Source organism: Dipodomys spectabilis, unplaced genomic scaffold (genome assembly GCF_019054845.1).
Source record: "Dipodomys spectabilis isolate Male_0828 unplaced genomic scaffold, ASM1905484v1 ptg000207l, whole genome shotgun sequence".
Taxonomy (NCBI): domain Eukaryota; kingdom Metazoa; phylum Chordata; class Mammalia; order Rodentia; family Heteromyidae; genus Dipodomys; species Dipodomys spectabilis.
Genome location: NW_024870884.1, coordinates 3,986,283 through 4,130,461, shown reverse-complemented (window position 1 = coordinate 4,130,461; position 144,179 = coordinate 3,986,283). Strand labels below are relative to the sequence as shown.

At 40.0% G+C, this 144,179-nt stretch overlaps 1 protein-coding gene across 1 annotated transcript; it reads left to right on the top strand.

The window, feature by feature from the left end:
• Positions 1–34,302: 34,302 nt before the first annotated feature.
• Ccdc6 (coiled-coil domain containing 6) lies at positions 34,303–138,706 on the top strand. Its single transcript, XM_042696324.1, has 9 exons — positions 34,303–35,082; positions 85,906–86,055; positions 107,614–107,742; positions 119,219–119,322; positions 121,538–121,698; positions 124,955–125,111; positions 128,417–128,517; positions 132,631–132,755; positions 134,507–138,706. The coding sequence occupies exons 1-9, from the start codon at positions 34,762–34,764 to the stop codon at positions 134,699–134,701; spliced, it is 1,443 nt and encodes a 480-aa protein (XP_042552258.1). The 5' UTR covers positions 34,303–34,761; the 3' UTR covers positions 134,702–138,706.
• The last annotated feature ends 5,473 nt before the right edge of the window (positions 138,707–144,179 follow it).

The following is a 144,179-nucleotide window of genomic DNA, read 5'->3' as shown; positions in this document are numbered from 1 at the left end:
TAGTGGAAAGCAACCAAAACAACACTTAAAGGAAAAGACATGGATAAACGGAGAAAGAGAAAAAATCCTGATGAAATAATTTGACTTCTTAGAAATCATGTATTTACTAGATACCACAGGCAATACCATCCCTTTATGCTTAATATAATCTACTTTGTGTTGTGTATGTTGGAGGGGTCAGGGGTCGACTCTTAGAAACGTAGGTCACAACTAATACAGCTCAGTCTCAGGTCTACTGGTTTACTTCTTAGCTTGCCTCTTTCCAAACCACTCAGCATTCCTTCCTCTGACTTCTCAGTTTAAACCTTTTTGTCTCAGGGTCTCTCATGTTCAGCCCCATTGGTAATACTGGCCAATGATGCTCATAGATATACTTCTCTCCCTAGAGGTAGTCAATGAGGGGCAAATATAATTACTGATGCCTTAGTACCAATAAGGACTCTGGTTTCATAAGACTACAACAAGAATGCAAATTTGTCATTTTTTATTCTTTAAAATGAGCATTTGCTTTATTTTTTTTAAAAAAGGGGGTGGTAAAGGAGGAGGAAAACCCTAGAGATTTCCATTGGATTTACAGAGTAGAGGATTATCGTTTATGAGCCAGTATCATCCAAAAATATCCCATCCATTTCCCTGACCCTTGATGCACCTACCTAACCTGTTCAAAGATTTTCTTGCTTAAGCCATCTATCCAAGCTCTAAAGTTCCATGGTGCTATATTTGGGAAGTAGTCACAGGCTGAGGTGGGTTATGTGACTCTGGTATGGACTCTAAAGCAATCTTTAACTTTGGGGGTCTGCCAAGAGTGAAGAGCCACTCTGGGCTAGACTTAGGACAATGATGACTGCAGTGACAGACCCATTTAAACAGTTGGAGTTAGGCTGTGAAAACCAATATTCTTGAAATAAATGATGCAGATTTCATAACTCCTTGTTTATCAAAGAAACATATGGAATCTTCATAAAAGTGATGGAATTGTGGCACATACTTAGTGATGCAGTGATTGTATTACAAATGCCATACTCTAAACTCTTATATTGAAATGAACCATACCTAAGTTTGTTGGTTTTTTTATTTTTATTTTTGCCAGTCCTAGGGCTTGAACTCAGAGCCTGGGTGCTGTCCCTTAGCTCTTTTTGCTCAAGGCTAACTCTCTACCACTTCAGTCACAGCACCACTTCTGGCTTTTTTTGAGTACTTTATTGGAGATGATAATCTCAGAGAGCAGGGTGCTGGTGGCTCACACCTGTAATCCTAGCTACTCAGGAGTCTGAGATGTGAGGATGTGGTTCAAAGCTGGGAAGGAAGGTCCTTGAGACACTTCTCTCCAAATTAACCTCCAGAAAACCAGAAGTAGAGCTGTGGCTCAAAATGGTAGAGCGCTAGCCTTGAGCAAAAAGAGCTCAGGGACAGCACCTAGGCCCCAAGTTCAAGCCCCTAGACTGGCAAAAGAAACCACGGATTTTCCTGCCTAAACTGGCTTCAAACCACAATCCTCAGATCTCAGCCTGCTAAGTAGCTAGGATTACAAGCATGAACCACTAGTGCCCAGCTCTTATACATGGTTTTAATCTCTAATTATATATAACAAGAAAACTCAGAACAACATACAAACCTGTTTCTAACCAAAATCATTATGAAAATAAATGTAGGTGAAATGCCTGGTATACTCAATCTTCATTCCACGAATCAAGCGCTTATCAATCAGGAGCTCAAAACTCAGTAGAGAACAAACACAAGTAAGGTGCTTGTCTTCTGGGAATATACTATTTTAAAGTGAAATGAAAGAATGACTAATAGGGTCAGTATAATAAATACAGTATTGAGTTAGGATCATTAATGATAATAGAGTCAGTATAATTAACTGAGGGTGGCAAGGCTCTGAAACACACAAAGATATGAGATGGGGAGTGACAAAATAGAAGAGCTTTGGAGATTCTAAACAAGACATGGCTCTGGCGCCTTTAACAGTGTTTGCTCGTTTTCTCTCCATCCTCTTCCCTTCTCCCTCTGACCTCTGTAACTCTGCACTGTCTTTACCTTGTGTGTGCCATACAAGGCATATATTCATATATTCCTTTCTTCCAATGACTCGAAGACTTAGGGTTAATTGGTTAGAAACCCCTCCTTTAAGGAAACAATTTGTCTTAGGCATTCCTAGCAGCCAACAATGGACCATGGCTGATAGACTGCGGCTTGATGTGTTCCTCCATTACATTTTTGATAGTAACATACACACACACACACACACACACACACACACATACATATATACATACACACAATCTCTGTAGTTGAAAGGACAGTAGACTTAAAACACAATAGAAAACATTTAGAATAAGAGCCTTAGTTGCCATGTATTTTTAAATAGAAACACCTTTCTACATCATTACCATTTACTTGGATTTTCCTCCCATAAAAATCACTGTCACACTAGCCAGGCTCTGGAGGCTCATGCCTCAGGAGGATGAGACCTAAGGAACATGGTTGAAAGCCAGCCTGGTCAGGGAAGTCTGTGAGACTCTTTATCTCCAATAAACTACCAGAAAACCAGAAGTGGCGCTGTAGCTCTAGTGGTAGAGCTCTAGCCTTGAGCTGAAGAGCTGAGGGACAGCGCCCAGGCCCAGAGTTCAAGCCCCACGACAGACAAAAAAATAAAAAATCACTGTCACAACAACATAAAAATCACTGTCATTAGTGGAAAGTAATGGTGCCTGCCTGAAATCTCAGCTGGAGAGACTGAGGCAGAAGAATAGCTAACTTAAAACACACAATAGAGAGAAAAACTTTGGAGCCAGGCACTCGTGGCTCACACACTGGTGGCGACTCAGGAGGCAGTTGGAAGCCAGCCCGGCAGGAAAGTCCATGAGATTCTTATCTCCAATTAGTCATCAGAAAACCAGAAGTAGAGCAGTGGCTCAAAGTGATAAGAGTGCTAGACTTGGGGCTGGGAAGGTGGCTCAGTGGTAGAGTGCTTTCCTTGCATGCAAAAGGCCCTGGGTTCGATTCCTCAGCACCACATAAGCAGAAAAGAAAAAGCCGGAAGTGGCGCTGTGGCTCAAGTGGTAGAGTGCTAGCCTTGAGCTGAAGAGCTGAGGGACAGTGCCCAGGCCCAGAGTTCAGGCCCCACAACCGGACCCAAAAAAAAAAACAATAAAGAGTACTAGACTTGAGCAACAGGGGCTCAGGGACAGTGCTCAGGACCTGAGTTCAAGCCCTACAACTGACAAAAAATAAAACAACAACACCCAAAAAAAAAAAAAAAAAAAACCTTTTGGAAAAAGAAAAGACTCTCAGTTACCATATGCGTTTAAACAGACACACTTATCTATATCACTACCATTTACATTTGTCTTCCTCCCTTAAACAAAAAAATCACTGTCACTAGTGAGAAGTAATGGTGCATACCTGAAATCCCAACACTGGAGAGGCTGAAGCAGAAGGATTCTGAGTTGTTGACCAGCCTGTGCTACATATTGAGCTCAAGGCTAGTCTGGCCTACAAAGTCAAACCCTGTCTCTAAATAATAAATAAATAATCACCATCACTGTTTGCTATCCATGGAAGCAGAATGGAATTACCCCTCCTGAGGGTAGAAATATCTAACTCTAGACCCCAACCCAGGTCTCACCAATTCAAAAGAAATTAGAGAAATACTACTTAGAATACACATGCAAAGGCTGCTTTCACAAATCCTTTGGGGATAGGTTTCAGAATCCCACTGGTGGGATAACATCATCAATAAAAATACAGGTCAGCTGCAATGGAAATGTGAGGAGAGAATCGAAGTGGGGGATGGGGGGAAGCAAGTTCAGACTTTAACCCCCCTCCAATCCCACCTATATGCTTAATGAATGAATAGGAGCAGATATACTTTGATTTCCAGAATGGTCTCCTTGTCTTAAATATAAAACCAAAAGTCATGCTGTCATTCTCCTTCTCTGCTCTAAGGGACATCTTAAGTTTTATTTTTGTCTTGGCAAGAGCTCAAATACAATCAAGTCAGGGGAAAGTGCCCAGAATTTTGTTGAATCTTTCCAGTCAGAGCTTAGAGAGATGTACATGAGGTTTACTTAATTGAGCTCACTTGGAACTATTTTAACCTGAAAGGATAAACAAATGAGTAACAGGTTTTGCCTGTTTTAAAATAAAGAATCAGTTGCAGTTGCAGTTGACCATAGTCATTACCTAGAGGTCTTGTGAAAAATAAGTCATCCAGACCTTAGATTCCTATTTACTCATAGGGCTTAATCATATAATCCCTGCCCATTGACTTGAAGCTTTCCTTTTTCTGTTTGTCTGTTTGGACTGACTTTGGAAAAAGTCAGTGCACATTAGATTCCTAGGTGTTAATGTGCAAAATTAAGAACCATAGACAATAGTAGAGTTCATCTTTATACCTTTTTATGTACAGCTGGATTTGTAAACAGATGTAAACAAAAAGGTCTAGGTCTACCCAAATCTTCTTCATTTCTGCAATATATTTCTATGTTCTGATGAGAACACAACATTTTCCTTTCATTATATGTTAGATTTGAAGCAAGTTAATATTATAGTAGCTAGCTTGAGTACTGATCTCTCCATTTCCTAGAGGGACTGACAACAGTGCACAAAATCCACTCTACTCCAATTTTCCTGGCTGCACAGATCCATGAACATAGAGAGTGGCTCTGCAAGCTAATGTTGTGGAAATCACACGTGCATTTTTCATGGCTCTGTCTTCCCATCGCTAAGCACTCAGAACTTGGAGACTGTTTTTCAACAAAGACATAGTGAAGCTGCAGATAGATATGTGAGAACTGCTGGCGTGTTACATACTAGCTCCATGAACACTGGCAAACAGTCCTGGCAAGTGGCTATTTCTATGCAGTGGGATCACAAATGTTTTTTACATATTTCTTTCTGGTTTTCTCTGCTCCTAAATGTGTAAGGATCATACAGCCCTTTTATTTTAAATATACATATTATATATATAGCACTTCAACCATTAAAAGACATTATCTGTCAATCTTCTGAAGAGGATACAAATAAAAACACATTTTTGCAAATCAAATACAGTTCAGCTTAAGTTATAAGAAGTTATTCCCCTCATCCCACCCCACCAACAGCTCAAAAGCTGCTGTTTACAAAGTTCTCCTAGTAGGAAATGAGTGAAAAACTTATATCTACACCACTCTGCAACTTGTCTTCTCTCTGGGAGCACATTTGTAGAGCCAACTGCTTACTCAACATCTCCACTTGGATGTGTCAAAAATATCTCCAACTGAACACATCCCAAACTGAAATCTTTGCCTCATCCATGCCAGCTCCTCTCCCACAACTTCCTTTCCACTTTCTAAACAGGGTTCTACCATTACCCATTTGCTCACCAGTGATTTGAAAAACACCCTTGACTATTCCACAAATTGCCAGAAAGTCTTCAGCCAGACCTTGAACGCAACTTCACTCAGTACATCGGTTGTAGCCTGTTTTGCACAACTACAACAAAATCCTAGAGACAAGAACTTATTAAAAACAAACTTACGTTCTTGCTGTTCTGGAAGTCTGAGATTGAGGCCCCAAGTATCTAGTGAGGCGTGTCTTACTGCATTCCAACACAATGGCTCAAGAGAGCAAGGGAGCACACACTTTCTCCTTCGAGTCCTTTTATAAAAGCACCTGCTCCCAGTCATATTGCCTAGGAGCCTCACCCCAAAAGGTCCCGCCCCTTCTACTATAGTATTAGCAAGACCTGATGTTGGAGGAGGTATATTCAAACCCTAGGAATGGCCTTTTAAAGAACAGCATAAGATCTATAAGGAGCACAAATAAAATCTATGTGACTCACATTTTCAAGTATAACTACTGTGAATTGCTTGTATGTGCAGATATAAATCCAAAACTGTAACAGAGCTGCCATTACCATTACAAAACCTGTGAGCTTAGCGCCATCTTATATGGTCATATGTACATAGCTATGGCGCTATTCTGCTCATCTGATACAAGAGGTTTTTCTTTGTTGTTTTTGTTGTTTTGAATGTACTATGTGATTTTTTTGTTTCTTATATATGTTCTTCCCCTTGTGGTATATTCCCTGTTGTTGCTACATTTGATTTTGGTATCCTGGTATTGTATATATGTGTATTTGAATTATTGAATGGTGAGACTAAGGACAATGGAGGATCCAATGCAACAGCGATATACACAAGACAATATGTTGGAAATGATCTGTACAACTTGGAGGGGAAGCGGGGAGGGAACGTAGGAGAAAATTGAGGGAAGGGGTAACAAGTTTGACAAGAAATGTACTCATTACCTTACATTTGTATAACTAACCCCTCTGTATACCACCTTGACAATTTAAAAAAATAAAAAAGCCTGTGAGCACAGAAAGTTAGAACAGGGAAATGTTTAGAGACTTTGTGGAAAAGAGAATGAGCGATGACTTAGAGCACAAACTAAGTCACCTGCCAAGAAAGACGCTGACAAAGAATTCTAAAATACTAAAAACAAGTCTGGGATCTGGTATTAGTCTGTATTGGCTACAAGCTTGGAAGTAGAAATCCAGAGATATTATCCTTGGGGTTACTGCTTCTGGAGGGGAAACGAGATAAATATGGGAATAGTGGTAACCCACAGATATATGCCATGGAAGGAAAGAAAAAGGTCAGGAGAGCAACATGGGGCTGATGGTTCACACCTATAATCCTAGCAACTCAGGAAACTGAGATCCGAGAATTGTAGGTCAAAGGCAGCCTGAGCAGGATAGTCCATGAGACTCTCATCTTCAATTAACCACCAGAAAGCTTGAAAGCCGAGCTTGTGACTCAAATGGTAGAGCACCAGCCTTGAGAGAAAAAACTAAGGGATAGGGGCTGGGAAGGTGGCTCAGTGGTAGAGCGCTTGCCTTGCATGCCTGAGGCCCTGGGTTCGATTCCTCAGCACCACATAAGCAAAAAGAAAAAAGCTGGAAGTGGCACTGTGGCTCAAGTGGTAGAGCGCTAGCCTTTAGCTGAAGAGCTGAGGGACAGTGCCCAGGCCCAGAGTTCAGGCCCCACAACTGGACCAAAAACAAAAAACAAAAAAACTAAGGGATAGTGCATTTGTCCTGAGTTCAAGCCCCAGGAAGGGCAAATACATACAAAAACAGTGGAAAATGGAGCTGTGGCTCAAGTGATAGAACATTAGCCTTGAGTAAATATGCTCAGGGCCAGAGCCCAGGGCCTGAGTTCAAGCTCCAGAATTGGCACAAAAACAAAACAAGAACAAAAAAAAACAGCAAAAAAAAAAAAAAAAGAATCCTACAAAACAAGGCATACCAAATCTCTCCCCTCTTCCACCATATCACCCTTAAATTATGCATTAAACAGCTGCATATTATTACATTGTCTAAGCACTCAGAGACTCAATAAATGCCTAGATATGTCAACAGACTGCTTCTATACAAGAAGCTGTAAAAACACAAAAGAAACTAAGAAATTAAATATTTCAGCTAATATGTTCCCTATACCTAACCCTAATGCAAAAATCAAACTGTAACACAGCATCACAAATTCAATGAAATAATCTCAAATAAAGAGGTATCTAAACCAACTACAATCAAAAATTCAAACTATAAGAACAAATTATAGACGTATTTAATTCCCATTTCTTGAATGGGGAGCAGGAAATGTTTCTGTTTCTTTCTGTTTCTTCCTTACTTTAACACTATTACACTAAAGTCAGTCCTTGCTAAATTTTTCAAGAAATAAAGAATTTTAAAAGACAGTCAGAAAAGCAATAAATGTTGATTGAATACAGTCTTTCTTAAAGACATCCATCCCAAAAGTAAAGAATACAGAAGGTGCTTGAGAATAGATTCAGACTAATACTTAATAAGGGACACAAAAGAAAGGCAAAAAGAAATTTAAAAAACACTCATAGGAGAAAATATGGTTCTAAAAGGTGAAGAGTGGCTCAAATGGAAAGATAGACAAAGAAAATTCAACTTATAATTGATTTCTTACCATAAAAACAACAAACAAAAACCAATGGAACAGAACTATATTAAAATGAGACTAATTAAAAATAACAGAACAGAACTATAATAATAAAAAACCTTTTCAGCTTGCACCTAGAAAACTGACATTCACTGATCAGTGAAAATAAGATCAGTTGCACTGTCAAGACAAACAAAGAAAAACATACCAAGGATTTTTATATCTTCAAGTAGCAAGATAAACAATTTTAACCATTAGGGCCAGGTGAGATGGCAAATACCTGTAATCCCAGCTGGAAAACAAAATAAATCAGGACTGAGGGCATGGCTCAAGTGGTAGAATGTCTTCCTATCAATTCACAGTATTATTTTTAAAATTTTTTTAAATAAAAATTAAAAAAAACTTTACTCAGGAATTTTTTCCTAGAAAAAATTAGGGAAAAAGCCCTGGCATATCAGCTATATCTGACCATTTACTAGAAGACTCTGTGTGTGTGTGTGTGTGTGTGTGTGTGTGTGTGTGTGTGTGTGTGTGTGTGTGTGTGTGTGTGTGTAATGAGAATGATTTTTTTTTTACATTTTTAAGTGATTTTATTTAAAATAGTTATGCAAGTACTTACCTGATACCTTCTATTTTTCATTGTGGCTAAGAAAACCTAAAAGATTTTTTTTTATCTAGCCCTTTCAGAAAATATCTGCTGACCCCTCTAAAACAACATGAGCTTGATCCATAAGCTTACAGATGAATAAGACTTGTGTAGGTTGTAAACCCAAGCACAAAGGACTATTAACACAAAAATGCAAGCCTTCCTAACCATCAAGTGAAATTTTGTAAGACAGAGCCATTAAGCTATATCTAAAAAGCAGCACAATCAATACAACTAGTACCAATAGTAATTACAATACTAAAGAATCAAATCATGTATATCAATTTATCAATAAATGTGAATAAAAGTAACACAACATTTTTTAGAGAAGTTGTTTTATGAATCAGGTCAGAAAAAAAAACTTCAGATGGCATACAAATGATACATGCAAAGTAAAATAATTTAAACAGACTAACAATGAAGAGATTGTTTTAAAAGATAAGTGAGGGGCTAGGAATGTGGCTTAGTAGTAGAGTGCTTGCCTAGCATGCCTGAAGCCCTGGGTTCAATTCCTGTGGCTCAAATGGTAGAATGCTAGCCTTGAGAAAAAAGCAGCTCAGAGACAGTACCTAGGCGCTCAGTTTAAGCCCCAGGGCTGGCAAAAATTATATAGATTTATAGAAACATCAATTTTCCTGTATGTTAACAATAGTAAAACTTAAAGAGTGTATCATTTATGTCAATACTGTAAAAAAAAAAAAAAAGAATGAGTCTAAGGAAATACGTAGATCTCTAAGTCACAAAGTCTGATATAAAAAAGCAAGGATCTAGCTGGGACTCAGACTGTAATCCTATCTATTCTGAAGGCTGAGATCTGAAGATCAAGGCTTAAAGTCAGCCCTGGCAGAAAAGTCCATGGGCTGCAGGGCAAATGACATAGCTAGCAAGATCAATAGAAAGCCCACCGATTGGGAGAAGATCTTTACTAGCCATACAATGGACAAGGGTCTCATATCTAAGATATACTTGGAACTCAAAAAATTAAACCCCCCAACAACAAATCCTCAAAGAAACAACTGCCCAATAAATAAGTGGGCGAAAGACTTAAAGAGAAACTTCTCTGAAGAAGAAAGAAGGATGGCCAATAGACACATGAAGAAATGTTCAACATCCCTAGCCATAAAAGAAATGCAAATCAAAACAACATTGAGAACAGCAAAAATCAAGAACTCTAACAACAACAGATGCTGGAGGGGATGTGGACAGAAAGGAACCTTACTTCATTGTTGGTGGGAATGTAAACTTGTTCAACCACTTTGGAAAGCAGTATGGAGGTTCCTCAAAAGACTTCACATAGAACTCCCCTATGACCCAGCAATCCCACTTTTGGGCATTTACCCAAATGTTTACAAACAAGACCACACTAAAGCTACCAGCACAACTATGTTTATTGCAGCATTATTTACCATAGCTAAGATATGGAACCAACCCAGATGCCCCTCAGTAGATGAATGGATCAAGAAAATGTGGTATATATACACAATGGAATTCTATGCCTCCATCAGAAAGAATGACATTGCCCCATTTGTTAGGAAATGGAAAGGCTTGGAAAAAATTATATTAAGTGAACTAAGCCAGGCCCAAAGAAACATAGGTCCCATGGTTTCCCTTATTTGCAATATCTAGTATATGTATGAGTCAAGTGGAAAAGGTCAGATAATGTGATGTTAGGAAAACGAACCCTTAAATATGTATTTTAATGTTTTTTTTCTCTCATGCATGTGTTTCTAACGCATTTATAAGATTATTTCTTTGTTGCTTTGTATGTCCCTCCCCCACAGTGTAACCCCCGCTTTCACTATATTTGATGTCAGTATAATTTGTGGAGGAGATGGGGACAAACAAGTCGTTTAAGGATTCAGGTGGACCTGTTGCAACAATGAGAAGTACAAAATGTCATGTCAAAAACGAGCTTTACAATGTCGGTGTGGGGGGGGGGGGAAGGATTGGGTGGGGGGGGAGGGGGGAGGCTGGGAAGGGAGGTGAAGGGTAAACAAAGGAGGAGGCTGCAATGCTTGGTAAGAAATGTATGCATTATCCTGCCCATGTAATTGTAACCCCTCTGTACAGTATGTTCTCAAATAAAATAAAATAAAATTTAAAAAAAAAAAAAAGAAAAGTCCATGGGACTTTTATTGCCAATTAACCATCAAAAAACCTGGAAGAGGAGGAGTTGGGTGTGGCTCAAGTGAAAGATGCCAGCCTTGAGAAAAAAAAGCCAAGTGAGAGTCTGAGGTCCTGAGTTCAAGTCCCTGTATAGGCAGAGGGGATGGGGAGGGGGGGAGGAGAACTAAATAAATAGAGACACAGTCCATGTTTATGGATGAGGAATACAAAATTGTAAGCATATCAGTTCTCCCCAACTTGATCTAAAGATTCAATGTAAGGGCTGGGAAGGTGGCTCAGTGGTAAAGCGCTTGCCTTGCATGCATGAGGCCCTGGGTTCGATTCCTCAGCACCACATAAGCAAAAAGAAAAAAGCCAGAAGTGGCGCTGTGGCTCAAGTGGTAGAGTGCTAGCCTTGAGCTGAAGAGCTGAGGGACAGCGCCCAGGCCCAGAGTTCACACCCCATGACTGGACCCAAAAAAAAAAAAGATTCAATGTAATCCCAACACAATTCCAACAAGCTATTTTGCAAATATCAAAATTCCAAATTCTAAATCAAAATTAATATTTTTGGAGAAGCAAGTGACCCAGAACAGCCATATCATATTGAACAACAATGAAGTTGGATGACAAACATCATTGCTATAAAGTTGCTGTAATCAAGGTAACGTATTGGTTAAAGAATAGGCAGACAGATCAATGGTCCCGAAGAGAGGCCAGAATAAACCCACAAAAATATAGTCCACTGAACTTGGACAAAGGAACAAAACTGGTATTTCCTATAAATCATACAAGAGCAACTGGACATCAAAATGCAAAAAAAGGGAAGTGAGAAGTCAGACCACATATGGATCTTAGACTTTTAACCAAAATTAATATAAAATGATTCCTAGATCCATATGTCAAATAACATAAAACTCGTAGACGATAACATAAGGAAAAAAACCCAAAGGAATGGGAAGAGGAAACAATGAGGAAGCAACAATGCTTGATAAGAAATGCACTCGTTATCTTGCCCATGTAATTGTAACCCCTCTGTACGGTATTCTCACAATAAAAAAAAGAAAAGAAAAGAAAAAAACCCAAATGGCAAATATTTTTTTTTACTGATAATAGCAAAGGACCATCCATGAAAGAATAATCTGGGATTCCTTAAAATTAATTTTTTTTCCGTTCTCCAAAAGACAGTGGCTGCCTGTGGCCCTGTGTGTACTTGGTGCTTATCCTCATCACCTGAGGTCTAATGAATGGAATCCTTGAGGGCTAACACATAATGCCATCCAATGTAAAATTTACTCTGGTGAGAGACCCATGTCCATTGATACCATTAGCAAATAGCATCTTTAATTTGTACTAGTGAGATCATTCTGTTTTCTCCATGTGAGTGTTCTCATCTCCCTTATTCTCACTTCAAAACTTTATGGATGGGGGGCTGGGAAGGTGGCTCAGTGGTAAAACGCTTGCCTTGCATGCTTGAGGCCCTGGGTTCGATTCCTCAGCACCACATAAGCAAAAAGAAAAAAGCCGGAAGTGGCGCTGTGCCTCAAGTGGTAGAGCACTAGCCTTGAGCTGAATTGCTGAGGGACAGCGCCCAGGCCCAGAGTTCAGGCCCCACGACTGGACCAAAAACAAAAAAAACTTTATGGATGGTCCCAGAACCTGAGCCCCAAGTGCCAACTGCTTTCTATTGAGTTAGCTCCTCCAGTCTCTGAATTTCCTTGCATTCATTAGCCAAGGAACATTTTGTACCTTAAAAAAAAATCATGCTGTGTACTTATGTGGACCTCTTCTCAGATATTTTTAGCTTCTCAAGGGCAGTATCCACGTCATAGAGTTTCTAATACCGATCTTTCTTCTATAGAGTCCACTGCTAATTCTTGAAAAGGTGCCTTGAAAATTGTCTATTGGACTAAACCTAAATAGCTGAAGAAGCAACTTATCCTTGACTCCAACAGAGGTCAGCAATGTAACCTATTTCCTGTGGAGAATAACCCAGGCCTTTTCCCTTTTCCCCTCTGATGGCCAGTCCTGCTCCTTTCTGTGGAGGGATGGACCAGAGGGGATCTGGTCAGCTGAGTCATCAGGGTGGAGGTCACACTCATTGATTTCAGGAAGATACAAAACTAGCATCTGGACAGAATTTTTTTGTTTTGTCAGTCATGGCTCTTGAACTCGGCCTGGACACTGTCCCTCAGCCCTTCAGCTCAAGATGAGCACTCTTACCATTTGAACCACACAGCCACTTCCGGTTTTCTGGTGGTTAATTGGAGATAAGAGTCTCACTGACTTTGCTGGTCTGGCTTTGAACCATGATCCTCAGATCTCAGCCTCCTGAGTAGCTAGGATTCCAGGTGTGAGCCACTGGTGCCTGGCTTGGACAGAATTCTTAAGAGAAGATATAGGAGAAAATCATTTGTGAGATAAAACAAGTCCCATAGCTTAAGACCACTATGGAATTACTTAAGGCACATGAACTAACAAGAAAAATGACAAGAAAGAAAGAAAAGAAAGAGAGAGAAAGAGAGAAAGAGAGAAAGAAAGAAAGAAAGGAAGAAAGAAAGAAAGAAAGAAAGAAAGAAAGAAAGAAAGAAAGAAAGAAAGAAAGAAAGAAAGAAAGAAAGAAAGAAAGAAAGAAAGAAAGAAAGAGAAAGAAAGAAAGGAAGGAAGAAAGGAAGAAATAAAGATGCCTGCCTAGAGTCAGTCCACTAATTTGAGGTTCTGAATTTCACCACGGCTGTCTCTCAAGGTATGTCTCTATGGAGTTGCTGGCTACCACCGTTTGATACAAGATGCAAACAATGTTGACACCAATCTGCTGTCAACTGGCTTCAGCCTCTCTCCTGGGGGTGGACACCCCCATTTCTGACTCATAGGCATGTGTCAGCATTTCACTGGATTTATACTTTTATACTTTTTTATACTTTTATACTTTTGCTTCCACATTCTCCCTCCTTCTACATTCTTTTACCTACACTTTTTTTTCTCTTCATCTGCTTATTTTCCCTGAGAAAAATGAGAAAATCCCACTATATTTAAAAAAAAAAAAAAAAGGAATCTGGGCGCTGATGACTCACGCCTGTAATCCTACCTACTCAAGTGGTAGTTCAAAGCCAGCCTGAGCAAGAAAGTCCATGAGATTCTTATCCCCAATTAACTATCAGAAAACTGGAAGTGGTACTGTGGCTCAAAGTGATAGAATGCTAGCCTTGAGCAAAAGAGCTCAGGGACAGTGCCCAGGCCCTTCTAGACCTATGTCTGACAAAAAATAAAATAAAAGGAGCTAGTTTCCAGATAGTGCTTAGAAGACTATACAAACATCAGGCAAGAAAGATACTTCCCGTATCTAGCCCCTTAGAACTAGTGTATAAACTTGTATATGCAGTGTTTACCAGGGTATACATTGGTAGAAACTAGTGCATGTAGAAACACATGCTGAAACATACATGTGTACATCATAGACATTTAATTATTTAATTTCAAAGGGTTCTACCACACATGGAACATGTAAGTTCCTGTCAATAAAATCCAGTTGTGATCATTCTTTGCATGATTATATAGTAGCCATCTTTCCTTCTCCAAGTATCTTCCAGTTCTTCAAGTCTGATGCCAGACTTTCTAAATAGTAGTTCCATCCACATGATAAACTTTCTCAGAAGTGATGCTATGACTCAAAGTGATAGAGTGCTAGTCTTGAATGAAAAAATAAAGCTCAGGAATAGCACCCCAGCCCCATGGCCAACAAACATACTAATGAAAAATAATAATAATAGGGGCTGGGAAGGTGGCTCAGTGGTAGAGTGCTTGCCTTGCATGCATGAGGCCTTCAGTTCAATTCTTTAGCACCACATAAGCAGACAAACCTGGAAGTGGCACTAACTTTGAGAAAAGAAGCTCAAGGACAGTGCCCAGGCCCAGAGTTCAAGCCCCATGACTTACACACCAAAAACAAAACAAAAACAAAAAAACCATACACCTTTCTCTACCCGTTGACCCTTGATCTTTATGTTCCACTCCCTCTTAGCTCCTCTTTAACTTATTTGTCCTGCTGGCTCATTTATTGAAAATGTCTGTGTGTCTGACAGAAGTAGGAAGGAGATATCCTAACATGAAGAACCATGGGGGAGACAGAATCCCAGTCCAACTGAGAGCTGTTGTACTTACATATTTTTCTGACACCCACGGGCACTTCTATTTAAATACTTTTCTGTAGCTTACTATGTGCTAGGTGTTAAATGATCATACTTCAAAGATTTAAAGACAGCAGCCAGAAAAACAAGCCAAGACAACATCTCAACGTTACTAGGTATGTTTACCTCAGCACACAGGTGTTGGCCCTTTGCTTCTCTCAGTCCTATGAGGTAATACAGGGCCACTCCAGCTTCAAACTAAATACATAAAAACAAAACCACATGGTGGAACACCTAACTGATTCGGCTAGCCTGCATCACTTTGCTACTGCCTAGCACAGACTTATGGAAATGCGATAGGCATTTATTCCAAATAACACTCTTTGTAAGGTACCGATTGACTAAGTTTAATAAAGGTTGTGTTGCTCTCCACAGACCCTTTTCTATACTTATCTTCCCATTAGTACCAATCATTTTTCTCCTAGAGATTACTTTAAATAGTAAACTCATTCACATTATAGTATAAAACTGAAACCAATGGCAAAATGTCAGATGAGCATTAGATCATACTTAGAGAGGTTTTGGTGGCAGTTCCTCATCTCATTATCTACACACACACACACACACACACACACCGATTGTAGGGGTTGAACTCAGGACCTGGGTGCTGTCCCTGAGCTATTTTGCTCAAGACAGCACTCTGTCACTTTGAACTACAACTCCACTTCCGGTTTTCTGGGGGTTAATTGAAGATAAGAGTCTCACAGATTTTCGGGCCCTGGCTGGCTTTGAAAGGTGATCCTCAGATCTCAGCCTCCTGAGTAGCTAAGATTGCAGGCGTAAACCACCAGTGGCTGGCTGGATGTATTTTTATTTTATTCATCTATATCACAAGGTCTTTATTCTGCCTACATACATAAGCTCAGCACTGCTGGATGAGTGTTAATTATACTGATGAAAAAATTGATTGGACTTTGTGAAGCTATGTGTTCTATGGACAATGGGTCTGTTTGTAGTCAGTAGAAAGATGATAATCATTTTATACCTGGGCAATAAAAATGTAAATGAGAAGATTTGTACCATGTGTTGCTCCCAAGCAAAGCTCCTATGCTCCCCCGCCTTGCCCATAGTGATGCCTGGTCCACTATTGCTAGAGGATCTGCTGCCTGCAGAAAGTCTGGGGCCATGTGGGTGGGTGTTGAAGAGCACATATGGTATGATGTTCATTTCCTGCATTCCAGGCAAACAGCAGGTGGACTGTCTTCCCACTGTCTTTTTAACAAGCCAAGCAGCTAGAAAATATAAAATCTGGCAGGCAATGCAAGTCCATGTGAAAAGGGGAAGGGGACTGAGAGAGAAATAAGCTGATCTTATAGGATAATAATAATATTACTGAAATGGAGAAATGCCTGAGAGCAGTAAATAAGTATAGTTGTATTCAAAGTCTAGTACTTAACTGAAACATATCTCTCATATCCATACGGTTTGTAATTCCCTTTTATCCCTTACCTCTCTATCATTAAAAGTAGAGTGTAAGGAAAATCCTGGTAAACAAGTAAAGGAGAAAGTCACTCAGCACCTGGAAATTGTGGCTAAGAAAGAAGAGAAAAGAAAAGAATTCAAGCCATCTGACACATGAACTGACATTAGCCTGGAAGCAGAAGATTGTTACCTAGGTTGTAAAAATAGTCAAAACAGAGAGAATGTTGATCCACTTCCAATCTGGAATCATGAAATAAAACTTCCGTGTAAAAAAGGACTCTGCCTATCTCTAGCAGAAAACTAAGGTGAATGCGTTGAGCCAGATGTAAGAGGTAGTACTCTTTTGCTACTTGTGGTCTGTGCATAGTGTACAAAGAATCCAGAAAGTTCCTGTGTATCCTAGTGAGGGACTAGGGAAAGTCTGAGAGGCCACTAGACTTGCAAAGGGGGGAAAAAAATGAACCAAAAACAAAAGTCTTCACAGTCAGGACTTCCAGTGACTATAGGCAATGTCAAGTTACCTATAGACAGGTGCTATCACGATGCACCAAAAGATCCAATGAATTAATATCTGCAATGAATGCCAGTATAGAGACTGATCCATCGGCCAAACAAGTTAGCAAGTAAACTTCCCCTCAGACTAGGTAACCTTACAATGAAAGCATCTTTGAGGGGAAGGCAATAGCTCCATTATGAAGATAAACTTAGGACCAACAATTTCCTTACTTATGTATAGTGCTAGTAATTGGACCCAAGTCCTCAGTACATGCTAGACAAGCACTTTGTCGCTGAACTCTTCCTCACAACCCTTGGAAGTCTTTTAAAACCAGAAAGTTAACATTTCCTCCTCTACTACAATGAGCCACCCCTACTGTCCAGCAGGGGGTGTTACCAGAAAGATGTAGTTGTTACAAAGCTATGAAGCTAAGCCTTTGTTACACATCTTAGTAGAATGGACAGATTTGCTACCTTAATATAACATCTATGGATAACTAGCATCTATTGAATGTAAACTACACACTGGGTAGTGCTGAAGAATGTTAAATAAACTTTACTGTGAAATAGAATAGGAATTATCATCTTCCTTTCAAGTGGAGAAATAGAAGCACAGTATGATTTTGTCAACTTTTTCGTAGTCAGTGAAAGGGTGAGGACTTCAACTCAAGCACTGTGACCTACAACCTATTCTCTTATGTCCACAACCCCTTCCTTTCTGTATAATTTATGGAAGTTCCTAAATACGTCTTTCTATTAGTGACCAAAAGGATTTTGAATTCTACTGTTTGATGGTAAAAAGAAGGCAATTCGGGGGGGGGGGGGGTGAACCTATCTATATAAACTGTGTTTTTATCCATAGAGAGTTTAAGCTTTGCATTAGGAAAGTATTATTTCACTGAAATAATAAATCTGAAAATCTCAGTAGTTTCACACATGCAGTTTTACTTCCTTTCTGCTGCCAGTTGCACAGCTTCCTTCCCAGTGATAATTAGGCAATCCCCCTGCTTCTAGCTTGCAGACCCATCCTTTCAAGCCTTGGTTTCTAAGACCTCAGAGGCAGAGGATGAAAGAGAATGAACAATTTACACCTGATATTAAATGCTTTCCTTGTCTCAGAACCAATCACATGGCCCCAATTAAACTGTAAGGGATGAGAAGTCACACATAAAAAGGAAAGAACTGGATAGAATTATTAAAATTAATAAAATTATTAAAATTCTATCCAGTTAGACCAAGTAAGTTTTGTTAGTTTGAACGAAACACAACAAAAATAATGTATGAATTCAGAAGTTCTCACAACCAGATGAAGTTCTTAGAAATCCCCACCAATAAAGTTGCTCTGATGGCATTTATGAAAAATAGAAATGAGGAATAGAAAACAACTTAATTGGCTATATCCTAGTCAATAAACCAGCCAACTGGTTACAGATTAACTAGTTTACAACCAACCTAGTTTAGTTAACTGGCTACAGAACCTTCTATAACCAGTCAAAGTCAATTGTTGTGAGTAATTTCTACATTGCTTTGGTCAGTTGGGTCCAGTGCAGGTACTAGACCCAGATCCACCCTACTACAAATAGTTATTTAACATGGGAATAAACAAGTAATTTCTGTCACAATGTAATTCCTATTTTGAAGGCTATGAAAATGAGCATGACCCCTAGAGTCAACTGCTTGGATTTATATCCCAGTTGAGATAATGATGCTGTAATTTTGAGTAAGCATATTCACCCTCATTGTGCCTCAATTTCCTCTTCTATCCAATAAGGACAATGTGGCTTCTATAAAGATTGAATGCAATGCCATGTTGATGTATGAAATAGATTATTAATGGCTATGATGAATTAATTCCTCTGATCTCTGCATGTCAGCCCATTTGCAACATTTTTCCACTCCTCCTATCAAAAGGTGCTGTTTATTTCTCTCTTCTTGCATCTGACTTAATAGCTGTGTTTGACATTGACCAATAGAATGTGGAAGAAGTGATATGTGGTGTTTCTGAGCTTCAAATTCAAGCAACATTTCAGTTTTGCCTCTTAAAATGCTGTCCCCAAATTTCTATGTGACAAAGCCTGTTTGAGACTGCTGCAAGATGAAAGATCAAACAAGAAGAGAGACAAACTTCTAGTTGCAGCCCCCAAGAATCCTTTTCCTTACCAGTAAATAGTCTGCACCAATAGCTAGACATCTGAGGGAGAACAAGGTAGGTCATTAGAGCCAACATAATACATGCATCCTCATGTATGCATGATCACAGGCAACACAAAACAAAAACAAAACTAATGACAACAACAACAAAAGCCAAACCCAAAAATGCAAGCCAGCTAAATTCAGCCCTAATTGTTGATTCATGGAGTTGTGAGGAAATAGAGTGAAATGGTATGAAAAGTGCTGTTTGGCTTTGCTTCACCACATTGCACAGAGCCTGGCCCGTTTTAACTCCCTAATAAATGTCAAGTGGTGTTATCCTTACTATCTTCATCTGATTTAATACTTGCAGTATTTCTATTAGATAGACAGAGCCAGGATTTCTAATCCCATTTCACAGATAAGGAAATGCAGAGATGGTAAATGGTTAAATGGTAGTCTCTTGCAATCAGAAGTGATAGTTGAGAGATATCCATGTACTTATCTGAACGCTAACCAAAATTCCTTGGGAATGATTCTCATCACTATTGTGATAAATTCTACTGACTTGCCAATCAAAGTATTTATAAACTTCAAAATCCCCCACACCTTACCAATGCCTACAGGCATATTTTATGTCATGTATATATCTCAGTGAGTTCTCTTACAGTTGCAAGACCATTTCTACCCCATTGAATCAACAGAAATCTATTTCTGTCACATGTAAATATTTCTATGTCTCAAAGCAGGCCTGCAAACCTAACTATAATTTTTCCTCCATCCTTTTAACTTATGAGCAATAGCAAGTCTCACTTGATTTTTCCTTCAAGTTGTAGCCTGAGTAAAAGAACGTATCATATTATCCATCATAGCACTTAGACTAAGTTATCACTGTTTCTTGCTGAACCTAGAACAGAACTCTCCTGAATTAGGGTTCTTCAGAGAAACAATACCCACAGGAGATTGTTATCTATAGATATAAGCATAAATACTGAATACACAGACACATAGACACAGGGAGAGCTATAGACAGAGAAAATAGGATATAAATGCAGGGATTTCTGATCTCATTTTACAACAAAGTGCTAGAGATGATAAATAGTTGATTTGATGGCATGGAGTCCTTAGGGAACAACTAGGATTTAAGATTTCTTTTTTTTCCTCTATGTTTTTTTTTTTCTGTGAATATAGGCAATGTGTCATAGAAAGAGAATGAACCAACTGCTGCCTCATAGGCTTCAGAATTATTCCGAGAAGAGCTACAGAAACCATTTAGCCTTTGTCTTTTTTTCTGTAAGACAGAACATGGTGCGAATGAAATGATGGAGGATGTTTGAAATTCTCTCATTTCTCTGAACATTGTGGATGTGAATGAAAGATCTCTGGGAAAGTTTTCAAAAAGCTTGTTGCTCAATCGGGAAGAGTTGTGGAGAGTGTGACCTGACATATAGAAAATCCTGTAGCTCTCTTACCTGCTGGTAATGACAAGCTGTGGAGACTCAAAAAACATTAGCCCCAGTCTCAGCAGCCCTGACTCCTCACGAGGGCCCTTTGATTTCCTGTCAGATCTTTTATGAGGACATACCGTCCTCATTAAACTTCCTTGACCTAACAGACCAAGCTAAAGATAACAAAGACAGCCCAGGGATTTAGTATAAGCCATATTCTTTCAAGGGTAAGTATCTTTAAGGTAAGCATAGAGGTGGCTATGAAATGGTTAAATGCAAAATCTTGAGTTTTATAGTAAGTGAGGAATGTCTTCGGGAGATCATCACATAGCTGAAGAATTCTGTGCTGAGAGGAAGGCTATAAAGATTCATGCATTTATTTATCCATTCATTTATTTCCTTCAACAAACATCTAGGAAGCCCCTACATTCTGTTAATGTCTCAGCAGGACTCTGGGAAACAGAGACAAATACCATGTGGTCTATGGTTCTTGACCTGGGACAATCCCCAAGTACCCTCTGAAGTCCTTCTTCAAGGTTGGTCAGCCACAATATTTCATCTCCCTCACCTTAATCAGAAATATTTTTCCCCTCAGGAATTTTCATCTTCAAGTAATGGAAAAGACTGGCACTCATTGTTAGAGACAACATTCTGGAACCTAGTACTACTGTGACTAAATTATCTATGCAGGAGTGGAGAATGTCTGGGCCACAGGTTATATAAGACCCATAAAATCATTTTGAGATCCCTCATCCCTGATAAAGGAATGGTATCCATAGCAGTGAAGGAATCTCCCACAATGATTAAAGCAAAGGGAGGAGGAAAAGGTAAAAGGAAGAGGAGAGAATACAACTAAGACATTACAGTCCAATAGCTGCTGCTGCTGCTGCTTCTTTCTTTTTTTTGGGGGGGGGGGTACTACTCAAGGCCAGGGCTCTTCTACTTGAGCTACAGCTCAACATCTGTTTTTGTTGTAGTTGTTGTTGATTAGTGAAGATAAAAATCTCACAGACTTTCCTGCCTAGACTGGTTTAGAACCTCAATCCTCAGCTCAGCATCCCAAATAGCTAGGATTACAGGCGTGAGCCACAGGCACCCTTGCTTTCTCCTTTTTAATGAAGAGGAAAAACTAAAAACAACTGCAATAACCACTTGCTATCATATGGCCTGCAAATGGAAAAGACAGCCCTTGATGAGAAAATAAGCAACTGAGGAGATAAACATGCATAAAGCATTTTGTGGATGTTCTTTAGTATTCAGTATTGAGTGTTTGTGTATCTTCCCTGAATTTTTATTGCTGCTCTTGGATACTATAAATATATCTTCCCTAATAAGTCCTCTTGTAAATCTGTTCTTTCACTTAAAATTGGTAGAGATGGTTTCTGTTACACACAACCAAGAGAGACCAAATAAATACATTTGTAAAAAAAGAAAAATAAATAAAGACAAAAATGGGCAACAGATATTATAAGACATTTCTCCAAAAAAGTGAGAATAGTTAATAAGCATTAATGAAGTTGACCTGAAATTGGTACAGAGAAGAAAATGCACAGGATGCCCTCCAGCCTAAAGGAAATATAAAACACTTTGCAGTTCCAGAAAATCCACTGTTAGAATTCTCAGGGATCAATATTGGCTTTTAATTAGTTACCATGGAGATCCTCTAAGACTTACATTTTCCCCTTAGTGATGTTCAAGAAAACTCAAAGAAATACCTATTCAGAAAATGCTCTAATTTGTATGTGACTTTACTCCCAAATTAATGACTGTGTCCTTTGTAGAAAACAAAAGCAATGCTACTTATGAAATAATGTGTAGACCAGTCTGCTCCAAAACTGCAAATCTTGGTAAGACCATGATTACATTATATTTAATTTTTCTGATTTTCTTATAATACATATTTCATTTATAAATATTTGAAAATATATTTTTAAAAAAGAAACTTAAAATCTTTCTCCTGTCATAGGAAAGATAATAAAACCTGTAAGCTTTTGCCTTTTGTTCCAATCTTACCATCTCATCCCTGTGATAGCTACCTTTTTTTTTTTTTTCTTTTTTTAGTTGGTCGTGGGGTTTGAACTCTGTGCCTGGGCACTGTCCCTCAGCTCTTCAGCTTAAAGCAAGCACTCTACCACTTGAGCCACAGCGCCACTTCTGGTTTTCTGGTGATTTATTGGAGATAAGAGTCTCTCGGACTTTCCTACCTGGGCTGGCTTTGAACCATGATCCTAAGATCTCAGACTCCTGAAAAAATATCTACTTTTTTCAATTTGGTCTTTGTCAATCCTGCCATTACCTCTCCTATCTATCAATTCATATATAGGTTTACTTATTTTGAGACAGAGTCTTGCGTGTTGCCCACACTAATCTTGAACTCCTAGACTCTAGCAATCCTTCTTTAAATTCCCACATACCTGAAGCTACAAGTGCATGACAGGAACACAGTCCATTTATTCATTTATCATCTCAGCAAATAGTACTTGATGAGAAAATGAGCAACTGAGGAGATAAACATGCATAAAGTATTTTGTGGGTGTTCCTCAATGCCTGGCAAGCCACCAACACCCGAGTGATCACCTGGAACTGAGCAATGTTCTACACATAGTTTCATTGATACATGAAACCAACAAGATTCCTATGTCCTGGATGTGACATTCTAGTAAGGAAAGACACAAAATAAACTAATAACAGAAAATAGTAGGGTATTTTGAAAAAGTACATACATCAACATACTTTGTCTCAGACTGAGCTCTCTGATGCCAAATACAAAGGAAAGCAGGTGGGGAAAAAAAAAACCCTACTCCTTTCTGCTTATTTATGGTAATGAGAAATAAGAAAGTTATATCATATCCGAGACTAAACTATGAAGATGAAATCAGCTAGCTTGGTTAAGACCAAGGGAAGATACTATAGTACAGAGAATAGGGGACTGTGGGGGTGGGGGATGACCTTAAACTAATTACAGGGAAAAAGGTCAGGGAACTCCATAGTGTGGTGGGAATGGAGGGAGAGAGCAAGAAGCAGTTATAAGTTAAGGTTAGAGAGGTGAACCGGGGACAAATTATTGAGAGCTTTGGGAAGGAAAATGTGGAAAAAATCATCTAAGGCTGCTGAAAAGTTTTGACATAAGATCATTGCTCTGACTGATATTTTAAAAAGTGTATCTCTAGTTTCACTGTGAAGCCCATTGACTTGAAACCCATAGACATCCCCAAGAAATCCAAGGCTAGAATTCAGGGAATTAATCACTTTGAATGGGTAATAAATCCAGACCATCAAAGAAGAGGGGGAAAAAAATCACAGTTATTTGACTTTGTTAATGCTGCAGTACCTGTTTCCAAAATGTTAAAGTGATGTCTGTAGTTTCTAGAAAGTTATTGTAGAAAGCAAGGCTTTTCTTATTTCTTCTTTTATCTCTTAGGATCATGTTTAAATCCAGATTTTTTTGGGGAGGTTTACAAATTTAAGCAGCCTACTCAAAGAAAACTCCAGCCTTCTTGAGTGGCTCAGGGTTCAAGGGAAAAGAATCCCTCAAACTGAACCTGCCGTTCAGTTATCCCACCTTATCTCAAGTTGAGCTATCTGTTGCCAAACGAAAAAGAAAGTAGGTGGGGGAAAATACCTTGTAATGGGACAGGAGAATAGTCATTGTAAACACATCTGGAGAAAAGAAATCAAACTCCTCTTGAAACTGCCTCACAGTATTTCCCAAACGTGGGTACTTGGACATACAAAATACCGTATTCCACTCAAGAATTACCATGACCAGAATAAATCCTAAAAGGGGAATTGGTGGTTACAATGATCAGCCAGTTTGGCTAATATAAATATCAGCGTGGAAAATCAAGGAGATTGCATGGAGCACATTGCTCATCATGCTCAAAATAAGAGAGCACCATCTGACTCTCAGTTTTACATGTGCTTTTGGTTTAAATAACTGTAGGCATCTTCATTTGCAGATTAACAGGTAACTAGCGTATTAAGCAATCTGTCTTCAATAAAACTACTGAGATTACTGACACTGAGAAAGTGACTTAATTTATCTTCCAATGGACCCTTCCACATGTAATATTATTTCTTTTCACACTGCCAGAACAAATGGACTCCATTTAGGGTGGCTTAGGACAATGTAATTGATTACGTGACACTTGGAAGCTCTCATAAGAGTGATTAACATAATTTGCACTCCGAGTACTGGGTACAATAATTTTTCAGATCATCTATTGTTTCTACATTCAGAGATGTAATGTGTTGTGTATTATACATGTGTACTTACACATGCATGTACACAGGTGAGGTTTTTGTAAGCAAAAAGTCTTTTTCATTTTCAGCATAATCACATCATATGAGATAGGGGGTGCTAATATCTGGACTCATAGATTTAAACACTGTTAGTTTTATAGTCACTGTGATCAAATACCTGACAGAGCTTGAGAAAGAAAGGATTCATTCTGGTCATGGTTTCAGAAGATTTAGTCCATGACTATTTGGCTCTGTACTTTTGAGCCTATAGCAACACAGTAGATTATGGTGGCAAAGACTATTTACCCCATGACAGAGAGGTAGCAGAGAAAGAGACCAGGGACCAACTATAACCTTCAAAATCATACCCTTGGTCATCAATTTCCTCCAGCTACATCCTATTTCCTAAAATTTCCACCACCTTCCTAAATAGCACCACCAGCAGGAGATCAAGCATTCTCTACAGGAGCCTGTGAGGATGTTTCGCAATCAAATGATGATAGCTATCTATGCACAGTTATCTCCAAACTCCTATCTCCAGCCCTGACCTCTTCTCTGAACCTCAGATTCTTATATCCAACTATTTACTTGACACCTATACTTACTTTAATATGCATCGCAAATTTTGCAAAACAAAACTGAACTTTTGAACTTCCTACATCCCTCACTCTTCCCCATCTTACTGGAAGGTAACTCTTTCTTCCCAATTGCTCAGTCATCCTTAATCCTCATTTCCCTCCTACTCTGCATGCAAATCCATCAACCAATCTTATCCTTTCTATTTTCTTTAAAATGTAACCAGAATCCACCCACTTCACAACATCTTCACTCTCATCATCCCACATATTACCTGCACCTCTCCCCTAAGTAAGTTACTTTTCCATTGCCTCTTTTCCATCTACCTTTAACACAGCAATTGTAGCTGTTTATTTAGTTTATATTAAGAAAAGGTTCAGAAAATAAAAGGAAAGAATAATGCAATAAAATCCTCGTTACCTACTCACCATCACAACCATTGTTGATACCTGGCCATTTTTTTGTTTGACCTATGTTGCCTTTCTTCCCACCCTGAAGGGAAGAAAATTGGAGAGAAATCCCACAATAACTACCTACGTTGTTCTAAACGGAATCACAAATCCTTTCAGTGGAATGCAAATGCCCTCTCTTCAACTTCCTTGTTCCTTCTCAGAACTGTAGCTCCAGGCTGTGTATCAAATATAGGAGGATGCTCCTGAGCAGGCCTATGTACTTGCTTCCTGGAGTAAACACTTCCCCAATGCTGGATATTCCCCTGGCATACATGTTCCCACTATCATTCCATGTCTTTACTTGTAGTAGAGGTCGATTGTTCTGCCCTTGCACATGACTAATAGAAATGTTACTCTACTCTTTACATTTCCTACAAACTGACTCCTAAGAATTATAGTTTGAAAGGTTGCACACTTCATTCCTGGACTACTTCATCCAATGCACAGATGTGTATTCCCATACAATGAGTTGTATCTAGGAAGATATAAACTATTCTTAGTAAAGAGGCCCTCTAGCCCTTTCTTCTTAGTTTAGTGATAGGCTTGCCATTGCATTTAGGTCAACTGGTTACCAACCAATCCTGCCAAGGAACAAAAGAAAAAACAAAGACATTTGACTAGGCATGATGGGACATGCCTGTAATTCTAGCTAGTCAGCAGACAGAAGCAGGAGAATGGGAATATCCAGTTTTCTAACAACCTTCCACCCAATTACTTAGCACTCTGATAATTTTTGCATGTGTCAATTATTTTGTGGTACAGGACATGTGTAGTATGCTGATTTCAAATTGTATCTTCTCTTCTGCACTCATTACTTGGTCTTCTTGTTTTTCTCCAGTGCTTGGGGATTGCATTTAGGGCCATGTGCTTACTAGGCAAGCTCTGTACTACTAACCTATACACTCATCCCTTAACTGGCAATATTCTGCAAAGGATTGTTTATCCTTGGATCTCTGCCTCCAGAGATCTTCATTTAGTAACTCTTCTGTGTATGAGAGAGGGGAGGGGGGTGTGTGTGTGTCTGGTGGGGGAATGTTGAGAGGGGTTAGGGGGAGAGATTATTGTAAATAAGAGTTTCATGGACTTTCCTGTCCTGGCTGGCTTTGAACTATAATCCACAAATTTCAGTCTTCTGAGCCACCTAGGATTACAGGTGTGAGCCACTAGCGCCTGACCATTTCATGACTCTTAAAAGAAGAGTTCTGACTAAACCCAGGATTACTGACAGATGCTAACACTTCTAGATCAAGTGATAGGAGAATAACAAGGTGTCCAATGCCACATACTCCTCAGAGTATTTCTTGAAGCAAAATGAAACTTCAGAATTGTGATGAGACCTACAGTGTTTAACTCAGTAATTAATCTTAACATCCATTTTTACCCAACAAAAGATGTAGGTATACTATGTTGCCCAGACTGGCCGGCCTAGAACTCCTGAGTTCAAGTGATACTCCTACCTCAGCCTCCCAAGATGCTGGATTACAAGCATGAATGACCACACACAACTGGCCTACTCTTTATCCTTGAATAATAGAAGAGCAGTGCATAGAATTCTTAATGGAGTTATTTTTCTTTCAGTGCTTTGATGTTGTTATTATCTCCTAGTTTCTATCATTGCTGTGAAGAAACTGGACACTAATTATGGTTAATTATGTAGATAATCTCTATTTTTTCTTTCTTTCTGGCTTCATACAAGATTGTTTTCATTTTTTTGTAATTGTTCTTGAGGCTTGAGAGTAGTATATGTTTTCATTACCCTGGATACAGTTTTATTTTGATTGATTCTGTTATTGTATCATTGTACCTCCTGAATGTGAACATTTATACTCTTTATCATTCTAAATTCTGAAAAATTCTTGGTCACTATAACTTTAAATATTAGTTTTCCTTTCTTCTGCTGTTCTCTAACCTATGAATGTCTGTTAGATTAGGGTCTTGTTGTTTTAGCCCCTAAAAATCTCTTGCCTGTTCTTTTTCCATCTCCATTTGTTTTTGTGCTATATTCTAATTTCTTTAGACCTATCTTCTAACTTTGCTAATTCTCTGTTCATCTATGCTTAATCTGATGATTAATTTACCTCTTACAGTTTTGAAATTTAATTACTTAAAATGAAGACAGTTGACAGCTAAGGGGGCCATTATGTTCCTAACAGAAAGGACAATGTTAACAGGATAAAACCAATGGTCAGATAAATCCACTCCTGGTTGGTGGTTTCAACAGTGATCTAACCTCTTACTCTTCACTAATATTAATGATTGCTACTCCTTTATCAATAACTCTTTGCCAATAAAAACGAGAACTTACCAGGATATTAGCAAATTTCTTTACTTCTTGACAAAACCAGATCCACAACTGATCCATGCTCTTTTAACACCACTTAGTATTACCCTTTTTAAGCAAAAATCTCATAGTTATCTTGACCCACAATTCCTCTGGTGTGTATTATCTTTTGCTGATTTTGACTATAGACATATTTCTGGTTTTACCTATACAAAGATCCTAATCTTTGGATAATGGATTTTGAACAAAGTGTATGTGTAGTATGTATATATTTATATACATATACATGTAGTATGAGTATACATACATGTATATGTATATATGGATATCGATTGATCTAGCTATCCATTTATCTATATGTATACATAATTTTTTGTGAGAGTCTTGTTATATAGCCCAGGCTGGCTTCAGAAGCATAACAAACTATGTTTTTAGTTTATAGTTATTCTCTTGGGTTTGTTTGTAAATTGTTCTGTTTTTAATTTTGGCGTGTTTTTCTTTCTTATGCTTTCTTCTTCTTTTATAGTTCTGTTTTAAATATATATAATTATATCCCACTCATATTAATTGAAGTTGTGAGAATATCATCCTGATCTTTATTGCTTGCTAGCCTTTTCTTAGAATGAATTACTTCCCTGGGTATTTTATAGTTATTTTATTTTCAATTAGTGGACTTCCAGAGTGAATTTATGCTTGTTCCTGGTAGGGACACTGAGGATATTATCATTCCAGCACTAACTATCTTGTTTATTTCTTTCACTTATATTTTACATAAAAGGCAATTCACCTTTGTAAAGTCTATTTGTTGAGGTTTAACAAATGCACACATTTGTGTGACCAAGATATAGCATATTTCCCTCACTCAGTGGTCCCCTCCAGCCCTCAGGCAGATGGGATGGACTATGCATGGAAACCCTCTATTCCATGATGCTTAAGTCTAGATCATAATTTTTCCAAAGGCAAGAAACATCAAATTCTGAATCCACTTTAAGGCAAGCAAGCTTGCTTGCTGATTTCCTGTTTTCTGATAGGAAGATCCCTCCCTGCAATATTCATTGACTTTTCAGTGTGTGGGGTAGTGGTCGTGGTACTGGTAGCTTTTTAATGGTTCTAGCATTGTGGGTTTGTGAGCTATATCAAGTCTTATTCTTGATGGGAACTAACTAAATTAATATATTTTCATAAGTATACGTATTACCCAACACACTGCTTAACTAGCAAACATAACTGTGATAAACACCTAAATAACAAACAAATAACCAATCCTACTAGATATCTGCTAGTGTCCTTTCTGGTTACTACTCTCTCTCTCTCTCTCAGAATCATTTGTCTGAACCATGGACTGATGACCACCTCTGCAAACCAACAAACCAAGCTACTCAGAAAGCTAAGATCTGAAGAATTTTGCTGTGAGGCCAGTCCAGGAAGCAAAGCTCATTACACTGTGTCCTCCAAAATAGCTGGCAAAAAGTAGGGATAGAGGTGTAGCTCAAAGTGGTAGAATACCAGCCAAACAAGCATAGGTGTATGTGTGTGGGGAGGTGGAAGGGGATCATATCCTATACTATCAAAAGAGTCATTGGTCTACTTCTCCCAATACTGATTAATTTTGCGTTTTTTTAAAAATTTATTTATTTATTTATTTTTGGCCAGTCCTGAAGCTTGAACTCAGGGCCTGGTCACTGTCCCTGAGCTTCTTTTTCATTCAAGGCTAGCACTCTACCACTTGTGCCAGCTTTTTCTGAGGAATTGAACTCAGGGTTTCATGCATGCTAGGCAAGCACTCTACCCCTAAGCCACATTCCCAGCCACTTGAGCCATAGTGCCACTTCTAGCTTTTTCTGAATAGCTTTTTGAAGATAAGAGTCATGCTTGGGCTGGCTTTGAACTGGGATCTTCAGATCTCAGACTCCTGAGTAGCTAGGATTACAGGCATGATCCAACAGCGTCTGGCTGAATTTTGCCTATTTTTGAGTGGTATGTAAGTAGAATAATACACCATAATTCTTTTGCATCTGGCTTTCTTTGCCTATCATTGAATTTGCAAGTATCAGGCAGCATCACTCCTTGCAGTATGTTATTCCTTTATACAAATGTAACAGGATTATACTGCGGAGCTCATTTGGTTGCTTTATTTCTTCTTTGTTCCTAGAGGCTGACCTTTCCCTCCCCTGACCCCTCCCCTTTTTTTGGTTAGTCATGGGGCTTGAACTCAGGGCAGGGGCTCAGTTCCTGAGCTCTTTTTGCTCAAGGCTAGCACCTTACCATTTTGAGCCACAGCTCCACTTCCACTTTTTAGATGGTTATTTGGTGATAAGAGATTCACAGAATTTCCTGCCCTGTTTGGCTTTGATCCAGGATCCTCAGATCTCAGCCTGCTGAGTAGCTAGGATTACGGGTGTGAGCTACCAGCATCTGTTTTGTTTTGTTTTGTTTTGTTTTTTAACTGTACTGCATAGTGATTAGGGTTTAAAAGCATTTTCTGGTTGACAATTCTAGATGATCTGCAAAGGACAAGTTTCAGGGCGTATAGATTTCCAAATATCTAGACACATCAACTATCCGTTTCTTTGTCTTCTGAAATTTTTATGTTGTTATTAGCTGATTTACTTTAGTTGAGTACTCATTTCTTCAGACTGATAACTTGTAAAACTGATTTTGATTCCTGTGAATCAATAAAAATAAGTGGCCACAAACAAAATCAGGCCTGTAATTAATTCTTTACATGTAATCAATCTCATCCCTTACCAGGGTGGCATGAGAGGTGCATGTCCAAGGTTACTTTAACATTAGTAAGTACACAATATTGAAAAGTATGTTAAATAAATCGAGTGAAAACAGAAATAGGAATAGTACATGGTGGGCACAGGATTTCCTCGTTACACTAAGAAACAAAATAAGAGGTATGTAATCATTGTGCTGCAGAAAAGACACTCTTAAATGTGACTACCGGGCTGGGAAGATGGCTTAGTGATAGAGTCCTTGCCTTGCATGCCTGAGGCTCTGGGTTCGATTCCTCAGCACCACATAAGCAAAATGAAAAAAAAGCCGGAAGTGGCGCTGTGGCTCAAGTGGTAGAGCGCTAGCCTTGAGCTGAAGAGCTGAGGGACAGCGCCCAGAGTTCAGGCCCCACAACCGGACCCCCCCCCCCCAAAAAAATGTGACTACCTTCGCACTGAAAAATAACTATTCTAGATCAGTAGTTCTCAAGTGAGGGCAATCCCTTCAGGGGATACTTTAAAAGGTATAGGACCAATTTTGGTCCTATGCTATTGACCTCTTGAGAGTAAAGGGTTAGGATGATGCTACTAAACATCCTACAAGGTACATGATAGCCCCTCTCAATAACAAAAAAGTATCCAGCTCTTAGTGTTGATATTAACAGTGTTGAGGCATACATAGGGACTAGACATAGGCTGTAAGTCAAAGACATAGTTAACTGAACCCTATCAACTGCCTTTCAGGAAATGGTAGGCCCATAGGGACACATTCTAGGTTTCCATCCAAACTCTGATGTTCTGATAGCCAGCTTGGCTCATTTTTTTTTCTGGTGCCAGTCCTGGGCTTATATTGGTCTTGAGCCTTCACTTTGATTCTTTTCAAGCCTGAAATATTGGGTCGTCGAACTACTACATCCATTTTGAATTTGAATTAAATCACTTAGATCCGCTGTTTAGTTATGTACAATATGCTAGTTGCATATAGCAATTAACTTATAGCTTCTCTATGGTTTATGCCATTGTTTTTATTTCAGTACTGAAAACACTTAAGTACTAAAACCATAGAGGAAATCAGCTGCAAAAAAATGGCATTAGAGAAAACCAAGATTTTGATGTTGTGATTCACAATTAGACTACAAGGCATCATTTTCCTTTCTTCATATATTTTTGTAGCTTATGTTTAGGGCAAAGCTAAATTTCATTATTTCTCTAATGGAAGTGATTATCTAAATTTGCCCCTTCTTCCTCCAGGCACACATACAACCATCTATTCATCTGATTCATTCCCCTACAAAACTGAGAAGGAATTTTATAATGATATTATTGGTTTTGTAACTGGTGTCTTCCTTGTGATGCTATTACTGAACCAATGTTGTGATAAATGGTCTGTTTATAAGGGGAATCACTTTTACAACAAGAAGAAAATTAGACATGCTTCTGTTTTGCAATAACAATAAAAAGCACAGCGAAAAAATATTCCCCAATTTATTCCCATCTGTATCAGCAGGGAAGCTTTAGAAGATGCTTTTTCCAAACGTGATTATTGCCTACAAGTAGCATGTCAAACTGCAGATTATCTCCAAAGCCTGTTGGAAGACCAATGCATTCTTCAGTTTATCATGAGGAGGGCCCTTTAAGAAAGCCAGGCACTTCAAACTCCACCCCTCTGCTGACTCAAAGCAGAGGCTGCTTTGGCGAAGCAGTTAGTTTAGTGATAAAGCTACCAGAGGGCTAATTTGCCCCCTGTTCTGTTTGGGAGGACTGTTCTTGTTGCTGTAAGCTCTCTAAAAGTAGAAGCCTTAACATAGTTGGGGAAGGGAATAGTAGATGTGTGAAGTATGGAAGCCAGGCCCACCCTTAAGATACTGACACAGCGTTAAATAAAATGGAAAGAATGTGGTTAAATCTGTTTGCCTCTGCAGTGCTACTCCCTACTAATTTTACTCTTCCATTTCTTTTACCAAGTGAGATTTCCAGAGGTTGCTTCCAGCTCCAGGAGGTGATGGTCTCCTTGCACCAGATCCAAAACAGACAAGTCAGGGAGAGGAAAAAAAAAGTTTCAGTGAAAATCAAACTGGATGACTTGGAATTATTTTGATTGACTCTGTATTTCTAAAAAAGCAAACAACAGCCTTTTAATTTATTTTATTTTTCTCCTGCTATACTAATAGTGACTGGGGATTAGAAGGCCTTTAAGCACTAAACTAAGACACCTAGGAGAAACTTGGGGCTTCCCAGCTGTGGGCATTCCTCGGCTGTTTGGTAGGAGCCATCTTGGTAAGAGATGATGTCATTTGGAACACTTGCTGTGCTACTTTGAGGTGCCAGTTCCTCTGAGGCAGCCAATAACAGTTTAATTATTGGGATCAATTTAAGGGTTAAAGGTATAGGGAGGTAGGAATGAAAGTGACCAGAACCATCTCTAGTTTTATTAAACAGTTTATAAAAACCTTTGCAATAGTTGAGGGCAACAGAAAAAACAAAAACAAAAACAAACTTTTGCACTCCCCTTCCTAATTTGTGTTTCCATGAGTTTGTTCTTCCGTGGACTAAAGTTGGATAATAAAAACTAGTATGGTTGGTTTTACTTTCCAATTTTTACACATAAATGAAAGCTGTTTTGTATCAATAGGGTTAGAGTGTTTAGAATCATCTCACCTGCTGGGCCAATTTCCTCTAAGCATTTCCTGGGAGGGGGGAAAGTGGAGGGTCGAGAGAATAAAAATATTTGATTTTGAATATCCTGTACTTTAAAGCCCGCTCTCTGAACCTTAGTAAGAATCTGTTGTACCTATCTGTTCTCTAGGAAGGAGCAGGACGGTGGCGATGAAGGGTAAACATGGTTATGATGTGCTCTCACTTAATCATGACTATTCGCCTAGCTTCATGTTACGTCTGCAGTTGCTTTGGAAAACTGGCACTTGTGTTTCAACTCTTCAACAAAATATTTCTGTTTCCTGTCTCATTAGACAAACGTGGATGTGTTCATCCTACTTCGAGAGACATGTGCTGGGAATGTTTGCAAGATGTAAGGAGAAAAATACAAGGGGAGGAGGGGGGAGGAGGAAGAAAAGTCACACCTGGTTTAAGCACGCGAGCCCAGTGTGCGTTAGGTGGTCACCGGGCGGCGGTGTCTCTCCTGCAAAACTTGCAAGACCAACTAACCTGCGCCTCCTACTTTACCTCCAACCTCCCCCCCCCCCCACCCCGTCCCCGCCCTTCTCGGCCCGTGGTGGGGGAAACTTTCTGTTCTTTCAACTTCCATCCAAAGCTTCTCCAGTCCAGCACTTTGCTCACTCCGAAGATAGGCGTGAAACAGACGGGGGGGGGGGGGGGGACGCGCGCGCGCGCATCCACGCAGCGGGGCGGAAGATGGGGCCACGGCACGGCGGGGCCGGGGTTGCCAGCAGCTGGAGCCCGGCTGACCTTTCCACGTGTCCTCCGCACCTGTGGGGCTGGGGGGGCATCGAGTTTCCTTTTTCTTCCCGGGGAGCTGGGGCGAGCCCGGAAGAGGCTGGGCAGCTGTGGGTTTTAGATGCAGAAGGGGAGGAGGGGGAGGAGGGGTGGGGGGGGTGGGAGGCCCCGATCTCCGAACACGTGCGGCTTCTGGGTCGCCCAGCAGGCCTGGCTTCCCCGCACCCTCGCTCGGCGCGGTGCCCGCGCGGTTGCAGCGCTGCGGGGCAGTCGCCAGGCGGCGACGGGCGGGTCCCCGGCTGCTCTGGCATGGCTTTACTTATTTATTAATTTTTTTTTCCTTTTCCTTTTGCAAGGCGGCCTCGCGAGCGCGCCAGGCTCGGGTTGGAGCGAGCCCCAGTGCAGTACTGCCCGAGCCCGGGCGGGGTCTCTGTTCTCTGGCAGAGGAGGTCCCTTGGCAGCGGGAAGCTCCCTCTCTTTCTCTCGCCGCCGCTCCGAGTCTGCGCCCTGGTGCCAGGCGCCCCAGCTCCGCGGCGCTCCCCTGTGCTCGCCCGGCGCCCACTCATTCGCAGTCCAGCCTTCGCGGCCGCCGCCTCCCCGCTCCTCCTCCTGCTGCTGCTGCTGCTGCTGCGCCTCCTCCTCCTCCTCCTTCTCCACCTCCTTCTCCCTGAGCCCGCCGCGGCCATGGCGGACAGCGCCAGCGAGAGCGACACGGACGGGGCGGGGGGCAACAGCAGCAGCTCGGCCGCCATGCAGTCGTCCTGCTCGTCGACCTCGGGCGGCGGCGGCGGCGGCGGCGGCGGCGTCGGGGGCGGCGGCGGCGGCGGCGGAGGGAAGTCGGGGGGCATTGTCATCTCGCCGTTCCGCCTGGAGGAGCTCACCAACCGCCTGGCCTCGCTGCAGCAGGAGAACAAGGTGCTGAAGATCGAGCTGGAGACCTACAAACTCAAGTGCAAGGCGCTGCAGGAGGAGAACCGCGACCTGCGCAAAGCCAGCGTGACCATCGTGAGTACCGCCGCCGCCGCCTCCCTCCTCCTCCCGGGAGGCGCCGCAGCCCCGAGGCCGGCCACCCCCCGAGCTCCCCACGCTCCGGCCCGCACACCCCCACGGGAGACCCGCTGGCCTCGGGGGGGAGGGGGTGGAGAAGGAGGCGTCTCTCCCGGGACCACGAGGGTCTGTCTGTCCTAGTGTGTGTGTGCGTGTGTGTGTCCGTCCAAGACCCCCGCGGGGTGCGGGAGCAGACTCTTGGGGAAATCATTTGCAGCCACCCCCCCCCACGCCCCGTTTTTCGCCTCTAGGGAGGAGGCTTCTCCCCGGGCAGGGCTGGAGACCGGCGGCGTGGCTGGTTTTGGGGGGCGGGGTGGGACTTTTCCAGCCCTCTCCTGCTTGAGAAGGGGGGTACAATCTGGGGCATCCGAGACTGGGGAAGAGGGAGGAAGCGGGAGACTCCAGCGGGCCTGGCTTGGAGAGCGTGCGGTGTGTCCGTGTGGGGTGCGCGGCCGAGCTCAGGCACCCAGCGGGCATCCAGGCGGAGCTGAGCCGGGTCGCCGGAGGAGGGGCGGGAGAGTGGCCGCGTCCTCGGGAAGTGTGTTTGTGTGTGTGTGTGTGTGTGTGTGTGTGTGTGTGTGTGTATGTGTGTGTGTGTCCCTCCCCTTTTGGCTGTGATCGGGAGAGGAGGGCGGGTTCGGATCGGTAGTTCCCACCTTGGTTGGAAGTCCCTTCTCGCAGGGAGAACGCATGCTGATCCCGACGTGGTTGGGGCTCCCACCGGGATGGAAGGTGGCTGTTTGCGGTGACTCCTCTTGCTGAGCAAAGATGCATGGGTGTTTGGCTTCCTTGGCGGTGGAGTGGGAGTGAGAGTGTCTTGCTTATGAGTGCAGATACTTGAGGAGAACTGGCCATCTGTTCTGTTTCTACCTAGTCTCAGGAGGTTCCTCCAGAAGAGGTCTGAGATCTGGTGTAGCCACGTTGAGAAAGGCCCCTATAGCGGTGGTGAGGCGAAACAGCAGAAAAAGTACACTGTGTGCTCTCACCTAACGTCCCTGCCAGCTCCTCATCATTAACATGCAAAATCCCTGCACAGACAACCCTATTCAGATCAAAACAGTTTCCCAGCCAGCAGCAGAGAAGAAAATGTCAAGAAATCAAGGAGGATGAATTACCAGAGCTGCTGCACAATAGCTGCTTAGACCAAGCCTTCAGATAGGAAAGAGGGATCAGTGTAGGGATGGGTCAAGGATCATAAGTGGGACAAATTTAGGATGTCCCTGTGCCAGGGAAAAAGTCTCTAGTGAAGGTGTGTGTGTGTGTGTGTGTGTGTGTGTGTGTTCTCCCCAATGCTGGCTGCTAGAAATCTAGATGGCATACTTGTGTAGATAGCAGACTTTGCCATCAGACTTTCAGTGTGATGGGCAGCCAAAATAGCGAATGATTGTGGAAAGGCAATTTGCATTCTCAAATCCAGTGCGGGTGAATGGAACTGGTCCAACATTCATGCATCGGTGAAGTTCTTGAAGTGCCCTTTTGGTAGGAAAGGAGAGGAATTCGCAGAGGCAGCCACTTCTAAACTGCCAGCTTTCTTGGGAGAATAGAGGGTGACTGACTGCTTGCTGAGTGAGGTTTGAGAAAGAGGGGTGATGTTTTGGGGAAGGCCAGTTAGTTAAGGTTTGAATTAGCTAATGACAAGGTTAGCCTTTTTTTTGGAGATGGTGAACCATGGAAAGCAGTAAAACTTACATGAAACAAAATCTCTCCCTAGATTCTTGCATGCAGTGAGCTAGCAATTCCCACTGATTTTTAGCTTGTTTGCTGGGGAGAGGTTGGAAGGGTGGAGAGTCATGAAAGGGTTATCTATTTGACCCTTTGACCATATTATAAGTAGATTTGTAAATGGTATACAAACATGTTGGCTTTACATGTTCATTCCTGGTGTTTAAGTTCAAAAGCCTTCTGGATATTTGGCCTGAAGACTGAATAAGGGCTTCATTTCTTAGTGCTTATTTGCAATTAAAATTGACATCCAACCAAATGTATTCGATGGAATGTTGTGTGACCTTACTGAGTAGTTTTTCTTTTTTGTTGCTGGTCCTGGGCCTTGCACTCAGGGCCTGGCACTGTCCCTAGGCTTTTTTGCACTCTACCACTTGAACTACAGCTCTACTTCTGGCTTTTTTTGGGGGGGAGGTGTGCTTAATTGGAGATAAGAGTCTCATGGACTTTTCCTGCTCTGTATGTCTTTTAACTGCAATTTTCAGATCTCAGCCACATGAGTAGTAGCACTGCCATGAGCCATAGGCGGTCAGCTAGAGTTCTTTTTGTATTAATCCTGGGGCTTGAACTTAGGGCCTGGGTGCTATCCCTGAGCTTTTCTGCTCAAGACAGCACCACTTCAGCCACTGATCCACTTCTACCACCACCACCACCACCACTACTTCCTCCTCCTCCTCCTCCTCCTCCTCCTCTTTCTTTCTCCTCCTCCTCCTCTTTCTCCTTCTCTTCTTCTTTTGTATTAATTGGCAATAAGAATCTCATACACTTTTCTGCCTAGGGTTGGCCTTGAACTATCACCCTCAGATCTTAGCCTCCTGAATAGCTTTTACTAATTAGTTTTAAAATAGTTTTAGGTGATGGTCTATTAGTACCAGAAGCTTCTCTACCATTTAGTATATTTAGATAAATAAAAGTGTTTGTGGCTCACCCAGGTAGTTCCCTAGGAATTAATAGGTGCTAAATAACAGGAGCTAAATAACAAATACAGAAAAGAGATTCCATTCAGTTTGTGAGGGTTTCTATTACTACTTGGGATACAAATTTGTGTACAGGTTTGCTGCCTACAAAGTGTGTTTGGGGTGAGTTTGACCTCTCAGGTGATTTTGAAGAAGTGTGTGTGTGTGTGTGTGTGTGTGTGTGTGTGTGTGTATGTGTGTATGTGTATGTGTGTATTGATTGATTGAAATGGGGCTGTGGATGCATTCCTTATGGCAAGGTGAAATTGTGCAATTCCTGACAAGTCTGACTTAAGTATTGCTGTTGATAGAAATTTGTGACAAAGCCTAGATATTCAGTTATGTGCATACCTTGCTAAAGTGTTCACTAGTTTGATGGGAAGATAGCACTGTAATCCTATTACTTGCCTTTCTCTCTTACTACAATGTCTATTTATGATATTTTATTAGAATGTCTATGTATGATATTAACATTTGTGTTAATGAGCACCTCTTTTCTGACACATAACCTTTCCTCCATCCATTGATGGATTTTTGTTTTTCTTTTTCCTCCTTCCTCCTTCCCTCCCTCCTTTCCTTCATTTTCCTTCCTTTTCTTTCCCAATTCCAGGCTTGAACTTAGGACCTTGCACTTGCTGGGTTCTATAGCTAGTGCTGAGAAAGCTGAGAAAGTTTTTTGCCCAGCTCTTTACTGGTTAAATGGAGATGGAGCGTCATGGACTTTTCTGCTTGGGCTGGCTTCAAACTGCAATCCTTTTGGTCTCAGCTTCCTAAATAGCTAGGATTATAGTATGAGCCACTGGTGCCTGGCTTGGCTTTTTTTTTTTTTTTTTAATAGACTTTATTTTCTAGGGCAGATTTAGCTTCATGGCAAAAATAAGCATAAGGCTCAAAGATTTCCCACATGACCCCTCTCCCTTCTGGTATAGCCACCCTGAGCATTCTGACCCACCCAATCAGTCACAGTTGAGACACTTATATTGACAAATATCACCCAAAGCCTATCGTTTATATTAGGGTTCACTCTTGCATTTGTTTATTCTATGGGTTTGAACAGATGTGTAAGGACATGTATCTACCATTATATTGTCATACAGAATGATTTCATTGCTCTCGTAATCCTTTGTGTTCTATCCATTCATTTTGATCTCCTCCCTGGCAGCTGCTGACCTGATCACCTTTCTGCAGTTTTATCTTCTCAGAAGGTCACAGTTAGATTCATATGCAGCTCTTTTACATTGTAGTGTACATTTCCTCTGTGTTAATTTCCATGGCTTAGTTTAGTTGTTTCTTTTGGTGCTAAACAGCATTGCATTGTTTGGATATAACCTTTTATCCATTTACCTACTGAAGAACATCTTGGCAGCTTTTATGTTTTGGCAATTAAAAAGCAGCTGTAAGCATTCACATGCAGGGTTTTTCAGTTGCTTTGGTAAATACCCAGGAGCACAGTTCCTGGATTGTACGGTAAGAGTATGTATGTTTACTTATGTAAGAAATTGCCAAGATCTCTTCCAAAGTGGCTGGACCATTCTGCATTCCCCATCAACAATGGGTAAGAGAGTAGCTGCTCTTCCACTTTCATTGTCTTGAGTACTAGATGCTGTCAGTGTCCTGGATTTGGGTCTTGTTAATAAGTATCCAGTCATAGCTCTTTGCTGTGCCTCTTTTTTAGTCAAGTCCAAAGTCCAGTAGAAGTTCTAGCCAATAGTCTCTTCAGTCTAGAAGTGCTTATTTTGATCAAGTTGCTTGTTTCAGAAATGGGTCTGCGTTCCTAGCATTTGGATAGTACAGGTAATGTAGTCTGTGGGAAACAACTCTAAAAGGCCTCTCATCCATTGCTGAGGGCATCTGGGAGGTAGAGCTGGCCTTGCTGCCAGTGCAGTGGGATTCATTGGAGGCTAAGAAGTAAAGAGAATGTTTTGAGTGATTATCCAAATCTACCCATTAAACCATCAGTGGAACCAGGCTGCTGATTATAGATCACAATTTCTTTTTTGGGGGAGTAGAGGAAAAACAACAAACAAATACTTAGTCACCCTGTAGGGTAATGTTTATGTGTTAAACTAGATCTGTCTGGCCTCCCGTGAATGAGAATGTGGCTGTGGATTATCTGCTGGAGTGCAGTGACAGTGGTCTAGGATGCGTAGGCTCTGCCAAATTGAGGAAATGCAGTTGTGAGCAGTAATTGGATGGCAGCAAACTTTCCAACTAGTTGCTGGTATTTCCAGTGTAAAAGCAGGGCCCTGATGGTCCTCTAAAATGTTTCTTTCTAAGTACATTAAGACCTTTTGGTACGTGTTTGGTTTGGCACTAGAATTTAAGTATCTTTTTCTGATTATAAAAACAAATCCGGGGCTGGGAAGGTGACTCAGTGGTAGAGTGCTTGCCTTGCATGCATGAGGCCCTGGGTTCGATTCCTCAGTACCATATAATCAGAAAAAGCCGTAAGCGGTGCTGTGGCTCAAGTGGTAGAATGCTAGCCTTGAGCTGAAAAGCTGAAGGACAGAGCCCAGGCCCAGGGTTCAGGCCCCATACCGACAAAAAAAAAAAAAAAAGACTTGGCCGACACTAAAGTTGTCAGATCAATGTTGTCAATGTTGCCCTTATAAAAAGGTGTGATGGCTTTTTTTCCCCCTGTACAGCAAAAGAAAAAAAGAGTACTCCTTCGATTCTTATGGAAACATCCAACTTTAGACATAACCTTGAGGAAAATATGACCTCACAGTTATGTCTAACTGTGCACAAGTCTTAAAGAGGTCTTTCTTGTGTATTTCTTCTGCACTTAGTTTTTCAAATTTGTGGATGCCTAGTGTGTTTCATATAATCTGTTTGATTTTAGTTTACCGATAACACCAAACCAAATTTCCCCAAACCCTGAGGAGGTCATATGGTGTCTTACAGTGCTCTCCTTATATATAGTTTCTGTAAATGAAGAATAAATAGAGAATCCACAGTATCTGATATTTTTGCAGTTAGAGAGAGACTAGTCTAAAGGCAGAATCTGAAGTAGCTATTGCTTAGAGTTGTGGGTTGGCATGATTGCCCCCCAGATGTAGGCAAACCCTCTATTTTACTACACTCTGTGACCAGCCTCTGAGCAACTTCCTGCTTGTGGATCTAGATCTAGCCATGGGTGTACTTTGTTAAGCTCTCACTTGCCAAAATTTCACAAGGCTCCTCTGTGGTGTGCCCCTACCCTTAAAAATTCTTCTCCACTGCTTCCCTCCTTTCTGCCTTGTAAATTGTGGCAGGCTTTGCTGCCTCCCCAACCCATACCGTTAGCAATGCACCCTGACTCTGCCACTTTGTTAGCCACACACTGGGTATATTTCATTGTTTAAGTCCCTTACTCTCCAGCAGATCTCCCCCAGTAGATGTGGAAGTCCCTTTTGGAGGCAGAATTTTCCTTGTCCACAGCCTTCTTCAGTGCTTGGCTGCCGAGTCATCTTGTGTATGTGAGCACGTGCACACTGCACACTTTTTTCCTGAGATGGAAGATGCTGATACTGTCACTTGTACCTGGTCACTGTCCTGACATCTTCCCCAGAGTTGGCTGAACAGACTGGATGGATTAAAGAGTGGATACACTGTATACTTGGGGGACCCCTGCAATCAGTGTGTGCCCTAAACCCTTGCTTTCTGGCTATGGGTGATGTGGTAGGTTACCTTGTAGCATATACCTGGACATTTCCTGATACATTTCATCTGAAAGGGGAAAAGGTCTCTTTAGGTTCATCTTTCCAAGGGGTTCTGAGCAAGATTTTGGAAGTGTTGGAAGTGTTCATGTTCAGATTTGCTGTTACAGATTTTGATGATGGTGACTGGTCATTCCAGATCTTTCCTATGGTTTTCTGTAGTGTTGAAATAACCCACAGCACCTCTGGGGCATAATTGTTGACCATCATAGGCAGATGTATCAATACAGATGCAGGAGGCCTGGTTCTCTGGGACAGTATCTGAAAACAAGATAGGGGCACTTAAATCTTGGTAGATGTCCACATAGGACTTTCAGAGTAGTGGAAAAGGGCTGTTGATTCCATCTTGTATTTGCATTCTGTATGGATTTTCCTCCTTACGATTTGCCCTACAGAGCTAATTATATTTACACCTAGAAAGGCTAATCCCTGCATTTAAACTGCAGCAAAGTTGTTCAAAGAGTAAAGAAAGAGTAATCTTTCTTGGCTCTTCTGCATAATTTTTTCCTCAGTAGGTAGGTGTTGTCTTTTGTTTTTAGTCACAGTGTGGTTGCTTTTAGATGGATTGAATTATTGTCAGAGCTAGTAAAGGCTCACAGGTTCAGTATGTTCCTGCTTGTTTGTGATTGCAGTTTTCTTGACAGAAACTAATAACTCTGGAAACCATTTCTAGTCATCAGCATCTTGGAGTTAATTTACAGATTCTTCCTACTTGCCAAAGACTGTCCAATTTTTCTATATTTGCTGGCTGTAAAATCCAAAGCTGTGAAGATTAACTTACCTTCTCATAAATTGCAAACATCACTTTATAAATTCTTTTAGGAATAAGAATGCTTTTAAAAGAGAGAGGTGTTGAACAATGTGATGTGATTAATGGTTATTTAGAATTCCTCTTTACTTGTCTCTAGACCCCATGTCTGGCATACATTTATTTATATTTATTTGATTTTGAATTCAACTCTGGGCTTTCCTAGGTCTGTGCCACCCACTCAAGGCCTTTTTCATTTTAGTTATTTTCTGGATAGTTCTATGGTTTTGCCTGGTGCTAGTCTGGATTTCAGTATTCATACTTCCTTTGTGACTGGGATGACAGCATGTATCACCATACCAGGTCCCTGGAATGTAGTTTAGAGATTGGAATTTGTAAGATCATGTGTTTAATGGTGGGGAAAATTCTGCAACCCCCCTGCACCCCCCCCCCCCCCGTCTCCAATTCTTAGGCTCAAAAAGGTTGTGTAATAAATATGGTGTTAAAGATGGATTCTGCTGAAAGGTTCTTACTGTAGGCCAGAGGCTCAGAAGTATTCAAAGGGTTATAAGGATTTTTCCAGTAGTGTAGCAAGGGGTGCACTTGACAGATTTAGCTTGTCCCTAGTCAGATTTGTAGGCAATTTAGCAAAGAGAGAATTGTCCTTTTCTCTCCAACCAGCATCCCAAAGGAGAGCAGAAGGAAGTTAACAAAGAGTTCTGTAGGGTCTTTAAGCAGAGTAGCTCTACCTTTGCCTTTCACAATGAAATTCTTGGCTCAGTGAATACCTTTAAGGAAAACAATGTGTCATATTCACTCACAGTTTAATGAGCTTGTAGTTTATTTTGTAAGTCAGTGATGGGAGAGCTATTGCTCAATTTATCTATGCTGAGGTGGCACAGGGAAGTTTTTGTTTAAAATTTTCATCTTTATATGGTGTGGTGTTTGAAAATAAATGCCATTGATGTTCTAATTTCATAATTTGCATCTGTCAACAGATTGAATTGAGCTAGGTGGTTTTCCCTCCGTTCTTGTATTCTAAGGAGCCCATCCACGATCCTTTCATGGAATAGTGGTAGAAGACTGAATTTCTCAAGATTTTAATCCAAAACTATATGATCGCAAAGACTTTTTAAGGTAAAATTGATTGGAAATAAGACTTTAAGGGCAAGTTTGAATTCCAGCTCATTAAAAAAGCAGTGCTGATAGATAGGCTAATCTTCCCTGCCTCTGTTCCAGATCAGTCTTGCCTCGGAGGGCACCAGGTGTAGCCTGGGGGAGCTACTTAATCCCCCAAGGGCACCTCAGGGCGCTGAGGATCAAATGAGGCCAGTGAGTGTGGAGGAGCTCAGGCGGGATGTTTAGCCAATCAGAGGCCACAATTCAAAAATGTTCTCCATAGAGATAGAGGAAATGAAAGAATGAGAACAGCATGGATATGGGTGAGCTGAAGGAACTTCTCAGAAGTCTAGTGACTTGCAGGAAACACTTCATGGAGGTGCTAAAAGATGGATCGAGAGAAAAATAATTATACTTGGCATTTAATATAGTGGAGTTATTGCTATATTAAATACCTCCTCCATTCATGCAGTTATTTTCATGTTAGTGGTGAGTTATTTTTCAAGTATCCTACTGTAGCAATTCTTTCTGTTGTTGTTGTTGCAGGCCCTGGGGCTTGAATTTAGGGCTTGAGCTCTGTCCTTAAGTTGAAGGCTAGCACTCCGCCACCACTGGGCCCTAGCTCCTCTTCCAGTTTTCTGGTGGTTAGTTGGAGATAAAGTCTTACCGGGCATTGTTGCTCTGGAAGGCTGTCGGATCTCAGCCTCCTGAGTAGCTAGTGTTCCGTATGATCTATAGCAATTCTTTTGAGGTTTGGCCCTCCCTCTCTCTTTCCTTCCCTCCCTCTCTCCCTCCTTCTCTCCCTCCCTCCCTCCCTCCCTTCCTTCCTTCCTTCCCTCCCCCCCCCTCCTTTCTGTTTTATGCAGGGGGTAGGAGGGAGGTTCTTCCACTTGAAAGGCTTTGATTTATCCAAACAGGAGATATTTGCTGAGTCAAAACATTGTGTCTCTGCTTCATTTAGTAGCTCCAGATTAATAGAGATGGTAAAGTTGGAGGAAAACAATTGGCTAGATGATTTTAATGTCTTTGTTACTCAGACTGTACCACTGTAAGCATACACTTTATAAAGTCGATAATTGGACTTCATAAGATTCAAATTACTACCCAGTAAGGGGCTATTTTTTTTTTGAAACTATACAAGATGTTTCACACTGTTTTAAACCAAAAATTCCTAGGGTTTCTTATGGAGAAATGAATCTTCGGTTTTTCCTTTTTTAAAAAGGAGTGAGATACCAATAATTTACTATTTTTGCCACTTTTTAAGTGTGATTTGCACCATGAAGTAGATTCACAATGGTTTATAACCATTACTATGATCCATTTTTAGAAATGAGCTTTTCTTTTGTAATTAACATTACTTAAAAACAATTAGTTGCTTTCCACTTCTGCTTTGCCTCATAACATCTGTTCTTTAATAGCTTTTTGGTCATTTTTATTTTCAAAAGAAAAACCTGACTCTGCTCATAAAAACATCTAGCTGTCTTTTATTTGGCCTATAGTTAAAGTTATAAATAGGGATACAGTGTTTCAATACAAAGGCTGTGTTGATATTTTGATCCACGTTAAGTTTTTATTGCCTATTGACTGTCCTGCATCTGATTCTATCATGCAGTAAACCTGTATACTGCCCCTTGCTAGGTTTCAGACCTGTTGTTCTTAACTTGTATTGAGCTTGAACATCTGGAGAGAGAAAGAGAAAAAAGATTTTGCTTCCACCTCTCACTGATGATTGTTATTTCCCCTCCCTTGGGGGGGGGGCAGGGTTGTATTATATGCATTGAATTTTCTTTTTTTCTTTTTTTGTATGCTGGCACTGGAGCTTGTGTGGTGTCCCTTAGCTTTTTCACTCAAGGCTAGTGCTCTACCACTTGAGGCAAAGCTTCACTTCTGACATTTTTTTTCCTTGATTAATTGGTAATAAAGGTCTCATAGACTTTCCTACCTGGGCTAGCTTCCAACCAAGATCATCACATCTCAGCTCAGCCTCCTGAGTAGGAGGTTAGCATTGGGTTTTAATAAGCTATACTTTAAGAAAGGGTAAAAGGAAAGAGAAGAAAGCTTACAGTACTTTCACTCACCAACATTGTCCCACTTCCAAATGTTTCTGTGTAGCAATGATAACAGCCAGTGTTTATCTAGTGCTCAATGTGGAATAGGTACTGTTGGAAGAGGTTTCCATCCATTCTCTCATTTAATCCTCACTGTAATCCTGTGTGGTTACTACCGCTATTATCTATTGCTCTAAACTTGCAACTTTAGGTGTGGAGGTTGTGCAATTTGTCTGAGGGCCCATAGTTATCAGGTGGGGATGGAGTTGGAACTTAGGTCTGGCTGGCTTCAGAACGTTAGCCAAGACAGCACAGTATGTAGCAGGGTGGGGTATAAGTTATGTAGGGACTATTTTATCTCCACTTGGTTGTAGGCCTTTTCCTCTTGGTGATTTTTTTTTTTTAAAGTTAGAATAGTGAAGGCTGCCCCACTATCACAGCAAATTCCCAGGATGCAGAGCCTAAGTGGGAGATGCCAGGGTAGCAGACTGTCTTGATTTGGAAAGCAGCAACAGTAGAAAACGGTGCCTTAGGCGTATGGGCAACAGTCTGCTCCCATGTCTGGCTCAACTGTCCTTCAGTATTGGACCATGGTTCCTCCACTCCTTCACGCTGTCCTCCATGCCCTGGTACATTCTCATCTCTGCTCACGGAATAGCCATCTGGAGATCTCTTGTTCCCATGGGACTAGAATTAGTTTATGCCTTTGTTTTTATGTTATAGCATCTATAGTCTGATTAACACACTTCTTCCCTAACAAATATGTTCAATACCTGTCAAATGCTACACAATATGTCTCTGTGAAACAGTTGATAGAAACATTGCTGGTAGAGTTGATTCAGGAGGGACCTGACTCAAACCAGGAGTGAGTCCACAGTCAGAAGGATCAGAATGTTTTAGCTAAGGGTGCTCGTGGCTTGTAGCCACCCCCAGGCAGTATACTCAGATCCGATCCAGAGGGAAATGAGGTTTGGAAGAAAGTAGGGCCTAGCAGTGACATCTGGGTGGGCTCCTGTCCTGGCTTATCACCAAAAGGTGGAAAGAAGATAAGGGTAGATGAACAGGAGCAGCATTTTCACCTTTTAAAAACTCTACTATGGGACCTGTGGCTCACGCCTGTCATCCTAGCTCCTCTAGTGGCTGAGATCTGAGGATCATAATTCAAAGCCAGCCCAGGCAGGAAAGTCCTGATACTCTTATTTCCAATTAACTACCAGAAAACCAGAGGTGGCGCTGTGGCTCAAGTGGTAAGCGCTCGCCTTGAGCTGAAGAGCTGAGGGACAGCGCCCAGGCCTAGAGTTCAAGCTCTATGACTGACCAAACAAAAAGCAAAAAACAAAATATACTGTGGCTGTTTAGTGCAAACATTTGTTTTTTCCCTTTGAGCATTTTGAAGACAGCTACTTTGTCATTTATCATCTGAACCAGTGACCTGAACCAGCTGTGTATTGTGAATTTACTGTACTCTCCATACAGTTCTTGACACTTTATGTTCAGGAATGAATTTAAACCTCACCACAACCTCTTGTGATCTTTGTTGTCACAGAGGAAGAAATACCGTAGAAGGAGTCCAGGCGGTCATTCAAAGAATCCAGCATGTGGTTGACCAGGGACTTGGATGCACGCAGTTTTCACTGACTGCATGGCAACTGGCCTAGAAAGACCATGTTCTCTGAAAGATGATTTCTGCTTCCCCACAACCTTAACCCGGCAGTTGTTCAATAAAGTTTGTGAAATTTATTTTGGGAAGTGTTGAGGTTTACTCTTTGCAAACTCTTTAATGGAGTCTAACATACTTACTTTAAAGGGTACAGACTTTAAATGTACAGACTTATTGAAACAGTGCTTTATGAATTTTAAAGTGAATTTGCCAGTATAGGCACCACCTATCTCAGGATATAGGTTATTAGTATATCCCTTACCCCACTGGTTGTTGGAGGAAAAGATCATCCTGTTCTGACTTACTTTGTTTTGGAATGTCGTATAATTGCAATTAATATAGAGCATTTTGTGTGTAAGGTTTCTTTGCATTATCTTGGTTCAAGTACTAACCATGGCATCCATGTGGTTGCATCAAAGGCTAATTCTTTTTATTGCTGAACAGTATTTATTGGAAGAATACCTGTGAAGTTACTGTTCAGGGTCTGCCTCTAGGTGGCTTCTTCCTTCAGTGTTGGTCACTGGACATTAAGACAGTATGAGAGCCAGGAGCTGGTGGCTTATGCCTGTAATTCTAGATACTCAGGAGGCTGAGATCTGAGTATCAGGGTTCAAAGCCAGCTCCAGCAGGAAAATTCATGAGACTTTTATCTCCAATTCACTACCAGAAAACCGGAAGGGGCGCTGTGGCTCAAGTGGTAGAATGCTATCCTTGAGCTGAAGAGCTTAGGGGCAGCACCCAGGCCCAGAGTTCAAGCTCCGTGTCTGACAAACAAAACAAAACAAAACCCAGTATGAGAGGTGTCTGGTGCCACAGGGATGGTCAGGCCCTATGAGGCTTGGGTTCCAGTCAAGTGGGGTTCCAGCTGTCTTACTGTTTTATTCAGAGTCTTTGCACCTTGGTTTAGAACAACAGTCTAACCCTCTGTTCCTCTGTTGTTTTGAGGCAAAATGAAACCATATACATTTTTCTCCATAGGAAATGATATTAAAGATTATTAGCGCTCAGTCTATCCTCACACTTTCTCTTGTCACCCAAAATATATTTCAAAACAACCCTGCTCTTGGTAATTCTGTACAATTATGGTAGAAAAATAATCTCTTGAAAGCCAAGAGTGAAAACACCTAGATACCCATAGACCTCATGCTACCAAACCCAGCTCCTCTGGCCCTTAGGGCTGCCTGGGAACTTGGCTGAGTCCCTAGAGTTTGGTAAGCCAGTGAGGCTGTGAACAAGGCTGAGGAGCTAAGTGCATGTTCTATAAGATGTTTTGTTTTGTTTTTCTCTGTAGATAGGTTGTAGAACTCTTTCCATTGTCTCTTGTAAAAGAAGCTAATATGTACCTTTCTCCTGTTTTCTGACTTCAACAACAGGGCTGCTAAATGACGTCTGTATGTCAGAAAAGCCAAGTGACTTTTGACTCTGTTTGATGAGGGTATAGATGCCAGAAGATGGACTTTGATGGGTGACACCCTAGTGCAACTTAGACTTGGTTGCTGGTGTGAAGAACAGAAATGTTTGAAACAGATTGATTTTTTGGTTTTGTCTTCTTTTTGGGTCCATTCCTGGGCCTGAACTCTGGCCTGGGCACTGTCTCTCAGCTCTTCACCTCAAGGCTAGCGCTCTACCACTTGAGCCACCTTCCCAGCCCTGAAACAGACTGATTTTGTAGGCTTGCAGAACACAGATGGAAGAACAGACAACAGCCCCAGGTCACAAACCAGTGGCATGTTTGGGGAGCAGTTGTTTGCTGTTGGAGAGGACTCCTCAGATGACTGGTTTTCTTTCTGCTGCCTCTGAATCTGTCTGTAGCAGTGGCATTGGCAGCTATTTCAGAGACCTTTTCCGGTTGAGGAACTTGTTTTTCACCAGGGCCTGGATTTGATTTGATTGGCCTGATGTGAAGGGAAGGCCTCAGGGATGGTTGAAAAAGGGCAAGGTGCTTACTGCCTTGAGTCAGGCATTATCTTGCATGGGCTATAAACAGATCCAGGTCAGTATCCTGAACCCAATAATGCCAGGCCCTTTCTTGCAGTTGTCTTTCCACTAGCGTTGTGGGACTCTTGGAGCCTTTTGGTTTCTCTTTCTCTCTCTCTCTCTCTTTCTTTCTTTCTCTCTCTCTCTCTCTTTCTTCCTTTCTTTCTCTCTCTTTCTTTCTCTCTCTTTCCTCTTTTCTTTCTTTCTTTCTTTCTTTCTTTCTTTCTTTCTTTCTTTCTTTCTTTCTTTCTTTCTTTCTTTCTTTCTTTCTTTCTTTCTTTCTTTCTTTCTTTCCTTTCTTTCGTCAGTCGTGGGGCTTGAACTCTGGGCCTGGGCATTGTCCCTCAGCTTTTCAGCTCAAGGTTAATACTTTGCCACTTGAGCCACAGCGCCACTTTCGGTTTTCTAGTAGTTTATTGGAGATAAGAGTCTCATGGACTTTCTTGCCGGGGCTGGCTTTGAACCCCGATTCTCAGATCTCAGCCTCCTGAGTAGCTAGGATTAAGTGGTGAGCACCGGCACCTGCCTACCTTTTGGTTTCTATCCTTTTCCCTCCCAGGCTACTTCCTCGATTAGAACTAATAACAGTAATCCCTTAATTCAGTTGCTTCTTACTTGGTTCAGAGCCTTGTAGCCCTGGGTCACTGGTGATAGGAATGAGTTAGAATTCACTTGATCTCAGGCAGAGAGAGCAAGTAAGCTTTATTGCTTTCTGTAAGCATCGCCTACTCTTTCTTCAGGTCACATGGATAGCTTTCATTGCTTTTGCTTTTATTAGTATAAGAATATTTTATGAGCTGGGTGCTGGTGGTTCACGCCTGTAATCCTAGCTCCTCAGGAGGCCGAGATCTGAGGATCAAGGTTCAGAGCCAGCCAGAGCAGGAAAGTCCGTGAGACTCTGATCTCCAATAAATCACTCAGAAAACCGGTGCTGTGGCTCAAATGGTAGAGCGATAACCTTCAGCTGAAGAGCTGAGGGACAGCGCCCAGGACCAGAGTTCAGGCCCCACAACCACCACCACCAACAAAAAAGAATATTTTATGAATTGCCTTTGTTTTTTATTAGTATGAAAAGAATATTTTATAAATGAAGAAGCTTTTTTGTTTCTATTTTTATTCATTTTTTTCTAGTTCTACAAATGAACTCAGGGCTTTACACTTGCTAGCAGGTGCAGGTGTTTTAGCTCTCCAGCCGTACCTCTAGCTTCTGACTTGATGATGTGTTATTGGTTAGCACCTTCTATTGGGACATCTGTGTGAATTATTCCTCTTTGCAGTTTTATTCATTAACTCTGATCTTCCACCACAGAATTTTGGGGGAGAATGTGATATACTATGGAGAGACTTGGAAATCAGGTAGTATTTCCAATGTGAACCAATAAAAACAGGATACATTATCATATTTAAGCTTTAGAAAAAGCAGTAATTTAGTGTCCCAAATGTTGTATGGAATATACATATATTATTTGTTATTTACCTGAACTTTAAGTTTAATTAGGCATCTGGCATTTTATCTGGCAGTCCTAAACTGCAAGACTTGGGTTGCAATTCTCAATTCTGCTGTATTCTAGGGCAGCTTAGCTGACCTCTAAGCCATCTTGCCTTCTTAAAAACAGGATCATGATATCTTAGCTCTCCTGGTTTGTGAATGAAATGTGCCTTAAGAAAGTCCTTAGCATGCATTCAACACGGAGCTTCCGTTTTCTTCGCTATTCAATGATTGGGTATTTCTTACCTGTTTTCTCATTTTACCTCTCTTCCCCCCTGTGGACCTGAGGTCAGGTTGTTGCTGGAAGAAGGTTGTCATCTTGGAAGAAGCAGCCAATCCAGTCTTCTCTTCTTAATGTATTCTTGAGTCTTCTCCAGATAGTGTCTTGTTCTTCTACCACTACCACCCCTATTTCACCCTATCTGGAGTGACATGACCTCAAGGTCTTAGGTGTCTCCCTTTACTTGGCCACAAGCTACCAATCCAGTTGTTTCATTCTCGCCTCCTTCCTGAGTCTGATGGTACAGAAAGAATTGGGTTCCTTGACCTCTCATTGAATGTAGGTCCAGCCATCAATCGTGTATTCTTTTGGGACCTCATTTTTCTATTCAGTTTACTGAGGTATGATTAAGAAATTGGAGGTTATGTCTGGCAGCCTGCGTTTGCCTCATAGGTGAGTAGTTTGGCTTCTTAGAGCAGATATTCCTCTTTCTTGGAGGTGGAACATATCTCTGCTGCTTCTCCTCTGACCCTGTAGCTTCACACATTTCTGACTATGAGGGCAATTAGGCTGGAACCCCCTGGGAATATGCTGCAGATAAAAGCAGAGGAAGCCAATCTGCACTAGCTTGAGTTAGACCTTGAAATAGAACTGTGGGGTGTAGTTACTGCAACTTCATAGACCCAGACAGCTGAGTTGTCAAGAAGTTAGCTTGTCAGGGTCATTTAGCTGGGCAGTAATGGGGTCAGGGTTTGGGAGCCAGGCATTGGAGCCTCTGTTCTGAACCAAACTTTTATTTCTATGACCCTTTGCAGCTGTGAAGGTCTATGAAATGCCTGGCAGGAACTCAGGCTCTTTGTTTAATTGAGAATTATTCCAAGTGCTTGTTCTGTAGTCTGGGCAGTTCTAATTATTGACTTGTATAGTAAATTTCCCCTCAAAAAAAATCTTTCTGTCCCTTAATTATGTTTCTCAAAGTTTCTTATGGCTTTCCTCTTTTACTCTTATAGATGTGAAATGTTTGTGAGTTTTTGGCTGTCTATTGAGTGATAAGCTTGAGAGACTCTTTTAGGAGCAAGGCAGAGTATGAGTAATTGCCGAGTGCTCCTCCAATCTGAGGCCCAGGAGCCTTGTGACTTCTGTGAAGGGGCTCTGAGGCTGTTGGAGAATTACCCTGGGAGAAGGAAGATGGTCAGTGTATCCTTGAGGATTCACACAGGAAAACAGAAACCATGTGGAATGAGAGGGAAGAAGGCAATCCCAGGAACTGCTTAACCAGTTGCTGAGAAGCCAGTAGAGGCTGGGAGGTAGGCAGTCAGACAGCCCAGAGATTGTGATAGCAGCACAGCACTCTCATGCTTCCTCTGAAGGATGAAGCTGGGAGGGAGTTAAGTTCATTCACCAAAAGAAGCTGAAACTTGGCCCAGGTGGGAGAGGGAGAAAAACACCCTAGATTCTTCCTCCCACTTTCCTGGTTTGTACTAGTAGTTTCTTTTTCTGGTGGAATTCCCTTGTAGACTTAGCTGTCTTGGAAAGTGGAAACTGAAGCTTGCAGTGGCCACCCTGCCTTCCAGACCAGGAGGAGGAAATGACGCCATCATGGGCCCCACATACCCAGTACTGGCTCAGGAAGAAATGAAAATGGAATGACTGTGTGACCTGGGTAGTTGTCAAACTCTTCAGGTGGCAGAATGTTGGAGGACTCATAGGTTTTTTTATTCTCGCAGGAAGACATGAATAAAGGACATGCCAAGGAAAAGGGACAGAATGGGTGAAGGTGTAGCAGTGTGGAAGAGCAGGCTGCTGCGGTAGCTCTGAATATCTGGAGATCTTTCTTGTCTCTTCTCTTGCAGAAGCCCCTCTGATAGGATGCTTTCCCTAAATGTCCACATTTGTCATTTATGTTTGATAATGTGGGGACAGTGGGAGGCTCTGTACTTCAATATCTTCCAGGTCAGCTGCTTCTGACACAGGACATGTGCTTTTAACTAGTGGTAAACAGCTTGGGATGTCCCAGCCCCACTGGGAGTAGACAGACAAGAAGTTGTGTGTGCATGTCTACATGCATGTGCGCCAGTACTAAGGCTTGATCTTAGCGCCTGACACTGTCTCTTAGCTTTTTTGTTCAAGGCTGGTGATCTACCATTTGAGCCATGCCTCTGTTTCCATTGGAGATAAGCCCAGGTTGTCTTCAAATTAGGATCATCAGATCTTAGCTTCCTCAGTAGCTAGGATTATAGGCATGAGCCACTGGTGCTGGGCTGATGAACAGTTAACATTTATGATGAGTGAATGGCCTCTGGGTCTATTATGCCGTAAGGTCTCATCTTTAAGACGCTGTTGCCCCGGCAGGAAAAGTGATCTTAAATGTCTGGTACATGATCACACTATTAGAATGTGGTTCTCATATTCCCCTGCTGGGAAATTTGTTTTGAAGACAATTGCTGCTTTTGCATAATTTTTTTCTTTTTGATCATGGAAAATTTCAAGCATATACCAAGCGTACATCACTTTCCTCAGTTCTTAATATACAATCAATCTTGAAATAGCTTCACCCATAAACAGTTCAATTTGCATCTTTCAGAAGAATTTTATAACCACTATACCATTATCACACCTAAAAAAAGTTCAACAGTATTTCCCCTAGTAAATTTGTGTTTCAGAAGTAAACAGCGTAGGCTTTTATGGGCCTAAGTTGGTTACCCTTGCTTCCTCCTCTTTCCAGAAGAATTGACTTCTGTGCCCTGAGGCACTGTCCCCAGTTTAACTCTCCTTCCCCCTAGAGCTGTTGACAGCAGGCTTTGAGACCTTTTACCTGCTGGCCTGTTCCCCCAGTTGCAATCTCCCAAGTATTCAGGTCATCCTGGTTCAGCCCTCCATAGGCATGTTGGCTGATGTCCCAGCTCCCTAGTACCAGTGGTATGAATTTGAGATTGTCACCTTGTGTGTGTGGAGCTAGAAACTTGACTTGTGGATCTCCAATAAGGAAATCTGAAACGAGGCTTCTTATGCAGTCTCCACTGAAAGCTTTTACTGGAGAAATATTTGACAGGCAGCTTGGGGGAAATCATTCCCTGGGAAGGTGGCCTGGCATCTGTGGCTTCCAGAAAGTCTGTCCAGGTATTAAATGTGAAGCCACAGGAAGCTGTGGGCAGTTCATGCAGACACGAGTCTCCCAGACAGGTAGAACAAGCAGCAGATTTTGCCCAGACTCCACCTCTGAAATCTGCAGCCTGGTGGCATCAGTGGAGTAGTTTCAGCTAAGTGATTTCACTGTCTCTCCAGCAAGTCTGAGACGGGGATGAATAATGAGGGCCTCATGATCAAAGAGGATCTGGTGCTTCTGTCAAACACTGCTAAATTGTTGGCTTAGGAACAGTGCTAGCAAATGGGACTAGGTGGGTTAGAGGGTCTGCGCCCACTCCAGTCCGGGGTCCTTTCTCCTCTCTGAGGGAGGAAAAAGAGGGTGTTTGGAAATTGAGCACTTAAACAAAGTTCCTCAGTGTGTCTAAAATTGGTTTGGACTCAGCAGCACATCTGGGAACTGCTAGTTCATTTACCTGTTTTAATTTCCTGTGAGGTTTGAAGTAATGCTGCCCTTTAAAAATATTTGTTATCTGTTAGTCTGTTTACCTATTGGTGATGCTTGGGATTGACCCCTGGATCTAGGGTTCAAGCTACCAAGGTACACTTCCAGTCCTCTTTCCTATTTTTAGTTGAAATTTCTGAATAGGAAGGACATCATGTAGCTCCCTTTCCTTGTGCATGTTTGTGTCCATCGCGGGCCTTGAACTTAGGGCATAGGTGCTGACCCGGAGCTTTTTTGCTCAAGGTTAACTCTCTACTACTTGAGTCTCAGCTCTACTTCCTTTTTTTTTTTTTTTCCTGATTATATGGAGTCTCATGGACTTTGCTGCCTACGCTGGCTTTGAATCACTGTCCTCAGTATCCTGAGTGGTAGGATTACGGGTGTGAGCCACCAGCACCTGGCTCTCCCTTTTAACCACAAAGATAATACGCACAATACTTTATTCTATGTACTCTCCCTCCATTTAATCATATTTACCTTATTGGTATATTAATTACTCCCCATCATCCTTTCTTACAATTACATACATGGTGATTCATTGTATAGCTTTCTATACATTTCTTTTGTTTGTATTTAATTTGTTTGCAGTCTTTGGTCCCACAATATTGTAGGAGCTTTGTTGTAGGATTTTGTATGGATGGATAAATATGTCTGAGGGCATAGTTTCTTATGAGGGCATAGGTTTTTTTTGTTTTGCTTTTCTCCAGTCCTGGGGCTTGAACTCAGGGCCTAGGCACTGTCCCAGAGCTTCTTTTGCTCAAGGCTAGCACTCTACCACTTGAGCCACAGAGCCACAGAGCCACTTCTGGCTTTTTCTGTTTATGTGGTACTGAGGAATTGAACCCAGGGCTTCATGCATGCAAGGCAAGCACTCTACCACTAAGCCACCTTCCCAGCCCCTGAGGGTATAGTTCTTTAGCACCTATGTCACAGTCACTTTTAATCCATTTCCTTACACACAGCTGACTCACTGACTCACTTTATCCTCACACCAGTCCTCTGAATTTACCAGTATTACTGTCCCTGTTTAACATATGAGGTATGTGAGGTTTAGAGATGTTTGAGTGCCTTGACCAAAGTCATACCCCAGAGACTGGCTGAGCCAAAACAGTCAAACTGTGGAATTCCTTCACTTGTGAGGCTGACTTCCTGATAAATTCCAGAAGTTCCTGAGTGATTCAACTGCCCCATATATGTGTACTTGGACTAGATGTGGCCCAAGTGCCCTTGTACTAATTTAACTCTTCCATTAGCAGGATATATGAAGGGTACTTGTGGGCCCATACTCTGTTGACACAGGGTTTTATCATATTTGGAGTTTGCCAGTCTGACTTATGAAAGATGTCTTCCTGGTATAGTCTTTGCATTTCCCTCAAGGGAGTAAAGAAGAATCTTAGCTTCTTCTGTGTTTGTGAGAGCGCTTTCTATTTCTTTTTCTATAATTGTCTAGTTCACATCCTTTTTTCTTTGTCTATTAGGACCTAGGTCTTTTTCTTAGCCACCTTTTTTCTTTTCTTTTTTGTACTCTATAACAGTATGATATACCCTTTATTCCAGATTTGAGGTGCAAAACATTTTCTTGCTTGTCATTTATATTTTGACTTCCATTTTTGGTGGATTCTTTTTTTTTTTTTGGCTAAAAGGAAGTTTCTTTTGTGCTTTTAAAACAATATCGTGTATAACCTGCAAGAAGGAACTATCGCTAATATTGTTAAGATTTTATGGTAAAACTTTTTCAACGGAAAAAGTAGGACAAACTATTGCTTCATGACATAAACTGTATTTAAGAGAGATTCTGGAACAATCGTAAGAATAAATGAAGCTAGCCAGGCGCTGGTGGCTCACCCCTGTAATCCTAGCTACTCAGGAGGCTGAGATCTGAGGATCGCGGTTCAAAGCCAGCCCGGGCAGGAGAGACCGTGAGACTCCTATCTCCAATAAACCACCAGAAAACCAGAAGTGGCGCTGTAGCTCAAGTGGTAGAGCGCTGGCCTTGAGCTGAAGAGCTGAGGGACAGCGCCCAGGGCCAGAGTTCAAGCCCCACGACCGACCCAAAAAAAAAAAAAAAAAAGAATAAATGAGGCTAGATTTTCTTTTAAATTGCCTTAAACTGCTTGAACTTGCAGGTGACAATATAACCACATTAGTGCTGCCTCCCTCCTCCATCTCTGGCTATAGCTACAGTTTGTATTTATGAACTATCTTGAATAGGATAAATCTCCTGTGACTAGCTGATCAGCTACTGGGTTGTTTGTATTCTAGTTATTACTATTGTAGACTTTTTCTCCTTCCAGAACCTTCTTAAAAGGAGACAAGTTTAATTAACATTTCTTTATCCTGGTCAGTTTCAGGCTCTGTTTATCTGGTGGTTTTATTTTACTGTGCAATATTTTCCATCTTCCCTGATTAAAGATGGGTTTAAAGCTTCAATTTAATCTTCCATACTAGCCAGTGTTTGTCTATCCCACAAGTATTACTGAGGATATTCTCTGTGCTACGGTTTGGAAACAGTCCCTTCCTTTCTATTCTCATCGGGAAAGATAGTCATGAGACAACTGATCGCACAGATACAGAATTCAAATTGTAATTAGTGCTTCAAAAGACAGGCTAGTGGCTCTTAGAGGAAGAACTCAGCACTGTTAGGGCCGCTAGAAAGAACTTCCTTAAAATGACATGTAGGCAGCCATCATCACATGTAGTTTAAATAAGAAGCAGTGTTCTGGGATAATTAAACAGGCTATGCAGAGGTTGAAACAACTGAAGCATGACAGGTTTGGGGAACTGAAAGATGAGTGTGGTTAAAAGGTTGAAGGGATGCGGCTTGAGGAAGGATCTGGAAGTAGGTGGGGTCAGATCTGATGGGGCTCACAGTCATGAACCTTGAATTAGTCGTGCATCTAACTCCAGTAGCTGTGTTGGCCTATATGCCTTTTCAATTGTTGTATGAATTGTAGGGTCTGTGCCAATGTAGAACTTTCTTCACTTGAATAGATTTAGTCTCACTTGACACTTTAATTCATTCTTTGGTAATATATGTATGTACATCAATAATATATAACAATATAGCACACACATATTTTTCTATTGCCAGTACTAAGGAGGCTTGAACTCAGGGCCTTGAGCTCTCCCTGGCTTTTTCACTCACAGCAGCTTCTCTGATAGTTAATTGTAGATAAGTTTCTCTTATATGCCTGGGCTGACACCAAACTGTGATCATCAGATCTCAGCCTCCTGAGTAACTAGTTGGATGTATTTGCTAGTAGTTTTGATGCTTTAAGTCCAAGGTTGGCAAAAAGATACACTGCTTATAAAGTAAACCTCCAGACTTGGTTGAGGCCTTGAAGAAAGAGTTAAAAATGAAAGGACTGATTATGTTTCTCAGATAAATGCAAAATGGAATTCTTTCTCTCCTTGCTTCACACTTCATGTATATAGAACATTTTTTTACTTTCTCAATACAACAAGAATATGCTTTCTCAATACAATGAGAACATAGTCTCTATCAGCTGTGCCTTTTCTCCCTTGTCTAATTATTAGATTCTTAGAGGCTAATGTGTTAGATTCCTCACCTATCCTCAGAGGGGTTTATCCACATGTTAATGTGTCCAGGAACTCTTTAACCTGCACAGTAGCCTTTTTTGTAGCCTTTTTGTGGTGTGGTAGATTCTGAAATGACTCAGGTACACATTTTCAATTTCAGCTGGCTATGTTAGGCCTGGAAAAGAAGCCCGGTAACAAAAAGTACATTAGCTGAAACTGCAAAGGAAGTAGGCCAGAGATTGGGGTCAAACATTTAAGGCAAGTAGGAAGGAGCAGTTAGTATTAGAGGGGTCAGATGCAGGGAAATTCTCCTGCATGGATCCATCACCTGGAGAAGGCACATGGCTATCAGGTTATCTAGGCATGGACTGCTTCTTCAGAGGGCACTAGGAACCGGACAGGGCTTGCTTTTTGGTGGGTTTGTCAGTAAGCATGCTTGTCTCTTTCCTGTCCAGGCTGATTCACATTTTGGTAGATCTAAGTCTGTAGATGAAGACGAGGAGTGTCCTACTGGCATTTTTCCCAGGACATTTCTGTATTCTTTACCCCATTCTACTGTTAGGCTCTTCTGTGACTCCAGCCCCAAGCCTTCTACTTTTAGCTATTCACTGCAATGATAGTATGAAACTCATGCTTATCTAACCCAGAACACGTTGCTCAGTATTCAAGCTACAGAATGTAAATGTCTTCTATCACAGGTTGGTAGATTTTTAAAAAAATAAATAACGATGTATTTTGAACTGAGGCCATATTAAACTGAAGGATAAGTCTCCTTTTTCCTGGACCCCAGTTTGCCTCTATAGAGGTTACTACTGTTCTTAGTTTGTGTGTTTGCATTTTGAAAGTGTTTTGTTCTATATAAATTCTATGCAAATACAAATGTGTACCTATGTTACCCTTTTACAATATATCCAAAAGCATATATACTGTTGTGTATATTACATATTCTGTTGTCTTCCTCCTCCCTTCCCCATTTAAGAACCCCTAATCTCTATCAGTGATTATAGACCTATCCTATTATTCATTTACTTTTTGTGCTGGGCTTGCATTCAGCACCTGGGCACTGCCTCTGAGCTTTTTTTTGCATGAGGCTAGTGCTCTGCCACCTGAGCCACAGTTCCACTTCCAGCTATTTTTGGCAGCTAACCAAAGATAAAATTCTCATGGACTTTCCTGCCTGGGCTGGTATCGAACTGCGATCCTTAGATCTTAGCCTCCTGAGCACCTAGGGTTGCAGTGTGTGACACCAGTACCCAGCAAGGACTGTCTTATTTTTAAGGGCTTGCTATAAAATATTCCATCAAATAGGAGCACTGTATTTAACTCTTTCATTATTTTGGTCTAGTATCTCGCTTTTTGCAAACAATACAGAAATCATACTTTCTAAATGATGTATCATGTGTCTTAGGAGTGATTCTTAGTGGTGCATATTATCTTGTCAAACAGTCTAGAAGTAGAATGACCAGTTGAGAGAGTATGTGCTTTAAAAATTTTTTTTGTTCAGATTCATTTGGACAATATTAGTTGTCTCTTGCTTTGTCCTTTCTCAAGTTCTTTTTTATTTTTTACACTCTTACTTGCCTTTGTCCTCTGGGAAAAGGCATCTTCTTTGAGTTTAAGGAGACATTTATTTATTTTTTTTCCTTTGTGGCTAGTCCTGAGGCTGGAACTGTAGGCCTGGGCACTGTCTGAGCTCCTTTTACTCAAGACTAGCACTCTACCACTTGAACCACAGGGCCACTTCTGGCTTTTCCATGGTTCAATTGGAGATAACAGTCTCACAGACTTTCGTGGCTGGGCTGGCATTGAACTGGGATCCTCAGATTTCAGCCTCCTTACTTAGAAAAAACTACCCAGTAGTTTTTACACCTTCCACCTATAATATATGCTTACTCTCTTAGAACCAAAAACTCCTATTTTGCCTAAATAATTTACAAGTGAGGAAAGTGGGCATGATGATACATGACTGTAATTTCAGCTCTGGAAGGCTAACATGGAGGATCAAGAGTTCTAGGCCAACTTGAGCTACAACGTGAGTTAGAGAACAGTCCAGGCTATGGTGACACCCTCCTTAGTACAGGCAAAGCAACAACAACAGCAGAAAGTAAGGGAACAAAGAAAATGTAGTGTTAGTTGCAAAATGCTTTTAGTCAGAAGCTGCAAATTGGTAGTGGTGGGTATTGCGAGTTCAGAACTAGTTATGGAGCTCTGATAAAGACGTGTGTTTTGTTAGTATGATCACTCCTTTGAACATGTGCGATGTTCTTTGAAAAGTGTTTGCAAATACGTTTAAATTTGGAGAGTTCTTTTAAAAAGTGAGCCATTTATTTATTTATTTATATTTTGTTGCTATTGTGGTTTGACCTTGGGGATTTGCACTTGCTACGCAGGTGTTTTATTTGAGCCATACCTTCAGCTATTTTGCTCTGGTTAATTTTGCAAGAGTATCTTGCTTTTTTGCTCAAGCCTTTGTGGACCACTATCCTCTGATTTTAGGCTTCCTATCCTAGATGATGGGGTGATAGACATGTATCTAGAAATCTTAGGATGATAGCCTTGCACCACTATCTCCAACTTTTTTTTTTTTTTTTTAACTTGTTGAGATTCGGTCTCAGAAACTGTTTTTGCCAAGGCTATGCTATCTGTGCCTCTCAAGTAGCTGGGGTGAGAGGCATGAAACACTTCAACTCAGCTCCTTTGGGCTGGCTTCAAACTACAGTTCTCACACTCAGAATAAAGAGTCTCTATCCTAGTCACCACTGGTTTACATGATAGGAATCTTAGCCCTTTGTTCTTGAATACTTTAGGGGAGTTTTAGAGCGAAGTAGATGTGTTTATTAACTATGTAATCAATTGAGTTCACTCCAGTTTGTGAAAAGTCAAACCAATGGAGTATTTATTATCCAGTTGGGCAGGATTTATGATTTTTTAACAACCTTATAATAAGACTTCGTAATTAACAAGAAAATAACCTATTCAGCAACCCATGTTTATGATAAAATGGGAAAAAGCAAAGGAAGAAGTCTGGATTTCTAAGTCTAGAGCCTCAGGAGGGTGGGATGGCTCTCATGAAGGGGCTGGCACAACCCCAGCTGTCCCTGGTAGCTGTTTGTCCATACATCAGAGTACGTGTTAGTTTATCACTCTTTCATCTTGGCAAGGTATTAATGCTGCCATTTCACTTGGAAATCATAAAAGGAGCATTTGTTTCCCTTTTACCTATTTCTAGTATCACATTTTATTTATTGTGGGCATTTCATCTTTTGCACAACGATAGTTGTCTGTAGCTAAGACACACAATATTTAACTCAACGACTAAGACTCAGACAATTGATGGTAGAGACAGAAGAGTAATGACACCCAGCTGATTACTTGTTGGGACCCTTCAGGGCCAACAGTCCTATGACTCATGTGACTTGTGTTTTGGAGATAAGCGTATCCTCCCCCTTGCCTTTTTCCTACTGAAACAAATTGTTTTATTTTCCTAATTAAATAGTAAATCAGTACAGCAAACGTCTTTATACTTTCCACTTAAATTCACCAATTTTTATCAGCCTTCTCCCCTTTGACCCCTTTTGACCCCCGTTGACCCTCTTTGCCTCTTTCTGACTCACTCGTTCCCTGTTCCCCAACCATCTGAAAATAGGACAAAGCTTTTAGGTCATTTCATTCCTAAGTAGTCAGTGTGGACCTCCCAGGACAGGGCTGGCAAGTGAGGACATTTTTGAAGCTTCACAGTGTTCTCTTTATGGGCATTTACAAAAGAGCTTATATTCTTACCTTTTACTGTTAAGTATAACTCTCTGGCCTTTGAGACAATAGAAACATCTAGGGAGCTTTTCCCCTTTGAACCAAGTTTGCAAATTATAGGACCTGTTGCATAACACCTGTGTGATTTTAGATTTGGCTTCATTTGGCTATTGGACTTTTTTTCAATCCTCCATAACCCCTCCCCTCCTCCTCCCAGTGCAATCTAGGCCTCTTCCTCTTTTAAAGTCATGTATATTTATGCAAAAACTCTCAGTGAATTTTAGAATGAATTGGTGTAATAAAACTAGCTCAGCATGAATCTCAAATTACAGTTTACCCCTAAGAGATGAAAAGGCCATGGTAGTGTCACCTCACTATGCTCCGTCTGGAACACTAAAGCAGGTGGAATTCCCCCCAAGGAAAGCCCCAATACTTTCTTTCTACTTTTGAGTATATTGCCTTGATGTTCATCTTAGAACTGTTCTTCAGATTTACAGGACATGTCACACTCGAGAGCTCTGTATCTCACTTTCTCTTAGCAGTAGCCTTGTCTTCTCTGGCCTGGTGTAATTTTCAGTACTAGGTCTGTGACCGTGGGGAAATGAGAACACTTTCATGGTTTCATCTCTGAGAATATGTGAAGGCAGTAGACAGGGTGTTAGTTGAGAGTTGCAGACACTAAGTTCTCTCAGACTTCAGATATGCTCACCGTATGATTGTGGGAGATGTGGAGATGGTGAGCAGGCAGGTGCAGTTAGAAGGAGCCTCATGAGACCTGTAAAACAGGACTAGAAAGTCCAGGCTGTCTAGAAACAGAATGGTATCAACACCTTCATTTTCCTGAAGGCAGACCCTGTTCCACACTCCTGAGTTTGAATTGTTTAACTTGAATTATACAGTATTCATTCTTCAAGGTTCAACATTTCTCCCAAAGACTCATCTGTATTGTTGCTACAGTTCAGCATGCTTTGAGTTTTGGAAGAAAAAGTTTCCAGGAACTTCAAAGTTGTGCTATAAAGAATTCTCTGTACATTGAAAAGGAAATATCCATTCAGTGATTTTTGTTTTTACTTTTCTGTTGTCTGAGATTGGTACTCAAACTCGATATCTGATGCTTTCACTCATTGGCTGGTGCTCTACCCATTGAGCCCTGCCTCCAACCCTGTTAGTTTTAAAGTAGAATGGAGTAAGAGTTTTGATGGATTCAATCTCTCCCAGGGACATTGCATCTTACAGATGGAATGTGCTTCCATGGTATAACTGGAATCCTGAAAAGTTCATTTATAAGTGAAGTTAAACTTAGTTCTGTCAATGTAAGCATAACAAGGGATCTTTGCTGGGAAAATTTGTAAAATGGCAACTCATTTGTGCTCTTTGGCCAAAGACTACTACCAGTGTATTCATTATTAAACAAGATGAACACATTGCTCCTTATAGGAGAGAAGGGGGGGTTAGGAAGCTATGAGGACTTTGTTGGACTTTGATTGGGTAAATTTAGGAAGAGTTTGGACTGTTTTCAGAATGTGAGGGAAAATCTGTTAATTGGGTGTCTCAGGAGTACAGATCAGTACAGAGAAGTAAAGCCCCTCCTCACTTTAGCCAAGAAAGGAGGTGTATTTGGGTTTTTGTGGGTTTCACTGTGATCTGTTTTGTCTCTCCTTATTATGGTCTCAGAGTGTCCTTGTTTGATGTAGCTGTTTTATGAGATTGTTTGTGTCCTACAGGAGAGCCATGTGATTCAGCTTGTGTCAGATGAGTTTGGAATAACATTGAGGTCTAGATGTGAGCAACAGATCAGATCTTGGATACCAGGGGCTATTTTTTGTTTTTTAATAAAAAAAAAATTAGAAGACTTCTATTTATTTATTTTTCATAGACATATATCTTGTGAATGTTCTTTACATAGGATTGGCTTTAAGTAGCTATTTTTTCTTTCAGATACTAAGTGAGTATTTTGAACAGAAAGTCTGTTTAGAACATTAACCTTTGGATGCTTGTTTTCAGGGTGCTTTATTGGTGGGGGTTGCCTTGAGCAGACTGGTTTTAGTGATTTTAGATAATCTTGTGAAGTCATGTGGGCCTTTGGCAATTGCTTCATTCCACTTGACCCTTCTTTATCAGCTGAATGAAGGTAATTATAACAGTGACCCGAATTTCTTTCTTTCTTTTTTAAATTGGTCATGGGGCTTGAACTCTGGGCCTGGGCACTGTCCCTCAGCTCTTCAGTTCAAGGTGAGCTCTCTACCACTTGAGCCACATTGCCACTTCCGGTTTTCTGGTGGTTAATGGAGATGAGTCTCGTGGACTTGCCTGCCCAGGCTGGCTTCAAACTGTGATCCTCAGATCTCAGCCTCCTGAGTAGCCAGGATTACAGGCATAAGTCACCAGGGCCCGGCTCTGAATTTCTTAATGGCATCTTCTGATGTAACTCCTTCTGGTGTTAACTCCTTTTACCCATAAATAAAATAATTTTCTGGAAGAGCAGTCACCATCAGACCAGTGGATAAAATCAACAAGGGAAGGTCTGGAAGTGAAGTGATTTTAAACTGTCAAGTGTAGTACCTTTGCTTGCTTGTCTTTGAGATACTAATGTAATTTTGTCAAAATAGAGGTCCTTTCTAGAGATATAGCTCAGTGTTAAAGCACTTGTCTAATGTGTGTAAGGCTTTGGGTTCGATTCCTGGCACCAAACAAAAAGGTTTTTATCCTTCTGAAACGCTTTGAAATAACATATCAGTTCTATAAATACCCAGATTCAGTTATGGGTGCATTATTTCTCCCCCTGATTCTTTAATCTCTTCCTTAGTCTCTTCGTTTTATAACTCTATACAAAGTTTGATACACTGTGGAGCAAATTTTGGCCTGTCATGTACAAAATTGTCTTCACTAGTATAATTTTCCTTCTAGCACATCAGACCCTCTAAGTCCTGGGGATTTTAGGTTAAAGAGGATTTATAACTCAAAAACATCCAGTGTAGCTGGGTGCTGGTGGCTCATGCCTGTAATCCTTTTACTCAGGAGGCTGAGATTGAGGGTTGGCAATTTGAAGCCAGCCTGGGCAGGAAAATCTGTGAAACTTTAATTGCCTGTTAACCACCAAAAAGCAGGAAGTAGAGCTGTGGCCAAGTGGTAGAGTAATAGCCTTGAGCAAAAGCTCAAGGGCAGTGCCTAGGTTCTGAGTTCAAGCCCCAGGACTGGCATAAAACAAAAAAGCACTAAAGACTTCAGTTTGAATGATGAATGGGGTGATACTGATCAACATGCACTATACTATCTTGATTTGTTGCGTGGTAACCCCCTTGTACAACTGCTTAAATTTAGAGAATAAAAATATAACCAAAAAATAAAGAGAAAGGAACAATAAAAAAATCTACAATTTTTCTGTGTATTGAGGTTTATTTTCTTTAACTTTATGAGGCTTTTTGTTTGTTTTTGTAAGGTCTCTCCTTCCTGTTGGAGTATCGGTGTGTGTGTGTGTGTGTGTGTGTGTGTGTGTGCGCGCGCGCACGCTCATGCACACATTTCAAGCGCATTGCACTTGCTAAGGTGAGAAGGAGTTTTCCTAGTTTCCTTAATGTTACTCAGTTTCTGATGAACCATTGATGAACAATGATTAGTTTTCTTGCACTCTTGTAGATGTTGTCTAGAATGATGATTTTGTGTCTCCTCTTCTAGCATCTTCCAATCTCTCACCAGGGAATCAGGTCATATTCACATTTAACTTAACATCTGCTGTTTATACCTGCTATAAAGAAGAGTAATAATTTAAACACTATTGGCTCTTCTAGGCGTCTCTTACAGCATGAGTGTTGGTAGGCCCTGATGCAGTCTCCTTCCCTCAGTTGGCCACATCAGTTGCTTGTACCTTTTCACTGTCATAAGATCTTTGAGGAAGAGGAATCTCTGGTCCTACTCTGACCATGTCATGATCAAGGACAGCACTGCTCTATGCCACTTTCCACTTACATGCTGACCTTGGACCCAAACACTAACATAAATACTTCCATCACATCTCCCTTCTGTTTAGCCAGGACATTCTTTGCAGTATTGACTAATGTTGACGACAGCGGGCATCCTTCTCTTGTTCTTAACTTTTATGGGAATGCCTCATCAAGTTTGTTGTCTAATGAGAGCTTTAATACTTTCAGTGGATACTTAGGATGTTTGTTTTGTTTTGCTTGCTTTTATAGTCGAGTGGAATTTTCTGTAACCTGTTGATGATCACTTTAAAAAAATCAATATCACTTTCTAAAAGTGAAATATTTTCTTTGTGTGAATAAACCAGATATATTGCTGAAAGATCAGTGTCATGAAATACAATAATAGATTAAATAATATTGACCTATAAACTTATTTCAGATAAGCCTTTCTAGATTATGCTTTATTTTTAGGGGGAGGGGGACAGTCCTGGGGCTTGAACTCAGGGCCTGGGCATTGTCCCTGAGCTTCTTTTGCTCAAGGCTAGCACACTACCACCTGACCCACAGTGCCACCTCTGGCCTTTTCTGTTTATATGGTACTGAGGAATCTAACCCAGGGCTTCATGAATGCTAGGCAAGCACTCTACCATTAAGCCACATTCCCAGCCCTCTAGGTTGTAATTCTTTATTTTTGTTTTTGTTTTGTTTTTTTGTTTTGTTTTTGGTGGTCATGGGGCTTGAACTCTGGGCCTGGGCACTGTTCCTCAGCTCTTCAGCTCAAGGCTAGCACTCTACCACTTAAGCCACAGCACCACTTCCTTTAATTTTAATATACTACTATATTTTTTGTTGTTGTTTTAAGGTGCTGGGGATCAAACCTGGGGCTTTACATTCTAGACAAGTGCTCTATACTGAGTCTCAGTCCTATTTTATTAATAACAAAAGTTACAGAAAAGTAGCCTTTGCCTTTTTATTTTTAAATTTTTTCCTTTATTTTCAATAGTAAGATATACAGTTTATCTAAAAATGACAGTTATTTGGTGGAACTTGCCTATAAAAAACTACCTGGATCTGGTATCCTTTCTAAGTAAGGGGGGCTTAAAAAAAAAGAAACTTACATGGTTGGGGGAGAGTATTGGTGACAAATAATGATTTACTGAAGAATCTGGATATGTGATATATCAGTGGTGATGGTTTATAAGTGGTGTGTATACTTACATCTGTCTGTGTACATGTGTGTTGCTTATACACATCTAGTATTACAAAATTATTGCTTATCAGGATTTTTCTAGAAATTGTGTGCACAGAACTGCAGAATTCATTTAATATTTTGGTGAGTGTGTGTTGTCCCATGCTAGTCAAATAGCAATGTACTTGACATAGTGTCAGACATACTCAGAATGCTCTGTGAATGGTTTGGAATAAGCAGAGCTTTTGGTTTGGTCAGTCTGGACCAGTTTGTTACCTTTGATACCATTTAAACATCAAATGGAGTGCCAAGGTTTCTGGTCTAGCATAGTATATTGTTTTTGAAAAAGTGTATTCTCCAAAATCATACAGGAAAAATATCAGCACTCCAGGCACAATAGGTTTGAGTCAGACCACTTACTCAGACTGTAATACGACCAGAGAACTAACCAGTTTTTGCTTCCGTTTTCAACAGATTAGCAACATTGAAATGAAATGGCAATGCTTAAATTGTCTATTGTGGCCAGAAACTTGGCCTTTATATTTGGAAGATAAAATGTGATTCTTGTTCTTCAGGTTTACCTAAACAAGAACCTTTGACCAGCCAGGCAACAATGGCTCATGCCTGTAATCCTAGCTACTCAGGTGGCTGAGATCTGAGGATCACGGTTCAAAGCCAGCCCGGGCAAGGAAAGTCTGTGAGACTCTTATCTCCAATAAACCACTAGAAAACCGGAAGTGGTGCTGTGGCTCAAGTGGTAGAGCACTTGCCTTGAGCTGAAGGATAGCACCCAAGCCCAGAGTTCAAGCCCCATGACTGCCAAAAAAAAAAAAAAAGAACCTTTGACCTTTTCCCTGCTACCTCCTTCCTTTTCATTTTCTTCACCGTACTCTTTTTTTCCTCTTCTTTCTCCTCCCCTTCTTTCTTTTCCTCTTCTTCCCCCATTGCTGCTGCTTCCCTTGTCTTTCTTCTTCTCTACCTCCTGTTCTTTTTCTTTTTCCTCTTCATGTTCCTTCTCATTCTCAGAAACAGTTTGTACAGCCTAGATATCCTGCCTCGGTTCTGAGGAGTGTGGATGAGCAGGTCCCTGGTAGGCTTGTTATATTTTTTTTTTCCCTGATGATAATTAATTATTTATTAAGGGAACTTTGACAAATAAATTTATTGTATAAAGCCTGGGTTATCAGTGTTGTTTGTGTACTTCTAGTCACTTCTGGTATATCTACATCTCTTAAGCAGGAAAATCTGTGATCATATTGTTTTTTTCAGCCTAGGAAATACATATCATGAAAATTTTCACTTGTTATTAATTATGGCAACATATTAGTCCATGCTCATGATAAACTACCATTTATCCGTGCCTATGTTAGTTTTCTGTTCCTGCTATAAAGAAATTACCATAAATTTAATGACCTACAATAAGCTTTTTTTTTGTGTGTGTACCAGTCCTTGGGCTTGACCTAAGGTCCTGGTTGCTGACTCTGAGCTTTTTTGCCCAAGGCTAGTGCTCTACCACTTGAGCCATACCTCCATTGTTGCTTTTGACATTTTATTAGAGATAAGTTTCTCATTGACTTCTTCTGCCCAGGCTGACTTTAAACTGAGATCCTCAGATCTCAGCCTCTAGGATTATAGGAGTGAGTTACCAGCACCTGGCTCAAGTGTATTTCTTAAGATTTTTGTATGTTAAAATCCAACATGGGTCTCACTGGAATAAACAGAGTGTGGCAAGTCTGTATTCCTTTTCTGGAGACTCAAGGAAAATCAGTTTCCTTGCCTGTCCAACTTCTAGAGACCATCATCTGCTGGTGGCCCCCTTCCTTCATCTCAAAGTCAGCAAGGGCCAGTTGGAGCCTTTTCATATTCATCACTCTTACCTTTTTGCCTTCATTTTCCATTTTAAAGGGCCTCTCTGGTTATACTAGGTTCATAAAGAGAACTGAATAATCTTATTTTAAACTTAGTAGATTAGCAACCTTACTTTCATCTGTTCCCTTAATTATGCTTAGTGATGTAAGTAACATCCATGTAGTTTCTGGGAGAGAGGAGACATGAATCAGCCTCATAACTTGGATGTTGATTTCCAAACAACAACAACTTGTGGCCAGATATGGTGGTTCAAGCCTGTATGTCTTAAACTAATTGGGAGGCAGAGATGAGAGGATCACAGTTCCAGACCAGCCCAGGCAAAAAGAAGTCCTTAACCAGTGGCTGGACACAGTAGTTCATCCCCAGCAACACAGGGCAGCACAAGGAGGAGGATCTTGGCTCATTGATATTAATGGAAGGACTCCTGGCATATGCAGGGTCTTGTAAGCTTATAGCCCTACTTGACTATCCATGTGCTGTGTGGGAGGAGCTGGTGACACATAACCCAGTCTCTAGAAGTTAATGACGTGACCTATTCCAATGTGACCACCTCTGTGTCCACAGACCCTGATGAAAGCTTGAGGTAAGGGGACCCTTCTGTACAGAGGCTCTTTCTTGAGCCTGCCTACCCTCTTCGCTGAAGGGTGTACTTTCTTTTTGCTTTTACTTCACTTTGCTTTGTACTAATAAACCTGTTCCTACTTAGGTCTTCTTTGTGTCTGTTCTTGGATTCTTTTGGTAGCAAAATCAATTTTCTGTCCCTTATACCTAGCAACATGAATCTACAAATGTCTTTTGGTGAGCCTATAGTAAGGAGAAACTCCCTAGCCAGGGGCAAGTAAGTGATTTTATTCTCAGTCAGTTCCAATAAGCCATTTTCCCTACCCTCCTGCCCTAGTTGTTGCTGGCTCTCTTTTCTCTTCCTTCCCTTGACAGTTTATCTATTTGTACTGGACATGGGAATGATTTTGTTCCAGCCATTTTATTTACTGTTGGAAGATCCAGGGAACAATGATTTTTCTCACATATGCTTGCCACAGATATCACCCGATACCTTATCCTGCCAGTTGTTGTCAGTCTTAGGCCTTGGGGAAACCCAAGAGATTCTCAGCCACAGGTAATATGATGTTGGGCCAGAATGTGGATACCCTAGATTGCCAGGGTCAACAGGTATTTGTTCAAAAGGGTCACTCCCACCTTAGTAACAAAGAGGCGAAGCCAGGGTTTCAGGACACTAGACCTTTTTCTATAGCTATCCAGCTTCGCTTTTCAAGGTTTGTGCCCTCCCCTCCCCTTTGTCTCTTACACACCAGAGGAGGAGGGTCAGTTGATCTTGACCGTTTCCTCTTTGAAATGCTCTCCCAAACACTGGAAGTAGCTACCCATGAAATCCTTCGAGAGGAAAACTCTTAATTCATTGCTCTAATGTTGCCGACCCTCAATAAAAACTGGAGGATAGGTGGAGAACATTCACCTTAAGAGGGTAGTATCACATTACAATACTTTCCTGCAGGCAGATTTCTTTTGCAGAAGGCAAAGCATGTGGTTCGAGGTGCCATATGCACAGGTCTTCATGTCCTTTATGGAAAATCCTGACTGTTCCCTGAGAAGTTACAACTATCTTCATAGCCTCTGTGAGCCCCTGAGCCTTAGACCCTTCCTACCATAAGTACAGAGTCATTTCATGTCCCATCCCTGAGGTGGTTCCTTCCCAGGCTCTGGGATAATGCCACTCCCCTTTATATACACACATGCTCATTTATTCCACCAAGCCTAAACTGGCATCCCATATGTTTACTCTAAAAAGTAGCCACACAGCCTTTAAAAAAGAAATGCCCCACTTTCCAGAAGGCCTTATTTTGAGGACTCATTTTATTAGACAGTCAGCTCCAACTTCTGAACCCTGTTTCTCATTTCCCAAAGCCCTCAGACTCAACTATTAGATACTGTCTTCGGAATCTTTAGCAACAAAGATCAAGCAGAGGAGGAAAGACAGAAGGTGCAGCAAGAGAGATGAGACCAAAGGCTGGATAAAGGGCAAATCAAACCTTTGGCAGAACTCCAAGAGCCATGATGCAACAAAGTCACCTGAGAAGTATTACCCTGAAGGCCCCAACTTGAAAGTCGAGTTACTTTAACTGTAAAGAGTTTGGGCATTGGGGCAAGGAAAGCCCTCAGAGAACAAGGTAAAAAGGAACCAGTAAGTAAGAGATACAAGAAGGATATAAAGTAAGATACCTTTTTTTTAAACTTAGAAGTTTGTATGAAAATAAGGCTTTGTCCCAAGTATAGACTTGTTCCAAAAGGGAAATTGACAGCTAAGGCAAGATTAGGAGGGTAAAAGTATGTTGCAGAAGGAACGCAGCAGGCTTTCTAATGAGATACAATTGCTAGGAAACCTACTGCCATCTTGGTAAGTTTATGGAAAACTCTGAAGCCAGATCAGCAGTACCAAGGCAAGGGAAAATGAGGGCTTCAAATATTTTACCTGCAAATGATGGACTGTGAAGACTTTCAGCTAATATTAAAAGCATTCATCAACACTTGGGACCACTAGATCAAGCCATCACATCACATCACTTATATGAAGGGCCATCACTCATGCTCAGCAGGAGGTACTTTCTGAAAAATGAGATCTATGGCCCTCCTCCCTTACAAGATTATAAGCATCTACAATACACTCCTTGAGAGGACAATGATAAGGGAATTAGTGAGACAGTTATGGTTATAAAATCTGATGGCTGAGAATGATGGTTTTGATGTTGATTTAAAAACTCACATTCAAGACCCTTGACATACCTGAATGATTTGTGACTTACAGTAAGGTCTTGCTTGTAGTTTCTGTAGCCCACAAAAAATGACAGTCTTGGTCAAGGCCAAGAATTCTCTTGTCTGATGTGAGAGAGGAGTTGATGACACACCCAGGTCCAGGAAGTTAATGACATAATCCACTTTTCTGGGAATGATCCAGATTTACAGATCCTTTCATGAAAGCTTGAGGTCTTGGGACACAGCATAACTGCTTCTTCTTGAAGATGTCTGCCTTCCCATCAGAAGGGTATATCTTCCCTTTATTCCCTTTATTTTTGCTTGGTAATAAGGCTGTTTAAGACTGCTCTGTCATACTTGATTTCTTTCATATGCAAGACCAAAAGTGTTCTGAGCCTCGAACCTGGTGCCCTAAATCTAATACACTAATGTCACATTGAGGTACTGGTTGTTTAGATTCCAAGGAATGGGATTTCTATGAGCACTTTCATCCATCTCCAGCTTTATGTATGAAGTCCTTCAAGGTGATTATTTTAATATGCTTGTTAAAAATGTCCAAATTATTATAACTCTAGTTTTGGCTAGTTAGGAGAACAAAAAGCAAATTTAATACCAAAGAGGAATTTTCAGAACTGGGACAAGATTAATAAGTACCTTTGATGTATTCCTCTTAAGAGTGTTAGATTCTATCTCTAAGTAGTTTTATTACATTCCCTGTACTTTTTAGTATAGGGACTTTATTGATATGCATTTGCTAGGCAAATGTATAAGGAAATGAATGTCTACATGCATGTGCTTTTCCATGAAGCAGTACTTTATTTCCATTTTTGTATTGGATATCAATAGATCTCCTATGAGAGTTACTAACCATGATTATTTTTGCAGCATTTTGCTGTAATACTGCTTCAACATTTCTGAATTAAGGAACATTTATGTAAACATTAAGTCATACCTGAATGATTTTTAACCATTCTTTCTGCTCATTTTAAAGAATACATACATCTTGAGTCTTTCTCCCTCCCATTTAGAAAAAGTTATTACAAACAAAAAAAGTTATTATTATTTAGGTAATTGCCATTGGCAGAAACTTTAACTGAGAAAAAATATTTGGAGCCAGGTGCCAGTGGCTCACGCCTGTAATCCTAGCTACTCAGGAGGCTGAGATCTGAGGATCATAATTCAAAGCCAGACCAGGCAGGAATGTCTCCAGTTAACCACCAGAAAATTGGAAGTAGCATTGTGGCTCAAGTGGTAGAGCGCTAGCCTTGAGCTGAAGAGCTGAGGGACAGCGCGCCCAGAGTTCAAGCCCCACGACCGACCAAAAAAAAAAAACAAAAAAAACCCAAACCTGGGAAATTATTAGAGCACGTGACATTAAAATAATGTTCTTCAGTCTCTTATCATTGCAGTCAGATGTGCTTTAGGAGGAAGATATACTTGGTGGGAAGGGTGGGAAGTGTTAGTTTCTTAGGGTTGCCATAACAAGTCCTACCAACTGGGTGGCTTATAGCAACAGAACCATATTTTCTTCTAGATCTGTAGGCTACAAGTCTGACAGCAAGATATTGGTGAGGGCTGTGTTCCTTCATGAGCCTACAGGGCACGATTGTTCCTTTCTGGTAGTGTTCTATGGCTTGCAGCTAGAGCTCTTCAGTCCCTGCACATCATCACACAGCCACATTCTTCCTGTGTGTTTCTGTTTTCCTTTCTTATAAGGATACTGGTCATGTTGGATTAGGTCCCAAGCTAATGATCTCATCTTAACTTGATTATATCTCAAAAGACCTTATTTCCAAATAAGGAAATATTATTTCCACATTTCCAGGTACTTTATCGTGTCTGTTTTGAAACACATAGTTCATTCCATAATGGGGAGTAGAGGTATGAAAAAAATAATAGTAAATCCATAGCTTATATAATGTAACATTGCCTGTGAATTGGAACAGTTAACACTTCAAACAGATCAGCAAAACCTGTGAACAGTCAGACAAAAATGAGTTGATAAAAAAGCCTGTTTTAAGAGCTTTGTGTCTACCAAGATCAAACTTTGCCAGCAAATGGTTTCAGAGCACCTTAGCTAGCTGGTTTCTAGCCAAACAAGTCTTTTGGATTTTAGAGTTATGTTGAAAATATTAAGGATCTGTGACAGATGCCCAGTTTAATTCCTAACAGAGCTTCAAGCTTTCTGGGAAATTCTATTGGTAGAGAGTTATTGCTTACATTATTATCTAGTTTCAATCCCTTGCTATGCCACCTAATCTGGAAAATTCCTCTTTTCCACCACATACACACTGAGCACAGGATATCAAGGTGATATCATAGTTTGACTATTGTACCCTCTTGTCAGACTAGAGTAAAATCTTCACGGTGAAAGTTAATCCCTTGCAGAAAGCAACATCTTTTCTCACTCCTCCCTCACTGAGTAAGTCTCCAAACATCAACAACCTCTCAATTCACCCAGCCACCTTTCTGTTAAGCTAAAGCTTGTGTCTTTCCTCTCTTCAGAAGGCATAACTTCCATAGTGAGTGGCCAAACCCACACTTTGAGCAAGCAGATTCCTGAGCAAGCAGGAAACAAATAGGCTTCCTCTCTCTCTCCTGCAAGTGCACAGCAAATAGACATGGCTTTGAAGCTGCAAATTTAGGAAACAGTTTGATTAAATCCCCATATCTTCACTGAAAACCGATACCTAAGGCCCAGGCATCTGCTGGAAGGAACATCCTAGCTAAGATAGTACCAGACATTGTTCCAGTAAGTTTATTGTGAAACAGTTATAGTAGGTGCCTGGGATAGAACTGGAATGTCAGACAATTCCGAAGGTGGTTGAGTGGCATATCTGTGAGACAGATAGTTTATGACATAAGTTGGGGCAACATTTGGTCACAGAAAATACTTGAAATATAATAAGTGGAACAAAAGGGTAATGTGCATTAAACATATACCCATTCATAAGGGAGGAATAATATTTGCAATGTTTTTCATAATCAGCTAGAAAAATTTCTACATCTATTTTTATTTCATTTTCTTTCTTTTCTTTCCCTTAAGCTCCATCCAGGGGGCTTACAGGAGGGAATTTGTATCCATATATTTAATCAGATTAGCAGCTGGGTTTGGAATAGTTCTGTTGGAGCTGCTGTTTAAAGCAGCAGGTGTCTGCTGCTCCCTCTCCAGGCTGGATGGTGTGGGACGAACACTTGGTGGAGAGAATTGAGGTACATAGGTTCAAGTTTCCAGTTCCCTAGAAACTAGACATCTTTAGTCTTAGTTTCCTCTTCGCAAACAGGTGTTCCCTGGAGTTGCTGTGCCAGAAAGGCCATTAGAAAGGAGGCTTAAGAAAGAAGGATAATTAGGAAATAGCAAAGCCACATTCAAGGTCTTCCTATTAGCTCTTGGTTTACACTAATGGCTTGGCATACTGCTCATTGGAACCTTCAGTTCCAGCCTCAGACTTGATCTGGTATGTCAGAGTTTGAATCTGGCCAACTGTAGTTGATTTAAAAAAGAGCTTTACATGATGGTAATATGGTCTTTTTTTTTTGGTCAGTTGTGGGGCTTGAACTCTGGGCTTGGGCACTGTTCCTGCGCTCTTCAGCTCAAGACGAGCGCTCTACTGCTTGAGCCACAGTGCCACTTCCAGTTTTCTAGTGGTTTATTGGAGATAAGAGTATCATGGACTTTCCTGCCCGGGCTGGCTTTAAACCACGATCCTCAGATCTCAGCCTCCTGAGTAGCTAGGATGACAGGTGTGAGCCACCGGCGTCAGGCTGGTAATGTGGTCTTGATATTTGATGTGTGGAATCTGTTGCCTGCAAAGCAGTCCCTCCCTTACCACAGACAAATGGCAAATACTCATTTTTTTTACAGTGTTCAAGTGCCTGGGGTGTATTGTGTATATCTTAACTCTAAAGACACAGTTCACATCCCTAGGGCACAGTTTTATTGATTTTTAAAGTATTTTTGATTGTGTGCATGATAGTTGCATATATTTATACAATAAACGTTATTATGTGAGTATATTTCATTTATATAGTTCTATTAAGATTTTTATCCTGACATAACGCTTTTATAGAAATGCTTTTTAGTATTTTGCCTTTCTAATTTTCTTTATCTTAGGGGAGCTTTAAGGCAGAGGCCACAGTATTTCAAGAGAGATCCCAGAATACAGTGTTTGAGTTTAGTTTGTGCTTTCTTCATAGTGTAGAACTGGGCGTGGGCACTGTCCCTCAGATCAAGGTTCAAAGCTTGTGCTCTACCACTTGAGCCACAGTGCCACATCTAGTTTTCTGGTGGTTAAGTCTCCACGGATGTTCCTTCCAGGGCTGGCTGTGAACTGTGATCCTCAGATCTCAGCAACCTGAGTAGCTAGTATTACACAGGTGTGAGCCTCCAGTGCCCGGCAATATTACATGTTAAGTAGGCTAAGAACCTGGCTATCTAAACAACTTTTTCTGGTGAAGTGGTCTTATGTCCCCCTTAGTCCAGTTGCATTTGACTGTTCGGTTTTGGGGAAATAGCTAATACTACTACACTGAGCTTATTTGGTATGAAGTGTGCTACTTACTATAGCTCTCTTTAGCAATTATTTTCAGGTATGAGATAGGAATGTCAGGTTCTTTAGGAACACCTCCGTAAGTCTTTTGGGGGACTCAGGACTCAGTATTGACTTACAGTCACAGCTAAAGAACAGCCAAAAAACTTAAAAGCAAGATCAGTAAATGAAGCCAGTTAGTAGACTGCAGTGCAGGGAAAGTTAAGCACAGGCTTTTAAGAGTCATGAGATGCACTTATTTCCTGATCACTCAGGTGAAATGCTTTCTTTGCAATCTTGAACCTAAAGTTTGTTTTCTTCTTGGGGAGCTGGTCACAAAGACACTTTCCCCTTTAGCAGGTATCAAAATTCTAGACTCGATGGTATGCATTTTTATCCTGCACATATTCTCTTGCTTACTTGTAGCAGACTTATACTTTGACCATCTTCCCCTTACCATAAGCAGAACTGCCTTTGCTCAGCATCTGAAAGAAGATCAGGGGATGATAGAGTCTGTAGAGTTGAATTACCAAAGCTTTCTGCCAACCCATAGCCACACGGCACACAACCAGTAAGTATCCTACTGACAGTAGGAGTAGCAATAGCAGAAAGTGGCGCTTTTGTAGTTCTTAAAGATTACCTGTCAGTCACCCATCATTTAGTTACCATTCTTTTGGGAAAGGAAATTACAGGGTATATCTTTGCAAAGACGAGTGCTTTTGTGGCAGTCAGGCTCTGTGTGACAGCACAAATAATGTTGGCTTCAGTTTCAAGTTAGTAGCTTTGGCTTTTGAAGCATGGTGCTGCAACCCTTGGATCCATTGGCGGGCATTGTTACCAGATTGTTGGAGTTAAGCTACAGAAGGACTTAAGAGATCTGTAGCCAGTCTAGGGTTTGAGTGGGAATTGTAGTCTTTGTTCTGAGTAGCTTGAGTTTATCAGCAAGTTGTCTGATTTCTGTGAACTCATTTCTCTGCATCTGATGGGAGCTGATGCATAGAAGAGCCTAGCATAGACAGTGCCTGTGTTGGGCTGGGAAGGTGGCTCAGTGGTAGAGCGCTTGCCTTGCATGCCTGAGGCCCTGGGTTCGATTCCTCAGTACCACATAAGCAAAAAGAAAAAAGCCGAAAGTGGTGCTGTGGCTCAAGTGGTAGAGGGCTAGCCTTGAGCTGAAGAGCTGAGGGACAGTGCCCAGGCCCAGAGTTCAGGCCTCACGACTGGACCCACCCACCCCCCCCCCCCCCCCCAAAAAAAAAAAAGAAAGTGCCTGTGATTTTGTACGTTTGTGTACGGTTACGTTCCTCACTGCTCAGCATGTGTTCCGGTGGCATTTATTTCTGTTGCTGTAGTGCATAAGGTACATAGCCTTTTCTTCTTTGCAACTTAGTCCCATTTTAAATGGTCATTTTTCAGGCTGTTTGTGCAAGTAAGTCAAGGTTGTCCTCTAGCCAAGTGCAGCCTGTGAGAATTGATGATGTCATATAATTGCCAGGAAGATTGTACGCCATACAGGACATTGACAATGGCAGTCACAGCAATATCCACACAGCAGGGTGGGAGACATTCTTGTTGAATGTATTGAATAAATTTAAAAAAAATCTATCCAACTGTGGCCTCTTTTATGTGGTAGTTATTCTGATTAGGAGCTTGTTGAAAGAGAGAGCAGGAAGGGATTCTTGGTGGGATTAGTGTCGAGGCCTTCCCTGCCTGTGTCAGAAATTAGAAATAGAGGTTCATGGTTTAGGGACATTTTGCATGAGGTACATGGGGATAGGAATGGTGTGGTAGTCACATTATCAGTTTCTGGTCCAGCCAACCTCCAAAATGAGGTTGGCTCAGTTTTTGTTTGTGTGTGCTTTGTTCTTATTTCTTTTTACAATGTCTTCATCTTTGGGAACATATTGTCCTGTGAAGAAAGATGGGAAAAGATGGTGGATTCAGTTGCTGTGGCCTTCCTCCTATCCCAGAGGTCATTTTTGTCTCAGAGCTCCCCCTGTTGGTTATTTACTGACTACTCTCTGCACAAGTGGCAACTCAGGGCAATCCCATTTTCCAAAGTCCTGCTGTGAGATGCTACGTCTATGTTCTCCTGGCCTCACTTTGCCCCAGAGCCAGGATTTGGAACCCCTAAGTTGTTGGGGGTCCATCCATACAGGTTAAGAGAAGTCTACAATTAAGAGAGGCTTTGAAGATCATCTCAGAGCAGTCAATCATAATTCTCCCTTGCCCGACCCCCCTCCCCCCACATTCCGCCAGTGGCTTCTGAGCCAAGGTTATACTTGGAGATGGTAATTTCATACACTTGAAGATCATGTATTTAAGTTAATCAGTGATGTGAACCACAAACACAGTACACTAATGTGGCATTGCTGTCTTTGTATATAGCTGTGGGTTCTTACAAATGTGTGTGGTTTGAGACTTCGTTAGGTATTGATCGGTTTTGTGTTCTTTTTCTCTATTGCTTGTACATCTGAGATCTATACTGTTCCTCTCTTAAATGAAAAATTTCCCAATCTAGAGTATAGAACAGGCTTATCTTAATTTGTACTTTCTTGATTGTGAAGATAACTATGAATATTAAAACTTCATCATTCAAATGTTTTTCAAAGGTGCTTGCTTGTGTCATTTTTCCATTTGAAAGTTTTCTTTAGTATTAATCACTTGGTGATTACATGCACTGAAAGTACCCTTCAGTCTGAGAATTCCCTTTTGACTATTTTAGAGTCTTTTTCTCTGACTGACTTCAAGATTATAATTTTTTTTCCTCCTCCCTTTCCTGGTGGTAGTAGGATTTGAATTCAGGGCCTTGTGCTTGCTATTTGATGTACTCTAAAACTTGATCATACTCCTAGCCCTTGTTGTCTTTGGTTTTCAGTATTTTGATTATAATTGTTGGGGTGAGTGTCTTTTTATTTTTATTTGGAAGTAAGACTCAGAGCCTAGTACTTGCTAAATAGGTATTTTATCATTGAGTCCATACTCCTACTCCTTTTCTTTTGGATAGGGTATTGTGTTTTTGTGTGGGTCTAAGATTTCTTTCTGGCTGAGATTCTTCTACCTCATAGCTGGCATGACAGGCATGTGCTACCATCGCCAGTTTACTTTGTTCAAGTTATCTGGCTGACATTTCTTTGGCTGGCCTTGAACCTCGATCTTCCCAATCTCTACCTACCAAGTAGCAGTAAGCACATATGTAAGCCCCTGTGCCCAACTGTGTCTGTTTTTTTGTTTTTGTATTTGTCCTGATTGACATTCTCTGAGCTTTGTAGATGAATGGTCTATTCATTAATTATATAGTAATTCTGGCAATTTCTTTGCTGTATCTTGTCAAATCATAATTCATATATTCATCTATATTTATTTTTTCTTTCTAAATTAATTTTTTCTCACAGGGGCTTCATTAAAGTAACAGGTTACTTGATATTTTTGCCTATCTTTTACCTTCTTCACTCTTGTTCAACTGTAAATGACAGTTTGGGTAATTTTCAATTACTTAGCTTTTAATTTATTCTTTTTTAAACTAAGTCTGCCTTTCCTCCAGGAGAATGTAAGTCTTGGGGACAGGAGGGTTTCCTACCCTGCTGAATCATACCCCACTATGATGATTGGAGGAATTGGAGGAATTCTTCATCTCTTTAATTTCCATTTACTCTTCTAGTTTTTACCTGTTTGCTGAAATATCTGGTTTGCGTGTGCATGTAATTTTCCCTTTCCATTACATCCTTTAACATATCAATCATGACGATATTAAAATCACAATTCTTATGTCTGGGTCATTTCTGAGTCTTTTCTGCTAATAGCTTAATATCTTGATTTTTCTTCTTGCAGTTTTGTGATTTTTGAAATTTTTGATTGAATGCCAGACATTGTGTAGAGTACTATACAATACAGTAGGCCTAAGTAGTGTTTATGACCAGAAGTGAGCATGCTTCCTCTTCTATTAGGCCATTAAGTTGGATTGATTTAATCTTATCAATGATTAAGTTGGGTTTAGGTTGATTTAATCTAATGAATGATTGTTAGGTTTGGGATTTTCTTGTTTTGAGATTATGTCTTTGATTGCAGCACAGGTTATAAACTCCTCTCTCTGTAGGCTGCTGTGCCATCCTTCTCTGAGTGTTTATGCTCTACTGTTCCAGTGTTGAGTCCTTGAATGCTTGCAATAGAGGTGTCTCCATGTTCTTGCCTTCTCCAGTCTTAAATCACTGTCAGCTTTTTCTCCTGGCCAGGCTTTTTATGGAGGCAGAGAATGGTCTTAGTTCCTTTGATACGGTTTCAGGTAAGTTGTGGGAGCCAGGGCCATGGAGATGGGCTCTTCTCTGACTATTTCCTCCTCTGGCTACCAGGCACTGTCTGGAGTCTGATGTGTTTCTTGAGCAAGAGAGAGTTTCCCGCTTTTCCCTGAGGCGCCATGGATCATTATCCAAGTCTTTTGGGGTTTCCTGGCCCGCTCACACATAGACCAGTTTTGCCTTACCTGTCCTTCTCCAGCAGCAACAGTGACAGTGTGCCTGGGCCCTGGGGATCAGAGTTGTCTATCCTTTCCAGAGCCAGCTAATGAGGCCTTTTAAAGAGGGTGGGGTGAGGGAGGGAGAAGGAGAGGAAAGGATTGGAGAAGAGAGGATTTACATGTTAAAATAGCTCTTCTTCTTGATGTTGAAAACAATCTATTTTTGTCACTATTCTACCTCCTTCATAATAGTCATTCTTTAAAGTGACCAGTTTAGTTACACAGCCATCATTATTTATTTCCAGAACATTTTCATCACCTCCAAAAGAAAAGCCATATCTGAGTGGTCACTTCCCATGCTCTTCTGGCCAGCTGCTAATCTCTTCTTATCTGCATACATAGATTTGCCTATTTGAGATGTTTCATTGGCATCACACAACATATGGCTTTTATGTCTCTGACTTCTTTTAATGAAATGTTGAATGATACTCGCAATATGTTACTTTACAAATGATATGAATGATATTCTATCGTATGAGCCCAGTGCATTCAGTCTTATTCATTCATCAGTGGATGGACATTTGGACAGTTTCCACTCCATGATCATTATAAATAATGCTACTATAAATACTTGTGTACCAGTTTTATTTTATATATTTTTTTTCTAAAGAAAGCTGAGGGACTGTGATAAGCCCTTTATGTGAATAGTTTGGATATGTCTGCTTTACTAACTCTGAGGGATGTGACATTATTTTCACTTTACAAAAGAGGAAGCAGTGCCCTGGATAGGCTACACCATGCCCCTGGGGCCAGCTACCTCAGTCTGACTCAGTATGACACTGTATGTTAACCTCCCTCAAAGCGTAGCCTGTTGGTCATTGACTCATGAGAGAAGTTGGTAAGTTTAATGTAAACATTTAGCATCTTTTAATGATCAATAGAGTCAATAGAGGCATCTTGAACTAGCTAGTGTTACTAAATTCACATGGTCAGGTTGTATGTGGCGATGTGTTTCCTAGCACAGGAGGAGGATGCGTGTCTGTCCTCTGTGCACTGCTGGTCGAGCCAACCAACCTTTTCTCTAAAACTGGCTTCAGAGGCACTACCGCTTGATAAAGCTTGGTAACTGTTTTTTTTGTTTGTTTTTGCCTTGGGGCTTGAATTCTGGGCCTGGGCGCAGTTCCTTAATTCAGGGCTCTAGGCTCACACTTTACCACTTGAGCCACCTGGCCACTTCTGGTTTTCTGGTGATTAATTGGAGATAAGACTTTCCTTGCCTGAGCTGGCTTTAAACTGTGATCCTCAGATCTCAGCTTCTTGAGTAGCTAGGATTACAGGCATGAGCCATCAGCGCCTGGCAGTAACTGTTTTTTAGTGCTTTAATTTATTGTGTTTTTTCCTCCCTTGTAAGCTAGTTTGCAGTAGGTGGAGGAAAGATAACCAGACTGGTGATTCCACAGGCTGAATGGAGGATTATAATTCGTAAGCATGTAATTGGAATCCTTTCCTTAACTGTTACATTAGGAGCAGAAGTTCATAAAAGCTTGTGTTCTGTGTCTCTGACACTCTCCCCTGCCATACTATTGTCTTCTGTTGATAAACCCACTGGTATGACCAACATTTGAGCAAATCTATTCCACAAATCTATTCAACTCCAAGCATCTCTCAAAACAATGAATGTTATTGGTAGTACTCCTGGTGAATGACAGTTTAGGAGAAACAGGGTTTTACTTGGCTCCGTGATTTGGTGATCCCTGCTATTCTATAGTGTAGTTTCAAATGCTGTTTCAATAATAAGTGAATAGATAAAAGTAAATTTAAATAATAAGAGTTTTATGCAAGTATATTCTTAAATATTTGAAATAATAAGTGGATCTTACTCAGTTTTTTTAAGCAAGCATTAAAGTTTCAAGATGGCAAAATTTTAGGATTTCTTGTTATCAAAACAAATCATTAACCAGTGGAAAAGGTACTTTTTAAGCCAATGCAAATCTGTTCTGTTAGTAATCACATGACCTTTCTCCTGACTACATATATTCTTTCCCCACAGTAGCTCTCAAGTAGATGTTTGCCTGCAATTTCTTGATTCAGAAAACGGTTGTGTATTGTAGACTTGACAGATCACGAGTTACACCATCCTACATGATTTTGAGTTGGCACTTGGATTTTCTCATGAGCAATGGAATTCTCCTTTTTTAAAACTAGCCCCCAGAATACCACTGGTTCCAGAATGGAGATGCTGTACAGTCACAGTAAAATCTCCTATCTCAGGTGCCCAGGTCATGGTGCACAGTGATTTCTTTATCTGTATAAAATGTTTGTATAGATTATGAACACCTACATATGTGATAAACCAGGAGAAAAGGTTTTTATAAGAATTATTTATCCCAGAGGATTTAGCAAATATCTAATGCCCTTTCCAGCTTTTTTACTTGACTTCTAGATTTTTGTTAGGATGGGGAAAGATGACAGAAAGATACTTTATGGTTTACTCTTTACATTAATAGATATTGAGTGATTACTGCTAGGTAGAGATCAGTGTGCTAAGTATGGGACACTAATAAGTACATAAAATTTTACCAAATTTTCTCCAGTTCTAAACATAGCAATTAAGTCTGTATTGAACCTGGAAACAGACTTTTCTACTTCTCTTATATATTCCCAGTCTTCAATTGTATAGCCATATACAAAACAGTGAGAAAAGTTTCTTTCCTCTCAAAGTTGTTGATGTCTTTGTTTTCCTTTTCTTTTGAGAATTTTAGAGTTACTTTAAATTTAGAGTAAACTTTAAATATTTTTATTTTGGCTTCTGGATTGCAACTTTAATTTTGAATTTGGCTGTTTTGGGGCATGCTGACATGTTTAAGCATATCAGATAAAAAAGAGATTTCATGAGGTATCTGTTGATCTTGCTCTGTCTACCTTTTGTCAAGTTAACTTTTCATGCCTTGCAAATAGAGCTTAGGCCTGTTTGTGCACCTAGGTCACCATCTACCTGACTTAGCTAGCTTCTTTTGGGCAAATTAAAGCATTGGAGAAGTCATTTGTTTCAGTGTAAGTCAAAAGTCTGTTTTAAGGTTTGGGAAATAAAAAACCAAGGCTAAGATGAAGGTTGAACTGGGAGACGGACACCTGCAGGAGAAATAAATGATCCCTTAATGCTTTACTATGATGCATTGTTCATTTTTGATAATTAAGTTTATCCATGATGTCTTTCTGCTGTGTCTGATTTTCTTCAAAGATCAATTTCCCTGAGGCTATATTTGACATGGCATCGTGTCTTATGTCTTTATTTATGTGTTCATTCCTAAGATGAGCTGTACAAACTTGACAGCCCCCAAATGAGAGTGTAGAAATGGTGACAGGAACTTAGCTAAAGGGCTTTGAGTGGACTCTGTTAGGCCACGTTATTCCTTTGAATGCTTATGGCTCTTGCAGATTTGCTGGATAAGCAGTACCTTATAGCTACCTTGATGGAGAACCTGGAGTATGGTGTCATAGAAACTGAGGCTTAGGGTGCAGTAGTTGAGGAATCTGACTGGTAGGGACCAAATCTAAGCCACCATAGCTGGGAGTTGGACCTTTTTATGGTAAAAGATCGCATGATAGAATACCCTTTCATTTCTTGTCCTTTTGGTTGTGTTGTTTTTTGACAAGTGTCAAGTGACAGGCTCTGGAGGTTTGGAACTCAAGCAAATGCCTGTCTCTGGAATGAGTAAAAACAGATAAAGCAGGAATGGGTTATTTGAGATAAGGTTATCAAAATGTTGCTATTTAAATGTGATTTAGCTATATTCCAGTGGCTCAAACCCGTAATCCTAGCCATCAGGAGGCTGAGAGCTGAGATTGCAATTCAAATAACAAGTGAATAAATGCAATAATAAAAATAAATAATAAATGCGGCTTGAGGATCACAGTTCAAATAATGAACGAATGAAATAATAAACCCGTTCCAAATTAACTTTCCACAAGAATAATAGTCTTCCTTCTCTTTAATCTGGTATAACTTTCTTTGTTTTGATGAGAGGGATTCTAGAGAAATATTTTGTCATCTGTTGAATTATGATTACCCTACCTGTGTCTGTGATATATGTTAATTCATAGTATGCCTCTTTGTGCCATTGAGCCCTTGTATTATAATCATGTCACCTTGCCTTACCCTTAAAAAATTTCCAGTGGGGAAGGAAAGTTAAAAAATAAATTCCTGTCATCTGCCCTCACCTTTTATAATAACTCCCCACTATCCACTAACTACTTGCATTTATGTTTTAACTCTTTGGTGTATTTCCTTCTGGTAGCTCTGTCATGAACACTCTGAATGTGTATCTTTGCATTGCTTTTTAGATATTCTATCCACTGCTAAGAATATCGTAGTCATATTCTGGTTTTTACAAATAAGGGAAAGCATGGGACCTATGTTTCTTTGGGCCTGGCTTACTTCACTGAATATGATTTTTTTCCAAGTCTTTCCATTTCCTAACAAATGGGTTGGTATCATTTCTTTCTGATGGAGGCATAGAATTCCACTGTGTGTGTGTGTGTGTGTGTGTGTGTGTGTGTGTGTGTGTGTGTGTGTGTGTGTGTGTGTGTGTGTGTGTGTGTGTCACATCTTCTTGATCCATTCATGTACTGAGGGACATCTGGGTTGATTCCATATCTTAGCTATGGTAAATAATGCTTCAGTGAACATGGTTATTGTGTTGGTAGCTTTAGTGTGGCCTTGTTTGTTATCTTTTGGGTAAATGCTCAGGAGTAAATTGCTGGGTCATAGGGGAATGGTCTCTTTCAGTGACATACTAAAGAAGTGACATGAATTTACTTTTAAAGGCGCTGCACTTCTCTGTTTCGATTAAAAAAAAATTGCCTCAATTTCCAATTGTAAGCCTTTGAGAGGCATGATGTGGAGAGTTTTCATGAATCAGTGTACATGCTAAAGGGTCCAGCCTGTCTGGTGAGTGAGAAGAACCTATCTATGTCATAATTACTGGTTTGAGGATGCTTTATAAAAACTAGTACGGCTGAGTTCTGGTGGCTTACACCTGTAATCCTAGCTATTCAGGAGGCTGAGATCTGAGGATCATGGTTCAAAGCCAGCTCAAGCAGCAAAGTCCATGAGAGTCTTATCTCCAATTAACCACGAGAAAACTCGAAGTGGCGCTGTGGCTCAAGTGGTAGAGTGCTCACCTTGAGCCGAAGAGCTGAGGGACCGCACCCAGGCCCAGAGTTCAAGTCCCCACGATTGACAAAAAAGAAAACCAAAAAACCCCCAAAACAACAATCACAAAAAACCTGCAGTTAATTTGGCTTATTACTTTAAGAAGGGCCATACACAGTACAGAGAGACCCTGTTCCCAAAAGGTCTCTTTCAAATCTCTATGGAGTTCCTGTTTTGTGCTTTTTTGGGGTGTGGTGGCTCATGGTTAAAAATAGAGCTCTAATTAAAATAGGCACCCTGTTTGGGAATTAAAATTATATTACAATTAACAAATATCCTGTTTTCTTACCATGTTTTTTTGTTTTTGTTTTTGTTTTTAAACAGCAAGCCAGAGCTGAGCAGGAAGAAGAATTCATCAGCAACACTTTATTCAAGAAAATTCAGGCTTTGCAGAAAGAGAAAGAAACCCTTGCTGTAAATTATGAGAAAGAAGAAGAGTTTCTCACTAACGAGCTCTCCAGAAAATTGATGCAGGTAAATTACCCTTCTACCCTCTCCTCTTCCCCAGCTTCTTTTCTCTCTAGGAACAAGTGACTTTGATGGAGCACTTTTTTTTTTTGGGAAACATTTGCTGATGAGGTTATAGTTAAAATTTCTTGGAGAGTAAAAATACCAGGTTGAAGATGGCAGTAGTGTGATCCTCCGAAGTGGTTCCATAGTCCATCTGCTTATGAAAGGAAAGATTTCAGTGCCCTGAGCATTTCAAAAACTTCCAAACCTTGACTCTGAAACTTTTTGTTTATTCGTGCTGAGAAGCATGGAGTCATAACACAGGTGATGCTGTGTGTAACATTTTTGAAACTAGGGGATTAACACCAAATGTAAATTTCCTTTTTCTGTAATGTTCAATCTATTATAAACACAATGCTTTTTGATATTAAGAAGTGGGTCTTTCATACTAAAATATGAGGACTTAAAGCGAAATGTCTTCAGAAAATAATGGTAATCCATTTAAGTTGAAATTACATACAACAGGTTCATATGGGAAATAAGTTACTGAACAAAAACCAGACTGCTATGCAATTTGATATTAATCACAGTAATACATAAGAGAAACAGGACACCTCAGAGGATTTTATTTGTCTTGTTGTGAACATATTCACTTCCCTGCTTTTTTATTTTCAAAACTTTCTAGTAAAGTAACAATTAAACATTTTTATGGGAAACAGTTTGTGGGATAATCAGTATGAACTTGAAATATAAAAGATAAGTTTTTTAAAAAATTAACACAGCATATCCAAAATCAAAGGTATTAAAAAATTATAACAGGAACAACATTATTACCCATTTGTCCTTAGATGTCTTTAAAACAACCCAATGTGTTTTCTGTTCACCTATTACCAACCAAGATCATTCATTAATCAAATTGAAGTATGTGTTCTAGTAGGATTATAAGAAGATATTTGAGGCTTTTTAACTCTTAAAGTCTCCACATAGACGCTGCAGGAGGATACTTGAAGCTTTGGTATATAGAAACTTTGGCAGTAAGACCATGAAACTTTTAGCCATACCTTTTCACATTTTTCTTCCTAATTATTGTGTGATGATGCTGTTGCAGTCTTACACAAAATTTAAATTATATAGTAGTGGTTGATAAGTGAAGAATAGACATTAAAACATTATCATTGAGCAAGAATTCATAGCACTGTGTGTGTGTGTGTGTGTGAGTGTGTGTGTGTGTGTGTGTGTGTGTGTGTTTTTGCAGGGTTTGAACTTAGGGCTTCAGACTTGCTACACAGGCACTCTGCTGCTTGAGCTACATTTCCTCACACATAAGATTTTTTTTTTGCACTGAAACTTTGTTTATTAATTTGCATTGTACAGAAGAAGGGAGATGGTTTGTCTTTGATATATCTCACAATGGCAATACTAGATGGCTTTTTCTACATGGTGCTTTTAAACCAGAGTTGAATGTATAGTCAGGTCCCCTTTTTCTTAACACTCCAAGAAACATTTTTTTCCCTCTCTTGAACTTGATGTTGTTCTTAATAATCGGGGGTCTATGACTACATTATCTGATAAAGCAGTCAAACCTAGTCAGTCCTTTTCTCTGTGAAGATTCATCTCCATTGTGGGTGGTTGTGTGTGTTAGAATTGGCCTCATATTCACTTATAACTTACTTTCCAAGGTCACTGATGCTCTGTAAAACAAGAAACTGAAAAGGAATGAAAACTTAAGAGCTGTAAACAACACAAAGAGTTAGTGATAGGAAAATACTGGATATAAGAAGGCTTGCATTTAAATTTTTAGACTTGAGTATCCTATAAATAATGTTATAACCTGCAGGATTGTGGTGATCATTTTTCAATAGTTCTTCCATTTTTTTTTAAAAAAAGTAAGTTTTACCTGACCAGAAGACTTTACCCATTCTCCTCAGATTTTTTCTTTCTAAAGAGAATTAGTACCTAAATTAATAACATAATAAACTGCTTTTGCCCAAAGCAATTTATAATATATAGCTCTATAATTCATTTGTCTGTAATCAAAGGGTATGGTTTGAAGGTGTGAAAACCTTGTCTGTGAAGTTTGGGGCGTTCTAGTTGGGCGTGAAGCTTGCTGGTAATCCAGCTTGTAGAATCTGGGTGTGTAGATGGTTAGCTTGTCCCCAAGATAATTTCTCATGAATCTCCCCATGATTTTAGGCTCTTGGTTTGTGTTTGCTTAAATATATATGAACAGTTTACCATTTTAATCTTTTTAGAGCATACAATTCAGTGACATTAAATATATTCACATTGTTTTGTAACCATAGCCACTAATGAATATTAGAACATTTTCTAGCTGAAACTCTGACCCACCATAATACTTGACGCCCTAATCCCTTTTACTTGCTTTTAGGCTTCTGAAAAGAGATGGATATCAAGTTTCTGGGTTATGTCAGTTCTGTGGCATGATAGATAAGTTGTCACTTTAGACATCAAACATCACAACATAGCCATTTTATAATCATCTGAGAACCTACCCTCCATTGCTGTCCATCCTGGAGGATCTCAGAGCTGCAGGGAGAAGGAATCTGAGTCATTTAGTGTTCACCCCCAGGTTCCCCATATGCATTTCCTTTCCGGTTTGTACCAGTCTTTTGTTAAATGCCCACATTTTCTGCCATGTACCATGGAAGTACTACTTTCCTTCTGGAAGGTTTTAGACTGAGACAAGTAGACTTTTTTCAACTGTGTGATTACTTTAGTATGGCTTTCAAGGGATTTGCTTCTCGATAAGACTTTTAATGAAAAGCTTTGTAAGAGAAAGCATCCTTACTGCAAATATCACTGTTAGACAAATGGGTGAATTGAACTGATTGCAAATGCTTAACATTTTTCACCCAAAGGCTTCTGAAAGGCTATTAATAGAACAGTTTTGGTTTTGTCAGCTTGCTTTGGCTACTATCTCTAGTAGTGACTGCCCATTGCCTTTATGTGCATTTCAAAGGTATTCTTTGATCCTGAGGACAAAAAATGAGAATATTGCTTATGTCTCTTCCTATCTGCCTTGGAAAATTGATTTATCTTTAGAAGCAAGGAAATCCTTGCCCCAAAATCAAGTTTGAGGAGAGTATAACTACCCCAAACGTGTTAATTATCACCAAACACTACACACAAGAGAGTACACAGCTTTTTTCCTTTGATTCTTTGTGGATCCAGTATATATCCATTTTGTGAAAACCATTATCTGAAAAATGTGCATCTTTTTGAGCCCAAACTATGGGATTAACTACTTGATTGGTAAGATATTCTTCTAAAAAGAACCCTCTAATTTTTTTGGCAGGTGCAACACGAACCTGTCAGGACTGAATTTTGCTCTGAATGCCACAAAGAGAGATTGCTTCATTCATTATTTGTAATTAAGCTTTACAGCAAATGTTCTGAGCAAGCATTGATTGGAATTTTGTATATAACATGCATGTTAGAAAAAGGTCTAAAATGTGGTTAGTAGTAATTACACCTAAGCTCCAAGCTGACAGGCTATGTTAATTTTTTGCATCCTTGCCTTTCTGTTTGTATAAAAACAATGTACCTTACTTGTTGATAGAAAATGTCTTCTATAGGTTAGAGGCATGGCTCAAGTGGTAGAGAGCCAGACAAATAAGACAAATAAGACCCTGAGTTCAACCCTGGTGATGATGAGAAAATCTTTTTTTTTTTTTTTTTTTAAGGGAATTAAAATATTCAGTTACTTGGTTGTACTTACCTTTTGAAACCTTCTGTGTCTCTAACTTTTAATGATATCCTGCTATCACAATTCTGTCTCTGCCATGGGGTTGGTGTACTGGGTAGGGCCTTGAAGTCCTCTGTAGTCAGGCTTATTCATAGGAGTTAGCTTCCCCCCTTCCCAAATTGTTAATAATCTGAATGCTCTATGTGATTGACACCATTGGGTCACTATTATTTTTTTTAATTCCTAATTTCGCTGACTGTTAATCACTAATATCAGTGATAACAGATAGTAATGTCATTGCTAATATTGATAATGGTGTTTTTTTAAACTGTTGTACATTTATCTCAGTCTTTGCATTCTGATCCAACTTTCAAATTTCAGACTTTAATTTGGTGGGGGGGGGGTATGTATGGGCATGGGCACCAGTATTGGGGGCTTAAACACAGGGCCTGGGTACTGTCCCTTACCTTTTTTTTTTTTTTTTTTTTTACTCTAGGCTGATGGCTTTTATCACTTGAGCCATATCTCTACTTCTGGCTTTTTGGTGGTTAGTTCAAGATAAGCGTCTCAGGGACTCTCCTGTCCAGACTGGCTTGAATTTAGATCCCCAGATCCCAGCCTCCTAAGTAGCTAGGATTATAGGTGTTAGCTGCAAGCACCAGGCTCAGACTTTTAATTTTTTCAGATCTGAAGTGGATTTACAGTTTACCTTTGATCCCCATTTAAAATAGGATCTGGCTTTTATATAATAATACCATTATAGCTCTATGTCTATGAAATTTCCTAATACCTAAAATGAAGAGTTATCTGGATCTTTGTAAGGTATGATGGCATTTTGTGTCATTAACACTCCCTGAAGTTAGAATGCCTCCTGGACTTAAAAGTTGTTCTAGCATCTATAGGATGTTGACAAATAGAAGAAAGGAAGGTAATTGTGGGCAAAACTTCTGCTGAAGCTGCTATAACTAAAGAATGGTTGCTGAGCATTTCAGAAGGTTATCATGCAACTGCATTTTTCTTCCATTTACAGAGGAATAAAACTGGAAGAATTTCCTATGTCTTCACTTATGCCTGTTCACATAGATGCAAGGCTTACCACTCCATTTGCCATCTCCCTTTCCTCTCCAGAGAAGTCATTTTTTTCCTCTCAATCAGATTGAACGAACTTTTCCCCCACCCCTAGAGCTTATTTTTCCCTAACTTCAGGAGAGCTATTTCTCTGAGTAACATAGTGTATCTGTAGACATCAGAAATAAGTACAGACTCCCAAGTCCCTTCTTTCCAAATGTTTACCAGAATTTGAGGCTCTTTCCTGCCATTACCACTAAGATGGTAATGAAATTATTTTGTTCATGCAGGCAGCAATGTTACATATCAGGATGATAAATAATGTGTGAAATGCTGTTTTGCTGATTTCAAGGGCACCAAAGTTAAGATTACCATTACATCCATTTAGATGAAAACTAAGGGATTTGAGAAGAGACCTCAAAATACGTTTTTCATCAAAATTGTTAGACCTGTGGCCATCTTGGCCTGTCCTTTTCAGAGCTATTAATACTGATCAGAGAAATGTGCTGTCACATGGTAGCTTTCAAAACAATTGGAGCATATTTTTTTTTCCCCTTGTGGTATCATTCCCAGGTTTCTAACACTCAGCTTTCTGATCTTCTCTCTCCACGGAGTGAAAGGTTTATGTGTTCCATCACAATACATCTACAAGGAGCTGTTAAGTTTGTGTGTGTGTGCGTGCACATGTGTGCTTGTGTGCACCTGTCCTGGGGCTTGATCTCAGAGCCTACTGTCCCTGAACTTTTGTGCTCAAGGCTAACGCTCTGCCACTTGAGCCATAGTTCTATTCCACATTCTACTCCACACTTTTTTTTTGGTGGTTAATTGGAGATAAAAATCATACAAACTGGGGGCTGGGAAGGTGGCTCAGTGGTAGAGTGCTTGCCTTGCATGCATGAGGCCCTGGGTTCGATTCCTCAGCACCACATAAGCAGAAAAAAAAAAAGCCGGAAGTGGTACTGTGGCTCAAGTGGTAGAGTGCTAGCCTTGAGCTGAAGGGCTGAGGGACAGCGCCCAGGCCTAGAGTTCAGGCCCCGCGATCGGACCACAAAAAAAAATCACACAAACTCTTTTGCCTGGGCTGGCTTTCTTAGCCCCCTGAGTAGTAAGGATTACAGGTGTGAGCCACTGGTGCCTGGCTGCTGCCAAGATGTTTTTAAATGCATTATAAACGTTGCAAATGCCAGTGGCTCAAGTATGAATCAGAATTCTAACCAAGAAGCTCTTGGTATAACCTAATTTGTTACCCTTAGGAAAAAAAGCAAATTTGAAGTAGTCCTTCAATCTAAAGCAACTGTTGAGTTTCTTATAAAGTGTGTGTGTGTGTGTGTGTGTATACCTTCATTAACTTTTTATTGAAAAAATTGATATGCAGAGCACAAATTATAAAGAAAAAAAGGGGCAGGATAAAGGGCTTAGAAGCTTTCTGCACTTACTACATGAACATAATATGTGAGAAAAAGCAAATAGCAGCAAAATAAAAGCAGAAAGTAAGATTTAAATGAGGTTGGGGGGGTGAAAGTTTGCTTTTTTTATTGGAGTAGGTAAGTTAGGATCCGTTATTATTTCTAATTAGAAAGCCTAGTCATATATATTGAATGAAACCTGGCCCTACACTTCATTTTTTTGTTTGTTTGTTTGTTTGGTTGGTTGTGGGGTCTCAACTCTGTCCTGGGTGCTGTTCCTGGGCTCTTGAGCTCAAGGCTAGTACCTTACCAGTTGAGGCACAGCACCATTTCTGACTTTTTCTGCTTATGTGGTGCTGAAACGAACCCAGGGCCTCATGCATGCGAGGCAAGCACTCTACCACTGAGCCACCTTCCCAGCCCCAATTTTTTTTTTTTTTTTTGTATTTAAAAATGTTGCAGTGTTTTACATTTTATTTTAAAAACAGTTGACAATCAGTCCAGTCAATAGTGATGTCCTTAAAATAGTTACATCTTCTTGCTAGTTGTCTTCACCTTCCTTTATCCTCTTTATTGCAAACTAGTTAAAAACTAGGGAAGAAAGATAAGACCTTTTACTTTAATTCTCATTAAGATCTTAATATAGAATGAATCCCTTGGGCTAAGCATACTTTATTCCCAGGAAGACACCGCAGGTATTAGGCTACGGGTTTTCAGTGTTGTAGGCAGACTCCAGAGTCTGAAGGACTTTGAGTTTGTGCACCAGGTGTGGTATTTGAATTCAGAGCTTTGTGCTCTTGCTTGACTTTTTTGCTCAAACATGGGCACTTGACCACTTGAGCCATACCTTTACTTCCCTAAAGGATTTTATAATCTTATTTTTTTATCATTACTATCTTTGAGTAGCTGTACAAAGGAGCTTCAGTTCAACATGTCAGTTTATGAGCATAAGATATCTTGATTGATGCTCCCCTTTCATCATTCTCATCTCTCCCAGCCCCACCTCTGATCATTCCCAACCCTTCAATATTATTCCTACATCCATTTTCACATAGGTACATTGAATACTGTGACTGCACTTGCCTACCCTTTCTCTTCATCTGTCCCCTCCCTTGACTCAACCACACTGACATCCCAAGTTCTGTCTTCTTGGTATTCATTTCGGTCAGACTGTAAGATATTTGTTCTAAGGAGTTCAACATTGGAAGTCTCCCCTGCAAATACCATAGTCCAGTTACTACACTTGTGTATAAATATATATATATATATATATATATATATATATATATACACATATACCTGCTATATATATCTATTTATAATTTATAAATAGACACACATATAAATATATTTTATATAGATATAGAAATATATCTATTTATAATTTATACATAAATTATAAATACGTTTATAATCTAATTTATAAATCAGATCTCATTTATAAATATTTATATGAGAGAAACCATGCATCTTTTGTTGCTTGGAGCCTGACTTATTTCACTTACTATAATTTTTTCCAGGTCCTTTCATCTCTTTCTAATGATGTAATAGCATTCTTCCTCATGGATAAATAATGTATATCTTGTGTTTTCTTGATCAGTTTGCCCATTGAAGAGTATCTGGACTATTTCCGTAACTTGGCTATGGTGAATAGTGTAACAGTGAATTTAAGTGCAGTATCTCCGTCCAGCCCTCCCTCTACCTTTCTTCTTTTTCTCTCTCATTTTCTCTATCTTTTCTTTTTTAATGATGCTTTTAGTAGACATGTTGTTAAATCCTGGAATCTCAAATTTAACCCTTTAGGTACCCCGAGGAGATTGTAAGTTTGAACCTTTCCTGAAGGTGACCTGGTCAGATGAAAGAGCTGAAGTCTAAGCCTCAGTCTTGAAAATGCTGACAAGGAACCAAAATAAGAAATAATTAATGTTCTAGAAGGACCTCACTATTTTTTTCATTCCCCAAAAGTCCTATGTGGCTTTTAATTCAGACAAACCTCAATCAGAACAAACAAAAGCTAGACAAAATGCTTTTACATTTTTATTGATTGCCAGGCACCAATGGCTCAAGCCTGTAATATTAGCTACTCAGGAGGCTGAGAGATCTAAGGATTGAAGCCACCCATGGCAGAAAAGTCTATGAAACTCTAATCTCTTAAGTTTCATTTTTTGTCAGTCATAGGGCTTGAACTCTGGGCCTGGGCGCTATCCCTCAGCTCTTCAACTTAAGACTAGTGCTCGGCTGGGAAGGTGGCGCAGTGGTAGAGTGCTTGCCTTGCATGCATGAGGCCCTGGGTTCGATTCCTCAGCACCACATAAGCAAAAAGAAAAAAGCCGGAAGTGGCGCTGTGGCTCAAGCGGTAGAGCGCTAGTCTTGAGCTGAAGAGCTGAAGGACAGTGCCAGGCCCAGAGTTCAGGCCCCACGACCGGACCCCCCCCAAAAAAAAAAAAAAAAAGGCTAGTGCTCTACCACTTGAACCACAGTGCCACTTCTGGTTTCTGAGTGGTTTATTAGAGATTTCCTACCAGGGCTGGCTTTGACCTGTGATCCTCAGATCTCAGCCTCCTGAGTAGCTAGGATTACAGGTGAGAGCCACTGGCACCTGACTAAATCTCTAATTAACTGGTAAATAAATGGAAGTGGAGGTGTGGCTCAAGTCCTACAAAGGCCATCCTTGAGTGAAAAAACTAAAGTGCCTAGGCCCTGAATTCAAGCCTCAGTGCAATAACCTTCCCCCCCAAATATTTATACACAGATATAAACACATACACACATATACATATATACACACACACACACAACATTAGAGAACTCTAGATCTTATACCAATAGTTGGAGAGAGGAGACTCCTGCACCCAGAGCCACTTTTATTCCAAGGGCAGTTGAATTTTCTTGAGAAACAGCTCAGCTATGCTTTTGATAGTTGTGTGAGGCTGTGGCTATGGAAGTCAAAGAATAGGGCTGGCCAAAGTTGATGTTGATAATTATCCTCCCACTTGAAGCTGGAATCCTAGAGTTATAGCCTCAGGACAAAAGTAAACTGATTTCATAAGAACTGCATGGACCAGAGATTTAAGTTTTGATTCTGGATTAAGGTAGACTCAGAGTACTTGGCTAGAGAAAACAGAATTTTCTGGAGCTAGATACTATCATTCTAGGCCACAAGTTGTTCTATAAATAAAAGTTTAAATGCAGTAACCACACAAAGACAGCTAGGTACATGAAGTTAAGCGGTTCCTTGAGTGTAAATGAATAGAAATAACAAAACAAAAAAGGACTTTTCAGATACTTCAAGTATCAGAATTATAAGCTTAGCTATAAACCATAGCCATGCTGAAAGAAGTAAAACCTAAGCTTGTAATTCTTTGCCAGGAGGCCAGGAAAAGTGGCTTTTCTTTTGACGATTCAAAGGGTAAGTGAAAAACTCTCAAATAATGATATCGTAATGCATTTGAAATTTAGGTGAAATGACAGTTTCTTAGAAAAAACAACTTTTCTGCAGTTGACTGAGGAAGAGGAAAATATGAACAATTGAATCAGTGGTCAGAGTCTTCATAAAAAAGGAATTTGAGGTTCAGATAGCTTCACTGAAAGCACTCAATAATTAAATAATTTCAGACTTCCATGAACTCTGAAGAAAAAAACTAACTATATAACCTTATTGCAATCTCAATCCTGAGCAAAAATCATTTTAAATAAAAGTAAAATGAAGCCAGCGATTCATTAGAAGGGTGATGTACCTTGAATGTGTTAGGTTCATATAAGGAATACAAAATTGGTTTAACCATAAAATATCAGTAAGTAGTCACATATACCAAATTTTTAAAAATGTCAGCAGATAGAAAACATTTTTACATGCTGGAATTTTTTTTTTTTTTTTTTTTGTCGGTCGTGGTGCTTGAACTCTGGGCCTGGGCGCTGTCCCTCAGCTCTTCAGCTCAAGGCGAGCGCTCTACCACTTGAGCTACAGCGCCACTTCTGGTTTTCTGGTGGTTTATTGGAGATAGGAGTCTCACGGTCTTTCCTGCCCAGGCTGGCTTTGAACCGAGATCCTCAGATCTCAGCCTCCTGAGTAGCTAGGATTACAGGCGTGAGCCACCAGCGCCCGGGTTCTTTGGAATTTTTTTAATATAGCAATTTATGAAATAAAATCTCAGTAAACCAAGAATGGAATTTAAATCTGGTAAGTGTTTGTAAAAGGCCTAATCAAAATCTGGTACTAGGTAACTTGAGGGAATAGATGGGGTTGGGAGAGAGGAGAAAGAATGATAAAGCGACCACATTGATCAAGATGCATTGTACTCATAAATGGATGTGTTGAGTTGAATGTCCTTTGTAAAACTACTTAAAGATGACAAAAAAAAGTATCAAAAAGTAAATTACAAAAAAGAAAAGCCTGAGCAAACATTTGTGTTTACTTATGACAAGTTAACTTTCCCTTTAAATTCTAAAAGAAGACAGGATGCTACAGGATGCTACATTACTTATATTGATTTTTGTTACAGATTCCAAGGCAATGCAAAAAAGCAAGCAAATGGTAAAGTATTCAGAGATTGAAAGGGAGAGTTATGGTTGCCACTTGCTTGTGATTGTGTAGGTGGAAAATGTCTAGAATCTAACAGCAAATAATTCTAATAAAGAGTATTTTTTATTTTTTTTTATTTTTTTTTTTATTGTAAAGCTACTATACAGAGGGTTACAGTTACATGAGTGAGGTTATGAGTACACTTCCTCTTGAACATTGTTACCCCCTCCATTGTTTTCCCCCTACCATCCCCTCCCTCCCTCCCTTCCCCGAGGTTCTTTTTTTTTTTTTTTTTTTTTTTTGATTGTGATTAAATGATTACATAATTTCAAAGTCACAAGTTCATTCTAACTTCCCTGGAGCAAATTGTCTACCACAGTCTGTAATATATAACAGTGTTCACATGTTATATACCATATTTGTGATCAGCAGCATGGGGATATTTAGTAGTGGTTCAACCAGATGAGCGGGAGTTCTTTGTTTCTTAAGTCCTGTTAGTTTTGTCGTATCACCTAACCTTTTGGATTTAGCATCCACTTATGAGGGAGACCATGTACCGTTTGTCTCTTCATTCTTGGCTTACCTCGCTCAACATGATTCCTTCTAGCTCCATCCATTTCCCTGCAAATGCCATTATTTTGTCATTTCTAATGGCTGCATAATATTCCATTGTGTATAGATACCACAATTTTTGGATCCATTCATCTGTGGTGGGGCACCTAGGTTGTTTCCATATCCTAGCTATTGCGAACAGTGCTGCAATAAACATGGAGGTGCACGTGTCCTTGTATATTGGTTCCTGTTGTTCAGGGTAGATGCCTAGAAGTAGTATGACTGGGTCGTAAGGGAGGTCAATCTTTAGCTTTCTAAGGACCCTCCAGACTGCTTTCCAAAGAAGTTGTATAAGTGTACATTCCCACCAGCAGTGTAATAGGGTTCCTCTTTCTCCACATCCCCTCCAGCATTTGTCGTTGGCTGATTTGTGGATGTGGGACATTCTGACTGGGGTAAGGTGGTATCTCAGGGTTGTCTTTATTTGCATTTCCTTCACCACCAGGGATGATGAACATTTCCTCATGTGTTTCTTTGCCATTTTTATTTCTTCATTTGAGAAGTCCCTCTTTAGTTCCCTTACCCATTTAGTAATTGGTTTGCTAGGTTTGGGAGGGATTAGTTTCTTGAGTTCCCTGTATATACAGGATGTTAACCCCTTGTCTGATATATTGCTGGTAAATATTTTTTCCCAATTAGTTGGTTGTCTTTCTAGCTTAGTTGTGATAGATTTAGCTGTGCAGAAGCTTTTTATTTTAAGGTAGTCCCATTTGTCGAGTCTCTCTCCAACTTGTTGTGACCCTGGGACTCTGTTCAGGAAGTTCCTTCCTGTGCCTATTAGTTCAAGTGTCTCTCCTACTCTGTCCTGCAGTAGTTTCAGAGATTCAGGTTTAATGTTAAGGTCTTTAATCCATTTTGAGTTGATGTTGGTGCATGGTGATAGGCTGGGGTCCACTTTTAGTTTTCTGCATGTGGCTGCCCAGTTTTCCCAGCACCAGCGGTTGAAGAGGCTGTGTTTCTTCCATTGTATGTCTTTGGCTCCTTTGTCGAATATCAGCTGGCTGTAGGCCTGTGGATTTATATCTGGATCTTCTATTCTGTTCCATTGGTCTTCGGGTCTGTTTTTGTGCCTGTACCATGCTGTCTTTGTGATTATAGCTCTGTAGTAGAGTTTGAAGTTCGGCATGGATAGCCCTCCCATATTGTCTTTATCCCCTAGAATTGTTTTGGCTATTCTAGGTCTTTTGTTGTTCCATATAAATTTTTGGACTGTTTTCTGTATTTCAGTGATGTACGTCATTGGGATTTTAATAGGAATTGCATTGAATTTGTATATTAGTTTTGGAAGTATCACCATCTTTACTATATTAAGTCGGCCTATCCAGGAGCATGGGAGGTCTTTCCATTTCCTAGTGTCTTCTGCAATTTCTTTCTTTAACTTTTTATAGTTCTCATTAAATAGTTCTTTTACATCTTTGGTTAGGTTAATTCCTAAATATTTTATTTTTTGGGAGGTTATTGTGAATGGGGTTGCTCCCTTTATTTCCCTCTCTTCCTGTGCGTTATCAGTGTATAGGAAGGCAACTGATTTTTGTGGGTTTATTTTGTATCCTGCTATTTTGCCGAAGTGACTTATGATTTCTAAAAGTTTGGGGATGGAGTTTTTGGGATCGTGGAGGTATAGTATCATGTCGTCTGCAAAAAGGGATAGTTTCACTTCTTCTTTCCCTATGCGGATCCCTTTAATGTCTTTTTCTTGCCTTATTGCCCTGGCTAAGGGTTCTAGGACTATGTTGAAGAGGAGTGGAGACAGTGGACATCCTTGCCTTGTTCCTGTTTTTAGGAGGATTGGTTGTAGCTTTTCCCCATTAAGTATAATATTGGCTATTGGTCTGTCATAAATGGCTTTTATTGTTTTTAGAAATGTTCCTTCTATTCCTATTTTCTCCAGAGCTTTTAGCATGAATGAATGTTGAATTTTATCAAAGGCCTTTTCTGCATCTGTGGCGATAATCATGTGATTCTTGACCTTGGCTCTGTTGATATGCTGGATTACATTTATTGACTTATGTATGTTAAACCATCCCTGTGTCTCTGGGATGAAGCCTACCTGATCATAGTGTATTATTTTTTTTATGTGTTTCTGGATTCTGTTAGCTAGAATCTTGTTAAGGATCTTTGCATCTGTGTTCATCAAGGAGATTGGCCTGTAATTCTCCTTTTTGGTTGGGTCTTTGCCTGGTTTGGGGATGAGTGCGATATTGGCTTCGTAGAATGAGTTTGGGATAGCTCCCTCCTTCTCTGTTTCTCTGAAGAGCTTGAGGAGTATGGGTATTAGTTCTTCTTTAAAGGTCTTATAGAATTCTGCTGTGAATCCATCTGGTCCTGGGCTTTTTTTTGTTGGAAGACTTTTGATAGCTTCCTGTATCTCATTATAGGATATTGGCTTATTTAATTGGTTAACTTCCTCTTTGCTCAGTTTGGGTAACTTGTATTTCTCTAAAAATGCATCCATTTCCGCCAGATTTTCTTCCTTTAGAGAGTATAGCTTTTGAAAGTAGTCTGTTAGAATTGTTTGGATATCTTGGGTACGTGTTGTGATGTTTCCCGTGGCATCCCTAATCCTATTAATATGGGTTTCCTCTCTTCTTTTTTTAATTAATCTTGCCAACGGGCATAAAGAGTATTTTTATATTGCTGTATATCAGCAACAACATCTAAATATGAAAATGAAAAGGTAGCATCAAAGAAACAAGAAAAGTTAGTGAGCACTGTGTACAAATATAGATTACTGTTAAAGTTGCAGGAGTATTGAAATTTTAAATAACTTCTGTTATGATGGCTGTATTAAAACAGAATCTTAAAAGAAGAAGCTAGCTTTGTGGATTTCTGAAGGAGGACTATTTGTATTTTGGGGTTGTGACTGTCATGTAGGAAGAGCAATAGAGAACCCAGTGTGGTTGGAATGAGGTCCTGGGAAGACAGGAAGGGTAATAGGCCCTAAGGTTTGATGACCAACCTGGAGGTCATGAAGAGCTTTGAAGCTACTGCCAGAACTTTGGCTTTCACTGTTGTGGAAGGGTGGTGAGCAGTGAAATAACCTTGCATGAATCTTAGCATGATTGCTTTGTTTCTTGGTGATGAAGAGATTTTGGTACAGTAGGGGCTAATATGGGAACGTGGAGAAATAGGAATGACTAATTTGTAATCTCTGCCAAAAGGTGGAGAGAACTGTTTCAAGGTGGTAGCAGAGAAGATGGGAATCATGGGATTCTGGGTATATTTGAAAGAAATAGCCCATAAGATTTGTTCATTGACTGAAAGTCAATGTGAGGAAAGTAGAGGAAGAGACTTAGAGGTTTAAGCTTCAGTGACTCGAAGAGTAGATTATCACATTTAGGGTGTTAAAAAGCAGCAAGTGAGTAGGCTTTAGTAGGAAGATCAAAAGTTTAATTGACATGTCTAGATGTCAAATGGAGAAAACAGTTGGATAGAAGTTTTTGGCTGTCAATAGGAAAATCTGGACTAGATATATAAATTTGGGAGTTGTTGTCATTAGAACTTATTTATTGCCATGGAACTCAGTGCCACCAATCCAGGGGATGTGTCTAGAGAAGCAGGCCAATGTTATGCCATGGGAGATCATGTAGAGAGGATGCAACTACAAGCCATAGAGTAGGTGATGGTCTTTATAACACATATAAACCACCACAGTGCTATAAATCAGTCAGAAGAACAGACAACGCAGAGGCAAAACAAAAGAGAAGTCATGAACAGACTCTTCCCATGGCAAAAAAAAATAAAAGGAGAAAGTACATAAATTGATTGCAGTGATCAGGGAAGGTAAAATACTAACAAATTGTCATGCACTGCTGGTGAAGCATGACAATTGTTGCAACTGCTTTGAAAATGATTTTGCATTCATTACCTCATTGTTAGAAATACTCCTTCTTTATGATCCAGCATTTCCTCTCTGGAGTGTATATCATACTGTGTGCATATGTGCGCCAGATGTGTCGATGTTCTCTGTCCCCTTGATCGTGAAGTCCAAAACTAGAAATGGCCTGTCAACAGCAGAGAGGATCACTTGCAGCATACTCATTCAATTGAATGTCATGAAGGAATAAAAATACAAGTCACAGTTTCACTCACATAACAGATTCATTTAAAAGAAGCTAGATTAAAAACATAAATACAAAGCCAAGCAAAGTTATTGGCAAGTAAGTATAAAGCCAATAGAAAAATTAGGAGCAAAGATCCCGGATGTTGGTTAGTCTTTTGGGTTTTGGAGGCACTGTGATCAGGATGAGACTTTGAGGAGCTGGTATGTTATATTTCATCATTTGGGTGATAGTCACCTGGGAGGATTGTAACGTATGGTATTCTACATTTTGCAACCTCTTAAACAGCTTTATTAAGGCTGTATAATTTAACTTCTGCGTCATAATACTCAGATTCATGTATTACTGATTTGTCAGCTTCTTAATGATGTCCTCTGTATTAGTTATTCTGCTCAGCCTCAGGCTTCATCTAGGACAGACAGTCTACATGAAGTGAAGAAGGTATGATTTATCCAGTCAGTATTTGCACATACAAGGCTATAGAAGATGCTCTGAATTAGAACGGGGTCTGTCCTGATCCTAGCCCTTCCTAGAGCTTGCAGTCGTGAACAAGTAATTCTGAGTACACTCAGGTGTTTTTTGAGGGTGGGAGCAGATGCCAAAGATAAGGAGAAAGGCTTTGAAGTTAGAGACCACAGTATGAACCTTGGACTTACCCTTTACTTATGAGACTGGTTACCTAACCTCTCAAATGTTTGGTTTCACTTCGTGTATAATGCAGGTGATAATAGTATCTGCTATAGAGTTATGACTAAGTGAATCGATGCATAAAAAGTGCTCAAGACATGTGACAAGCTGCTTTTAGAAATAACTGATGAAAAAGATAAAAGTACCATGAAATAGACATTAAAATTCACACCAACAACAATGTGCTTGTCACAGCTTGAGGAGGAGTGTGCCTTAAGTTGAGGGCATGTGGGAAGACACTTTGCAAGTCTTTTGAGCCATTTTACTAGTAACTTGAGAGGAGGGACTCAGGCCCTGTAGCTGAGGTGCAGCATGAGCAGGTGTGGGGTTGAAATAGTGTCACAGCTTCTGTTAGAGTGGGCTCCTGTGACAAGCAGGCATTGTCAAAATTACAGACCTCTAGCCTTAGAGGTCTCCATAAGTATTGTGCCAGAATGATGATGACTTTTATTTTTTAACAATGAGTCTTTGGAAAAAGGAATGAACTATGTCTTAAAGGCCATTGCAACCATTCCCTGCCTAGACATTGTGTTTCCCCCGCCCCCCACTCCTCGGCTTGGTGCCTGAAGTCATTTATGTTTGCAAACCTTGGACTGTCACTTGGACCAACTGAAACAAGCTTGGCAGTTTGCCTAGGGACTTAAATGCTATTCTGATGACTTTGGGTCTAGTCTGTATGGAGTAGTGAGGCACTTTGAGGCTTTGAGTAGGGCTTTGTAGTACTAGAATTTGTCTGCTGGGATTATCCACTTTCATTCCTTAGGAAGAGGAATAAATGGCCTCAACTAGACTGGGCCAGAAGCGCAGGAAGGAGAGGGTGTTTGACAGTTGTTATGGAGGCTGAGTTCATGTAATTGATAAACTGAAGAGATGGAAGGTGTTGAGCAAGAATAACTCCCAGTCACAGCAGGAAGGAAGTGGGAATTAGAGTGGGCTCAAATGAGTGGTGATTCAGACATTGAGGAGGGAGTCTTGAGTTACTACTCAGTAGCAGTTAAAAAGTTGATTCTTGAGAGATGCTTGATGTTTTGTGAGATACCTTTCGACATTTTTCAGACATTAAGACCTGATCCTAGTTTTTGATGATCCAATGACTTAATGCATTTATTATGCAAGCTTTTACATGGAGCCACGCAGCCAGGCTCCATGTAGTCGTCCATTAACCAAGAATATTGGCCATGGGACATGGGTGATACACAAGAGTATTATTGTTGACTGGATAATGCCAAAGTGGAGGCATCTTGGGTACATTGTCAAATTGTTTTAGGAAAGCGGGTCCTGGGGCTGGCAGTCAGAAGGTTTGCCTCACTTGGTTAGGGCTGGCTGGATGACAAGCCCAGACCTGCAGGATGTATATTTGGCAAAGTTCCCTGTGTGTTGGGTGGGAGGGCTGGCTCACCTGCCAGGCCTGCATGTGTACCTGCCGTGGCTATTGGCAGTGGTTCTCCCATGTGAGTGATTTCAACACCTCTACCTGCCTGAGAGAATTTTGCTGGGAATAAAATGTCATTTGGTGTATGGTTCTTGAATCTCTTATATAAGAGACCTGACTCATTGAAAAGGTCCCAGAAAGGCTTTGTAACTTGTCATGACCATTATTGATAGTAAACTGTTTTTTTTTTTTTTAGGCTCATGTGCTTGAGATAAAATTTATGCCACATTTGCGTTCTTTAGGGGGATATAGGTATTTTGCTCTATGCCATCAGTGATAAAATAAGAAAATGCTTAGCTAAAAGTCTAAAATTGTTCTGCTTTACAGTTGTATCTTTGCTGTGGCTTCTTCAGTTATACTGCCTTTTTTCATACTGAATCCCAAGAAGCAAACCTTTGTTCCTGTGCCCCTAATACTAGGGAGATATCTGTTACATAATGTCATTCTAGTTGTACACGAATTTTTGTTGTTCTTGTTATTGTTAGTGCTAACTATATATGACATAGCTAAGGATTTTTTAAACTATTCTATAATTTTTGAGATTGTTTTTACAAAAAATACTATGTATAAACTCTGGATTTTGAAAAACTTTCATTATGTTTATGCATTATATATATATATATGACAAACACAAGTTTATTTTAAACATATTCATAGAATTTGCTTAATTATTTGCTTCTTAGTTTGAATTTTAGTTTAGGATTTCTGACCTTATTAGAAGATTTGATAGTATTTACAAGGCAGTTTAAGACCTTGCCTTAGAAATGTAAAATCAAGCCACACTGAAAATGAGCAACAGAGAAGAAATTGGAATTTACTTCTGACAGTTGTTATGGTTGGCCTGTGCCAGTTTCACTGGAGAGTTTTCTGACTTGGGTGTCATAAGCTATATTTTCTAAATAAACAAGTGGATTCTGGGTGTTGGTTCAAGCACTTTGGGGCCAGATTGCTTGGATTTACATGGAGCAAATGGACACCTGGAATCAAAAACATCTTCAATTCCAAGTCCCCCCCAAGTCCCCCCCCCCATTTGAGAATATTTGTGTATGCTTAATAAGTATTTTGGGGATGCAACTTAGGTCTAAACATGAAATTCAATTTATTGAAGTGTCATATATATAAATATAAATATATATATATACCTATAGAAATATATATATATATATATATAGATAGATAGATAGATAGATAGATAGAGAGAGAGCTTATGCACACATAGCCTGAAGGTTATTGAATACAACAGTATCTATACTTTTACTGTGACCATCATATCAAGTCTGGTGAGAAACTTTCTGCCTGGATTATGTTGTTGCTCAGATAGTTGCAGAATATGGAGCATTTTTTTTAAATTAGCAATGCTCTACTGTATTTATTTAAAACAATTTCTCCATTTTTTTTCTCAGACACGTTTTTGTGAGGTAAATGCCATGATTATTCTTCCTGATCCCTACTCCCATGTCTGCCTCTTCCCTGGCTCATCTTAACCTTCATTTAATTATTTTGAGGATTTGAGGTATTTCTGTATTTTACTACTTTTTTTTTTCTTGGTGATTTCTTTGGAAAAGAAATTGTGTTCAGAAGCTTCAAACCTGCTTCTAAATTTGCTTGTCACCTGAGAGGTGACAGAACAGAGCAGACAACAGGACTATTTCAGTGATCTCTTGTGGATGATGAAAACAGCATCTTTAGCAGATAGACTTAGGTCTCGGGATGGCTTTATCTTCCAAATAGGCTAGTGTAACCCAGGGACCTTGCTTGAATCTTGCTAACAACTGCCTTTTCTTGAGAAGAAAAAGCCTCCTGAATTGGGAACTCCTGTAGGCTTTGCTCAGTCTGCAGTCTTAAAGGAAATGCCTAGTTAGATATTGACAGGTTAGACCATGTGTCTAAATACGACTTGTTTGCATGCAAGCTGTGAGAGCCTCACTGTTCTTATATTCTTTTCCTGTGGTGAATACAGTAAGCATGTTTCAATATTGAACTATATCCTTTGTTTTAATTCACCTGGCAAACAGTTTAAAGATTTTCAGACTCAAGTTTATTTCTTTAAACTAGGAGAGGTGCCTAGTGTTAGTAAACTGTATTAGGGCATGGATGGTCTCTGAACTATAGATTTTATCTTCCACTGGCATAGTACATAAATCAGAACACTCCCAACAAATGCTTGTTGAATAAAATGTTATATGATTATGTTTTTGCTAGCTTTCCTCATGAGCATGGCATTTTGTTTGTTCCATTGGGGTCTCTGTGTGGCATATGGGAACTCTTCTTGCTTTCTGGTGCTCAGGTCTCGATTCTCTTCCTTTCTGGTTCTCAGTTCTTATCCTTGCTTCTTAGTCTACAGAACCTGAGTTTTTAAATAGACTTTTCCCTGTAAGCATGTCTTCAGATCTGCTTTGTTTTTGTTTTCTGGGTCCCTGCAAGGTTGACCAGCTTTTTTTTTTTTTTTTTTAAATTAGGTGTACGACAAAAACAGCATCTGTTTACTCAACATTTCTGGAAGACTCTTATCAGATTTTAAGCTTCCTCTTATAAAGCCAAGTGTATATTTTCAGAGCAGTGGATCAAGTCAACCCTGGAGGGAGAGATAGATTTGGCCATTTTGAGGCTAAGTCTGGTGAAGGCCAAGCTTTCTCCATTGTCCTTTGTACCCCTTGGAGTGTATAGACAGAGACCGAGATGCAGCAACTGCCCTCTTACCTCTCAGACAGGCACACATTGCTGTTTTCTCCTGTGCTTAATTATCTTACTTGCAAATGCCAAGGGTGTGCTAGGTTACTAGTGAGTGATAGTGTCTGGAGACAATTTCTCTTGGGTTTGCTCAGGTACAACGGATGAGACCTAGTCTGGGGCTCAGAGCCTGTTACGGCTTCAAATGCTACCACTTTCTGACTGTATTGCCATGGTCCAGTGGCCTCTGTAGTCATATATAGAAAGGAGGTAATTGTGCCTTATAATGCATGTTCAGAGCCTCATGCCCAAAAATGATTGCCCAAAGAAATGGTTTTGAAGATTAACCTTTGTATGCTGTTTGTTTTTGTCCCGGTTAACTAGGGCTTGAACTCAGGGCCTGGGCCTTGCCCCTTAGATTTTTTTTTCACTCAAAGCTAGTATTCAACCATTTGTGCTCCACTTGTAGCTTTTTAGTGGTGAAATGGAGCTAAGAGTCTCATAGACTTTCCTTCCCTGGGTTGGCTTGAAACCACCACTGGGCCTGGCACGTCACTAATTCTTATTTGCTTTTACTTGGTCTCTTTCTCCTGGGTTCTGAGACATCAGGCGAAGCCCTTCTTTAGATCTGTGAGATCGCTCAGCTGAGAATATTGGAATAATGCATGGTTATTAATGAGAACCATGGGTGGCCCTTGCCCATGGGGTTTCTTTTATTTAAATGTTGAAGGTTGGAATAAGTCTTTTAAAATTTTGGCTTGTAACAACATCATAACTTTATATTTTAATTATACAAATAAGTGTTGCTCCATGGTTTTAAAGAAGGATGTACAAAGTGTGATGTACAATTTTATTAATCAGGGAAAATCAGTGGTGCTGTTTTTTGCCTCAGTATGCTTTCTTGCACGATGGGAGATAGTTTAGTAATTGTGAATAATTCACTTGGTATATTTTGTGATGTGACATCTCTTTCTCTTTTGCAAACATAACAGAAGTCTGAATAAACTTCACTTAATAAACATGGTGTGACATTTCTATTTATAGAATATGCCTTGATTTGTATTCTTACGGCATACAACTCAAAAGAGGCCAGAACATTTATGCTGGAAAATAAGTTTCCTTCCCTACCTCCTTCCCTACCCTCCTTATTCTTTCCTGCAGAAACAACTGCTCATTTCTTTTAAAATTGAAATCAGTGTTTAATTATGGTTTGATATTACTTGAATTTGTTTTATGACTTATAGCTATAAGGAACCTATTAGGAATGGACTCCCAGTACTCAATTGCATTATGAGCAGATATAAGTAATATCACTTTTGTGGTGAGACCTCCTAACCCAATGTCTTCACCTTTGATCCAGTGTCTATATGGCTTTTGAACTTGTTAATTTCCATGTCTGTGTTCTTCTCCTTTTCTAGTTGCAGCATGAGAAAGCTGAACTGGAGCAGCATCTGGAACAGGAGCAGGAATTTCAGGTCAACAAACTGATGAAGAAGATTAAAAAACTGGAGAATGATACCATTTCCAAACAACTTACATTAGAGCAGGTAAGCAAATTGAGCTCTCCTTGGATGCTGCTTTCGCCTGACAGCTGGTTCTTTCCAGCTGTAAGATGCCCTGTGGAATATGAATGGACAGTGTGTTTCACCTTGTTTTCCCACAGTGGAGACTTCATTTCTCAAGTAATCATTGGCAAGTTTGCATACTCTGCTCATTCTCTCTTGTACTTTCTTTCTCTCTTTTCACATTTAATTAAGTTTAGGAGATATGTGATGATACTCTGATTTAGAGTCAGGCTCTTTTTTACAAAGGGTGAAGAATGTATTTAACCAACAAGAGCCTTTCTGTAATGAAAGTTCCTGAGATGAAATGGGTGTGGACCTAAAAAGCTTCTTTCAAAGGTTCTTCAAAATATGCAATCTATAATTTTCTTCTTTGAGTTATTAGCAATCTTTTTCTTTTTTCTGGTCCCGGGCTTGAACTTAGTCTATGCACTGTCCCTGAGCCTCTTCTGCTCAAGGCAAGTGCTCTACCACTTGAGCCACAGCACTACTTCCAGCCTTTTCTGACTATTTTATTGGAGATAAGAGTCTGATGGATTTTGCTGCATGGGCTGGCTTCGAATTGCAATCCTTAGATCTCAGCCTCCTGAGTAGCTAGGACTATAGGCATGTGCCACTGGTGTCCAGCTGAGTTACTAGCAATCTTATGTGAAGAGCATCTTTCCCCAGCTAAACTTGTTGATACTGATATGGCGCCACAAACTTGTTAACTCATCCTGGGTAAACCACAGACTTGATTAACTTCTCTAGGCCCAAGTTCTCTATTTGTAAATAGAGCAGAATGGACTAAAATGGGAAAAGGCAAACTAGAGGAACAACAAGTGGAAGATAGCAATAACACATAATTGTTTTGTCTGAAGCCCTTGGAAGCCATTTGTATAGATCAGAGATGTTACCTTAGAAGTCTATGCTGGTCCTTTTACTCCTCCACCACACAGAACTGTGGGCAGTCATTATCCCTCCTTCCACTTGGTTGGTTAGAATGCAATCCCTGGCCTTGTGCCTCTAATGTCCTTTTCTACTCTAGTACACCGAAACTGTATTCTTTAGTAAATTATAAGAAGCTATCTATAGTGTACAGATATTTGGATTGCCATGCAAAATTCAGTAAATTGATTTTTGTCTTACAGATCTTAATTGATGATTTGTCTAAGCTTCTCATGCACCTTTGTTAGATTAATCTCAAATTCAGTGTCATTGCTATGTGTCTGCCAAGTTCATCAATTGCTCTCAGCACTCCTGAGAGCAGTTTTTACTTGAGTGTGAAACTGATGGGAACAGTAGGTCTGAGGGGAAGTTAGGGTTTGTTTTCAAATAATACTGACTTTTTTGTTATTTTTGTCTCATTTAGACAAAGCTCTCAAAGTGGGGAATGTTACTAGGTTTTCTAAGAAAGCCTTCATCTCTTCCAGGTAAATTGGGAAAATAGTTGTTTTCAAGGGTTGATGAGATAGATATGGATATATATAGAGAGATCTCTCGGTATACATATTCATATTCATCTCCAGTGCAATTTATTGTTAACCTTCAGCTTTATTGGTGAACCTGCATCTTTCAAATCTATTTGCATCTTTTAAATCTATTTTTAAGCTGGACTAAAAGTATTTTGTTCCAATGTTGACCTGCTTAATTCTCAAGTAGCTCCTGTTGTATCCAAGTTGAAGCTTTGAGGATTCTTGTCTAAGTCCCTCACAGGTACTTGAATTGGTGTTTGTTCTTCGAGATCAATTAAGTGGCCAAGTCAAATTCTCACAGTAGTTGGTGTAGTGAGAACTTTGTCATGCCACAGTATTTACAATACTGTTGACAATTGTACACAGCTTTTGTCTTGTATTTCTTCATAGGCCCCAGTGGGGCCTGGAGATGAGGCCTTGACCCCTAGGCTTTCACTGTGGCCACAAGGTGGAAGTAGTGAGCTAGTATCAGAAGGGTGGCCTGATTTCATAGACCATCTGAGGGAAGGGAGGGAAGGAAAGAAGGGATCAGCTGCTTTCCTCTAATACTTAATAAAGTCTATAGACTTTATTAAAGTAACCCCTTTAAAATAAAGGTAAAACCCTACATTCTCTATATCAAGTTAATCACTTGCTGATCTTTCAAGCTTATTTCAGATCTTGGTAATTAAAGAGGACTTCTGTAATGGAACATGTGCATTGCAAGGCTTTGTGATAGACTTCGGCCTCAGATCCACTATATAAAGCCCATATTTTAATTTGAACAGAAATGTCATATTGTCATAAAATTGACCTCTCCCCCTTTTGTTTTGGCTACATCCTGGATGATTTGGGAATCTTACTGTGTGTTTTGTTTAACTGTAAATAATTTTAGTCAGTGATAAGGAGAAGTGTTTGGGTATTTTTTCTTTAGAAATAAATCTGTGTTCCCATAACCACTCCCTTGGTCATGTCTTGAGATTATCTAAATTATATAATATGTCAAGGTCTATACTACATTAAATAATACATTTTGCCTTTATACTATGTATTATTGCCAGGAGAGCAAAGACATTACTATGATTCAGATGTAGTTTGTGACTTTGTTCTTCTAAGTATACTATCTATAAACTCTTTGAAGGCAATTACTGTGTCTTTCTCATTTCCATATTGTTTCCTCATTTTTCTTAGGATACTTTTAAGTATCAGCTGTTTAAAATATAAATTCATTGTATTTTAGTACCGAATTGTGCAACTATCACTACCATCAATTTTATATTTTCATGACCTCAAAAGGAAACTCTGCTCTCTACCTATGTCCCCTATTCCCTAAGAAAGTTCTACTCTACCTTCTGTGCCTGCTCTGCACATTTTATCTGAGCAGAATTCACAGTGGTCTTTTGTCATTGCCTTCCTTCATTTAGTGTAGTATTTTCATCCATATTGCAGTATGTACCCACATTATCTTTTTTTCTTCTAGCCAAATAATTTCCCACCATATGGATATACCACATTTTATTTATCTACTCATCATCTGGTCACATTTAGCTTGTCACTACTTTTTGATTCTTATGAATATTGGTGCTGTGAACGTAAGTCTTTCATTTGTTGTGAAATTGCTGGGTCACACAGTAACTTTACTATTGTACAAAAGTATTTTTAAAATAATTCATGTTTTGTATTTAGTGGGTTGAACCTACAAAAAGAGTAAGGCAAGATCTTTTGCCAGAAATTGGCTATATGAGTTGGCCTTCAGAGTCAGTGTTGGGGTTCCTTCCTCAGTAGGTCCTAGTTAAACTCATGCTAAACTCATGTCCCTTTACAAGATTTTCTCACTGAAAGTCAGGCTTTGGATGTAGACAATGAGTTCAATAGCATTATTATTCTCTTAGACTCAGATCTGGCAACCTTCAAATAGGAAAGATGAACAGCTTCCCGGTAAAGGAGCTTGGCTTTGAGTGGTTCTGTTGGTGTGTGGCAGTATGGGAGGAAAGGCCACAGTGTTGAGATTAACTTTGGCCTCAGACCCTAGTGGTACAATGGGTAGGGGAAAAATCATGCTGAAGTCCTTGAATATGGACATTAGTTCTTCTTCTGGACATTTTCATACTTTGTTTCCCTCCAGAGATTATTACAGAGGAGGATCCTTGATGTGGGTCTTGCTTCTGGAGCTAGCCAAGTTTGGACTGTGCATGGCCCACCCCTTTCTCAGACATGGAAGCCCAGAAAGGGAACAGGAGCTTTCTCAAGTCACAAAGGTAGTGATGGGCAGACACAGGCCATCGTTCTCAGCCTGATGTTATGTTTCCAGACTCAGGGAAGACCTAGCCTTTGTGAGACAGTCAACACCATCTTTTATACTTGAGGGAATGCTAGTTGTTCCCTGTTCAGACAGCCTGCTTAAGTGTCTTAATGCATTTTAGTTAGCTTTGGAGGATTTACTCAGCATTCTATATGCTCACTGCCAAAAGTCAGTTAATAAGAAGGCGTAAGAAAGCATATTGAGAATATTACAAAATTATGAGGTCTTATAGCTCACAGTATTAATCCAATAAACTGGATTAATCTAGTCAGCACGTTGCCATGCTGTGAGGGACATTATAAACAAATAGGTGATCATTCTTGTGAACCCATAATGGAAGTTTTTTCTTCAACCAGCTGGTCACTATATTGGGTATCATATTTTCTTACGCAGTAAGAAAGCATTTAAAACTTGGAATTTGCTTTTTTGTGTTAGGGAGTGAGTTCTTATGGTTTCTCTTATTTGCAAGTACTAGTATATGTCTGAGACAAGCAGAAATGGTCAGATAAGTTGATGTTAAGCGAAATGAACCCCAAGTTAAGGACTCAAATGTGATTTTCTTTCTTGCTATTGTGTCTAATATATTTATAAGATATTTCTGTGTTGCTTTGTATGCCTCTCCCCCATGGTATAACCCTGCTTTCACTGTATTTGATGTTGGTATAATTTGTGGAGGGGAAGGGAAAAAACAAATTGTTTAAATAGGGATACAGGTGGACCCATTGCAACGATGAGATGTACAAGTCGTTATGTTGAAAACGAACTATACATCTTTGGCTTCGGGGGAGGAGTGGTGAGGGGTGGAGATGGCAAGGAATGGGAAGGGGAAACAAAGGAGGAAGCAACAATGCTTGATAAGAAATGCACTCATTACCTTGCCCTTGTAATTGTAACCCCTCTGTACAGTATTTTCACAATAAAATACCTACGTAAAAAAATTTTTAAAAAGTGAACTTGAACCCAAAGTTTTCTGGCTTTCTTCTGTATTCCCACCAATATGCCTTTTTGCTATGTGCTGCAGCCTTACCAGACTTGAACTCAATTCTGGACTTCTAGCCTCCAAAAAACTCTGAGCTAAGTAAACTTCTTTGTTACTACCCAGCTTTAGAAATTTTGTAATAATAAAGTGGACCGAGGAAAGAAGAAAACAGCGACCATAAAGTGTACAGACTAGACACTTAATCATTACTTAACACTACAGTAAAAAAGGAGTATAGTAGAATTAGTGGTGCCATGTGGTTCAGCTAACACTTAGCAGAGTTGCCTACGATGTGCTACATTGCCTCCTTTCCTTCCTGTAGTTGGCCCAGTGTTACTTTCTCAGTTATGCATACAATTTGGGGTGTATTCTTTTATCTAAGTTGTCTCTCCTTTTCCAAAGCATTAAAGCCCACGTGTAAAAGTAGGATTCAGGATTGGTCAGGTACTTCCATTTCATTTGCATCCATTTGTAATGACAAAGACTTAGCACATGTAATCTTAAGAAAATTTACCTGGAGGTCTTATCTCAGCAAAAGCACAAATAATTAATAGGCAGATGAATTGAACAGTTTTTGAAAGAAGAACAAATGATTAATAAATATATGAAGAAATGTTCAATATCCTTAGCCATAAAGGAAACACAGATCAGAATGTCATTGGGATTTCATCTGACCCAGTCAAAATAGCCATCATTAAGGAAACAACAAAGGCTGGTGACGATGTGGGAAGAGAAGGGACCCTTATGCCCTGTTAGTGGGAATTAGTACAGTCACTATGGAAATAAAAAATAAAAATAAAAAACAACCCCTAAAACTACTATATAGTCCTGTCACACTACTCCTGGGTATATGTCTGAAGGATATTAGTCAGTCTACAGTCAAAACACCTGTGTATTGAAGTTTATTGCAGCATAGTTCACACTAGCTAACATACAAAGTTGGCTTAGGTACCCATTCATGAAGGAATAGATAAAGAAAATATGGCATATATACACAATGAATTATTATTCAGCCATAAAGAATGAAAATATGTCCTTTTCAAGAAAATAGATGGAACTAACGATCCTCTTTGATAAGACAAATAAGTCAGACTGAGAAAGACAACCCTTGTTTTCTCCCCGATATGTATAATTTAGTCCTTGAAGATGAATATCAAAAACAAATTGTTTATGGGCGGGTACCTGCAAGAGGCAGAGGATGATAGGAGAGGGATGATTGGGGGGGGACTTTTACATATGCATGAAAATAGAACAGTTAAACCTATTGAAATTTTTATTTATTTATTTTCCCGGTTGTGGGGCTTGAACTCTGGGCCTGGGTGCTGTCCCTGAGCTCTTCAGCTCTAGGTGAGTGAGTGCTCTCACCTTGGAATTGGAGATAAGAGTCTCACAAACTTTCCTGCCTGGACTGGCTTTGAACCGTGATCCTTAGATCTCATCTCCTGAGTAGCTAGAATTGCAGGTGTGAGCCACCAGTGTCTGGCTTCTGTTGAAATTATGTTAAGAAGAGGGGAAAGGGAGATGAAGGGGAGTCATGGAGTGAATTTGATATATTGTATATACATGTATAGAATATCACAATGAACCCCTTTGTACACTCTGCCCTTTTTAAAATATGCTAATAAAATATAGAAAAATAAGTTCTATCTATAAGATGGGTGACTGTGGCTTGACCTTTTGTGAAGCAGGATTATTGAAGTCAGCTTCACACCAAGAAATAAATGCCCATACTAATCTAATGTACTGATTCTTTTTTTTTTTTTTTTTGGCACATCATTGAAATTTATTTTTTATTGTGAAAATACAGAGTGGTTACAATTACATGGGCAAGATAATGAGTACATTTCTTATCAAGCATTGTAGCCTCCTCCTTTGTTTCCCCTTCCCATCCCATCCTCCCCCCGCCTCCTCCTCTAAACCCTCCCCCCCAACCAAAGTTGTAAAGTTCATTTTTGACATATGACTTGTACATCTCATAGTTGCAATGGGTCCACCTGTATCCCTATTTAAACGATTTGTTTTTTCCCCTTCCCCTCCACAAATTATACCGACATCAAATACAGTGAAAGCAAGGGTTATACCGTGGGGGAGGGACATACAAAGCAACAAAGAAATCATCTTATAAATGTGTTAGATGAATGGTATATGTACATAATGTACTGATTCTTATGCCTAAGTTTTGTAAGATTGCTTTATAAAATATTTTATCAAACTTTTAAGAATTTTATAAAAGATACTTTATAAAAAGCTCTCTATATATTTTGTTGTTTTAAAAAGCCATGTTTTACACTAATTTTCTCTTCGGTTATGTTTTGCTTTTAGAGAAATGTAGGTCACAAAAGACTAGACCAGTTTCACAATTCAATAGTGGGTGTGGCCTGCAGTTTGAGAAACATGCTTTGGTGTGCCAGATGCTTTGTGGCCTCCAGATCTTCATGGACCTGTTTGTCTCCCTTGCCTAACGCATACACACTCTTTTCTTTCTCCTTCTCTTATCTCTTCTCTGGTCACTGAGGGGTCTGTGCAGTATTTCCATGTTGTTCAGTTGCTTCTTCCTAATAAGTTACCTGTAAAGTAGAGGCAGGCAGAGGATCATGATGACCTGATCATTGTATTCCCAGCAATTGAGATCTAGTAAGTTCTCCAAAAGTTGTAGCTGTTGTCATTAATAATGTGAGCTGTCATTTGTTTCGTGTGGTACTTTGTCCTCATGTTCTGGGAAAATGAGCCTGCGCATTAAGCCTCAAGTGTTTTCCTTCTTTTGATCTGGCTATTCATCTCTTTAGTTATGAGTCTATGTGTGCTTTTATGTCATTAGTAGCCTAACTTCTGTTAGGTTGGCCTTCTGTTTTGCCCCCATCCATGCTGTAGTTGATGGAATGGTATTGCGTGTATTCCTTAATAACATGCCTACTGTGTGTCATAAAGTCTCTAGGAAAGATAACAGGCAATGCTGTCTTTCAAGGTGCTTGGTCCAAGGATAGGGATACAAGTAGGTCTGTGGCTAGTGCTGAAGCACTGGGCAGAGTACAGTGGTAGCAGAGGGAAGAAGGTATCCAACCAGCAGAGAAGACTGGAAGCTGTACTGAGATTCATGTAGGGAAAAATAAACACACACACACACACACACATACACACGCACACACACACGCATGCACACACACGCACAGTCCAGCAGCCTTGTTGCAGGGAAGCAGAAGTGTATCTGGAGACAGAAATGAGATGGGAGAGGAGACAGGCAGTGAAAAGTAGTTACAGGTTCTGGTGAGAGTACAGTTGCTAAGAACAGAGAAATAGCCAGTGAAGATGTGAAGCTGAGTCCCTTCTCTTTCAGTATGGGGCATGGAGAGAGCAAGAACTGCAGCTGCATGACAATGTTGAGGGTCTAAGCTTGTCTTTAATGCGAGTCTATAGATGAGAGCCACATAGCAGTCTCAGGGCCTAGAGAGGCCTCAGGGTTAGTGGTGTCCAGAGATGGTACTGTCAGTTGCTAGGTGACATCAGGTTACATAGAGAAGTATAAGTCACTGGTGCCCAGCTTTAGCTGCTTGATTTTTATTTTTTAATTAAAAAAAATCTTACCAAAAGACCAGAGTCAGATGTCTTCCAGCCTACAGGAAAGGCTCCACCCATCACCTGAGCAGAAGCCAACAACCTACATAGGCTGTGCTTAAGTTTTATTTTACTTATTTTATTTACTATTTTGCTTTAATTGATAAGGTTGACTTAAAGCAAGAAGCACTGTGCATGGATGTCACTATTTTCCTGCCAGTTGCATGTGGTAAATTTTATTTATCTTCTTATAAATCTTATTAGTCACTTCTTTCCAATGTAAACAAAAAGCATAGATTAACTCAGAGTTGTGGGAAAGCATCTCTACTCTTGCAGTGAAAATGAAACTTTGTTTTCTGATTCTGATTTATTCATTTTGTGTGTATTATGTTTTTATTTTCCCAGATGTGATCCTTATGTAGCTCTGACTCAGGCACTGAATACTTGAACATTTATGATAGTACATAATGAAGTGATTAATGTCCTTCAGACATAACTTAGAAGGCTAATCAACTTCATTTCACAGTCTTTCCTTCGTTTATTATGTCTAGATGTCTAGGTTAGTAAATATCTTGGCTGTAATGAGATGCTTTCCAGAACTTATTTTTTAAGTCAAATACTTAGAGTTTAAAATACATTTCCCACCATAATTGTAATGAAATGGTGGTTAGACTCAGCCCTTTCAGGATAGAGAAGAAATTACATAAAAGCCTTTCCTAGTCCTATAGCTGAGTACTAAGGCTATTTTGGGCAAACATTCCCTTCTTCCATCTTGACCACAGAGGAAGAATTCTTAAATTTGAACATGCAGTATGAAGAAGACATGTGGACGTATTGGGATCCTTCCTTGGCTGCTTGTAACTTTACTTCATAGAAGATACCAGTAGGGTAGGCTATGAATTCAGATATGCTTCCAAGTATTTTTATACATTAGATTTATCCAGTCAAGAAGTTCTAAATTTAGTTTAGGGTATATCATAAAAATTCTTGGTTTACTGTCAATCAGTGATGGGAAATAGAGCTCTGAAATAGGAGCAAAGAATTAAGTCATGAACTGATTTAGCAGTTTTTTCTGAATTTGGTTTTTTAGAGTTAGTAATATGCATGACCACTGCAACTGTAACTCGGTTTGTGTTTATTAGACATCATACTACAAAATAATACCTTCTTGAATTTTTTCCTACCTAATACTACTTGGAGTAATGCTTTTTACTTTTAGCTAAACACTGGTAAATTTACAAAGGGTAAATGCCTTGGATTATGGGTTGTTGTTGTTGTTTTTTCCTCCAAAGAAATGACTATGGATTGTACTTCAAAGCTCAACCATGTCATAAGCACAGAGCTTCACGAAGTTCACACAAGTTCTATGTAATGTTCAAAGTTTCTTCTTTCTACTGGATGTAGTGCCTGTTTAAAAGTCTCCCAACTTCATAGCACAAAATTCTTCTGATTTATTGAAGTTCTCTGCTTCTTGTCCTTGAATTGTTCTTCAGAGTCACATTTTACTATGTAGCCTCTATGCAAGTATTTTGAGGCTCTATATTTTTTTTTAATTTAATTTAATTTTTTTTTGTGAACATACTGTATAGAGGGGTTACAATTACATGGGCAGGATAATGCGTACATTTCTTATCAAGCATTGCAGCCTCCTCCTTTGTTTACCCTTCACATCCCTTCCCTACCTCCCCCCTACTCCCTTCTATATTTTTTTGTTTACTGTGTGCTGTTAGCTTGCTCACTTGTTCAGTAAGACTCCAATATTCATTGATAGTCTATAACCTGCCAGGATAGATACTGATGATACATCATTGACCAAAATAGACAGGAATGAAGCCTCCTGGGACTTACCATAGAAGTAGAACAGATAACCAAATATGACGATAACCAGAAAATAGTGTGCTAGCCAGTCAGGAGTTACTTCACTTGTGACTCACAATGACCCAATGTACCAGTCTTTTTGTTGTTGTTGGTGGTGGTTGTGGGGCTTGAACTCTGGGCCTGGGCCTGGGCACTGTCCATCAGCTAGCTCTTCAGCTCAAGGCTAGTGCTCTACCACTAGCCACTTCCGGCTTTTTCTGCTTATGTGGTGCTGAGGAATCAAACCCAGGGCCTCATGCATGTGAGGCAAGCACTCTACCACTGAGCCATCTTCCCAGCCCACCAGTCATTTTTATCCTTTATTTTAACAAATGATGGAATTGTCTCTTCATTTTCCCTGGGTCTTCTACTTGGTAATTCATGGTGCTGGGACATGAAGCCAGATATGTAGCTCAAAGTTTGAAATTGCCTCCATTTCATTCTGTCTTTCTGAGGGAGCCAGAAGACTATAACTAAAGGAGTCCTTTCTAAAGTATAGATCACTGCCAAAATTACAGGAAATATGTTATTCAAACGGTCAGTTATTTCTACAGCTGTTTTACTAGCCCTCTGTTTTCTTCCTGTTTTTCAGGTAGAGTTTTGTTTCATTTGCTATCATGACCTCCACTAAAAGTTTCATGTGGAAAAAACAAAAATGGCTGACTCTTTGGTCCAGAGCTATAGTCCTGTGTCCAGTGTCTGGCCTTATCCTTAGTATTTATCATACCTTGCTCAGTATTGATTTGTGAAATCGTTTCATCTGTTTTATAAGAAATAGAATACAATTAGAGATTCCTTCCCCAACTACATACCTTCCTCCAAGTCAAATTCTCCTTCCTTATATCCTCAGAGTAGTCAGTGGAGTGAATTTGGTGGTGTTAATACACATTTTATAAATATTTATATATACACACATAGTCCTTTAAGCAGAATGTAGAGCAGTTTCCAGACCTTAACAGTTATTTATATAAATGGTAATGTAACCTTTTTGATTGAACACTGAACAACATGTAGGACTAAGGAACAAACCCAGTCCTAGTATGCAACTAATAAACAGAACTTTCACCACAAGAGTAAGAGTTCCCATGTGCTTCTAATAAATGCTAAGAAAAGAAATGTGATTCATATACCAGGTGACACTTAAGCATTAGCCTCCAACCTGTCATGGTTTTCTCCATTGAAGTTTAAAAAGTAGATGTATTTAGTGTTTTTGTGCCAGGAAATGAACTTTATCTTTGGTTTGCTCCAAGTTTAGTCATCTTTATTGTTCAATCAAAATATTTTAACTAAGTTTTCATGTCCTACCATTCTCAATAAAACTTTTTTTTCCCCCTTTAGTTGAGACGGGAGAAGATTGACCTTGAAAATACATTAGAACAAGAACAAGAAGCACTAGTTAACCGTCTCTGGAAAAGGATGGATAAACTTGAGGCTGAAAAGAGGTGTGTTTAGTTTTGCTGTTTAGTGTGTGAATGTGTGCATACATCTGTGTGTGGGGGGGGAGTATGGGGGTGGTATTGTGTGGGTGTGACCCAGGAGTAACATAGGACCAATTTAATTTTTTGGATGACACCATTATTTTCACTTGCCATATTGGTCATTTCTTTATGTTCTGTTCACTAATTTTTCCAATAGTTTGTTTTCATTTGGTATTACAAGGCAGTAACTGAATTAATCTCAGTACTGTTGTTCACCTTCAAATTGTTCAGTGTTACAAGGCAGTGACTGAAATAATCACGGTTCTATTGTTCACTTTCACATTATTTTCAAGAGTGTTGTAGTTTCAACTTTTCCTCTGGTTGAACTGTGTTTCTCCACTGCTTTCTAAAGTACTTAGGGTATTCTTTGAGCTATTCATTGTAATACACATTTCTAAAGTTTACTTGATTTGGAAGAATGAGCTTTTGATAGAAAACCCACTTTGTTTTTTAAGTCCATCCTAAACGAATACCTGCACATATTTAAGACAGTAAGGTATTTTGCGTTAAATATGTGAAATGTCACTCAACATGTGAAATGCCACTCGACAAACATGCTTTGAAATGTCACTCAACAGCAAACAAATCTTAAACCTCTTTGTGTTGGATACCACCTGGCCCTTATTTTTAGCTGCTTTATACTTGGTGGGAGGGGCAGGGCTGGTAAAAATGTTCAGTCTGAGGGGTATGTACATGCATGTGAAAAATTCAGTTCCCTTCACCAGGATCTTTTGTTTGTCATTTAAAATCCTTCTACTTTGGTTTAGGTATACATTCATAGATTGAATTTATTTCTGGATTTGCAAATATATCTATCACACACCTTTAAGTAAAAATGAATGATAACAGCTACAAGAAATCTTCAGGCTATAATTAAAATCAGCTATCTTTGCCTTGCAGTAGTAGTACAGATGAATTGAACTATGGAAAGTTATTTTATGCAGTAAGTGTAGGAACTGTTTACAGTATTTAACATACTCTAATTTGTTTGTTTTTTTTCCCTACAAGGGTAGACCGAGAGGTAATTCACTTGGTATTGGGCAAACTCAAATAAAAGTTAGAAATGAGATGAATTCCAGAAACAATGGAGCTTATAGCAGTGGATTATAGACTTGTCTTCTTGTGAAGAGTGTGGTTGGAAGTTTGACATCTGTTAGTACCAAATAATTGAGTTGACCTAAGCTGTTGGGTATCAGCCTTTTATATGCTTTAACCTAACAATAATTAATGAAAATGAAACTACTACCAACTATTAACCAAATAGTCTTGGTTTGTTTTGTTTTTCTAATCTTTTTCTTTTGCTGTTTGCAGAAGCAAAAAGCCCCTCCATCTAGTTAGTCAAGCCTTGGCATTGGTTTTGCAGGAATTTAGAAGTTTCTCTCCTTCCCTTTTCCTTCCTTCCTTCCTCCCTTCTTTCTTTCTTTCTTTCTTTTCTTTCTTTCTTTCTCCTTCTTTCTTTCTTCTTTCTTTCTTTCTTTTTCTTTCTTTTCTTTCCCTCCCTCCCTTCCTTCCTTCCTTCTTTCCTTCCCTCCCTCCCTCCCTCCCTTCTTCTCACCCTCTCTCCCTCCCTCTCTCCCTCCCTTCCTTCCTTCCTCTCTCTTTCTGTATTTTTATTATCTTTAATTGTACAAAGGAGTTGCCATTCACCGAAACCGTTTATGAACACAGTACAGTTTGATCAGTGTCAGCCTTTTCAATGTTCTCACCGCGCCCTGTGCCCCCCAACCCATCCCTTCCCTACTTATCTATTTTAGGTTATGAGACTCATCTTGCAGAAAGATTTGTAGTAGTTCATAAGTTCAACCAAAAGCAGTAAGAAAACAAAATTCCTTTCCTGTCTCAATGTCCTAAAACCAACCTGCTAAACCTTTAGTCAGCAGATCATTCTGAATGTCTCTGTGTTCCAGGCATATAAACCAGAACCAGATGTTAAATAGAGGTTTTGCAGTAATGGTTGATACTTAAGCACTGGCCTTGACCTCAGAACGATACCAGCTAAGGATGCTCAAAGCAGCTTGGAAATAAATGGTCAGAGGGTTATATAACCTTGCAGAGTCCAGAGATGAAGAGCTGCTTGTTTTTAAACACAATTCTTCTAGCTCCAGTGTTGTTTAGTTTTACAAGCAAACTGTTTTTCATTGTTGGATTCTTTTTTTTTTTTTTCCCACCCCCAATGAAGAATCCTGCAGGAGAAATTAGACCAGCCTGTCTCAGCTCCTCCATCACCTAGAGATATCTCCATGGAGATCGATTCTCCAGAAAACATGATGCGCCACATCAGGTTTTTAAAGAATGAAGTGGAGCGGCTGAAGAAGCAACTGAGAGCCGCCCAGCTGCAGCGTATGTAGCCTCTGTTTGCATTGGTTTTATTTTATTTTTCATCACCTACCAAATAAGACAGGTTTACTTCTATTTACTGGTGAGTTTGCATTAGTTAAATTTATATCAAACTTTATTATTGATACGCACTCAAGTGTCATTTTGAAATATATAATTTTTAAAAAATAAAAACTACTCTAATAGTTGAAGGCAAACACTTCAGAGTATTTCCAGAAGATAATCCGAATAATTTCAGGAGGGTCGAGAATATTTTTAATTTTCTTATCTATGTTCTGGAACAATACCAGATACCTCCGTGCACTCTGGGAATATTAAGGGAAATAAGTGTTTACCTTTCTTACTACTGAATTTACTCTTACCTGACATTTGCTCGTGGTATTTGAAGAATAAAGGCTTTTCTTGAAATTTGTACTTCTTCGTATTTTGGAAAAGGCTAAGATGTTGAGTTGGAGATCAAAGGAGCAAGATTTTGAAATGTTTGATTAGCCCCCGCCCCCTCCTTCTCCCCGTACACTTCGTTGGGGTCTTTTCTATTCCAGCTTTTTCTCTGCTGAAATTCCTCTTTGTGAATAGGTAATAACAGTGGAAGATCTGTCTCCCTCTCCCCTCTGACCCTCAGCCATCCGGTTCTCACACTCATACAGTTTTTCTGTAGTTCTAGGAACATGTATGTGTCTATCAAATTCCTTTATACAAATAGAAGCATGACGAACATACTGTGTACCTTTCTGTGTTCACATTTTATGCCTGGCAGATTTTCTGCCACTAATACATGCAGAGCGGCCTTAGGTCCTTTTTTATAAGCTGTATAGTGTTTGATTTTATTTTGAAAACCAATACATACACTCCATGGAAACAGGCAAAATAAAGAGTTCTCAAATATTATTTTAGACGGCTTGGAGGAGTGTTCAGTCTTGGGTAGACAGATAACTTACAAACCTCTCTCTAGAGCTGTCATCTTTTCCTGTTTCTTCCTCATGTGTGTTTGTCTTCTTGAGCTCCAAGCAAATTTCTCAGAAGACATTTTGGAAGAATTTTTTAAAATTCTCACCTGTTGTTCCTTCTCAAACCTTAGTCTTTGAAAAGACTGCAGATCCCACCAAAGGCACAGTTGTATCTTTTGTTTGGGGAGAAAGGCTGAATTCAGGCAGCAGCCAGTGGTACTTAGCTGCTTGCAGTAGGTTTCAGTCTGGCTTAGAAGAGGGGTTAATGACTTTCATTCATTCATACCATCAATCTGAGCTCATTCTTAGATCTCCCTTGGATGCGGCTATGCAGCTGTTGCTCAGCTTCCAGGCCCAACTACATGTGAACTTGAATCTATCGCTCAAGAGTTCTCGATTGAGTTGAGCATCTCCTAGAATGTATGAGGGAGCTTTTAATAGACCAGTGACCAGGACTGGTCCTTAGGGATTCAATATCAGTTTGAGGTTCTGCCAGAGTTCCAGATAGCATTTTGCTGTGAATGACAGTGCTTTGTCATTTTATTTATTCTGGGGAAACTTATGAATCTTGCGATCTGGAGAGCTTTTCTATTTATAGAGCTTTTCTATTTATTTATAGAAGAGAAAGATCGCTTACTCTGATGGTCAGTAAATACACCTTGTACTGTTTGTGCAGCTAAGTGAAAAATTCTTTGTGTGTGCATATTTGGGAGGAAATCACTTAAATCATTCCTATTAAAACTATAGTTTGGAGCTGGACGCTGTAGCTCACGCCTGTAATCCTAGCTACTTAGGAGGCTGAGATCTGAGGATCATGGTTCAAAGCCAGCCTGGGCAGGAAAGTTCATGAGACTCTTATTTCCAATTACAAAACTGGAAGTTTTCTGGCACTGTGGCTCAAGAGGTAGAGTGCTCGCCTTAAGCTGAAGAGCACAGGGACAGTACCCAGGCACAGAGTTCAAGGCCCCACAACCCCCCCCCCCAATATATATTTATATTTTTTATATATGTATATATATTTACACTTTGTAAATACTTTCCCAGTATGCCTTCAATTAAAGAGATCTTTGCATCTTGATTAGACAGCAGGGTTTCTAGCTGTATTGAAAACAACCCAGGGACTTAGTGTTTAGTGTACATAATAGTGTTTAATAATTTGGGCATTTTTATTGAAATTTCTAAAATAAAGTTTTGTAAGAGCTTTTGTACAGTCTGTAAAGATGTGTCCTAGGTAGCCATTGAACATCTATGAAAAGTCATCATTTAGTAAAGTGCTACATGACTAGAGAGTTGCTTAAAACTTAGGCTAATTTGATGGCATTAGGCGTGTGTAGCACTCAACTCCTTCCTCCTTTCTGGAATTTCTATGGGCTAATAACAGCCTATAAGAAACTCTCCTAGATGTGCCCAGATTCACTCTGAATTTCCAGCTGTTTTTCAGAGGAGAAAAGGGTATGAGGATTTTCCTTTTTCTAAACGCATCAAGACAGAGAAAAGTAAAGAAGATAAACTGAGGCTGAGTTTTATATGAAGGCTATTGTGGTTACTTTGTAATAGCAGATTCTGAGGTTAACCTGAAAGGGAGCATTAAGTGTCTTTTGACTTTTATTGGAAGGGAGTGCCATAGAACCTTGTGAAGAATAACACAAGAAGGGAGGGGAATCTTACCAGGAGGTTCTAGAACCTTGTGAACTTCTAGAACATGTCACTTCCTCTTTTCAGATTCCTGAGAAAGAGAAAGGGGTGCAGCCTGAGTCCATTGTCTAGTATCTAGCCTGGAAGCTGGGTATATGAGTCTGCAAGACGTCAGCCTACAAGGTGTCAGCTCTGTGCAAGTCTTCACTTACCACCAGACTCAGGCTTCGCAAGATACAGTGCAGTGCTTCTCTGTGTACCTCCCCAGCAGACACAGTGTGTGCTCGCCTGTCCAGTGACAGGCCCCTGAGTGACTGCAGTGTGTGGACTGGCAAAGCAGCCAAACCCATGCCTAGGAGGCAGAATTAACTTCTTCATCTCAGGAGACCCTCCCTCCCTACATAGTGGAGAGAGCAGAGGTCTGGTAGCTGCAGACTCAGCTATGATCCACTATTTTCCCACATAAAGCGGCTTAGAAGGAGTATGAGTGTGGTACAGCACTACCTGTTCATATTTTTCCCTAAGTATAAGTCATTGGTAAAGCTTGGATGTTGGGGATACACGTCAGATCCAGATCTCGTCTTCGCCTGACAGAGGGAGACGGACTGTCTCCAAGTACTGTAGTGCAGGGACATAGTTACATGAAATGTGGACTAATGAGAACTCTGGCTTTTCAGATTCAGAGAAAATGGCCCAGTATCTGGAGGAGGAGCGTCACATGAGGGAAGAGAACTTGAGGCTACAGAGGAAGCTGCAGAGGGAAATGGAGAGAAGAGAGGCTTTATGTCGACAACTCTCAGAGAGCGAGTCCAGCCTGGAGATGGATGATGAAAGGTGGGCCTAGTCCTGAGCCTGGTAAAAACAAACCAAATAACCTAAATAACTCAAATAGCCTGGCAGAGACGGAAGGCTTTAACACGTCACATTTTCTGTAGTGATGTATAGCACCACATTGAGAAGGACAATCATTATGGTTTAAGTGCAGAAGATTAAACATTCCTTCTAAACACAGAATGAAAGAGAACAAATGCCATTCCAAAAGCCTGTGAATGGGAAAACAATGGACGTAGAGTTTGCATTTATTTGTTGTTATTAATATTATTACTACATTACCAGAATTTAAAATCACTGCTAGATTTTAGCTCAGCCGTGTCCCCAGACTGGTTGGCTTTATTTGGCTTTATTTTTTTCAGATAAGAGTTTTATATTTTGCCCAGGGCCAGTCTTGGTCTATGATCCTCCTACCTATGGTTTCCACATAGCGAGGGTTACAGGTGTCTCCCACCTTACCTGTCTTATTTGTGGAGGTGGGGGAGAGGGGATTAGATGAGGGTTTGGCTGATTTTATTTTTCCCCAAGCTGGTCTTGAGCTGAGAATCCTCCTGATGTCTACCTTCTGAGTTACTAGGATTACAGGTGTGAGCTACTCTATCCAGCATGAGTTTGCAATTAATGAAGTAACCAGATCCTGTGTTAAATCTTTTTAAAGCTTGGGAGCGTTCTGATACAAGCATAAGCAAGCTATAATGAAGCTGGAGGAAAGAAACATTAATAAACTGAAAGAACCAGCAGGAGACAAGGAAAGGTTATTGAAATCCCGGAGACTTGCCTTAACACGTGTGCTAACTTCTGAGCCTTTTTGCAACTACCTTTTAAAAAATAAAACTAATTACATTAATCTGAACCTCAGCATCGGGCCTTCTCATTCCCCACTGTGAATGGCTGAAATGAGTCTTCCATTGGTTAGAGGAAGACTAGAGAAACTGGTTTCAACATTTCTCCCTCTCCAATGCGCTTGCAAATAGGATGGCTAGATAATAAATAAATCCAGAGAGAAGAAAAACCTGCAGTTAAGGAATCAGTTCTTTGAACCACATTTCAATCAAGGAAATTTCTCCTCCTGGATCCCACCTCTTGTGATCCACATCTCATTGTGACAGGTGACCTTGAGCCTCCTTGAAGACCCTCTCTGAGGACTGAGTAGCCAGTGTCACTGACCAGGGACTGCTGAGGACCTGCACTGCTCGGGGCTACACTGCCCGGGGATGCCAAAACATTTCTGAAATGAGGCAGAATGAATGCATCAGCACTCAGTTTTCTATTGTCTGATTCATCCAAGGTGCTGACAAAGCTTTTAGAGAGTTCGGTGTGGACAGAGCCAAGAAAGTTTCTGTGATAGAAGGCTATAAATGAGAAGAAGAAAAGAATTAACAAAAGCAAGTGATAGGTTATCCTTCTTACTGTCTCTATGTGTTTCCTCCTCAGAAGCTTGTATTAGACGATTGTCATCCTTCTAAGTTTTATTGATTTGTTTCTGACAGTTTCCCACTCTAAAGTCTTTGTGAGTGATTTGACTAAAAATGTTCACTAGAATACTAAGGAGCTTATTTTAACTACTTTATTAACTACATTATAACTCAGCAGACCCCATGTTAACATTTGTAGCATCTGGTCCCCAGTTTGGGATAAGATGTACTCAGACAGTTTCTTCTTATTTTGGTGACAATTACTGAAGCTACTTCAGACTTCCAGATAATCATCCTCTCTCTTCCCCCAACCCCCAGGACTAGTATTCATCCAGAAGATTTACTTACTTTTCTTTTATAGGTCAGATTATTCCAGACAGAGTAGGACTCCAACAGCAATTTGTCTGCCTGCTAGGGTACCACAGAGAAAGAAAACAATCTGATATTTAAGACTATAAGAGGTGGCCTTAGCTACCTACCTAGATATGGAATAGAAAGGTCCTGCCTGGTGTTTAAAGAAGACAGTAGGCCGAATAACAAGTGGCTGTTTAGTTGAGATGCTTCTCACATTATGGATTGGGATTTTGTTCGGATAACATATATTTGCCTAGAAATGGCCATTATTACTATCAGGTGTGTGACTAAATATCAGGGCTGAGATCTTCCCTCAAGTATTGGTGTACACATGTTTGGCTACAAGGTGTGATAAGGACAGTTTTCAGGAAGTCTCTGAAGCAGGAATTTCTCCTGGTCACAGCTCTGCACTTGGTTCACTGAGTGAATCCTGATTTTCTTGATGATCACACTCAAGCATTCTCAGTTCTGACATGACTTTTACATCCAGGAAGAAGTTAGACTCAACATAGTGTGGCTGGGCACAACCTACGAAGGTGTTTACTACTCATGTTTCCTGTTATATTCTCACATGGGTCCATTCATTTTGTTCACGTTTGCATCTTCAGACTTTGACTTGAATATATATATATATATATATATATATACATATATACATACGTGTATACATATACACACACACACACATACACACACACACACACACACACACACGGAAGACCTGCTTGGTTTTGAGTTTCAAATCACAGTTCAAAGCCATTAAAATGTGGATAGTGGAAGTAAATTTCTATATGACCTGTGGCATGCTAGAGACCAGGCCGCTTCTCTTCATCCTAGGCATGGTTCTATGACCAGGTCTCTATTTTGAGCTAAGACATCCTGGATTCCCTATCCCAGGCTGCCAGGGAATGAGGAATGTAAGTCCATGTTACAAGTGTCTCCTAGCTGCAGTATCACTGGTCAACATTCACTCAGGATTTTGACTTTAAGACCTGGAACTTCAGACATTTCCCCAGAAGAGCACTCTTGTGCTCCCTCTGCCTCTCTCTCTCTCTCTCTCTCTCTCTCTCTCTCTCTCTCTCACACACACACACACACACACACACACACAATGATTTTATTGAAAAATTAAACAGCACAATATCAGAAATCTAACAGCAGAAGTTTTCGTATAAATATCTCTAGCAATAAGTTCCTTTCCCCAGATTTGTCCTAAATCCGTAATACCTAAGGGACTTGTCTCTTTAATCATTTCCTAAACTTATAAAGTATGCCTCAAATGATCAATATTTGATGGGAGGCTAGCATAGATGTAGACATTTTGTGATATGCAATATACATTATATAGTAACTGCTTCATAATATATAGACCAAAAGCTCTCTTAAAAAAATATTTTTGTTGGTATTATAAAAATGATGTACAGAGGGGCTGGAGTTCCACAAGTCAGGTAAAGAGTACATTTTATTTTTTAAACAACACCCAAGAGCTCTCTTAACTATTGAGTGCAAGTGATCCTCAGCATTCCTCTCTCTTTTTAGGTATTTTAATGAGATGTCTGCACAAGGATTAAGACCTCGTACTGTGTCCAGCCCAATCCCTTATACACCTTCTCCGAGTTCAAGCAGACCGATATCACCTGGTGAGTATGTGTTTATTATTGTCATTAATAGGGCTGAGGATCCCTCCCAGAATCCTCGTTCATACTAAGCTGGACCACTGAGCTTTGCCTCTGTCCGCTGGTGTATTTCCTCAGGCACCCTGCATAGGTTCCCTTCTAGCATGTAAAAATCTGGTAAGTAGAGATAATGGTTGTATGCTTTCAAAACAAAGCATTATGAAGACATCCAGATCAAGTCTTAGCTTTAAAAGTTTTAAACCTATGAACTCTATAGTACCATCTCAGTGGTTGGTTTCGCTTTTTATTGTTGTTGTAGTTGTTTGTTTTGTGGTACTGGGGATTGAGCACAGGGCCTGTGCTTGCTTAGCAAACACTAACACTTCCCCAATCCTTTTGCTGTTAGTCTTTCAGATCATTGTAACTTTACTCAGGGGTCAACTCTCATTTATCCTGTATCTGCCTCTTTACACCCAAATGGTTTTTGTTTTCTTTTTTAACCTGAAAGGGTTTTAATTCAAGCACTTTTTTGGGGGGTGGGGTGGGAGGGACGGTCATGATGCTTGGACTCAGGGCCTGGCAGCTGTCCCTCAGCTTTTTCACTCAAGGCTACCGTTCTACCACTTTGAGCCAGAGCCCCACTTCTGGTTTTCTGGTGGTTTTCAGGTTTTTCTACCTGGCTGGCTTTGAACCATGATCCTCAGATCTCAGCCTCCTGAGTAGTTAGGATTATAGGCGTGAGCCATTGGTGCCAGCTGTCCAGTATCTTAAAACAAAAACAAAACAAAAGACTGATTTGTCTCTGATGCAAAATGTTAGTGGATGGACAGAATCTGTGCCTGGATTTCTAAGCTGTCTTATAGGACAGCTTTTATGAGTTGCATTACAATTTCCAAGGACGTTATCTCATTTTTACCCTCAGAATAATTAAGGTAGGCATCATGTTTCCCATATGAAGATTGAGGAAGCAGGGACTTGAAGGTTTACTAATTCCTAGTCATACTGTAGGAAGAGGCAATGGGGGTGTCTCAGTTCCTGAATTCTTCCCACTCTGCTCTACCTCGGGTACTTGCAATGCTTTGCTGAATGGGGCCTTGGCCTTACAAGCATGGATAGACTGCTGTCCAGTTTTCCTTTACTTCTGTTCTGAGAAGCACACCTATCTCATCTTAATCCCAGCATTGTATGGGACTCTGGGGCTGGAAGGCAAATAAATGGAGGCCAGCAAGGGAGAAAGGAAACCAGGAAGAGGCTGGTGGTAAGTGGAGGAGAGAGAGGGAAAAGAAGGGAGAAGCCAAAGACCTCATCTTGTGACCAGAACAAGCCCCCCTATTCTTGAGCTTGCTGACAAAGGTTTTAAAGAGAGTTGGAGGAAAAGTGTGTAGGGGTGAGGAGGAAGATAAAGTTGGAATTTTACAGTAAAAGATAGTATGCCCTTACGGGCACCAGCCTAAGGAATTGTAAAGTCACACAGCTTTCAGTTAGGGCAACTGCATTTTTGTCTGTCATTAAGAGAAGGGGTGTGTTTCAGGTTGAGAAAGGGACCTGATACTGCAGCGCTGTTGACACTGATACAGTGTAAGGGAGATGTGGCTTTGTTTTGTGACTTTGGGATCCAACCTGGGACTGTATTCCTGTAATCTTTTTTTTTTTCCTTAGAAGAGAAAACCAAAAAGTAAACTTTGTAACCAACAAGAGGTGGTATTTGTCCATGTCAGGCCAATGTGCTTTTTGGTGTTAGACTGGTGTTAGACAGAACTTTCTGATCAATGACATGGTCATCATGCTTGTTCTTGTCAAAAAAAGGTGTTACAGAATCTGTTTCTCTACTTACCTTGAATCTGTTTCTAAAAGCCTCTTCCTAACTGCCTTTCCCTTTTCCCAAAATAGCACTGAGGTTTCATTATCATGATAAAGATCTTTTATTTTTGCTTTCTGATTTATCAATGTAAAAGGAAGGCAGGAGTCAGGAAGATGGGGGATTATTTTGTAGTTGATGGGGTGCTGATTCATATGAAGCATAATTTAATGTGTCTTGTTTGATTTATTTAAAGAAGTTTTAGAAGCTTTCAATTTCCAATGGATTAGAAAAGAATATTGCAGTCAGTGAAAAAAGAAGAAAACAAATGTCAAATCTTTGCTTGGAATATTACTTCTACTATAGCAAATGTGCTTCAGGGAAGTCATATTCTATTTGCATACTTGGACTTAGATTGCACCGATTCTCCCCCATGAACTGGACCTACATCAAGTGCAGAGCTGCTTGGAGAGAGATAACCTATTTAGTTTTCCTGAAGTTAATAAAAACACATAGATCTTTTCTTCTTTCTCCCTCAGTGTGAATGTTTTCATACTGTTCTAATGTCTATGACACCATCAAAGTACATTTCTCTCCTATTTAGAAGTCTAATTATTCTAGTCTTCTGTATTGCAGTGCTATGCATAATAGGTCAACAAAACCTGAATTTTCCAGTTTTATGTTTGTTTTAGTTTTTAATTGGAAGAAATTTGTGTATCTATATCCAAGCCACCAGTGTGTGGTTATTACATGTTTCTTCTATATTCCTTTCCTACATCTCAAGTGAACTAGAAAGGCTTGACTTATTTTTGGGGTAGGGGACAGTCAGTGTTAGGGATTGAACTCAGGATTAGTGCTCGGGGGCCTGAAACTTAGCTTGCTTGCTCATGGCTAGCATTCTACCATGGGAGCCATGCCTCAAGTCCCCTTGACTTTTTGCTCATGAATTGAAAATAGAGTATCACAGACTTTTCTGTCTAGACTGACTTTAAACTGCAATCCTTAAATCTCAGCATGCTTGTTGTATAGCTAGGATTGCAGGCATGAACTAGCACGTAACCCTTTTTATTTGTTTTACAGATAGGGTCTTCTGCTTTTGCTCTGGTCAGCCTTGGGCATTCTATTTCTGCCTCCTAAAAATTCTATGAACATTGGAGTTTAACTCTTTGAAATCCTAATTTCCATTCTTTAAGATAAATATCAAGAAGGGAAAATTTGTGGGCATCTCCATAGAGTTTTCCCAAGTGGCACCTCTGTATTATTTAATAGCCATTCCATCAGGTGTGAAATAATATCTCATTGTGGTTTTATTTGTATTTCCCTCATGATGGGCTTTGCAGAGTATCTGCTTTCCAACCAATGTATGTCTTCTTTGAAGTGATCCCTATCTAAGTATTTGTATCTTTTATTTCTTTAATACTATTTTGATGAGACAAAATCTTATTATTTAGCCCAGTATGTACTTGGAACTCTCAGTCCTCCTGCTTCTGCCTCCTAAGTGTCACTTTCTCAGTTCCTGTTTTTTTGGCAGTGTTGGAAATCAAACACAGGACTTTACACATGCTAGCTAAACACTCTGCTTTCTACTTTTTTTTATGTATATGTATATGAGGTTGTACATGAGTGTATCTGAGCTTAACCCCCTGCCCTCTTTGCCCATGTTTTCCCCACCCTCATTTATAAATACTTTTTTGGGGGGGTTGGGGGTCAGTCATGGGGCTTGAACTTTAGGCCTAGCTGCTGTCCCTCAGCTCTTCAGCTCAAGGCTAGCGCTCTGCTACTTGAGCCACAGCACCACTTCTGGTTTTCTGAGATAAGAGTCTCACGGACTTTCCTGCCTAGGCTGGCTTTGAACCATGATCCTCAGATCTCAGCCTCCTGAGTAGCTAGGATTACAGACATGAGCCACCGGCGCCCGGCTTAAATACAAATTTTTATTTACCTTTCATTAATGTAGAAAAAACATAGAACTTTATACCATAGCACTCAGGACACAACAGATATATTTACACCGATTGCTTGTTCAATTTGTGATCAATGTATTTTATTTTTTGCTGTCGAGTCACACTTATCTCTTTAGCTCCAATGGGAGTTGATTTCTTTTGTGCTTGGATCCAATTTTGTTCTTTTGCACATGATTACTTAGTTTTCTCAACACCATGAATGGTCCTTTCCCCTGAAGATCAGCGTTTGGGGGTGGTAATATGCATGGCTTTCTTCTGGGCTTTCTGTTCTGTTCCCAGGCATGACTTTTTACATCCCATGTTTTAGACTTTCTTCATTTTAAGATATAAGGTAATTGAGTTTGGCATGCTATTTCATTTGTTGTTGTATTTCAGGTCTATCCTATGCAAGTCACACAGTTGGTTTCACGCCACCAACTTCCCTGACTCGAGCTGGAATGTCTTACTACAATTCCCCAGGCCTTCACGTGCAGCACATGGGGACGTCCCATGGCATCACAGTAAGTGTTTGCAGGGATGGAGGCAGCACCTTACTCTTTTTTTAAGTAAGTTTTTTATTGTGAAAATACTGTACAGAGGGGTTACAGTTACATGAGCAAGGTAATGAGTACATTTACCAAGCATTGTTGCCGCCTCCTTTGTTTTTCCCCTACCATTCCTGCCCTCCCATTTCACAACTACACTCCCTCCCCCCCACCTAAATTGTAATTCGTATCTCATTGTTGCAGTGGGTCAATCTGTATCCCTCTCTAAACAATTTGTTTTTCCCCTTCCCTTCCACAAATTATACCAATATCAAATACAGTGAAAACAGGGGATGGTATTGCCTGCTGGTCCTTTTGGGGAGACTAGTATTGATGTTCTTAGGCATTTATCTTTCTTCTCTCCCCTCACTAGTTGACCTTAAAACTACAGAGACTTACCAAATAGTGTGACACAAAGTTCTGGTGTTAAAACTAAACTCCTTCCCAGGAGGCAAAAACTTCAGCTTCACTTCCTGTGAAAACTGCCCTTTGTGAAATGTAGTTTGAATTCTAGCCAGCTCTTGGCCATAAAGAATTATTGTCGGTTGCCATAATGTCTGAAAATACTTATCGTTTGTACCTTCACAGTTTACTGACTGTTCCTGAAGTTAGCCTAGTTTCTAGTTTTACTCAGAATGTTCTCTCCTAGAATTAGAAGGACACTTAGGTTCATCAAGTTCTAGAACTGTATGTAAATGAAGTGAGAGGTTTTTGTTTTTGTTTTTGTTTTTTTTTGCGGGTGGGGGGTGGTGGTGGCTATACAGTGAATTAAGTAGAGCAGCTTTTTAGCTATTAGGACAAAAGAATTCGAATTAAGGTTATTTCCCATGAGACTACTTTAAAGACAAACTCTCTTGTCCTCCTAAATTATTTATTTATTTATTTTTTGGTCGGTTGTGGGGCCTGGGTGCTGTCCCTAAGCTCTTCAGCTCAAGGCTAACGCTCTACCACTTGAGCCACAGCGCCACTTCCAGCTTTTTCTGCATATGTGGTGCTGAGGAATTGCACTCAGGGCCTTACGCATGCAGGGCAAGCACTCTACCACTGAGCTACCTTCTCAGCCCATTTTTTTAAACTTTTTTTTTCTTTTTTTTCCAGTTCTGGGGCTTGAACTTGGGGCTTGGGTTCTGTCCCTGAGCCTCTCTCTGCTCAAGGCTAGAGCTCTACCACTTAAGCCACAGCACCACTTCCAGCTTTTTCTGTGTATTTGGTACTGAGGAATGGAACCCAGGGCTTCATGCATGCTAGGCAACACTCTTCCACTGAATCACATATCCAGCCCTCTTTAAAATAATTTATGAGGATCTTTTACCAGTTGGTAGACTTTGTGTAAAAATAATAACCCTTTGTGTCTATTGAGCTGTCATCTCAAGCTATGAAAAATGTATTTGAGAAATGTACAGAAAAATATTGAGGACATACAGTTGACAGGGGACAACAATTAAAGGGAGCAGCATGACATCTATTTTTCCACTTTACAACTGTCTCATTGAAGAGTTCAAGTTTACTTGGTTGGTCAAAGTAATACTTACAGCACTTTTGAATTACTATTTCACAGATGTAGGTATTAAAAACTATGATGTTTAAATTTCCAGCACTCACCCAGTAATGAGTAGGTTTAAAAAAGCAAGTCATTGCTTTCTAATTTTGGCTGGTGAGTTTCACTAGCCCCCTCAACAGGAAGCAGGGCTTGTGTTGGAATTGACCTGCTCTTGTCTTCCCTACAGAGGCCTTCACCACGGAGAAGCAACAGTCCTGACAAATTCAAACGACCCACACCGCCTCCGTCTCCCAACACACAGACCCCAGTCCAGCCACCTCCACCTCCACCTCCGCCACCCATGCAGCCCATGGTCCCCTCGGCAGCCACCTCGCAGCCCACCCCATCGCCACATTCGGTTCACCCTTCCTCCCAGCCTTAATGCATGTGCTTAGTCTGAATTTCAAGTTGGGACTCGTCCAATGGAGCCGTCTATTCAACGCCAAAGGCTTCTTTCCCTGGCATATTTGGATCTGACTTATTTGCACTGAGGTTATCTAGGCTTCACTATTCATTGTGTTGTAAATGTTTGTTGGAAAAGCAGCCAGTGTTGTGGCTCTGCAACACTAACCAGACGACTTTTTCCATCGTGTTTTACTTGAATCTTCATGTGTGTCCATTTCCTGGCTGGAACATTTGCTATTTGGTGTTTGGTAATACAGCTGCAGTGTGCAATTATTGCTTAGCCCCAGAGCTTCATTTTCTTGGCTTTTAGGTTTGTAAAATAAAGGGGGGGAATATCTTTTTTATATATTTTTTTTTGTCCATGAATTTGCAGAAAATTACTGAGCTATTGGTATTTGCCAAACATACCAAGAATTCAAGCACTATAGTACAAGACCTTTGAAAAATCTAACTTTCAGTGTAGACTGGGAAGTTGGATGAATCAGTGTCCAAAACATAGATATTGTTTAATAGAGCTTTCTACAGATACACTTTTTACAGATTATTTTCATTGTAAGCTGAGAACCAGGTCTCTTCTAAGACAGCCTAATGTCACAATGGGATAGATAATTACTGCAAATTAGGATGTGATTCCTTTCTTTGTCCACAACCTTAATCCACCTAAACAGAGTCGATAAATGTTCAATGCTGATTTAGAATTTGCTCTTCGATTTTGAATGCGGAGGGCAATGTGATTTCTTTCACATAAATAATAGGAGTTCTCCTTCCATTTCTTTATTTGTGGCCTCCTGAGATAGAGTTTCATCAAATATTATAAAGGTGCAAAATGCTATCAGAAAATACTATTTGAAATGGACAAGTATATCTTGGCATAATAGCCACAAAAATACTTTATTGCTTGGCAGAAAAGTATAGAAGAAAGTAGAACCTTCACATTGATGACTGCTTATTTTGCCCAGTATAAGCAAGTACAGTGTACAAAGGAGTATATTCTGAATACATTATTTCCCTTCATTTAGCACAAATAAATCCTTTGGTTTCCCTTTGAAGTGGAACACCCTGCGTCAACTCTTTTCTTGATACTTGCTACATTTTTATTTTTGTTTCTCTGCAGTTACTGTTTTGTATTGGTAGTAAAGTGATTTTTACCACCTGTGTTTGCATATTTATATATGCTGTGGGTGAAAATGACTTACTAGAGAATGTATATTTTATGATGAGAACGTGTATCTGTTGGATATAATCAGAGAACTAAAAATTAATTTATCAGTAATTTTTAAGAGTTCATGTTTTGTGACAACCATCTTCAATAGCTAACTCCTTATTGAACACACTCCTAAAAAATAAGGAACCATGAAATTGTAGATATTTAATATTGTACAGTATAGAAACCTCCATTTTTGCCTTCGAATGCATATTTAAGAGTTAACAGAGTGAAAAAGAAAAGTGTTATTGGATAATAGTGTTTGACTAGCATTTTAAGAACTTGAAAGTAAAAGCAACAATAGGATATTTTTCACCTCTTCTGCCCCCAACCTGAGAACGTCATCCTCGATTACTAGGAAAAAAATCGTTGGTCTATAAAATTTTTATTTATAATGTGTATGTAGTATTCATAATCATAGTACAGTTCTCAAGCATGGGGAACAAATTTGGCATTTATTATTGAGGCTTTAGGTTTTTAGTATCGAACTGGGCCATGTGACACATGGGATTGTCTCCCAATTGCTCACTGACCTCCTGGTACATTATAATTCCCAGGAATTCTGAGACTAGGCAAACAAATTTTGCCTTCACGGTACAGAGAAATATGGTATATGTTTACAAGAATCTTTTCTGAGATTGTAGATTTCAATGCTGTTGGATAGTGTCTTGTACTCAAAACAAGAAAGTCCCTTCCTGTAATAATCTTCCCTCAGTTTACTACCAATTTCATTCTGTCCTGAAAGCACAAGAATTAAAAAAAACAACAACAAAAAACCATTGCCATATAGTAAGTGAAATGCACTTGGGGTAAGCAGACAGTTCCCAGTAAACGCCTTTGAGAGATAGATTCTTGACATTCAACCTTCTGCCGAAATGTACTGCTGGTTCCCCGAGAGTTGTCAAGATAAAGCATCACTCCTTTCAACAGCACTTTTCCAATGTAAATGTAGTTGCCCTCTACAGACATTCAGACATTCAGAACTGATAGAACAAACACTACTATTTTGAATTAGTGATGTCTTATGTCATTTTAAAGTGTTTGATGGCCCCCTGTGGAGCCTGTAATGCTTGGGCAGTACCTCCTAGGACAATTTTTTGGCAATGACTTAGCCACTGGGGACTGGTAAGAGTCACATCCTGAGCCCATAGAAACGGGAACACCCTCATTCACGGGGAACTAACATACCTAGGTTGGTCACTTCTCATGGGACCTGAATGTGTTTCCTGTCATTTCTTTTGCCCACTTGTTCAGCCTAACTAACCCTGGATTGATCCCAAAAGGTCTTTGTAATATCAGTAGCCGTCTTTCAGGCAGGTGGGAGCGACAGTAGCTTTGAGTAGCTTCATTTCCTGTCTTGCTTACAGAGACCCTTGGCTACCACTGTGCTGCTAATAGGATAAGTACTCTGTTGCCAGATTACCATGCCTTTCTTTAAAACCAAATTAACTTACCTAATACCTGATGCCTCTGGGCTCTGAACTGCTTTCTCTGATCAAGCATGCTGGCATTCTAGACAAGATTCTAGAAATTTGGCAGATGATGGGACTAGTTAAGATTTAATTGAACTGACTCCTTTGTTGATTGGAAGGAGTTTTGAAATTCTAAGCTCCTGAGATTAGCAACCATGGAAAGAATGTGTGACCAGAATGTGGCTTTGACACCAAGTGCTGCTGTGCCTTTATCATTGGCTTCTAACTGATTTGACCAGAAATAATTGACAATGAACTTTTTGTTGATTGTTCAATTATAGGAAGATAGAATGTGTATTGCCCTTTGTTAGGTAGACATGAACTCTCCCCGTACAAAGCCTTGCTTTTAGAAGATGCCCAATAAGACAAAAGAAAAAGCTGAGTTACTTGTGCTTTGAGAGCTTAATATTTTTCTCAGTACAGAAGAATCATTTCTGGGTAACTTGATCTTCTGTCAATTACTTGTCTTATAGGTAACCAACACTGAAAACTTTGTAGTGATGACTACCAAAGAAATACATAGTAAATGAAACAAACTTATTTCCAAATTACTGAAGAGCCAGCCATTGATGCTGCTACATGAGTTCCATGCTCAAGAGCCATTTTAAAGGAGATTTTAAGGGGTTTTTATAGTTTTGTTTTTTGGGTTTTTTTTTAATTCTTACTTGATGAAACATGTTTGCATAAAGTTTGGGGGAGCATTTTTCAGAATGCTCAGCAGTTGTGATTAGCTGCCACACCCAGTATGCCTCCTGTTAGGCAATCGAAGGAATCCTACGTTTGTGATAGCATGGGTGCTGCGTGTGTGCACGTGTGCATTTGTGCATTCATGCCTTAACTTGGGTTATTGCTCAATATTAGTGTTTGACTTAGTCTGCACCGTCATCTAGATTGTATTATACATCCTGGCAGAAACAAAGTTGCAGGCACAACAGGTTAAGAATACATTCCTCTGAAAGAATATCTGGTCATATGGACCCCTGAGTCTTCTTTGGACTTTATTTGGAACTTAGCCTGGAAAACAAAGGTGGATTGTCAAACGGAATGTCAACAAGGAACAGAGGAGAGCCAGATGCTAGCATGCCTTTTGCCTCTGCATATCCGTGCACACTGTATGTTGTTCATGATAGCTTGTCTACAACTTGACTAGGTTGGAGTTCTGGTAATCGTGGCAATCTTGACATTCTTGGTCAGAGTTTAGAGAAATGTAAGACTTCTGATTAATGTCTTATTTACTTTATGTTGATTAGTCTTTGATATATGTGCTGAATCAGAAACCTAAATAAAGATAATTTTTTAAAATGTACCTCCTGAGCCTTAAACTCTGTCCTCTCTGGTCTTTGAGTTGGTAATCAGTCATTGCTTTCCCGCATCAGGTTAGCTTCTAAACTCTAAAGTCTTCCTCAGAAAGTTAAGGGGAAAGCTGGTTTGTTTGTTTCCCCCTTGGATTTGTTGAGTTTTTAAAAATTCAATAAGCTGTGCACTTGGGGTTTTTGCAATATTCCAGCTCTGTGCTGCATTCAATTAAAATAGAGAAGTTAGATGATTCTTAAATGGAAAAGAAAACCACACTCCCAAGATGTTACATATAAACACATACACAGACCTGTGCCATATAAACATTTATTTTGGCAATGGGCTTGCATGAGGCTGGTACCATAAGATTATAATGTCACTACTGCCTGTTGGCATCATAGCTGTCATACATAATGAAACGAATTCATTTACTCGTGTTTATGGGGATCACTGTGCCCACTGTTACTCCAGCATGTCCCTTGCAAGAGTTTTAAATTCGTGATCTCCTTGCATAGGGCATGTGAAGAATGTGGGAGGTTTAATATGGTTAGTGCTGTGTGTATACTTGGCAAAGGAAGGTGAAAATTGAAGCCCAATTATGGGAGAAGCCCATGCCAGAGTTTCCTAGCACAAATTGAGCTAATAATAAGAAAATGGGGTGTACACACAAAAGATTTGGATAGTCCTTTCTTGTGAATCTCAAAGTTGGTCAGAATAAGAAATAAGATTATTTCTGGATTTTTAGCTCTGAAACCATCTAGTGCTCCATATTGCCACAAATTGAATATGTGATATGGTTTTATCAGGCTGAATTTAGGTGTGCTAATAGAATTATACAGATGATTCAGGTAACAGTCTTACTGTCTGGGAGAAGAGCCCTCCTTTGTATTGCTTGCCAATTTCGATGGTGCGAATATTCTCACTACATCTGATTTTAAGCCACCAGTGTGAAGTCACTGAACTTGAAGGGAAATATTCAGAAGCACACAAAGATATGGTCTTTCTGCCATTGCAGATATATTGAATATAAATAACTGAGAACATGATAAAAGGAAATTAGGAGCTGGGTGCCATTGACTGGCACCTGTAATCCTAGCTAGTCAGGAAGCTGAGATCTGAGGATCGCCGTTCAAAGCCAGCCTGGGCAGGAGAGTTCCATGAGACTCTAATTTCCAGTAAACCACTCAGAAAACCAGAAGTGTCGCTGTGGCTCAAGTGGTAGAGTACTAGCCTTAAGCTGATGAGCTGAGGGACAGCGCCTAGGCCCAGAGTTTAAGCCCCACAACTGACCAAAAAAGAAAAGTAGGAGGTGGAGTGTTTTGGTTATTTATTACCTTTAAAAAATGTATACTCTTTTAAACCATGATTTTAAATTTTGTATTACCTTTAAACAAAGAGGTTTTCAATTCAACATGTTAGTTTATGAGTTAGTTTGAATACAGAGCATCACCTCTTCTATCCTTCTCGCCTATCTGTCCCAATCGCAGTCATTGTCACATGTACTTTGAATATTATGACTATACTTGTCCATCACCCATAATGTGTGAGGAGTGTGTGTGTGTGTGTGCATGCTTGTGTGTGCCAGTACTGGGGCTTGAACTCAGGACCTGGCCTTGTCCCTTACCTTTTTCCCTTAAGTCTGTTACTCTACCACTTGAGCCACAGCTCCATTTCTGGTTCTTTGGTGATTAATTGGAGATAAGTCTCGACTTTTCTGCCTGGTAAGCTTTAAACTACAATCCTTGTATCTCAGGCTCCTGAGTAGTTAGGTTTATGAGTGTGAGCCACTACTTCATAACTTTTAACAGTCTCATGTTCTGGTACTGTAACACTTGGCTCTCCTAAGTCTTGATCTAGTCTTCTGAGCCAGAGAGGTCAGTGGAAGTTTCCTTTACCATAGGCCTCTGGTACTTGAAGGCCCCTTTGCAAATGCATGGGTTAATAGTGGGTAAAATGGTTTATTTGGGGAAAGCTTAAACCCCAGCACAGCTGCAGGCTCAGAGTAAGCATAGATAGGATGGAGTGATGGACAAGCATTTGGGGGTGGGGAGGGATAATCTTGGGAAACTCATGACTGTGGATGCAGCTAGTCTGGTATGAAAGGTCTCGGGTGCCAAGTGCAAAGTTCTTGCCTAGACTTGGGGCACAACTCAGCTCAGGAACTTACGCATGTGTTTCTCGGGCAGCATGGTTTTTACATTGAGTTTTCCACCCTCCCTTGTCCTTGTCTTCTGTCTTTATCATCTTAACCTTTAGCCAGTAAGAGGCTGAAACTTCAACTAAAGAAGCAGGGATATTAGATGGGAAACTGAGAGTGCCACTGGGTGATCCTTTATCTCTCAGCTGCCCTTGTTAGGCAGTCTAAATTACCCTGGCTGTCCATCTCCTTTCCCTTTGTCTTACCCACCTATGAATTGGGTTTCACAAAGTTTAACTAACTTGCCTAGAATCATTCAGTAAGTAGCAAGGCCAGTCAGTCTAAGTACAGGACATGTATAAACTTTAGGGGGAAAAAATATGGGAATAAGGTGGGCCTACCCATTGTGATTCAGGCCTAACAGACTCAAGGAATTTCAGGCAGTAGTAGCTGCCACAAATGTCTCAGAAGCTATTGGGGAAATAGAAACAAAGGAGTGTGATCCAGTTCTGTTTGGAGAATGCAGGAAGGCTCTGTACCTTGTTTGGATAAGTACTTAACTTGTCTGTGTGTGTGTGTGTGTGTTTGCAGGAGTAATATGCTCTCAGAAACAAGCTAGTCTGTTCAGTTCAGTGTTCAGCATCTGCCTAACGGAAGGTTTCTGGGCGAGGGGAGAAGTAGATTGCATAGCTTCTGAATAGTCAATTTTTAAAGGATTAGTGTTAATTTCATTTCCAGTTAGGATATGGCTTCTTATCTCAGGAAATGTTATTTCCTTAAGCACCAAGTCCCTAGATCTGAGAGAAATGTCAGGAGCCTGGAAAGATTCTGGGTTGATCATAATACCTTCCCAATTGGCTTTGGGCAGCTTGTATCCATGTAATTCTCTGTATTCATGAGGTCAAGGGCTTAGAGCTATTAGGGAAAGAATAGGGTTTCCTGACAAGTACCAAAGTATGGATGAAAAAGGCAAACTCCAAGTGGCCAAAGATGCGAGTTTGAGGCAGATTAACTCTTAACCTGATTTACATATGCTTCTAAATATGTCTCCTCTTCCCATGTTACCTTTCTTGCTTTTTATTAAAGGATAAAATGCATTCAGTCTGTTTCTTATCTGTTTAGTAAAAATAACATCCTTAAAGGTCTGCATCTTTTAGACATTGATAAATATTTACAGAGGCAATGTTACAATATTTTGAGTTTGCCTTAACTAACGTGGGGAGGATGGAAAAGTAGTTGTAGGTATAGAGGAAGCAAGACAGGCAGTATGTCCATGACTGAACCTGAGACTTCACGACACTCTTCTCGTTTTCTCATGTGTGTTATGAACCATGTGTTGAACACATGGTCCCCAACTGGAGATGCTGTTTCAGGAGGTGGTGGAAACTTTAGGACTCGGGGACTTAGCTCAGGAAGTAGGTCATGGGAGATGTGACACTGAAAGTTATACTTCCTAGTACTTCCCTCCCCTCTCCCCCTTCCCTTCCTCCCACCACTTTGCTTCTCTCCTCTCTTCTTCCCTCCTCTTTCCCTCTTCTCTTCCCACCTCTGTCTCTCTGTCTCTGTCTCTGTCTCTGTCTGTCTGTCTGTCTCTCTCTCTCTCTCTCTGTCTCTTGCCTTTCTTGTGTCTGTCTCTCTACCTGCTTCTTGTCTGTCACCAGGTGAGTGGCCTTTGCCATACCTGCCACCATGATGCTGTGCCTCATCATGGCTATCAAGACATGGAGCCAAGTAACCATGGATGAAACCCTGTGAAAGTGTATCAGAATAACCCCCACTTCACCTTTATTGCCGAGTATTTGTCTTAGTAATGAAACATTGACTAATATAATATGTTTATGATTCTCATAGGAAACTCCTCAGAAATGGAGGACAATGATCAAGAGATTTTAAGGATGAAAAAAACAGAGAAAGAGTCTTGGGAAAGACAATGCTAGATATACCACCAAAGAACATTCTAATTCTTGTAAGAAAGCAGGAATTTTTATATATGCCAATCTCTAAAATGAGAACTATGGCAAGAAGTTATCCAAAAGAATTCTGAGTTTATTCCTTTACAAGTTGTGGGCTCTGGCTACCTGGACTGGAATGGCTGATACCCTAGTAAGGGTCTCCCTTACTCGGCTATTTCCACAGATAGCACATCTGACATTGGGTAAGGAAGCCCCTTTTTCTTGAGGAAGGCTATTGCTTACAATGTTCCCACAGGCTTATAATTGTTTTCATCACAGTGTGATGTTGCTATCATTGTGTTTGGGGTTAACTTTGGGACCATAAGAAGATTGGGTGAATTCCCATAACTTGGGAGTCCTCATAGAATTGTGTGAAGATAAATAACTTATATGTGATGCTCTCTTGGAGTGGAACTGAGGTAAGTTAAAAGAACAGTTATATATTCCTATACTCAATAGTTTTCCAGCTCCAAGACTGTCACAATATTTAATACTGATCATAAAAAAAACAACTTAGCTTGCCTTTATCTTCTTTTGGTTTTTCAAAGATCATTATCTAAAAATGCAAATTAAAAGGACAATGGTGGTATTCTTCAAAATGTTTTTTTTAGCTTTCCTGACAGTATTGGTGTGTGAATGTTTCAATTAAGATATATGCTATTACCTTTCAAGTTTTTTTTTTCTGAGTCTTTGATTGGTGCATACTTATAATCTCACTTCTTGGAGACTTGGGGCAGGAGGATTGTGAGTTCCAGGCCAGCTTGGGCTACATAGTAAGACTATGAAAGAGGGTGGGGAGAGATGGAGGGAGGGAGAGAGAGAATGTAAAAGACAGAAAAAAAAGATATCTTGAATTTTGTATTATCTTCTGTATAGTGTATTAGTTTGTTAATAATTATATGTAGCAAGGCACTGGTGGCTCACTCGTATAATCCTAGATGTTTGGGATGCTGAAATAGAAAGCATTGTGGTTTGAGGCCATTCTGGACAGAAAAGTTCAAAAGAGACTCCCTCCTCCCCCCTTCTTAAACAAAAATTGACAGCTAAGGCTGCGTGTTATCCTAACTATGACGGTAAACCTAAAATGAACAGATTGCCAACCAGACATGTGCCCAGGCAAAAAGCAAAACCAAGGCTGGGCGCTGGTGGCTCACGCCTGTAATCCTAGCTACTCAGGAGGCTGAGATCTGAGGATCACGGTTCAAAGCCAGCCCGGGCAGGAGAGACCATGGGACTCCTATCTCCAATAAACCACCAGAAAACCGGAAGTGGCGCTGTAGCTCAAGTGGTAGAGCGCTCGCTTTGAGCTGAAGAGCTGAGGGACAGCGCCCAGGCCCAGAGTTCAAGCCCCACGGCCGACAAAAAAAAAAAAAGCAAAACCATATCTAAAAAAT

What these genes read in the sequence shown, in the direction of transcription:
- Ccdc6 (XM_042696324.1), top strand. Translation starts at nt 34,762, where the DNA reads ATGGCGGACAGCGCCAGCGAGAGCGACACGGACGGGGCGGGGGGCAAC. An exon ending in GCAAAGCCAGCGTGACCATC is followed by an intron (nt 35,083 to 85,905) that starts GTGAGTACCGCC and finishes GTTTTTAAACAG; the next exon opens with CAAGCCAGAGCTGAGCAGGA. An exon ending in CTGGAGATGGATGATGAAAG is followed by an intron (nt 125,112 to 128,416) that starts GTGGGCCTAGTC and finishes CTCTCTTTTTAG; the next exon opens with GTATTTTAATGAGATGTCTG.